The 142,053-nt window shown below is 36.8% G+C and overlaps 14 protein-coding genes across 21 annotated transcripts; 9 read left to right on the top strand and 5 right to left on the bottom strand.

Annotated features, from left to right (window-relative positions):
- Positions 1–23,252: 23,252 nt before the first annotated feature.
- dhps (deoxyhypusine synthase) lies at positions 23,253–28,029 on the bottom strand. Its single transcript, XM_039662764.2, has 10 exons — positions 27,891–28,029; positions 27,378–27,582; positions 26,374–26,523; positions 26,143–26,264; positions 25,968–26,064; positions 24,826–24,912; positions 24,636–24,741; positions 24,452–24,555; positions 23,862–23,987; positions 23,253–23,772 (listed from the first exon to the last, which is right to left on the bottom strand). The coding sequence occupies exons 2-10, from the start codon at positions 27,570–27,572 to the stop codon at positions 23,677–23,679; spliced, it is 1,083 nt and encodes a 360-aa protein (XP_039518698.1). The 5' UTR covers positions 27,573–27,582; positions 27,891–28,029; the 3' UTR covers positions 23,253–23,676.
- Positions 28,030–28,444: 415 nt separating this feature from the next.
- gng14 (G protein subunit gamma 14) lies at positions 28,445–29,970 on the top strand. Its single transcript, XM_039662804.2, has 3 exons — positions 28,445–28,561; positions 28,643–28,759; positions 29,742–29,970. Exons 2-3 carry the CDS (start codon positions 28,673–28,675, stop codon positions 29,865–29,867), a joined length of 213 nt encoding a protein of 70 aa, XP_039518738.1. The 5' UTR covers positions 28,445–28,561; positions 28,643–28,672; the 3' UTR covers positions 29,868–29,970.
- A 787-nt stretch (positions 29,971–30,757) lies between these two features.
- Positions 30,758–39,036, bottom strand: fbxw9 (F-box and WD repeat domain containing 9). Its single transcript, XM_039662750.2, has 8 exons — positions 38,718–39,036; positions 38,180–38,313; positions 37,627–37,774; positions 36,159–36,927; positions 35,224–35,372; positions 34,523–34,723; positions 34,375–34,440; positions 30,758–31,112 (listed from the first exon to the last, which is right to left on the bottom strand). The coding sequence occupies exons 2-8, from the start codon at positions 38,308–38,310 to the stop codon at positions 31,038–31,040; spliced, it is 1,539 nt and encodes a 512-aa protein (XP_039518684.2). The 5' UTR covers positions 38,311–38,313; positions 38,718–39,036; the 3' UTR covers positions 30,758–31,037.
- A 4,109-nt stretch (positions 39,037–43,145) lies between these two features.
- On the top strand, positions 43,146–45,051 carry LOC120473109 (myeloid-associated differentiation marker homolog). Its single transcript, XM_039662779.2, has 2 exons — positions 43,146–43,268; positions 43,388–45,051. Exon 2 carries the CDS (start codon positions 43,395–43,397, stop codon positions 44,253–44,255), a length of 861 nt encoding a protein of 286 aa, XP_039518713.2. The 5' UTR covers positions 43,146–43,268; positions 43,388–43,394; the 3' UTR covers positions 44,256–45,051.
- A 3,321-nt stretch (positions 45,052–48,372) lies between these two features.
- Positions 48,373–52,485, top strand: LOC120473110 (dynein regulatory complex subunit 2). Its single transcript, XM_039662782.2, has 8 exons — positions 48,373–48,815; positions 48,947–49,111; positions 49,232–49,401; positions 49,705–49,843; positions 50,227–50,659; positions 51,767–51,841; positions 51,972–52,047; positions 52,131–52,485. The coding sequence occupies exons 1-5, from the start codon at positions 48,516–48,518 to the stop codon at positions 50,308–50,310; spliced, it is 858 nt and encodes a 285-aa protein (XP_039518716.2). The 5' UTR covers positions 48,373–48,515; the 3' UTR covers positions 50,311–50,659; positions 51,767–51,841; positions 51,972–52,047; positions 52,131–52,485.
- Positions 52,486–55,156: 2,671 nt separating this feature from the next.
- On the top strand, positions 55,157–56,521 carry LOC120473108 (myeloid-associated differentiation marker homolog). The gene has a single exon (XM_039662777.2). It carries the CDS (start codon positions 55,427–55,429, stop codon positions 56,291–56,293), a length of 867 nt encoding a protein of 288 aa, XP_039518711.2. The 5' UTR covers positions 55,157–55,426; the 3' UTR covers positions 56,294–56,521.
- Positions 56,522–57,490: 969 nt separating this feature from the next.
- On the bottom strand, positions 57,491–64,131 carry slc25a19 (solute carrier family 25 member 19). The gene is made up of 7 exons (XM_039662775.2): positions 63,985–64,131; positions 63,386–63,547; positions 62,790–62,945; positions 61,418–61,588; positions 60,099–60,273; positions 58,988–59,118; positions 57,491–58,388 (listed from the first exon to the last, which is right to left on the bottom strand). Exons 2-7 carry the CDS (start codon positions 63,515–63,517, stop codon positions 58,212–58,214), a joined length of 942 nt encoding a protein of 313 aa, XP_039518709.2. The 5' UTR covers positions 63,518–63,547; positions 63,985–64,131; the 3' UTR covers positions 57,491–58,211.
- jmjd8 (jumonji domain containing 8) lies at positions 63,340–68,077 on the top strand. Of its 2 annotated transcripts, none has more exons than XM_089128271.1 (9): positions 63,340–63,476; positions 64,965–65,054; positions 65,273–65,321; positions 65,411–65,507; positions 66,151–66,219; positions 66,311–66,430; positions 66,519–66,586; positions 66,680–66,814; positions 67,815–68,077. In XM_089128271.1, the coding sequence occupies exons 2-9, from the start codon at positions 64,969–64,971 to the stop codon at positions 67,893–67,895; spliced, it is 705 nt and encodes a 234-aa protein (XP_088984397.1). In that variant the 5' UTR covers positions 63,340–63,476; positions 64,965–64,968; the 3' UTR covers positions 67,896–68,077. The 2 variants fall into 2 exon arrangements, with proteins under 2 accessions (XP_088984397.1, XP_039518720.2); XM_039662786.2 differs by lacking the exon at positions 63,340–63,476 and adding an exon at positions 64,677–64,880.
- A 45-nt stretch (positions 68,078–68,122) lies between these two features.
- On the bottom strand, positions 68,123–76,450 carry amdhd2 (amidohydrolase domain containing 2). Of its 2 annotated transcripts, none has more exons than XM_039662759.2 (12): positions 76,315–76,450; positions 75,389–75,500; positions 74,951–75,087; positions 74,729–74,868; positions 73,804–73,858; positions 72,302–72,514; positions 72,129–72,217; positions 71,760–71,904; positions 71,477–71,584; positions 70,003–70,071; positions 69,798–69,899; positions 68,123–68,715 (listed from the first exon to the last, which is right to left on the bottom strand). In XM_039662759.2, the coding sequence occupies exons 2-12, from the start codon at positions 75,469–75,471 to the stop codon at positions 68,642–68,644; spliced, it is 1,215 nt and encodes a 404-aa protein (XP_039518693.2). In that variant the 5' UTR covers positions 75,472–75,500; positions 76,315–76,450; the 3' UTR covers positions 68,123–68,641. The 2 variants fall into 2 exon arrangements, with proteins under 2 accessions (XP_039518693.2, XP_039518694.2); XM_039662760.2 differs by having other exon boundaries at positions 76,330–76,407.
- A 4,147-nt stretch (positions 76,451–80,597) lies between these two features.
- LOC120473111 (uncharacterized) lies at positions 80,598–94,652 on the top strand. Of its 2 annotated transcripts, none has more exons than XM_089128269.1 (12): positions 80,598–81,894; positions 83,241–83,272; positions 86,208–86,330; positions 86,433–86,534; positions 87,109–87,157; positions 88,945–88,988; positions 89,083–89,166; positions 89,240–89,335; positions 90,811–90,900; positions 93,868–93,927; positions 94,005–94,076; positions 94,392–94,652. In XM_089128269.1, exons 1-12 carry the CDS (start codon positions 81,884–81,886, stop codon positions 94,448–94,450), a joined length of 822 nt encoding a protein of 273 aa, XP_088984395.1. In that variant the 5' UTR covers positions 80,598–81,883; the 3' UTR covers positions 94,451–94,652. The 2 variants fall into 2 exon arrangements, with proteins under 2 accessions (XP_088984395.1, XP_088984396.1); XM_089128270.1 differs by having other exon boundaries at positions 80,600–81,894; positions 86,241–86,330.
- A 362-nt stretch (positions 94,653–95,014) lies between these two features.
- tufm (Tu translation elongation factor, mitochondrial) lies at positions 95,015–100,523 on the bottom strand. The gene is made up of 10 exons (XM_039662754.2): positions 100,439–100,523; positions 99,856–99,902; positions 99,352–99,490; positions 99,115–99,281; positions 98,326–98,595; positions 97,436–97,568; positions 97,147–97,251; positions 95,943–96,094; positions 95,742–95,861; positions 95,015–95,646 (listed from the first exon to the last, which is right to left on the bottom strand). The coding sequence occupies exons 1-10, from the start codon at positions 100,473–100,475 to the stop codon at positions 95,476–95,478; spliced, it is 1,341 nt and encodes a 446-aa protein (XP_039518688.1). The 5' UTR covers positions 100,476–100,523; the 3' UTR covers positions 95,015–95,475.
- Positions 100,524–101,026: 503 nt separating this feature from the next.
- hspbp1 (HSPA (heat shock 70kDa) binding protein, cytoplasmic cochaperone 1) lies at positions 101,027–107,681 on the top strand. Its single transcript, XM_039662772.2, has 8 exons — positions 101,027–101,182; positions 102,011–102,130; positions 102,252–102,450; positions 102,543–102,767; positions 104,609–104,764; positions 104,851–104,947; positions 105,071–105,182; positions 107,232–107,681. Exons 2-8 carry the CDS (start codon positions 102,011–102,013, stop codon positions 107,310–107,312), a joined length of 990 nt encoding a protein of 329 aa, XP_039518706.2. The 5' UTR covers positions 101,027–101,182; the 3' UTR covers positions 107,313–107,681.
- Positions 107,682–110,223: 2,542 nt separating this feature from the next.
- On the top strand, positions 110,224–113,508 carry pglyrp6 (peptidoglycan recognition protein 6). 2 transcript variants are annotated; one of them, XM_039662753.2, is made up of 5 exons: positions 110,224–110,343; positions 110,790–111,599; positions 112,623–112,833; positions 112,960–113,254; positions 113,389–113,508. In XM_039662753.2, exons 1-5 carry the CDS (start codon positions 110,280–110,282, stop codon positions 113,401–113,403), a joined length of 1,395 nt encoding a protein of 464 aa, XP_039518687.2. In that variant the 5' UTR covers positions 110,224–110,279; the 3' UTR covers positions 113,404–113,508. The 2 variants fall into 2 exon arrangements, with proteins under 2 accessions (XP_039518687.2, XP_088984394.1); XM_089128268.1 differs by lacking the exon at positions 113,389–113,508 and having other exon boundaries at positions 112,960–113,266.
- Positions 113,509–114,091: 583 nt separating this feature from the next.
- Positions 114,092–132,053, top strand: wizb (WIZ zinc finger b). 4 transcript variants are annotated; one of them, XM_039662696.2, is made up of 17 exons: positions 114,092–114,332; positions 114,861–115,015; positions 115,321–115,498; positions 115,779–115,863; positions 116,780–116,946; positions 117,044–118,501; positions 120,647–121,114; positions 121,259–121,627; positions 124,044–124,196; positions 124,786–125,355; positions 125,523–125,981; positions 126,091–126,606; positions 126,714–127,253; positions 128,381–128,592; positions 128,693–128,984; positions 129,074–129,236; positions 130,557–132,053. In XM_039662696.2, the coding sequence occupies exons 2-17, from the start codon at positions 114,911–114,913 to the stop codon at positions 130,873–130,875; spliced, it is 6,054 nt and encodes a 2,017-aa protein (XP_039518630.2). In that variant the 5' UTR covers positions 114,092–114,332; positions 114,861–114,910; the 3' UTR covers positions 130,876–132,053. The 4 variants fall into 4 exon arrangements, with proteins under 4 accessions (XP_039518630.2, XP_039518632.2, XP_039518633.2 ...); XM_039662698.2 differs by having other exon boundaries at positions 114,835–115,015; positions 115,782–115,863; XM_039662699.2 differs by having other exon boundaries at positions 114,835–115,015; positions 116,780–116,931.
- Positions 132,054–142,053: the final 10,000 nt, after the last annotated feature.

Genomic DNA, 142,053 nt, shown 5'->3' with positions numbered 1-142,053 from the left:
TATTAATATTCGTGTTTGTAGAATGTTGCATTTCAGCTGATTTTTGACCAGTTGTCTTTTGCCCTGATTGTGCGAGTATGACTGTACTCCACTTCCTAACAGGCCCGGTGTTGTTTATTGTGTGTTTGTGTGTGAGTCAAAGAGCGTTTGTGTCTGGAAGAGGAGCTTGTGTTTCCTCCAAGGAATGCTTGTATAATTAGATCCCCGCTGTCATGACAACCAAAGTTGATTTTTGAGGGGGCCGAGACTCAGTTATAGAAACCTGAGTCAGTGTCTGCGACTCTCTCTCAAACACACACATAACACACACATCTAGATAAGACACACAGAAACTACACACACATGCACCCTTATCACAGCATTCATGCATGTACAGTATGTATGTATATACAGTACACAACAGCCTTGGATTGTGAACTGTGAACTTTGAAACCAAAGGTAGATTATAGTTGTTGTTTTTTTTTGCATTAGAGGATAAAAATGAAATTGAATCATTTTTAAAATAAATCACATACTCTTGTGCACCAACACAGACAATGATGAATAGGAATTCAACCTTCTGAAGCTTATGTGCCAAAAGTAATAATAGACAAATGGTTTGCAGCCATCCGATTCAGCATATGACAAATTCAACCCCTCAGTGGGTTATTTGACACTACGATACTCTGTAAACACGCGAAAGAGTGATGTATATAAAAACTCAAGCCAAAAAATATGAAGACATGGGAAAATCCTGGACGGAAGCACGATGTGTATTTGGTCAGCTGAAGTCAAGGCAGTCACAGGAGCGTTTATCTGGGTGACTCGTGTACGAGTGTTTGAGGAATGTGTGTGATGTCCAGACAGTGCACAGTTGTTCGGACCCTGACAGTCAGGAAGTGTGTACAGCTCAGAGTAAACAGGGTTTGTGTCTGTCCTGTAAACACTGTGCAGGTGTGACCCTCGCTGTGTCCTTCTGACCCAACACAACTGTTGACGTGCTGTAAACGCTTTCAAGCCTTCAGCGTGCTGTAAACGCTTTAGATCCAGCACCAGCATCAATGAGAATGAATGAACTACAGAATTTTTTAATTTTTGTCATTCAACCTTTTTTATAACAATCTCAATCGCAAATTACTTTTAAATATTTTTTTTAGTAAAATGACAAATTGATATATATATATATATATATATATATATATACACTCACCGGCCACTTTATTAGGTACCCCATGCTAGTAACGGGTTGGACCCCCTTTTGCCTTCAGAACTGCCTCAATTCTTCGTGGCATAGATTCAACAAGGTGCTGGAAGCATTCCTCAGGGAGTTTGGTCCATATTGACATGATGGCATCACACAGTTGCCGCAGATTTGTCGGCTGCACATCCATGATGCGAATCTCCCGTTCCACCACATCCCAAAGATGCTCAATTGGATTGAGATCTGGTGACTGTGGAGGCCATTTGAGTACAGCGAACTCATTGTCATGTTCAAGAAACCAGTCTGAGATGATTCCAGCTTTATGACATGGCGCATTATCCTGCTGAAAGTAGCCATCAGAAGTTGGGTACATTGTGGTCATAAAGGGATGGACATGGTCAGCAACAATACTCAGGTAGGCTGTGGCGTTGCAACGATGCTCAATTGGTACCAAGGGGCCCAAAGAGTGCCAAGAAAATATTCCCCACACCATGACACCACCACCACCAGCCTGAACCGTTGATACAAGGCAGGATGGATCCATGCTTTCATGTTGTAGACGCCAAATTCTGACCCTACCATCCGAATGTCGCAGCAGAAATCGAGACTCATCAGACCAGGCAACGTTTTTCCAATCTTCTATTGTCCAATTTCGATGAGCTTGTGCAAATTGTAGCCTCAGTTTCCTGTTCTTAGCTGAAAGAAGTGGCACCCGGTGTGGTCTTCTGCTGCTGTAGCCCATCTGCCTCAAAGTTCGACGTACTGTGCGTTCAGAGATGCTCTTCTGCCCACCTTGGTTGTAACCGGTGGTTATTTGAGTCACTGTTGCCCTTCTATCAGCTCGAACCAGTCTGGCCATTCTCCTCTGACCTCTGGCATCAACAAGGCATTTCCGCCCACAGAACTGCCGCTCACTGGATGTTTTTTTCTTTTTCGGACCATTCTCTGTAAACCCTAGAGATGGTTGTGCGTGAAAATCCCAGTAGATTAGCAGTTTCTGAAATACTCAGACCAGCCCTTCTGGAACCAACAATCATGCCACGTTCAAAGTCACTCAAATCACCTTTCTTCCCCATACTGATGCTCGGTTTGAACTGCAGGAGATTGTCTTGACCATGTCTACATGCCTAAATGCACTGAGTTGCCGCCATGTGATTGGCTGCTTAGAAATTAAGTGTTAACGAGCAGTTGGACAGGTGTACCTAATAAAGTGGCCGGTGAGTGTATATATATATATAAAGAGTTCAGATGCAAAAGCCTCTAAGTGCCATTTGAAATTTTCATCTAGTATGATAATTTTTATCAAGCTTGTATATTTAAGTTCAGTAATTTCACTTAAATGGTAATGATAATTACCTATTAATTGCTATTTAAGTGAAATTACTGAACTGAAATATACAAGTTTGATAAAAAATCATCATTAAAGAAGAAAATTTCAAATGGCATTTAGAGGCTTTTGCATCTGAACTCTTCTTATATATATATATGAATGAAGATATTTACTTTCTTTAAGGTATAATGGAGTATTGGAAAGTAGCCTATGGAAGGTTGTTTCCGCCACTAAATATAAAAATAAAATAAATAATTGTGACTTTTTATCTCACAATTCTGACTTTATTTCTCAGAATTGCAAGATAAAAAGTCAGAATTGTGTGTTATAAAGTCAGAATTGTGAGATATAAAGTCAGAATTGTGTGTTATAAAGTCAGAATTGTGAGATATAAAGTCAGAATTGTGAGATATAAAGTCAGAATTGCGAGATATAAAGTCAGAATTGTGAGATATAAAGTCAGAATTGCGAGATATAAAGTCAGAATTGCGTGATATAAAGTCAGAATGCGAGATATAAAGTCAGAATTGCGAGATGTAAAGTCAGAATTGCGAGATATAAAGTCAGAATTGCGTGATATAAAGTCAGAATGCGAGATATAAAGTCAGAATTGTGTGTTATAAAGTCAGAATTGTGAGATATAAAGTCAGAATTGTGAGATATAAAGTCAGAATTGCGAGATATAAAGTCAGAATTGTGAGATATAAAGTCAGAATTGCGAGATATAAAGTCAGAATTGCGTGATATAAAGTCAGAATGCGAGATATAAAGTCAGAATTGCGAGATGTAAAGTCAGAATTGCCAGATATTAAGTCAGAATTGCGTGATATAAAGTCAGAATTGTGAGATATAAAGTCAGAATTGCGAGATATAAAGTCAGAATTGCGAGATATAAAGTCAGAATTGCGAGATATAAAGTCAGAATTGTGAGATAAAAAGTCGCAATTACCTTTTAAATTTTTCATTCTATGGCGGAAACAAGCTTTCATAGGAAAGCATTACAATATACAGTATTATTGCAATAATTATAATACAACCACAATATAGAATGTTATTTATAATTTTATATAAAAAATGTATTGCAGTATAATTTTTACGTAATATTTATTTCATTGTTACTCTACATCTTAGGAAAATGTTTAGGAAAAAAATATAACATTTAAAGGTATTATAGAGTGATACAGAGTAGTGGAATATATATTATAATGAAAATATTTAGTGAACTGAGAAATATAGTACAGTGTACAATCATGTTACACACGACACTGTGATGCTCTACTATACAGTATTGCATCGAATTCTACATTGTATAGTACAGTAAAGTGGTTAGTATACACAATATGATGTAAAATGTTTTAATTGAATATATGCTATTATGTATATCTCTATGCAATGCGTGATATATAAAATGCATATTATACAATATATTGCACTATAAGATGGTATGTTCTGCACTAGAAGGGCATATGGCGCAGTGTAGTGTGTGGTGTTGTATTCATAGTATTGCATAATGTAGTAGAGTCCAATATGTCTTGATGTGATATGGTCTACACTAGAGTATACAGTCAGTTTTATAGTTAAATGTATTGGTTTACAATGTGCTGTTGTTTGTATAGTACAGTGAAACATCGGGACGTGTTCAATGGTATAGTGCAGAATGCTAAAGTACAGTGTAGACAGTAAAAGCTGCAGAAAGACACCGATTACATGCTTCTGTAGTGGATGAAGCCCAACAGATACAGGTGAGACTGGTCCGATGAAACCTGAATAAAGGGTTTGAGGTGTGTGTGTGTGCGAGGGAAACAGTCTCTCTCTCTTTTATGAGCTCTTCTGCTGTATAATCGCTCCCTGCCTCTTCCTGTGTTCACGCTGATGGAGGGGAGGGCTCAGCTTCTGACGTTATACAAATAGGAATTCCCTTCGTTGGTCTCACTCACTGCGTTCTCATTCACTTTCAGCCTGCCTGGCCCCCAGACGAACTCTCTCTCTCTCTTCCTCTCTCTCTCTCTCTCTCTCTCTCTCTCTTTCTCTCTCTCTCTCTCCCTCCTATATAAACACTCATAGCGTCTATACTGGAGCCGGACACTCCCTCTGAGACACAAGTGCTATAAGGTTCCTCTCACGCTCTGAACAGTGGAGATACAGAGAGAGAGAGAGAGAGAGAGAAAGAGAGTCAGATCATCCAGGTAAGAGGCCGGCGTCACACTTCTGAACTGTGAATAACATCTGCATGTGCTTTCTACAAGATTTGTTATTGCGCTTTAAGTTTTCAAGCCGTTTTCCTCTCTGAGACAACTCTTGTTCAGCGTTCTGGAGGTTTGTGGTGTGCCTGGTGATGGTAGGACTGACTTATTGACTTTAGCCAGACGAGTGCTCCACTTGAGCGTCCAGAGTAAAGGTCATCCGTAAATAGTTTCATTGAACGGGACCGTCTGAGAGAGCACGGGACATCTGTCAGCCAGACTTGAGGCTTCGGGGTCGGCGTGAAAGCGGAGGTCATAAAAACGCTCTCAAAACAAGGAGTGCGATGATGAGGCCGTGGAGAAAAAGCTCTAACATTCTTCTCATTGTTCTCAAGTCTCGGAAGACCGTGCCAGACGCTGCACAGCCAAAACAACTTTCAGAGGGAGGAGGAGGAGGTGGGGGGGGAAAGTGTGACAAAATCAGAAAGGCCAAGCCGGGAGTGTTAGACGAGGTGTCCGAACTCGAGCGATAGATCAGCAAAGCGAAAGCAACCCGAGGTGATTATTCATCTCGTGCCCATTGAGCGTAAGAATGAGAAAACTTACTTGGCAATTTTAGTCAAATGGATATACTGAAGCATAGTAGTGTAATATTATATGTATTTTTAGTATAATATTCTGCATATCACAGTATAAAGTGTGTACTACAATACAAAAGATGTGTATATAGTCAAGTGTTCACTATGGTATAGTAAATTGTGTAGTATTTTTGAAGTGTATGGTGCTACATTATATACAGCGCTTCTCACAATGTACATTGTTTCAGAGTAACTTCATGATGTTGAAGTTTAAAATATTTTAATATCTTCATGCATTTAGCAGATTAGAGCTGGGCCATTATATAGTTTACATTTTTGCGTTGATACAAGCAGTGATATGCTATAGTATACAGTACATATGAAGAGTTCAGATGCAAAAGCCTCTAAGTGCCATTTGAAATTTTCTTCTAGAATGACCATTTTTATCAAGCTTGTATATTTAAGTTCAGTAATTTCACTTAAATGGCAATGAAGATTACCTATTAATTGTCATTTAAGTGAAATTACTGAACTTAAATATACAAGCTTGATAAAAATGGTCATTTTAGAAGAAAATTTCAAATGGCATTTAGAGGCTTTTGCATCTGAACTCTTCATATATAAGTATATCGTATGCATGCGGATGAAGGACATACTTATCCATCTTTTATATGGAGCTGGGCAGTAATATAGTTACATAGTATAGCGTATAATACAGTTAAGAAAGCCATTATCTCATAATGTGCTCATTAAGATTAAAAAAAAATAGAGACACGGGGAAGGTTTGGAACAGGCCCGTCCCACTTTTTCAAGGAGCTCAGGAGTTTTCAGGACTGGTACAGAGATTAGGAAACTGTGTGCAAGTGGAACAAGTGTGATGGATTCCTCTATTTGCTGCTGAGTGTTTTCTATGCTGTAGTTAATGGCTGCTGCTGAGGATTGGGTGTAATAGTATCTGGAGTAAAGTTACAGACACATTAGCGAGAGAACGATGAGCTGGGAGTTTGTGTTTTTTTTTTTCTTTCTTCAAGGGAGCGAGCAGCTTTGTGCTCATGCTAGTGAGTTTTCTCTGCAGTAAATGCTAATGTTTTCGATGTCATTCAATTCGGTTTTGAGTCGAAAGAATGAAGCTTACGGCAAATGAGACGCACGTATTCCCACGGGCAGGGTGGAGTACTGTACGCCTTTAGAGCTGAATGCCATCAGAAGGCATCTGTCAGGAGTCATAAATTACATGTAATCACCTAATGTTCAACATTTCACTTCTCATAATGTGCGACAAGATTAAATATGCGAAATTGATCAAATAAATACATTTTATAGTTGCTTCTCATTTAATAAATATATATTTAGATATTGTTACAATATTATACATTTATATAAAATGTAGTTAAATTTAGTTTTTTTTAGCTCTTAAATGTATACATTAAGTTAGGTCTATTAGATTCTAATTTAATTTAATACTATTACAAGCTTGAGGCCTATCAAAAGTCATGTGTACACATGCTGTGTTTGTGTGAAAATTTTATATATAAAAACATTATTACAATTATTAATGATAATATTTATGAATTATGTGTAATTAATGTCAGAACAGCAGAAAATAAAATTATTCTCACTTTAAAACTCATAAGTCACTTTGCGTGTGTGTGTGTGTGTGTGTGTAAGATTTATGATGACACAAATGTGTGTAATGACATTGGTATTACAAGGTAAACATGATTTATGGCCACACTTACCGAGTCCTCATAAACCGGATGACTTACTAAACTGGTTTTTGGATGGATTTCTATGGTGGTTGGGTTTAGTGTAGGGGGATAGAAGATACAGTTTGTACAGTATAAAAATACCTTACGCCTATGGAAATTCCCCGTAAACCACATATACACGCATATGTGTGTGTGTTTATGTCTAAAATGTACTGTGTGAGCAAGTGCGATGCATCCAACCCCATGTCCATTTTTTAAAAGGCCCAGTATCAGATTACCTTCCGCAGCTAAACGAATCTAAATCAAATTTGCTGGCATCTACGGATCTGGTGTGCAGCGGAGCAAATGGGATATTATTGGTATATTTTTCCTCGATCCCTAAAATTAGCTGCAACACTGCAGGATGAAAGTGTGACTCCTCATCATGAGGACAGCCGTAAAAAGTCATTCCTGCTCTTTTTCTCTGCGAGGTGTAACCGCATCGACTGCATCACGCCAGACGCCATCATTAGTGAGAGGAAAGACTGAGATCACTGGCATAAAGAACAACTGCGCCTTCAATTTAGTGGGAAAAAAAGCTGAAATGAAAGATCTGATGGAAAATATTAATGAACAGAGAGATCTTCCCGTTTGCAAGGCATCACTTCATCAAGTCTAGATTGAGCTGGGTGGATGATTTCAAGCATTCGAGAATCGGGAAAACACATCACAGCTCTTCAGATAGTTCAGATGCCCTTCAAAAGCAATATTCAGTGCCTAATGCATCATTTCCACTGCAGTCTCACTTGGAAAGGCACGTTTGTGTGTGTGTGTGGAAAATGCATAATGATGTTTCTAGGGGGAAAATATCACGCTTTAAACTCTTTCGCAGCTTTTTGGAACCGGTCGTTTTAGCTCAATCCCGACTTTGAGTAAATAGAAGTGAGATCGAAAATGTCTGAATGTCATTGCGTTTTATAAAGAAGAATCAAAAAATCAAACCAAGTGCCATTTAGTAAAAGAAAGAAGCACGCTTTTCAATCAAAACGCCTCACAAAATGGAAGTTTGGAAGTTTTTAAATGGTAAAACAATAGATCTAATTTGGACATACTAGCTTGTGAAATGTTGAGAATTAAACTAAAAAACAATTGCCAAAACACTAGTTGATTAAAAATACATTGTGCGAAAATTGTGAAGAATAGTGAACTTTGAGGTGTAGTTTACAGACGCTTGCTTTGATATTTAGTTATCAAATGATAATCTGACGTTTTTAATTGTGGCAAACTGTCCAAACTCGTTTCGGGGCCTGTGCGTGTAAGACCGACGGGCCACATCCTCTGTTCAGCATCTAAATGACTGTCAGTCACACTCAACTGCAAAGTCTCGTCTTGCAAAGGGAAAAACCTGAAGAAAAAAAAAATCTGCAGCACAAGCAGTCAGTGCTCTATAAGAGGTCTTTGTTTAGAGCCGGTGGGTTTACTCACAGCATTATCTGGGATATTTTTTTGCAAAGACATAAACATAATGCTCCAGGTTTACGTAAGCTAGGAGTTCCCCTCCGTCTGGACACAAGTCCTTTTTTTTTTTGACGTTTGCATTGACAACTGCGAGACGCTGTAAGGAACTGGAACGATTCTTTTGACTGGTTACGATGCTGTAAATGTTCCTTCATAAATGTTTAGAGGGCAAAGAGTTTGAAGAGAACGCAAAGTGACATGTTACAACTGGAAAATATGTTTCTGCTTTTAAAAACTCCAAACTGATGAAGAGCTGTAGGAAAGATCGCCGTAATAGACTGCCATGGGGTGAAATGAAGAGCGAGAGCAAGAAACGTAACGTATTCTCGGATGCATCTCCACTAGAACGGATCTCAATAATGTCTCGATAACGGAGTTTACATTTGCCAAGAATCTGAATTAAAAAGTAAAAAAAAATAAACTCTTGCTCCATGTCAATAAGCGTCTCACTTGTGTGTATTTTAGGAAAAACGTCAGAGATGAAGCTTAAATAGAAATAAAACTAAGTTTTTAAATAGGTATTCCTCTAAAACAGTAAGAATATCCAACTGTGAAACAAGTTTCTGCTCAATCTGAGATACTAGATCTCCACAGGTTCTGCCTGATATTTGTCACTCCAAAAATGTTACTCTAGATGAGACGCAAGATTTTGAACAGAGCTACATACTTAGCTTTGGCACTCGGCGGGGACTGCACGTCTTTCTGACCTCATTTCAAGCTGTCATTGAAAAGCTATTTTTATAAGTCCACAGGAAGCCCAGTCACCCAGACGCTTGCAGAAGGAGGGGCCGTTGCAATGACCACGGACTTCATGTCAAAATATTAGGTGTCCTTGGAAGAGGCGCACACACACACACAAGCACTTAACATTTTAAGTTCAGTCAAAACTTGAAATGTCATCATTACTCACTTTCAAACCTGCTTGACTTTCTCTCTTCGTTGGAAAACCAAAGAACATAACTTTATAAGATATCCATTCCACGCTGTCTGTTAAGTTTCAATAAGAACAAAAAAATCTGTACAGTTTCCAGCTGAAATTACCACTAGTGGCAGTAAAGCATCAGCAACGTCTATTCCTTTTCGCACAAATTAGCCTATAGACCTACACAAACAGATTATTGATTAATAAAGACCTTTCTTGCAGTTCCTTGAATAATAGCTACTGTTATGACCTTAAACACTTTTACCATAGTGGATGATTTGTAAATAATACATTTTAATGTTTCAATCACATAACTAGATCCATGTGTATGATTTTTTGATGTAATAAACTTGCTCGGTAGCTTACCTGATTGGCTACAGCATTTCACTTCACAATGGCTCAAAGACTTGTAGCAGCAAGCTAAATGTCACTAATGTGTTTTTTTTTTTTTTTTTTTTTTTACTGATTTTTGCTTTTGATAATAGGCTACTTCCGGTTAGATTTGGGATAGGTTAGTCCCGATGGTATGTTATTTTCAAACTCAATAGAGCATTAACCGTCACTCACCGGACATTTTATTTAACTGAGTGACATGTAGTAGGCTAGGCTACAACACGTACGTTGCACGAGATTCACGTTCATCTGTTTTGGATAATTCTTTACTTGCTTTTAGCGCCACTCACTGGAAATTTCAACAAACAACGTGGTAAAGCATTGCACGATTCAGCTACGTCGGTTTCGGATGAATTTAACGAGTTTTTTTAGCGACTCTCACTGGCCATTTCGTTTTTTTAAAGCCGCGAAACGTGCGAGAAGCAATGTAATATTTAGCGGAAGTGTCGTCACACATGCATGTTTCTGGCTTCCGGACGCTTGCGCACACTTCTCTTGTGCGTTTCTGTTCTTTTGAGAGTTTAGCGTCAAGTACAATGCGTTCACTGTGGAAAAGGCCAGCGCTGACATTCTCCTTAAAGTTCCACAGAAGAAAAAGAAAGTCTGGATTGAACAACATAATGGTGAGTTGGTAAAATGATTAGAAAATGTTCATTTGTAAACTCTCGAACTCTCCCTTTTTCTTTTTCTTTCTTTCTTTCTTTTTTTTTTCCTTGGCTGTTTGCAATCTGTCTGCTGTGTTGTTTGCCGTTCTCACAGAGCCCGGCTCGTGCATGATGTGTTAGGACATATATAGAAGTGTAGGACCCAACCTCAGACAGAATGACATAATCCGGGACCCTCCTCTTCTGCCGGCCAGGGGAATTCCTGGCAGGGTGATTTTTAATCTTAATGACTGAATCACATTGCCAGGGATTTCCAATGGCCCGTGTGAGGGACTCGACTGGGAGACTGCAGGCACGCCATATATATACCGTCTCGCACAGACACACACACATGCTCACGGGTTAGAGGTGACAAAAGTGCAAATTCACGTGCATTTGTTTCTATGCAGGTTGAGTGGTGTCAGGACTTAACTCACTTGTGAGCACTGCATTGAACTCCTATGTTCACAGTGGTTAAGTTCTGCCATCCTGGAACCCACATCAGCAAGGAAGGACTAAGGAAGAAAACTAATTGAATTCATTGTGACATCTCTTTTTTTCATTGCATGTATATAATGTTCCTTAAAGAACTGCATTAAAGATGCACTCCGACTTGATCTTGTGAGGGTCATCCCAGAATGACCTGTAACCGTATGCCGGTGAATAAATCAATCCCACTGTTGTGATGGATGGGATGTTTTTATCATTTTGGTTGGTATCTTAATCTCAGATGTTAAGCACAATATAATAGCAAACGAGCTATAGCCTGAAAATAAAAATACTTGGATAAACATCTTTGTTGGTGTTGGAACAAACTCCCATCAAACTGTTTTTTTTTTTCTTTTTCTTTTCTTCTTATTTTGTCGGACCATCTAGGAATGCAACCTATCAAAGCATACAAATGTTCACATTATATCACATATTTGTACACTTTTTTCTCTCTTTTTTTTTCACCAATCCAAATTTTTCCAAAGTGCTTTTTTGTTCATATTTCGTTCAAATTAACTAGATTTTTTTATATAAAAAAAAGATCTGTATTTATTTATTATTTTACAATGACACAAATAATTTATTAATTATTTAATAAAGACATAAATTATCAAAAAAAAATATTTATTCAAGAAAAATATGTTCAAATAAATTAAAATAATTCTGATAAATTTAATGTTGGTGCTTTTTTACAGTTCCTTTTTTTTAATCAGCCAGTCAGCTTGTGGACCACCAGGGGTGAACCACTGTCCCATCTCTTAGCCTTAATCACTAACTTCCCCTCAGAGCGAAAAGGTGCAAAGCTGTCACTGGGGCAGTACCTCACCTAAGGTACAAAAGTGACATTTCACCCCTAAATGGTCTTAAAGATACATATTAGTACTTTAAAAGCACATATTAGCACTTTAAGTGTGCATACCTTTTAACTTTTATAACTTAGGTGAGGTGCCCCATTGATGGCTTATACCTTTTCTTCTTCTGAGGGGTAGTTAATGGTTAAGAACATTTTCTGAGAGTGATAAAGTGAAAAGTTTGGCTGAAATGAACATTGTTCCTGGACCATTAAAAGATATTGACCCATGACACGTCTTAATATAATGACTTTTTTTGTCTGTGTAGGTGTTTTTTTTAAATTTTATTTTATATAAGATATACGTGTTTTGTAAGTTTGCAACTGTTAATCCTGTTAGCGGAGCTGAAAATGTGTGCATTAAATAAAAGAACTCTGAAAGTCATCTCTTTGGTATGTGAGTTTTCAAAGCGAAATGGGGCAACTTGTTGCAAAACGCCACATTATTGGTACCATAAATAACACAAGGAATAAACAGCAAAGACGTACTTAATGTCAATGTTTACCAACAGGGGTGTTTAGGACAGTTGCTAAGTGACGACACATGTCCGAACTAAATCTGAACTCAGGAGGGCCAGTTTTAACTCTTCAAATGTGGCAGAGCAGCCATTTGGAAACTGTTTGTATCCAAGGCCTGAGCGATGCATTAAACGCAAAACAATGGGAAAGAATGGTTCAGTGAGTCAGCTGTTACCGTATTTCCCGCATCCAGGCCAAAGGATGCCTGCAGCTCGCGACTGCAGCTGTGAAACATGTAATCGGCTCACAGAAATCCTTGAGGAATATTCCTGTGGCGACCAATGTTCATGAACGCCATCCTCTCATAACGTTCCCACACACAGCTAGAATTCAAGAGTAATTTGAAGAGCTAGTATGAAAGCAAAGTGTGAATGGCCTCTATTGTGAAGGCCTTGATATCATTATGTTTAGATGTTTCCATAATTACATCCACCTAATGCTGAAGCAGATCAATGAGACTGGTTTCTGGTTTCTAATTTTTTTTTTTTTGTCTGCCTGTTTGTTTTTCTCCACGGTAATTAATATGGTTGGCACCTTTATGCTAAAGTGATTTTGCTTTTTATATTGTTTTCCCTCATGTGTAAGCTGATTTGGATAAATGCATCTGCTAAATGATCTCATCATTACCAATTAAAATATCACAATTACCATAATATGAAAAAATCTTATGTGTTATGTAAAAAGTCTTATCTGTGTGTGTGTGTGTGTGTGTATATATTTATATATAAATGTATATACATATTATATAAACACAAGTACATGTAAATATAAGTATATATTTATATGATTGTACATTTATATATACATACACATTCACACACTAAGATTTTTTCATATTATAGTAATTATGGTATTTTAATTGGTGAATGTACTTATAATTGGTGCATATACTTATGTACTTAAATATACGTGTATATATATATATATGGAAAGAGAAACACAAGAACTATGAATATATATGATTTATGATTATACTACATTATATATACTATATAAATAACCAAAAATAGATAATTATATTTATATGTCTTGTGTTTCTCTTTCCTTCAGTGATTTTCTGCTTATCATCAGGTGTCTTCAATAATGCTCAATCATCACTCATAAATATGATGTTTAATTTATTTTGTTTAATCATATATAATATTATTTTATGCATACAACTACATAAATGTACATCACAAAAATAGTTGTATACAGCATTTTACTTGTGTTTATTTAAATACACAACAGTATAACTAATTACTGAATTACAGTACTGAGAATATAATGGGACTCAAAAGTAAAATGTTTGGATACATAATTGTAACGAGAATTTGGGGGTAAAATGGTTAATTGTCATTCAAATAGTTTAGTTAATATCATTTATCTCCATGCAAAATATTATTTTTATTCTTATTTTGGGTTTACATGATGTGTTGTCACGACCTTCATCCTGCATGAGTCATAATACTATTAGTAAGGTTTTTGTGAAGGTTTCATTCTCCATTTCTTTATCTTAGTTTCGAATGAAGTGTGTGTGCTGGCCTCTCTCTGTGTCTGTCTGTCTCTCTCTGTCTCTCTCCCTTTCTGTCTGTGTGTCTCAGTATCTGTCATCAGTGGTCTGGTCTCCTGTGCCTGCTGTGCTGATAATCAGTGTATGGCTGCAGCTGGCTCAGTTCAGCAGGAACAGGAGCCTGGTCTTCTCTCTGTGGCCTTCTCCAACACACACACACACACACACAGAGAGAGAGAGAGAGAGAGAGAGAGAGAGAGAGAGAGAGAGAGAGAGAGAGAGAGAGAGAGAGGACTGTTCTCCACAGCACAGGTATGACCATGCAAAATAGGCCTACATATCTACACAAATTCACTGATTCGTAGTGATAAAAACATTTAATATCCACATTTTGCCTAAATTAAATAAATTTAAATGTAAATATTTTAAATGTTAAACAATATACATTAATTCATTGATGATATGGAGTGTATTGTCACTATACTGTAAATAAAACGCTATAAATAAAATACATTTTCAAAAATCTTTCTCGTACGTGTCTTTTTTGCTGAAATAAGAAAATGTAATTTATATTTTATAATATTAAAATAATTATTAGAAAAGATTGGTTTGTTATAAATATAATATATTAAAATGTATTTATATAGTAATTTACGTGTCTTTCATGGTTACATTTTTTTTTTCATTTTATTAATTTATTGTAAGTTATTAATTAAAAATATGTATATTTTATCAGGTAAAAATAATTCAAATGTAGCCTATTATATTAGCTATACATCATGGCATTATAGAAAACTTTCATTTTTTCAACATTAAAATAAAACAAATATTTTAACGTTGAAAAAGTTATACAGTATATATATATAGGCTATATATATAGTGTAAAATGTATAAAATGTAAATATTGTTCCATATAATTATTGTACAACCAATTATGAGATTACTTTTAAATTACTAAGAAATTGTAACACAGTTAATAATATGGTCATATGATTAAATTATTGAATTGGAAATTTGGATTTAATCTAATGTAGTTACAAAAGGGTCTGAGTTAAATCGTTTAAATAACGCACATTTAAATTTATTTATTTACACATTTATTTATAAAAAATTTATTTACACATTTATTTAAATCAAAATTAGCCTATTGAGGAAAAGTATATATAGGCTACCAAAGAGAAAATTAACACATTTGATGCTCCAGATGGACAGTCCCTGCATAGTTAAGGACACTAGAAGTGATCTTGGACAAAAATATCAGCTAAAATGGCTAAAGATTTGAACATTGCTCTTTGAGCCAATCAGTTCTCAGGGACACTTGTGATCACGCGATCTTCCAGAATATCCCAAAACGGCTCTATGGATGTACAATAACTGGCTCTGTCCCAACACCAAGTGAGCTGGCGGTATTTTAGGGCATCATAAGTGCACTCCCGACATGATTATTGTTCCATAAATCGACATAAGTCTTGTAAATGTAAACGGCTGCATCCCATAGGCTATTTCCTTCATGGAAAAGCTAAATCCATTTTTTTTTTTTCAGAGGACTGAAGAAAAAGCCCAGACAACTGTTTGTGAAAATAGTTTTGATAGGCTATTTGCATTGCAGGGTATGTCATGTTTCCTTTTAGTCTATACTTAGAAGAGAATGTCGTAAGTGTTATTTTTCAGATAACTTGGTTCCCAGCACCTGTCCCTTTCGTTTGCTCATCATTTATCTTCTGTCGTGTTATTCTCTGTCAAAATCCCCAAACGGTAAACAGCGAAATAATGTGAACAACTTTCTTTTCTTTTTTTTTTTTTCCTAGCTGTGACCGAAGGGCAAAACAATTGGAAAACTACAGCAAGTGACCATGGAAACCAAAATACATCCCATACAATACGAATATAGCCTACAGACATGTCTATGTTTGATCGCCAAACCACAAGAGGAACTTGGTCTGAGTTGGTTTAGAAATCAATTCTGAGAATAATCCTTATATAGAGCAGATGCAGAGATGATGTTAACGGACAATACCTGGAGGATGTGTCTTCTATTGAGGACAGTACAAACAAAAAAGCTGTTACAACCATTCATTTATTGAATACATCTGAGATTTTGTGAAATTATTCAATTATATATATATATATATATATATGTGTGTGTGTGTGTGTGTGTGTGTATAGTTATATTATTTTAAAATAATATATAGCCTATATGTATGTTTTTCATTTATTAATGAATACATTTTGAATACATGAATACAATTGTTTTCTATTATGCATTCTTTTATCAAATGGGTTGTATGGGGCCATGGTGCGTTTTCATGTTTTCCTTTAAGTAGAGTATTTGTGCATGTAGCCCATAAGATCTGCAAAGTTACGAAGCTCAAAGTCTCCCACAAAAATATATATATAGCCTATTCTAATATCTAAAAGAGAAAATCCAGATCTAAAACGCCTCTAGAACACCGACCTACGTCACTCGGGGGAAATAGTATATTGCCGCCCAAATATGCAAAGCAAGAAGGCGAAGGCGTGGCTTCCGCCGCTGTAGTGTTGTTGTGTTGTGTTTCTATGCGTTTCAAAAGCACTTTATTTGGCCTTCCAAAACTGGACGCAATTCATCACTGTTCCAGAACAATAGGTACAAGTACAAACAAAATGTTTAATTTTTTATGGAGGACAGTTTCCTGAACCTGGGAGAGTAGGTCTTCATCGTATCTGAAAGGTATGAGTTTTAAATGGATTTAGACTGTGTAACATTCTGCTGAAGTAACGCTTGAAAAGTTTAGGTCATCAGCATTTTCAGAATCTGACTCGGGTTTTAACTGATATGGTAAAACTGATGACAATATTAACTGTCTTTATAATTGCTTTGGAAGCTGAAGCTCGCGATTATGGTAAGAACCATACCGTCATGTGTGAGGCGCCAGCCTAAAAGTCTGATGCCGGAAGTGGGCGGAGTTCATGTTTAACGCGGATGCTATAGAGGGGTTTCACCGACGTCACGTTCTGGGCGGTAACCCGGATGCGCGGCCATTTTGGAGGTACTCGGTGTAAACAACTGAATGGAGCACAATGGAGTATTGTGCGCTTTGGATACTTTAAGTGAATTATAGCCATGTCTAAACAACAGAAAAGCTCACCAAAACGCGTCCAAGATGCAAAGGCATATAGGGAAGGACTTGGGCCACAAGAAAAGGCGCGATACTTTGAGAAATTACGATTTATTGGCGGTGCAGATCCCTACGAGTTAGCTCCCTCTTCGTAGATCCAGAACAACCCGGTGATTCTTCCTTCAGTTGCATATCCTGATATATTGAATTGTGCACCTTTTCTGTAATCGTGATATGTTCTTTAAATATTTTTGGCATTTGTTTTCTAGTTGGTGATATTTTTGTAAAGATATTTTGACAAATAAAAGTTATACTCAAGTTACATACAAAATTGTGTTTACAGTTAGTATATTGCACTATATTACACTGTATAATTTATAGTAGTGTAAAGTTTATAAGCGTCCTGATAAAAGTCTTTTTTCTTTAATAAATCTGTGTTCTGATGATCGGGATATGCTGTGTGTTGTCATCCACAACAAAACAATGACTTAATGACTGTAAATTAACAATCATTTATAGATCATTTTAGGCTTAATAGACAAGTCCAGACATGGATTCATATATATTTTTATTGGCAAAGTGCATATAAAAATATAATTTAGATTTAGATAATTTAATTCAGATTAAAAATAATTTAATCTGATGGACTAAAGATCACCAGACCACAACAGACAAGTCCAATCTTATCTATGGTACAATACCCATCACTATCTTTGTACATCTATAAATCAATTGGCAATATTCCCCCCAAAATAGTATATTTCTGGCGCACACAACCAATCACACGCTCAACATGAATCCTGACGTGGGCAATTTAATGCGAATAAACATGACATCAATTACATCAGTGACAATCCTTGAAGCAGTGGCTTTTGACACGTTGAATGCATATGACAGGAAGGTTGTGGAAACATTAAGCCTAAGACGCATCAATGTCAAAATTTTGGAATTCGATAATATTCCAAATGTTTTTCTCGGTTTTTCCTATTGGTACAACCTGAAACACGGCAATAATTAAACATTTTCCTTGACGACGTTCGAGATATAGCTCAGTGCCTATGCTTATTGTGATGCGGAGTGCCTCCAAAATGGCCGACTTCCGGTTTGATGACGCGTCGTGAAACCCCTCTATGCAGAACAAGGAAAAGAAGAAGAAGTAACAAGTTCTATCTTTGATGGATGCAACATAGGCCTACTTAACGTTATACGCTTATACAAAACGGGTATTTTTAAAGGGTTAGTTCACCCAAAAATGAAAATTAAGTCATTAATTACTCACCCCCATGCTGTTCCAACCCCGTAAGACCTTCGTTCATCTTCGGAACACAAATGAAGATATTTTTGATTGAATCTGAGAGCTAGATCAGTCCTACATAGACTGCCTAAGGGACTGGCTCTTGACGGCCCATAAAGTCATTAAAGAAAAGGTTTAAATATTCCATGTGCCTACAGCGGCTCAATTATAAGTTTATCAAGCGACGAGACTACTTTTTGTGCGAAAAAAACATAAATAACGACTTTATTCCACTATTCCATTACTTCCTTATGGGCGCATGCGCGAGAACTGAGACGAGAGCGTTCTCATTCGTCTACTTTTTGTTACCGGCTGCTCACCGCTTAGGAGTTTTACCGCCACCTACCGTATAAAATGATGATCCATATATAAGGCGCTCCGGATTATAAGGAACACTGTCGTTTTTTGAGAAGATTAAAGGCTTTTAAGTGCACGCGCGCATCTTCCTCTGCTTGTAAACAGAAAGTTTTGCGCTTCCAGCTATATCAGCACATCATCTTATACGGTAGGTGGCGGTAAAACTCCTAAGCGGTGAGCAGCCGGTAACAAGAAGTAGACGAATGAGAACGTCCTCATCTCAGTTCTCGCGCATGCGCCCATAAGGAAGTAATGGAATAGTGGAATAAAGTCGTTATTTATGTTTTTTTCGCACAAAAAGTAGTCTCGTCGCTTGATAAACTTATAATTGAGCCGCTGTAGGCACATGGAATATTTAAACCTTTTCTTTAATGACTTTATGGGCCGTCAAGAGCCAGTCCCTTAGGCAGTCTATCTAGGACTGATCCAGCTCTCAGATTCAATCAAAAATATCTTTATTTGTGTTCCGAAGATAAACGAAGGTCTTACGGGGTTGGAACAGCATGGGGGTGAGTAATTAATGACTTAATTTTCATTTTTGGGTGAACTAACCCTTTAAGTTCATATTTAACAATACTATTGACCTGTCATTAGGGCGTTTCCATTACAGATTTGCGCAACTTTAAACCTTATTTAACCCTTAATTGCAAAACAAAAAATGAACGGTTGTTGTATTTTAGTTGAACACCAAAATTTTTATTTGAACGGCACACCAAATTTTGTGCAAAAAGCAAAAAATAAATAAATAAATTTTCGAAAGACACATTTTCAGACTTTTTGCCCATTTAAAATATTTACAAATGAATGTGATTTTTTTTCCCCATTTTTCTTGTTTTTGCGCGTTAACACAAATAAAAGTAGTAGCGAATAATGTAGGTTATTACTATTTTCTGTATGACCAGAAATGATAGAGAATTTTAAGTTGTTTCCACTGTTGATTGGAAAATGCAAGTCCGCGCCCGCGCCTCTATCTCTGCCGTGCAGTGCGCAATCCACACTCCGCACACACACTTGGATGTGCATCAAAATCTTGTGTTTATTTGTGATAATCTTAGCCCTCGATTATGAATAACATGTGACAAATGACTTTGTTTCTTTTTTGGATAAAAGCGTCTTCTACATAGGTTATAGCCTAATAAATGTTATAATAATGATATTTATTATTAATATTTGTCTTCAAAGCCAGGTGACTGTAAATGCGCAAAACCTGTTTCCATTGGAGTTTTGCGCAATATTCCTTTTCCGAATAGCCTGGAAAACCTCCTCATGTGAACATAAAAACGTTTTTTACGATAAACGAGAGTTTTTGCGAAATATTTTGTGCGTATTTTCAATTGCAATATGCGTAATTTAAAAGGTAATGGAAACGGGGCTAATGACACCATTATATGAGAACTGAACTGAGCTGGGCAAAGACATCAGAATGGCTATATAGATGAATTAATAACTTTTTTACAACAGAAATGAATCAACACTGAACCTAAGCTGGGTTATGACACTATTTTGTATAGATCTGCAGATACTTTGTTGCATTATTGTCCTATTATCCCTCTAAAGCTTTGAAACAGTATTGTAAAAAGTATACCGGTAATAAATGTGACTTAGAGAGAATTGTGACGAAGGGACTTACAGTTGGATTGTATCACTTTATTAGGTTACATATTCATGGTTTGTGATTTACGTTGTTGTTGGCATAGTATTATAAAGCATTGTTAAATTTTCTGACCATGAGAATTGCATTGTATTTTATTTCTCCTATAGGAGCACATAACGATCTTTTGGAATAGAGGAGCTACAATAATGTACAGTAAGTGACAAATAATGTATTTTTGAACATTAACTCATGTTACACCCAATAAACAAAATAATAATCTTTGAAAATGTCATTATATGACCCCTTTACCTATTCAATTAGGCGTTGTTAGTGATCAAATATAGCTGAATTATCGAGGCCGCGCATTCACGAGAGTTTGTACCGTTACGTTAGTCCAGGTGTGGACACAGTTCTGATGTAAGTCATGTAACGTTAGATCTGCCGCTGCTCAGAACAAGAGCGCCGGGTGTTTGCTCACACTAAAGCTGTCGCCATGGCTACGAAGAAACCCGTCCGCCAGCGCGAGCAGATGCGCGTCACTGTTCGCGCTGACATCATCGCACTTCCTGTTTCTAAGAGGACAACCTGGGGAACTTCTTCTCTCGTTATTTGTAAGTTAACCAAAGTAGCCTCGCGGACTCTGCGCCAATTTTTCCCCTCAAACGCATTTCAGCAGCGTCTTTTGCTCTCATATTAGACGAAATGACACCTGTGCAAGTTTGTGATGATGATTATGAAAGACATTAAGTAATGGGGGGCGGATCACCATGGCGACATAACAGGTAAACAGAGGAGCGTCAGATAAGAGAATGATCTTTGAGCAAACTACTAGCGTATTCTCACACTTCATAAACATAAACCCACCTACTCAGTCATTGATAACACTGCACTTTATACCTTCCTTCCGTTTATCTACACATTCAGAGTTCAGATAGAATTAGCTGGAAGTGCAGAAAAACGGGTGTTGGTTTTTTTTAAAGGGAAGAAATAGATCAATGACATTTAATTAATTAACTTTTACGTGTATTTATTAATTAATTTTATAATAATAATAATATACAAGTATTCATTCGTTCTAAAAAATAGGCCTTTCTGCTATTAACTTCAAAAAGGCAAAGAGACTACTTTATATTAAGACAGCTGGTTCACATACTTTTCCATTCAGCCTTTGTGTAAATTTCCTCCTGAAATCCTTCCACACTCATAATAAATTGTATAGGGTTAGGAAAAAGCCATGTCTCTAGTGCAACACACAACTCATCTTCTGCTGGACTTTAATAAACACTCATCCAAGTAAAGCAAACACTTAGAGCAGGAGAGCTTTTCCATTATGGGGGAAAAAATGGAAATCCATAACATGAAGGAACGTTTTACTGGAATTTATTTAGTGCTGGATAAGATCAGATAAAATTCAGTGTCCTGGCTCCATACTGAAACAAACAGGAACAAATGAAATATAGGCTGAATATATTGGATTTGGGTCACATTCAGCATGAGACTCACACAGTTGACATTGTTCTCAGGCTCTCACGATACAATTTCTATAAAACAGCTTTGAAGCAATCATGTAATGTTGTATTTACCTCAGAAAAGCCATTCTGTGTCCATAAACTCTAAATGAGACAGACGTAGGCCAGTAAGAGCTGTGTGAGTGTAAACCTCACTCCCCTGGGCTCAAGAAGCGCGCTAGCAACTGATGCTAGAATTTTTTTTAGCATTCTTGTAAGTGCGCGGCCCCTCCCACGCCAGAGACACCGTTTCAAATCCTGCTCGGATTGGGTCGAGTCAGACCAGTGACATATGGGTTTGTACAAGGTGCTTGAAGTATACTTGAATTTGACTTTTTTAAATTGAAGTCCTGGAAAACAGCCATATATTTGAAAAGTGCTTGAATAACAAGACAATATATGTGAAATTAATACTTAATTTTATTGATAAAACAATTTTTTCACGCAAAATTGCTCATATAAATATCCAAGTATTATGTTAGAGCTTTCATTCTTCAGGAGAAAAATAATCATTGAGAAAAAAAAATCTGTTTAAATAAGAATATCTTTGACTAGTTGAAATTACCTGTCATTGCCTTTGCTGCACTTTATTTTTTTTTACAATTTTTATTAATTATTTGTGTCTATTTACCTTATTTAGACTTTGAAGGATAATAAAGATATTGTTTGTTAAGTGAGATTTCTGATTGCGGTCCTTGAAAACCAAAAAAGTAGTGCTTGAAAAGTCCTTGAATTTCATTTTATAATATCTGTACAAAACCTGCATATAGATATTAAGAAATATGCTGCCTAGGGAGCATTTTGTAAAAAAAAATAAATAAATAAATAAACACTTTATTATATATTTTTACTCTTGCATAATTAAAAAATAGTATTTTATGCAGTTGTGTACAAATAAGTTTTTATTTTTAACCTTAACAAAAGAAAGATATTTTCACATGTAGCCTACTGTGTTCATGCATATATCAAAATGAATCGTATTGAATTTCTAGCTTATGAATCATTATTCCCCTGCAGCAATAATTGTCACTCCAAGTTGAACTCAAGTTGGCAGACCTGTATTAAATTCTGTCTTGAAATGTGTCGCTTTGGAATAAAGCGTTTGCTAAATGCATAACTGTGAAAATGAAATGAATACCATTCTGTCAAACAATATAGCTATTAAAACAAGTTTTTGTAATTATAAAACGAAAGCATTATGTCAGGCTTTGCATGCAGCTTTCAGATACTATTTAGGTCAAGACACAGATTGCTTATCGCTGAAAGTTCAAATGTGCAAAAAGGAATTTGAAACTATGCTAACAAAACTAAGACATTCATTAGGTCACTGACATTTAGGTCAAAAACACTTGATTTGCACACGAACAAATACACGCCGTTAACATCTCGACTACCGGTTTCCACAGAACAGCTAAAAACAGTATAAATCTCTACAGTTTCTCACTGGAATTACATAAACTGTTCATACACTCCCAGCCAAGTGGAGTAAATCAAAAGAGCCTCGTGGGAATGAAAATGTACAGTAGTGGATTGAGAGACAGTTGGACTACAGGTAGTGAATCACAACTGCCCTCTAGTGGCAGAACAAGATGCATACATTTCTTAAAGAGATAAATACATGCACAGAATCTTTAATAAATTATTTAATGTCTTTCAACTTCTCTTCATTCATGTACATGCATTCTAGAAGCTACATTATAATAATGTAATGTAGATAATGGAATAAATGTAGTCTCCAAATCTGAAAATGGAGAGAGCATAAACTTCCAGATAAAATGCAGTACTCAAACAATAAAACGAACATTGTATCTAGCTACATAATTAAATAAAAAAACACATTTGAACATATTTTACCATACGATTTAACCAGACAGAGAAATCCATGACAAAATAAACAATGATGTTGTGCTTGCCTTGTTTAAATGGACAATTAGCCAAGATGTTATTATTTTATATTGAGCATTCAATCCATCTGAGCAGAAACACAAGCTAACAGGAAGACAGTCCTGAGGGGTATCGTGTTTAAGACAACAGCTCCATCAATCACTCTTCTTTTCCTTGATCAGCCTGTCGGCGTTGCGTGCAAAAGTTTCAGCCACTAAAAGTGGAAAGACTATAGAAGCATCAGCATAAACCTGCACAGAAACACAACAGCACAGTTAACCAGACCAGCGTATGTGACGAGTGTAATAGCTGCAAGAGCATCCCAACATATATATCTTACCTTAACAGGAGTGGCATCCATGCGGATCTTTCCCCAAGAGACGGCTTCATCGGGCCTGGCGCCGGAATCAGAGCCGTCAAACTCCTGGCCAGTGTTGACAAACACCGCAAAATCTGCTCCATTCCTCTGAGAGAGGACAAAAACAGATGAGATACTTTTTAGGACTGTCAGTTAAATGCGTTATTAACAGCGTTAACGCAAACCCATTTTAACTGCGTTATTTTTTTTTAATCACACAATTAACGGTCTTTTTGGAATTCACGGCTCTATGAAACCCAATCATTTCAATGGCTTGCGCCGCGTGAGGACATTTAGTTGCTTCGTCGACCAAAGCGCAAGTGGACCAGAACAAAACAACAACAAAGCAAGCCGATCTACTTTTCCATGTTGAAATTAATTTTTCGCATTAAGATGAGAAAAAAAGGGACAAAAAGAAATCAAGAGACATTTAGAATAGATAAAAATGTGTGATTAATCGCGAGTTGACTATGCGATTAATCGCGATTAAATATTTGAATCGTTTGACAGCACTAATATTTTTATTTTGAGTGAGTCGAGATCATTGTGCTTTTTGAGGTTCATATGATTACCATGAGATTAGCGTTGGAGACGTGATGCTTGACGAGACCTCCTCCGAGAATGATCATCCCTGTGGACTTGGCAAACACGGCCTTGCTGTTCAACCTCCGAATATCTGACGTACACAACATGAAAATTAAAAGTGAGATTTCTAAAATAATCTCCAAATTGCGTTTCACATCTTGGGCGACTCACCCTCCACAATGTCAAGCACTAGTCCGGGGTTCTTATAGGAGTGGAAGTAGATCATATCACCCAATGAGCCGTCGGTGAGGGCGGGGCTAAACACCGGGATGTCATTCTGAAAAAACAATCGTCCAATCTGTAAGATTTCTATTTGAGGAAGGATTGATACAGGGACTGGTGTGTCTGATTCAAACATTACCTTATAGGCCCAATAGTACACAGATTCTGGGTTGTTGATTTCTTTGCCAAGTCTGTGGATCATTTTGGAGGGTGTCCAGTGTGTGCCCTGATGTAAAAACAATTAACAATATTGCACACTCTCACTTACAAGAAAAACTTCAATATGTAAGCCAAATGCAACTAAAATAAATGCATCACCTCTTTTACAAGATCTTTTCCAGCATCATTTGGTAAAAAAAGGGCATTTTTATAATTTAACCACTCAATTAAATAAAATAAAAGTAAAGGAACGTAAAGGTAAGGTAAAATAAAATTTTATTAAATTAAATTCACCTTTTGTTCCAGCATAATTTGGACAAAAATAGGCATTTTTACAAATATTTAACCTCCCAAATATAATAAAATAAAACAAAACCTTTTGTTCCAGCATAATTTGGTCAAAATGGGCATCTTTTAAAATATTTAACCTCCCAATTTAATACTAATAAAAAAGTAAAGTAAAATAAAATAAAAACTTCCTGTTTTTTGTTCCAGCACATTTGGTCAAAAATAGTTTTTTTTTTTTTTTTTTTTTTTTTAACAAATATTTAACCACCAAAAATAAAAATAAATAAATCAATCCAATATTTTGTTCCAGCACCATTTGGTGCAAAATAAGTTTTTTTTACAAACATTTAACCACCCAATTTAATGCTAATAAAAAAAGTAAAGTAATATAAAATTAAAATTTTTTAAAAAAAAATCCTGTTTTTTGTTCCAGCACCATTTCGTTGAAAATAAGTAATTTTACAAATATTTAACCCCCCAAATAAAATAAAATAATATAATAAAATAAAATATTTTGTTCCAGGATCATATAGGTGCAAAATAGTCTTTTTTAACAAACATTTAACCACCCAATTTAATGATAATAAAAAAGTAAAGTAATATAAAATAAAAATAAAAATTAATAAAAACAAAATCCTGTTTTTTGTTCCAGGACCATTTGTTTGAAAATAGGTAATTTTACAAATATTTAACCCCCCAAATAAAATAAAATAATATAATAAAATAAAATATTTTGTTACAGCACCATTTGGTGCAAAATAGGCTTTTTAAACAAACATTTAACCACCCAATTTAATGATAATAAAAAAAGTAAAATAAAATAAAACTTCTCACCTCTGTTTTTTGTTCAAGCACCATTTGGTCCAGAATAGGTACCAGCCAGTCTTCAAACTTACAATAATTATCATTTGGTACCAGGAGATTACCTATTCTGTGACAAAAAAAATTAAATGTATTTTATAATTGCATATAAACACCACAATGATCTAATCAGGAGCCGTTTACACACCTATTAATGCCTTGCTGTCGTAGCTCTTTTCCTTTTAGACTGAACTCTCCAAGATAAGTGGGTCCTAAACATTTTATAATGTCTTCTTCAATCCCTCCTGCTGTGCTCACGATCACATCAACCTACAAACACATCAAATAATTAATCAACATAAAATAAGAATATTGTCATTTCATAACAACAGAACAGATAATAGTGCGTAACAGTGCTTGTTCACTGGGGTGATCGTACCATTCTGTGCTGTGCGAGGTAGCGAATGGTCTCTCGTACACCGGAGCTAATCAGGTTTGACGTGTAGCCCAAGAAAATAGTGCATCCTGAACGAGTCTGATCCTCGTAGCCCTCGATCTCGTCCTCCACCGGCTCCAGTCTCTTCTCTATCTACTCCGACCACAGACATGAGAAAGAAAAAACACGCGCAGTCATGTGTGATTTTAATGTGATTTTTACGACATCACACAAAGCCCACAAACAAATTGCATGTTTCTGTAATACTTGAACATTTATTATTTAGTCACACTTATTGAGTTATTAAATAATGTTATTTATACCACATTGATAAGCTATTAGTATTTAATGTTCCTTCACATATGAAAAGTATTTAGACACTCAGGCAAGTTTATTATTTTTCTGAATGTCTTTGTGTAAGATAAACCCTTTCACATAGGTTTGAAAAGTTTAAGTTTTAATAAATATTACTCAAATACATACTGTATGTTCTCATATGCTCAATGCAGAAGTCTCTGATGCTCACCAAGGCTGCCTTTATTTGATCAAAAATGCAGTGAAAACTTGTGAAATATTAATCGCAATTTAAAAATAGCTGAATATTTTTTTTATGTAATTTATTCCTGTGATCAAAGATTTTCAGCATTATTACTCCAGTCTTCACATGATCCTTCAGAAATTAGTAAATATTATAATATGATGATTTGATGCTCAAGAAACATTTTAATATGTCCTTAATATTTTGTGATACATTTTTTCACGATTCTTTGATAAATAGACTTATTTTATATTGAAATCTTTTGTATCATTATAAATGTATTGTCCCTTTTGATTCTTTCTTTCGTCTGCAAACAAACACCAAACTTCTGAATGTTAGTGCGTCACAGTTTCCACAAAAATATTAAGCAGCAATAACGGTTTTCAGATGATAATAAATAAAAACGCCAAATCAGCATATTAGATCTCAGTGTTGTTGTTGGATAAAGTGTTTGAGAGGGGAGACTCACCATCCTGTTGATCTCCTGCACGGCCTGGCCGAAGCTGCTGGCCTGGAAGCCCGTGGTGAGGAAGGACTGCAGCAGGGCCTGATGGTCCACCCCCTGGTTGAAGTCATAGCCTTTAATCTGGAGCATGTCCTGCGGGAGAGGGATGCTCTCCTTCAACACTGCGTCCCTCGCCACGGGGGGAGCCAGGTGAGCCATGACGAGCAGCCTGGGAATGATACACAACCAGCATATATTACTTATACACACTTAAGTTAATGACAGCATGCGCTGATTGTACTGAATGACCACAATAACATTTACTATGGTATTTATATAGCACAAAGAATATCATGGTACAAGTTAAATTCTACCACAGCACTTTTCAACAACTCGTGCACATGTTATCTACTAAAACTAGATCGCTAGATCATTGATTTTAACCGGTCAATAATTGATTGTGTTATATAACGCAAATATAAATACATACTCTATTTGTTTCTGTTTATTCGTATGTATAAATAATGTTACACTCACCCCAGCGGTTAAGTATGTAACACCCGGTATGTTATTGTTGTTTATCGCTGATCGCACTCACAGCACCGCACATTTGATCAGCCACATGTTTCAAACTACGGCGAGCGCAGCGGTACAAACTAGCAAAACGCGAATCGAAATAACATACTTCCGAATGACCACTAGTAGGCGAAAAACAGAATGACAAATGAATATTGCTGAATTAAGTTTAATATAACTTTACTGTAATATGTAACTAACATTTCAATTGAGACATATGAAATATGCACTATTTTTAAATGTCAAATTACAGAGTAATTGATTAAATGCAAATGATTGCTCTGCATAGGAAGCACACTAAACACAGTTCACATTTAATATTCTCATACATATCAGGAGGATAAAGCTATGTGCACACAGATACACACATTTAAGAGAGGTTTCATGACCACCAGAGTGAAATCAAATACTACTGAACTTTCGTGACATTTCTGGCACTGTTGATGTGACCTCAGAACTCAACCACATCACAGGACCTTTGAAGCTTCCAGCAGAGTGTGTGTGTGTGTGTTAGTGGATGAAGGGGTTCATCATCCCACTGAGATATAAATGCCTCCAAAAACTGGACACCGACTCTTTCTCGCTGAAACAAGAACATTTGAACTACACAACAAGCCAAATGGACTCTTGAGGTAAAATAACAGCTTCAGCCACGATCTATCAGACAGAATTATACATTCATATAATGCTCAGAGATTGCACATGATTTTCAGCTGGAGCAAGTCTCAGTTTGAGCAGCAGTGATGGACGTATACTGCAGTAATAATGTTCTTCAGGCCAGGAGAACTGTGGAGCAGCTGAGGCTGGAGACAGAACTGCAGAGAGTCAAGGTGAGATGCATTCATCACTGATACTACACCTTCTAGAGACTATCTTTTATGGTATATGGCTGAAATTACAATATCTTCAAAGCATAATATAATAAAGACCTAAAAATAAATGTTATTTTATTTAGGTTATTCAGATTCAAAAAATGTATTTGATTGTTTACATTAGGAAAAAATGGCGCTTCTAAGACATAACTGTAAAACCTCCTTTGGAACCTTTAAGAGGGGTATATCATAATTATATATAATTATAAAATAATAGTTATGTCTGTTGTGTGTTTGAGTAGTGATCTTGTTTGATTTGCAGTTTTCTGTTAGTTCATGTTTCATTTAACGTAAGTCATTAGTTGCCATGGTTTTTGATTTGCCCTCATGTGTTACACCTGCGTCTAGTTAATTGTTTAGTGCTTGTGTGTGTGTGTCCTTCATTTTTAGTTCATATTTAAAGTGGTTGTTCTTTTGAGAGTGTATAATAAATCAGTGTTGGGTAAGTTACTCTAAAAGCAATTCAATCATTACATTCCTGATTGCATCTTCAACAGTGTAACTGTAATTAGATTACTGTACTTATTACTCTCTCTAAAAAGGATTTGCATTGCTTATTAAATTAATAATAAATTCCAAAATCCCACATAAACCTTGACCAGTTGAACAACACGATAGACACGAAACTGTTCCTTTAATTTTTTCAAATTATATATATTTGCATAAATTATTAGTCTCCCTATTTAAAGGGGTCACATACATTTTGAAATTATACATTCAATTTTTACGTTAAATCCACTAGTTTTATACAGATTTGTTCTATAGTCTATCTAGTATTCAATGCAATCACATCAAAATTAACTAATTAAATGACAGAACATGAGTAATACATTACTTACTTTTTCAAGGGAAATTACAGTAATTAATGACTTTGTAATGCATTAAACCCAACAGAGAATATCACATGATGTAATATAACTGTCTGTGATATGTAACATAGATTTCGGCAGCGGCGGAGCAGATCGTCCAGTACTGTCAGGAACACAGGAGAGCCGATCCACTGCTCACCGGGATCGCAGCGTCTTCCAACCCGTTCAAAGACAAGAAGACATGCGTGCTGCTGTAATCAACAATCTTAATTTTTATTTGCAGTCTTGAAATGACACCTTGAAAAATCAAACTGAATTACAGAGTTATACATTTATAAAGCTGTTGGGGGAAAAAAACAAGCAATCAAACAAAAAAAGAGATTTTGATCACAGGACATTCAGTCAGTCACAGAGCAACTTATAACTCTGCAGTTATAAATAATTCATAAATATGGACTTTTTTTTAAATGAAGTCTATTTATTAGTTTGTCATGGTGTTAAAAGTGTTCACTGACAGTGCATAAAGGACAGTGCCTCGCGCTTTATCTAATCAAAAAAATTGTGGCAACAGATTACAAGCAATTTTATTAATTAAATGTAACAAATTCGAATTGAGTAATAATTAATAAAAGTATACCATTTAAAATGAGTAAAACTTACACCAACAACAAACAAAAAACGTACATGTAAGTCACCATTATGCTGATCAGTGTTCGTTTTAGGTTTGTTTTAAAATTACGGTTTTCTCCTTCAGTGATACAGCTTGTTAACATCAGGTGTCTTCAGTTTTGGCAATATAATATGAATAGTTCGTAATTAATCTTTGACGTCTGTCTGTTATTCAGATATTTGTTACATTTTTGGGTGCAAACTTTACTCTTTAAAAATTGTTAACTTTTAAGGAATTAATTTGATTAATTATTACTCAATTCTAATTTGTTAAATTTAATTAATAATATTGCTTGTAATCTGTTGCCACAATTTTATTGATTAGATAAAGCATATTCATTTTTACAGTGTAAGCTGTGCAGTGTATACTTGTATAAGTGCGCTGAAAAGTATACAAAAACAAATTGAATCACATAACCGATTTCCTTGTTTGTGTTTTACACATCTAAACTGATTTATAATGGTTCTTGTTTATACTAATTTAACTTCACTTTATTATACTGTTGTTAACATCAATTTTGTTGAAATTTCAAGTAATGATCATCACACAAGCAAACTGGAAACAAATATAGTTGTAAGGAAAACCGAGGTGGTGTTCCTGAAATGTTTAGTGTGCTAACGCAGAACGGAGAACCATGGACAGCTGGGAATGTCAAGTTTTTGTTTCTATAGACATGTATCAGACACCTAAAACATCCTTTCCCCAATATAAGCAGCACATGAATGTTGTTCCCTGCATTGAAATGCTTTTTGAACTCTCAGTTTCTGAGCCTCCAAACCTCCACATTCATGTCACCAGAAGCGATGGCCAGCGTTCCTCCTTCAACACTCAACTGGGAAGAGAAAAATGATAAGCCTTTATTTATGCATGGAAGTATAGACATCTGCTAGATAAGAGTAATGGGAATAATCCAACAGAAATACTTATGACAAAAAGGTTGAGATTCACTTCTTATTCTACAGTGTATCTATGTTATAAAGTGGTATATCTTTGAAAGTGGCTCATCCAATCAGATTCAAAATGCATTTGTGTTTTGAGTCTTTAAGTGTTACATAATGTGAAGGTTATTTTGCATTGATTCATTCGTATGTTTTGAATTATCAAATTTTTCACGGTTTGCGTCCATCAAATCTAAAAGTATCATTCATTTGGTAAAAATACTTAATCCACTGGATTATCCAAAAATAGGCAAGATCATATCTACTGTGATGTAATAAATAACGAGATCACGAAATCGGAATATTGCGAAAAATGATGAAAATCTCAATATCGAGGTGCAAATTACTAACAAATTGTATTAATGCAGAATAACTGCACAATTCAGGATAATACGCTTCGTGTTTACACGACAACAATGCACTGAAACGTTTTTCCAATGCTTTAGTCATGTCAAAATGATCCTCGTTCACAAGGATCCGTGAGAACGGTTAAAAACGCTGTATTACTCATGCCTGGCCACTAGTTGGCGATGTCACTATGTAAAAAAAAAAACAATGAAAAATGTGAAACTATTTTCAAAAGTTTGTGTTTTCAGGCCCACAAAAAGTGTAAATAAACGGCCAAAGCGCATAAAATAGGGCTGTGCAAAAATTAATTGCGATTAATCGCATATAAAATAAAAGTCTGTGTTTACATAATATATTTGTGTGTGCTGTATATAATTATTTTGTATATATAAATACCTATGCATGCATGTATATATTTAAGAATTATTTGCGCTTAAATTCTGTATATATATATAAATACATAATCTATATTATATAAATATTTTATATATGAATAACACATTTTCTTAAATATATACATGCATGTGTGTTATATATACAAAAAATAATTATATACAGCACACACGAATATATTATGTAAACACAGACTTTTATTTTGGATGCGATTAATCGCAATTAATTTTTGCACAGCCGTAGATTTTAGTTAAAAACGGTGTAGCGTAAACAGCCCCTAATTTATGTTCTCTATTAGGAACTAAACGTGTGACTTGAAGGAACACTCCGACTTTTTGGGACTTTAGCCTATTCACCTTACCCCCAAGAGTTAGATAAGTCCATACATACCTTTTTCATTTCTGTGCGTGCTATAAGTCTGTTTGACGCACCCACCGCTAGCCTAGCTTAGCACAAAGACTCGATGTGACTGGTTGCAGCTTTCATACTGATCCAAATGAGTGGCAAAATAACGCAAACGTTTTCCAATTTACATGTTGTGATTTGTATAGTCACATAATGTACAAATAACAAAGTCAAATGAGACACAGACATCTTTTAACCGTATAAAACCTGGGAACTATTCTCTGAAGGCGAAGCACTGCTACTTTGACGGCGTAATAACCGCATCACCTGAGACACGCCGTGGTGAGGAGCGGAGAGTTCGCTCGGTGTTTGGGTAATAGAGTCAGTAATTTATAAATAGTAAAAGCGTAGTTTAGAGTCATGGGTTTTCGCTCTATTGTAAATAGCTGCGACTGTAAACAGGGGAGGTAACCATGTTTCACAGAATAACAACTAAAAACGCTGACTGGATGAAGAAATGGCTAACTTACTCTGGATATTTATCCAAACACACCTAAGATTATCAAGGGACATTATGTTTGCTCGGTACATTTCAATGAGGACGACTATTTTGAAAAAATGGAATTTGCCACACGGACCATAATGTGCTGAAGGATACGGCTAAGTTATCCCATCGATAGCACAGACAGGACGGATCACCTGCGGCTGAGGTAAGTGTTCCGTTATGTTTTTAGATGACCTACTGTAACAGTGCCTTTAGCCAGAGCTAATGTAACGTTAGTGACACTATTATATGATTAGGGTATGAATATGTTTTTATCTTGATGCGGTGCGGACGCGCTTGGGGAAAAAAAACGAGCCCGTTTACCGCGTTGAACTTGCACCCTGCGCGCGGCGCGCCTAGTAGCCTAAATTTGAAATAACCATGGAAATAACGAACTTGAGCGTGCAAAAGGGTACGATAGGCTGTGAGTTCATTGTGCAAAAACAATTTGTGCTATTACTTTCCCCTTATTCTATCCTATAGTAATGCAATACTGTATATTATATAGGCTACTGTTGAATACATTTGGTTCAGCTAATAAATTGCATTTAAAATATATTGATTCCTGTAATAATAATTATTTATTCGTGATATTTATAAATCTGGGTGCGTTTTTGGTTGGAAATCAATGAAACATGGTACTGTATTACCTGTTTATTGTCACAGCTCATACAATAAAGCAAACACCCATGATAAATTATGCTTTTCTATCTAACGTTAGTAATTGCTGACTCTTTATTCCAACGCTGAGCGAAGCGAACTCTCTGCTCCTAGTCACGGTGCGTCTCAGGTGATTGTTATCACTCTGCCCAAGTAGCAGTGCTTCCCCTTCAGAAAATATAGTATTTATACGTTCAAAAGATGTCTGTGTCTCATATGGCCTTGATATTTGCACACTCTGTGACTATACAAACCACAACATGTAAATAGGAAAACGTTTGCGCTATTTTGTCACTCATTTGGATTAGTATGAAAGCTGCAACCATTCACATCCAGTCTTTGTGCTAAGCTAGGCTAGCGGTGGGTGCGTCAAACAGACTTATAGCACGCACGGAGATGAAAAAGGTATGTATGGACTTATCTAACTCTGGGGGGTAAGGTGAATAGGCTAAAGTCCCAAAAAGTCGGAGTGTTCCTTTGAGTATCCACCGAAAATATGAACAGTGTGTACAATAATGTAGAGAATAGCATTACCATGTTTTTTTTTTTTGCTTATGCTTTTGAAAGAAGTCTCTTATTTTAACCAAGGCTGTAATTGTTTGATCAAAAATACAGTAAAAACAGAAAGATTTTTTAATTATTATTATAAAAAGTCTTCATTGTATTCATTGTACTTTGAATAAGTGACTGGCTTCATTGTACTTTTGATAATGCATCCTTGCTAAATTAAAGTATTAACAGTAGTGTATGAGATATATGATTTTGGTCAAACTGCCCACCCATATGACCGCTTGAAATGAATACAAAAAAATACGTATAAAATGAATCACCATAGAGAAAAATAATGGTTAAATTAGTCACCGTACCCCATTAACTCCTGCCTGATGGTGAAGTGTGCACAGCGTCTGTGGTGGAGCACATGGTAGGTGGATCTGCACAGAATTAGAGATGTGAGCTGCCGATAACCTTAGATAAATGCCAACAAGACACACGTTGAGCTGTGGGATGCCTCACCTTGATAGTGCGGTCAGAGGAGCACGTGTAGAGAGTGCCAGGAGAAGAGTGGACACCTGTGACCAGTGAGCGGTGGATGTTGAAGTGTGATATGGGCGTCAGGCAGCTGTTGTGCAGGGAGAAGGTGTGCACGAGTCCACGGTTATCCCCGGCCCACACCTCACGACCGCTGTGGCACAGCGACAACAGGTAGGAGCTCAGCTGTGGACATGCAAACACGAACAAGACTGAAACAGCCGCTTGTAGGAGCACGCCATCTTTTATTATTTTTTGTTTAGCTTGTGTGTGAATAGCTATGATAGCTTGTTTCCACCACAGAATAAAAAATAAAAAAGGTAAATGCGACTGTTTTTCTCAAATGCGACTTTTTATCTCGCAGTTCAGGATAAGTACTTCATAAAAAGTCGCAATTATCTTTTATAATATTTTATTGTGTGGCGGAAACAAGCAATTCTGAGAAATTATACAATTGCGAGTTTTTATCTCACAATTTTGAGATAATATGTCAGAACTGTGTGATATAAACTTGCAATTACGAGAAAAAAGTCACAGTTGTGTTTATTTCTCACACGCAATTGCGACTTTATTTCAAGCAAGACTTTATATATCGCATTTCTGAGAAATAAAGTCAGAATTGCATGATGTAAACTCAAAATTGTCGCAATTATATTTTAAAATGTTTTATTCTGTGGCTTTAATACCTGAATCTTCTGCAGGAGCTTCCCCGCCCTGCGGTCGAACAGAGCGACGCTTTTGTCTTTACTGCCTGATAAGATGTACTGGTCATCTGACACCAGGCACAACACGGCATCACTGTGGAGATGAAGACTCTGGACCAATGGATCTGCAGCTGTTATGGATCACACATAAAAGACAGTTGCCAATTAATACAGATCCAACGGGCCTGTGCCGATCACATCATAGTGACTTCACTGACTTCACAGGAGTCTGCGTTTTTTGATAAAGTTTCGTCTGAAATATTTATTATTATTATTATCAATGTTGTTGTAACCTTTTTTTTTTCAGAATTCTTTAATGAACAGAACTTTGGAAGTTGGATTTATCAATGTCTTAAAGGAGTAGTTCACTTTTAAAAAACTTTTGCTGTTAATTTACAATGTTGTTATTGTTCACTAAAACTATTCCAAATCATTGTTGGTTACCAAAATAAAGCTAAAATTAAATAAAATATTAAAAGGAAAAACTTAAAATATAGAAATATTCCAAATGGCAATTAATGAAGCTGAAAAAAATAATAAGTTGAAGTACTACAATTACAGAAACTAATATTACTGATCTGACTTTACTGAGCTCCAAAGCTGCTTTATAGATGAAATGAACTAATTTAATAATTGATAATCTTTACAAAGGAACTGAATGAACGCTGAACAACAGCCGAAATGCATTATTTTCCCCTGTAAAAATGCTTTGAAACAATCTGTATTGTAGAAAGCGCTATTTAAATAAAGGTGACTTGATTTAATGAAAATATAAAAAATAATAGCTAATTCAAAATATCAGAAATACAAATAATTAGTACTAAAAATCATATGTGATTCATTCCCAGCTAATAAATCATTCACAATAAGACCATGAATGTGCGTTAAGAAAACAAAGGGGCTGAGCGTTGACTCACCTCGGGTGTCAAAGATGTTCAGTCTCTGATCATGTGACCCGGCCAGCACCGTGTCCCTCTCGCAGGACAGACACAACACAGCCGCTTTGCACTGGATGAGCCCCCGTTCCGCTCCTCCGGCTTCAAGATCCCAGAGCCTCACGGTGCTGTCGAACGAGCCTGAGGCCAGCAGAGGTCCGCTGGATGCCAGGCACCACACCCAGCCCCGGTGGGTGCTAATGGTACCCCGTCCCGCTAGAGTGTGCATTAAAGTGCCTCTGGAGCCGTCTTGAAGGTCCCAGAGGTTCACGTTTCGGTCCCGAGAGCCTGAGGCGCACAACGCCCCTGTTCCACCCAGCAGGAGGACACAATTCACATCTGCAATGTGGCCAGATGGAAGGATGATGTGCTCCAATGGTGAAGAAGAGCTGGACGACTCAATCAGACTGAGACTATCAGGTGCATTCTGGGATTGAACTTGCATATTTTCATCTCCCGCTTCCGCTGGAGCGTTTAAATCAGCATCCAGCTGCATCTCTTCCAAGTTCCTCTCAGCTGGCGGGACTTCGCCATTCATCCCGACAACCGCCTCTTCCTGTCTCTCTCCCTCTCCCCGATTCTCCAGCCCTGTCCAGCAGCCAATCAGCTGCTCCATTTCCAAGCAGGCCTGGGACCAATCAAAATCCTCCTTTGGACCAACTGGGAAAAGTGCTTTGGGACCTGAGAGTTTTTGAGCCCTCAACTGCCACATCAAGCGATCCTCGCCAACCTTTCCCAACGTCTGACATACCTGAACAGAGAAAAAGAGGCAAACGTGATAAAAAAAAATTAAAATTAATAAAAAAATAATATTTTTATTCAGCAAGGATGCATTTATTTGATCAAAGTGGCTGTAAAGACAATAATACTGTTCAAAAAGATTTACACTTTTGAACTTTCTATTCAAGATTTTTTTTTCACAGTTTCAACAAAAATACTAAGCTGTACTATTTTTTTAACATTGATAACAATAATAAATGTTTCTTGAGCATCAAATCATCATATCAGAATGATTTCTAATGGATCATGTGACACTGAAGACTGGAGTGATGATGCTGAAAATTCAGCTTTGATCACAGGAATAAATCACATTTTACAATATATTCACGTAGTATTATTAAATTGTAATAATATTGCACAATATTGTATTTTTGGTCAAATAAATGCAGCCTTGGTGAGATTAAGAGACTTATTTTAAAAACATTACAAATCTTACTGATAAACCCAAATGTTTGTCTAAACACAAAAACAGTTCTTTATCATACAAAAGTAAACCAAAAAATGTCACATGTTGAAATGTACTAATATTATTATTATAATATTTATAAACGCATTCATAATAGTAAAAACGAATAGGCCCAAGAACATGCACGTGTGCTGAGAGAAGCTTGAATAGGAAAAAAAAGTCATTTTTGGCTTGTAAATGTGTCTTGTATGTGGAAAGGATTACTTGTGGCAGCACATCAATGACACACAGCGCTGGGAGATGCGAGGCGATCTGTGTGACGATCTCCCATGGCAACGACAGGAGGTTTGCCCCATTGCTCGACGGGGAGGGGCTCGTCTCCAAAGCCATGACGGACGGCTCCAAATTCAGTCTGTGGGGCAAAATGTCACAATGCAAGAGTTTACAGCAAAAGCCTGGAATACATGAAGTGATTTACAGTCTGGACGAGCCGAAAGGAAATCGAACATGTTTGATATTTTGAGCCGATGCTGCGCGAGTCTGCTGTGTTTGTTATAACTCGCAAGTCTGCTAGTGTGTGATCAACAGTTGTTAATAATAATAATATGTTACATTTTATTTAGCGCTTTTCTTGCCACTCAAAGCGCTTTACATAGAAGGGGGGGATCTCCTCAACCACCACCAATGTGGTGGTTTCAATACACTGAAAGTGCAAACATGCAAAGTCATGAGTATTCTTTCACAATTACAAATGCAAACCACAGTACATTACAATGTATTTTTTATATTTAGCTGAAAAATATCATTTCACAGAGACCTTTGAGATAGGGGGTGTGGGGTGTCATTGGCAGTGGCGGTAGCAGGGCATCTCTCTTTCTTCTTCTCCATCTCTTTCTCTTCATCCTTCTCCTTCTCTTTCTCCTCCAGGGTGACGTTTAGCCTTGACATCACCTGAAACACAAGAGCATTTAAGTGAAGCTGACGTCACTTTATGTTATTCACATTATAAACAACTCGATCTGAAAAGATGCGTTCTTTGTCCATTAATGCTAAATGATTTACTGGTTGCTTGCCTCTAAATTCAAAAATAAAATGCTACGGGAAAAATGACAACATTGCGTTTTTAAGCAATATTGATAAATAAAAAAAACAGGCTGCTGAAGATACAATCCTTTAGTGGTATATAAGTTAAAATTTATATTGGAAGCAGATTTTTCAAATTAGATGCCAGTTATGTAACTGGTAAATACTCGCATGTCTAAAAAATAATATTAGAAAATCGACCGTAATAAATAAAATATGGATTGTAATAATCCACATGATTTATTTAAACGTGAGATATAACGGGCACATACCTTATTTTTGAATCAAAAATCCGATTGAAAGGGCAAACGATCCACATTTCTCATCCATCAGGTTTTTGTCAAGAACTACTGATCATTTTGAAATGACTCTGCACAATCATCCGAGTTCAGTCTGTTTTATATGTAACGACGATGTAAGATTTGTTAATGGAGAGCATTTGTGTTAGGAAGAAAGAAAAAATATAGATGTTTGAAACGGCGTTTGGATTAACATTAGATAATATATGACTGACCATAGCTATAAACTGTATGTGACTGGCACATACACCGTAGGACTGGCACCAGCAGACGCATGTAAACAATTACCACTAACCTACTCTGGCGCACATTATTTACGTCATCGATGTTTTCGCGTCGTGCTTCAAAATACATTAAATCACTTATAGAGTGCTATAAAAATATATTTGGTAAGTTTTCCTGATATTATAGTGATTAATTTACCCACTATTTATTGGCTGTGTAAGAGGAATTTACTATTTATGTATTCTGTGGCTAGCTATTTCTATTGTATTTTTATTTATTTATTTATTTATTTTACTTAAATGGAATAATTGTAATGTATATGTATGGATACAGTGTATATATATATATATATATATATATATATATATATATGTTATTTTATTTTTGATGCTTATATTTTTATGATATGAGAAATGTGTTAACTTTTCTAACTATGTTTGGTGTTTGAAAGTATCTGACTAATTTTTGTAATTTGCAATAAAAAAAATCACGGTGCGATAATCTAAAAAAAGTGGGAAGATGTAGATAATGTAGCACCCCTTTTCTGTTTGTAATATATACCGTATATGTATATATATATATATATATATATATATATATATATATTGTCCTCCGGCACTGTTCTTTATTTATTTATTTTTTTTAATTTTAATTAATTTGTTTTTTGTTTCGCTTTGAAGGATTATGTCTCATTGTATTGTTCTGTTCGTGGCATTAATAAAAAAAATACATTAAATTATTTCATTATTATTAATTGGCTCTTTCATTTGTATTTGTTTTATTTATTTTAATTCTTTAGGTTTTATTAGTATTTATTTTTCGTTCCATTTAATTATTTTTGTAATATTCGACAAAAACAAATACATTAGGCCATTGATTTAAACATTTAATAATATTCAAATTATAATTTTTCTGATAAAATACGGACGAACAGGTTGTTTGTTTATTTGTTTAGGTTTAACAAGTCAGAAAAGGAGAAAAGAGCTCTGTTTGTCTATTTGATGTCCTCAATTTCAATCGATCTTATTTGACTTAAATAACCAAACTATTCTTTGCAATCATGCTAACTTCAAACCCATATACTAAAACAGTTAGCTGTGCTATTGCTGTTTTCGGGGTGGGGATTTTTGTAACTGTTCACTATTAACTCCTTATGATGAGTCAAGTAGCCTAATCATCAATCACCTCCGGTTAAGGCAAAGTCACCTGATTTTTTGGGACAAGGGATTTGTGTGGGTAAAGTGTTTTAATTTTTTGACATTTGAGAATGAAGTGTTTAAATTCTACAATATACGGTGTAAAAACGTCGGACTGCTGCCCTCTTCAGGTTGAACAGTGGCTACTGCAGTTGAATTCTCCAATTGGAAGTTGTGGTGCCCTGTGACGTCAGAGGGTACCAGCTAGCCACACCCTTGCCTTCACAGAGAGATGTGTCTCAGGTCCACGCCCACTTTTCGCGTTTCTTTTGAGTTGTGAGTGCGTTTTGAGTTTTGTATGGAAAAGATTCAAGCTTTGCTGCTTTTGTGTGTGATTGGATTAAGCTTTCAACTTTCCATCAACAGGTTCTCCAATACTGGAAACTCATATACAAACATAACTTTACTCCTCACACGGTCCGAATATGGAATAAAAGTATATTAATTAAGAGAAAATCTTTTTTTCTGGTGAATGGATGGAAAAAGGAGTCTGGTCGATAATGTTCATTTATTACATAATTATGGTAACTTCTTAACATATGATGTCTTCATCAGGAAATACAGTTTGATGTGCTCTGAGAGGCAATTTAAAACTGTAATTCAGGCAATCCCACAAGCTCTGATCACTTTAGTAAAAGGCATGTTAACGTTATTCCTAGAAAGCCCACTTTAATCATAGATGCATATCATTTCTTAGATAAAAATAATAAAGTTTTTAGAAATGTTCTCACTTCGATATGCTTCCCTTCACATTCAAGAGAAAACATATCTTGGAGAAATTCACCAGCAATTGTTTAGGGAACCAGTCACCTTTCTTTTCCTATTTCACAGAAGGTAAAAGAGGTTCACTTCAAAGTGATGAATGAGATTTATCCATGTAAAAACTTCTTGCATCAAAGATTTAATATGGATGTGAATGTTTGTACTTTCTGTAATTCTGACATTGAAACCACAGAACATATCTTCTTCTCTTGTAGTGTAACCCAGACCTTCTGGGATGCTTTCCAGTACTGGATCACGTATGATACACAAAATATTCAGATTTTAACATATGAATAGCCTACATTAAATTTGGACTTCAAATGGAGAACAGAACAACTGAGTTTGGAGTGAAGAATCTGATTTTAATGGCCAAATATGTCATGCACAAATGTCCATTTCTTAAAACATCCCCTGTTTTTAATGCCTTTTTAAATGATATAGCCTAATTCTGTATAAACAATCCCTGAAATGTGGCAAAACAAAAAAAGCCCTAGTTTTTCATGAATACTTATGCAAACTTGTGTGTGTTTACCCAGAACTTCATTTTTAGACCCTGGCTCCTGCGGTGTAAACCATAGGTGAAAACACACAGCCACCCCAAAGTTCCTAGTTCATGGGGAAAGTTCCTACGGTGGAAACACGGCAGTTTGAGAGATAAATAGATAAATTCTACAAACAACCACTGATTTACATATTCTCAAACAATAAGCACTACTATACCATCCCCGGGATTCAAATGTGTGAAACATACAAAAGTCACGTTGTAAAAAAAAAAAAAAAAGAAAAATAGTTAAATATATGAGATAATGCAATTTGTAGGGTGAAAAAATTGACCTTTTTTCTATTCATATCAATAAAAATTACAGCAAAATGTACTCACATTATTCAACAAACTCTAACACTTATAATATCGAAGATGAAATATACTGCTAAACAACATCAAAATAATGAGATGAGGCCATTTCTGACCATATGTGTGTAAATAGGTGTGAGCTGTACACAATGACAGTAAGGTCAAAGTCTAGCAGATTCTAACACACACACACACACACACCTGTGGAGACACATACTTCTCATTTCAGAGCCTCTTTTGTTTGCTTTTCTTCTGCAAAATTAATTGGCCCATAACTAGGGCACAGTGGTGATGGTGAAAGCTTGAAAATGAAAAATGTATGTTACATTAGTGTGTAATGTAAAGTATGAGGGATAATAATATGACTTTGTGTAATGTAAAGTATAAGGGATAATAATATCACATACAATGATATTTAAAAAATGCAATAATGACAAAAAAATAAATAAACATACAATGTTATTTCTATAGTATCTTTTAAGCATAAGATGCAGCTCGAAGGTCAAAATATAAACAATATATCTAAATATAGAGTGTTATATAGCACCTTTTCATTTAAAATGCAACTCAAGGGAAAAATTATATACACAAAAATTATTATGAATTATTTAATAAAAATATTTTAATACAAATAAAAATGTTTATATTAATAAAATTAATTATTACATACAAAATAATTATTAAAATAAATTATTATACACAGTATTATCAATATTTATGTTCATAAAATTAATTATTTAATACAAATAATTATTAAAATAAATTATTATACACAATATTAGAGGAAAAAACATTAGTTAGTGCTGTCAAATTGATTAATCACGATTAATCAGATCTAACATAAAAGTTTGTAAATATATATATAATATGTGTGTTTGTGTGTGTATATACATATACATAAAATTGCTGGGTTGTTTTAACCCAACTTTGGGTCAAACATGGACAAACCCAGCAATTTTTTAATTAAATTTTTAACCCAATGTTTGGGTTTGTCCATATTTGACCCAACCCAGCATTTTTAGAGTGTATACTTGTAGCTTTTATGTTAGATGTGATTAATCGTGATTAATCGATGTGGCAGCACTAATAAAAAGAAAAACGTATCAAAACTGATTTCTTCAGGATAACAGAAGCATCAGAAGTCCTTCATTTCTCTTCATCTCGATCTTTTATAAACCTGTTTCACAAACGAGAACTGTACTTCACAAAACGTAACTCGAACCCCATAATCTCTCTCCACCTTTAGCTTATCATCTTATTGACTGATGATATTTCAGGGTCCACCCAGTTTCTTATCTTCACATCGTACTCATTTGTATTTCACACTAACTGGGCACTTCCAAACTGATAAGGCAATGAGTAATCAGAGGATGTGGGCGAAAACATGCGGCCCCTCCCTGGACTGCTTCCCATCTGTGTGAGGTTAGTGTGTGAAGACTAACCAGGAGTTACACACACGGACGACGGACGAAGCCAAGAATTAAGCAGGTGAGGAGGATCAGTTACAGTCCTGCTAGAAAATGCGAGTATGAGTGATCTATTGACGACATTTTAAAGGCTAACGCATCGAAATCAAGGTGTAACTCTATATATATTTGACATTTGAGGATCATCATGGTAACCCTGAACACTCAATCTCTGACCGCACCGGTGGGACTAATCCGACTGTTTGAGTTTGTGCTGACGCTCATCACCTTCAGCCTGGTGGCTTCTGTGGGCCACAGCGGCTCTTCGTTCTGGGCCTGGTGCATGTTCACCTGGTGCTTCTGCTGTTTCATGACCCTCCTCATCCTCATCCTGGAGCTCACCAACCTGAACACCAAGGTGCCCATTTCTTGGGACGACTTCACCACGGCTTTTGCGATGCTGTCCACGCTTATGCTGTTGGCCGCGTCGGTCATCTACCCCAAGTTCTTCGCGTGCTCCACGTGTGCGACCCAGATCGCGGCCACAGTGATATCCTGCGTGTGTTTCGTCTTGTACGCGGCGGAGGTGGGTCTGACCCGGGCCAAACCCGGGGAGATCAGCGGGTTCCTGTCCACCGTGCCGGGCTTACTGAAGGTCCTGGAGGTGTTCGTGGCCTGCATCATCTTCATCTCTCTGGATTCGGGGTTCTACCAAATATATCCCGGGCTGCAGTGGTGCGTGGCCGTCTACTCAATCTGCTTCATCGTCTCGCTCCTCATCATCCTCCTGACGATCGGACGCTTGCTGGCTCGATGCCCCTTCCCGTTTGACAAGTGTCTGACGGGGTTCAACATACTGGCGGTTCTAATGTACTTCACGGCTGTGGTGATATGGCCAATCTACTGTTTTGAGGGCAACCCGAGATCAATGTTATGCCCGTCAAATCAAATATACTGTCCATGGGACAGCCTGGTTGTTGTGTCCTGCATGACTTGCGTCAATCTGATCGTCTACATTGTGGACACGGTTTACTCAGTGCGTCTGGTGTTCTTCGTTTCACCTGCCTAGGGAAACCACCGTGGTTGTGCGATACATCGTCATTGTATTGCATCAGATCGGATGAGTGGTTATACAGGAAGTTTTCCGCATGACCGACTGACAGTTTATTGATATGAATGTATTTTGAAACAATGTCGAAATATTTGAGAATATTTAGAAATGTCTGGTTTGTAACACTGTCTTTTATCAGTAATCTGATTAACACTGCTGTCGGTGCTGTCAAATCGATTAATCACGATTAATCGCATTTAACATAAAAGTTTGTTTATATAATAGATCTCTGTGTGTGTGTGTATACATAGTATAATAGAATCAATCACGATTAATCCATCTAACATAAAAGTTTATTTATATAATCTGTGTGTGTGTCTGTGTGTATATAGTATAATAGAATCAATTAATCACGATTATTCGCATCTAACAAAAAAGTTTGTAAATAATTTGGGTATAAATTTAAAAAATACACACACACTTGTGTGATATATATATATATATATATCACTTACAATACAATATGTCACATACAATTATATATATATATATATATATATATAATTCTTTAATCACGAATTGTGCATAACTGTATCTAATATAAAAGTTTCGTTTTTTTATTACCCCAAACTTAACATAGGCTATTGTTCCCTTGTACTTACACGGAAGTACACTATAATTACAGAAACGTACACTGTAATTTCAGTGTACTTACACAGTTGTTTGCAGGTCCTAAAATAAAGTGTTACCAAAGTTTCTAAACAAATGACACACACACACACACACAGCTATATATATTTACAAACTTTTATGTAAGATTTAAGGCCATTGCACACCGAGTCCGAAATTCGCATCCGAAGTTTTCGCACGTTAAAAAAAAAATTCGACCTCACGTTATGTCAGTCACGCTTGCACACCGCCTCCGAAACTTTCGTCCGTCATAAAATTAATCGGATCGGGTTCGATTTTCTGCGTTTTTCGCATCCAGAGCCAGCATTTTGAGAGGTCTTTTGACAATTCAGGGCCGGGGGGAGCTCGTCCTCAAATCATTCATATGCGCCGTGCTTTCAGTTTCGGTTTTCAATTCGATCAAGTGTTTATGTTCTCTTCTCTATATTGGATTATGAAATTAATAAACCTCCCCTTTCAATCAGATTGAAATTTAGGATCGAATAAGGTGTGATTGAGCAGCCTATTCGATAACTAATGTATTATTTGGGCACAATACACAATAACAGCCTAGCTGTTCTGTCTGCCCAGCGCTTCCAACGGGCCGTGCGCGGGTGTGTGTTTGTCCGTGTGTGTGTGTGTGTCCATACCTGGTCCATTTCAGACACACTGCCAGTCTCCGTTCAGAATCGATTGGTTCACGGAAATTGGTGGTCTTGTTTTTAATATGTGGCTCCAGAATCGCTAGCAAAGCATCGAACTGTCCCACAGACATTCTGAGGTAAATTTTGAATCGCTCGGGATAAATTCGCAACTCCTTGATAAGGAACTCTCCTTCCTCTCGGCGCAATTTCAGGATTGGATGGACGTAATATTTTTTTTTTCTTTCTTCCCTTTTCAATAAGAGAGAGGGCAAAAATCATCCTCACTGCTTGACGAATCCATTTGGTATTTTTGCGTTTTTTCCCGCAAAGGTTTAAGAAATACGCAACGGACTCGGTGTGCAAGGTTTCTATGCGTGACGAATTTTTAAGCTGACGAACACGAAAATACGCATACGAATATTTCGTGCTCGGTGTGCAATGGCCTTAATTGTGATGACAGCACATATTTTTTAACAATAAAAAGGCATCTGATTTCTTTTAACTTTGAGTAAATTGGTAGTGTATTTTTTATGATAGAAAATGTTATTAAGATTATAATAACATTTGAAATAAATCCCCTTTGCCCTAAGTTTTTGTTTATGTGGCATCTGGTCATTGAAGCGATTCACAGCATGTCTCCTTTGCTATCAGTGTTTGCAAATAAACTGGGCAGTAAAGAAAGAAAGAGATACAACTTAGGCTATCATTTGATTTTCATCATTATATGTTTATGGCATCATAAAAACGTCTCGGGTGCTCTCAACATGATGTCAATCCAAGACTTCACGGTTTTATGGACACCGCCATGTTTGGCACTGTCGCTATGCGTACCGCTATGGTTAGTTAGCAAGCTGTAATGCGGTTGTGACCTCGGCCGTTTGGTCATAAAACTGAATGAACATATTCTTTAATCTCCAGACTGAACATGACGAAGGATTCACACCTGTAAGCAGTTGGATGGGAGGATTTTTACCACAATAGGGTGGTTACTGTGGACGTGATTATGTTCAAACAATTTAAAAGTGAATTTTGCATAATATGGGCCCCTTTCAATTACTTATTATCTATTGGATTACCCAAAGCACTTCTTATAGCGACTCTTGTTCAAGTTAACAATACCAGGCAGTCTCTGTCTATACACATTAACCTTTCTGCTCTATTTCAAATGTCATTAGTTTATCAGCTAAACGTCAATAAAACTTCAGTTTAAACATACTCATATTTCAACAGATCAATGCGTATGCTAAAGGGGAAATGATGTCATTATGGCCAGCTGACTGCTTTAAAAGGTTAGTTTAAATTCAGTTTTTAAGCTTTTAAAAATTGATCTAAACATCTTATTTAGGTTTTTATCTATCTATTTTTTAACTTGAATTTCAGCATGAAAAAAATTGCAATAAAAACCAGTAGCACCTATCGCACCTATCACCTATACTTAGACCTATCGCCCTAACATCACATCTATGCAAGTGGATGGAAGATACTAGTCCGAAGACTTAATTATACCCTTGAACACAGAGGGTCATTGGCACCATATCAAAGTGGGTTCAGAAAAGGTCGTTCCACAATGGATGCTGTTGTGAAAGTAAGCAACGAGATAGAGAAAACGTTTAAAATGAAAGAAATAATGAGTATTGTGTTTTTTGACATTGAAAAAGCTTATGATTCCATGTGGAGAGAAGGGCTGCTAATTAAATTTAATAAAACGGGAATTAGAGGTATGTTTTATAACTGGGTCTTAGATTTTCTGTCAGAAAGAACATTTAGAGTTAAAGTGGGAACAGAAGTGGGGTATGGTTAACATGTTAAATTAAATGATCTGTGTGCTGGAGCCCACTGTTGCTGTAGGAATGAACTACACTTTTACATGCATCTGATATTCATGTGATCTTATTTCACTGTTTTTCAGCTTTGTACATAGTTTGCTTCGTATATTTAGTTTAACTGTATAGATAAACAGGGCGAGCTTTACCATTAATTGAACTGTGTACATGCATTTTAGACACTTTTAGGCCTACATTGTTCTTGCTCCGTCCGTCCATGATGCAAACCGCGTCCATGTTATGAGTCGAGCTTTTTTATTTACTTCAACTGCTCAGTGCTGTGGCATTATCAATGGTATGACCCATTTCAGTAGTTGCCGTAATTAAATATGAGCAGAATACTCACTTACATTCACTGAAATATTGAAACGTTAGCGCTACTGATTCAACACGAGCGCCAGTGTTTGAATGTCAAAGCGCGGTTTGAGCGCCCTGCCCGCCAGCCGAACTGGAGGTTTTGATTGGTTTTGCACCCGAGTGACGGATTAGGAACTCGTGGGTACGGTTTATTAATCCGTGGGCACGAATTGTTAAACCGAGGGAAAAGTTTAAGAATTCGTGAGTAGGCTACAGTTTATAAACTTATGCAAAACCGTCGCGTCGTACTTCTTGGGCTCCGTAGGAATCAGAGCTCGTCTCGATGTAATAGAAAAGCTCAACAAGACGCCGTCGGTGAGAGAAAGTCAGTAAACTGAATTATTGGTGGACTCAACTTTCATCGTGTAACGTTATAGAATAATATATTAACTTTATAGGCTTTAGTTAGTTAGGGGCGTGCAGAAACTTGTGGTTGGTGCTCTACAGTTTAGTGAAGGCAAAAAATAAGACACATAGGCTATGTATTATTACTACAAGTAGCCTTATCTACATTCCTCTCATGGACTTATTGTGCTGACAGGTCATTCTCTCTTTTCAAGTTTTTAAATCAAAACAATAACCTTGTATTCCTGCGGCTGCTGCTCGACGTCATCGGAATGCATTCTATTCGACACGTCACAGTACTAGACGCTGCAAACCTCTACTGAAACTCGTGACTTGTTGCCTTTAGTCAGCTATTGATTAGTGTGCAGTTTTATAGTCTATTGCAGTTTTATATCTGTTTGGATCTGTTTTTAAGTACAGTTGAATTGCACATTGCAGCTATGTACGGTTTCAGATCATACAATTTGACCAGTAGGATTCCTGCACAACCTGTGCGTGGTTCAAACATGCCTTCACTGAGACCACAACCACCGTCTAGACTGAGACCACAACCACCGTCGACACTGCGACCTCAACCACCTTGTAGACTGAGACCACAACCACCGTCTACACTGCAACCTCAACCACCTTGTAGACTGAGACCACAACCACCATCTACACTGCGACCTCCTCAACCACCTTCTAGGCTGAGACAACAACCACCGCCTCAACGACGTCCAGGAGGCATTGCGACGATGAGGGTAAGTAAGAAGGCTATCATAGGATTCACTGTGTTTTTTCAACCATCATCGGTCATTATTAACACTAAGCATGCGTTCATTTGTTGAGCATTGTATTAAGGTGTTTTCTTATTCTTATGTATCATCAACAGGAACCCACTCGCCAGAACAAAATTATGATAAATGAAAAGTCCCGGATGTCCAGCCGAGGGCAGTGTGTCAAGCTTCCTCCTATCCCCGGCTCTTCCCGAGATGACTGCTCAGACCTCAGCCAGAGCTTCGAGAGAGTCCTCCGCCACCAAGACAACCTCATTAAGGTGACTACTCATATATATATATATATATATATATATATATATATATACTTGACTCTCAGTTTTACTTCTATAACTTTCATTACAGAGCCTTGGAATAACAAATGTGTGTGTGTTTTACAGAACATGGTGGATGAGCTGTCTGAGAGGGACCAACGGCGGTCAGAGCTGGCAAGCAGTTCTCGTCTGCAGGTGGACAGTCTGTTAGAGCGTCATGTGGTTCGGCTGGAAGAACTAGCGTTCGACTTCAACAACAAACTCGAAGAACTTTGCTCAGAGTATTATACTGAGAGGTAACACACACAAATAATCACACAAAAATAAGTGTTTTGTTTTCAAGGGCTGGCCAGTTTACCAGTTCCTGAGAATTTAAATCGGATCATTCTTTTTAGGATATACCTTTTAACTTTAGAAAATGCTGAAGAGACAATGATGTTTACACTGTTTTCCCACCAAAAGTGACGTCATGAACAGGATTACACACAAAAAACAGTATTATGTTGTATACAAAAAGATCTAAATGGGGACATGAAAATGCACTGCAAAGGATTGAGCCAATGTAGTAACATCTGTGTGTTATTTCTTTTAATTTCCAGGGAGCTGATTCTTTCAGAGCAGCTGCAGGAGATTGTGAATTTGGAGAAGGCAATATTTTCCATGGAAAAGCACTACGCTGAGATTGAGGATGAGGCGAGACGTGACTATAAGAGCAGTCGCGAACAAATTAAAAAAAAGGTACTGGTTTTATTATGTTTATATTTATTCATTTGGCAGATGCTGTTATCCAAAATGACTTAGTAATGAGGAACATCACCAGCAATTTGTCATAGTGCCATATTCATGGGTTTAGTAAAAACTAGAATTAGTCAACAAGCTAGAGCAAAGGAAAAAATACAAAAAAATAGAGTTAAAGTAAATGTCTTGGTTTAAGTCTTTTTAATGATCACCAATGGAGTAGAGCTAAGGGAGCACAATGACCAAGTTGGCCAGACAGAGTTTAGAGTTTTGAAAATGTGATTACAGATTGGACAAAATGATGTTAGCAGTTGGGGAAATAAAACATAATCATAAATCAAAAACATAATCTTAATAATATGTTGTCTGTTTTATTTCTGCAGCACAAAGAGGAATATCAAAATTTGAAAAAACAAACGGATGAGGTTTTGAAAAAAAGGCGAGAACAGAGAAGAGTGCATCTGTGACCAGGAGAAAAAAGAATACGACTCTCTGCTCCTCGAGGTTGAGTAGGGAGATAAAGAGATTGAGGCCTATCAACAGCGCATTCAGAAATTGGAGCCCAGACAAAAATTCTGTTGTTTTTTTTTTTGACTACTTTTTTCTTTCAATTGTGATATTTTATTATTTTGATGATTTTATTGCAATTTAAACTGTACAAAACTTCGTTACTTCATTCAGACCGTGACAGGATCACCCAGTCAACACCGCAGAGTCCAAATGAGGGCAGACCGAAACACTCTGAGAAAGCAGCTCAATAAACCTACCATTCAAAGCAACAATGCTGTTAAAAAACTACAGGAGACAACAGCTCTGGTAACTTAATTACACCCACATTTAATATATAGCCTACACTCATATTATTATTATTTTATGATTAGTTGGAAAGAAAGATGGATTTGTTAGAAAGATAGGACGGACGGACGGAAAGAAAGAAAGATGCTGCATCCGAAACCGCATAATTCCCTATATACAGTAGTAGGGAAAAAGCAGTAGGCGAGCGAATAAGTATGTCCGAATCCTTAGTATCCATAAAAGAGTAGGCGAGATTTACCAGAGTGACGTACTAATTATCCCGAGATTCCGGCATACGTATACTTATAGTACGTCCGAATATCCCTACTTTCGTACTATATAGTAGGGGAAAACAGTATTTGAAAGGAGTAGTATGTCCGAAATCTCAGTACTCATAAAAGAGTAGGCGAGAAGTTCCCGGATGATCTCCTGCTTTCGCCCAGATTTTTGAGTGTTCATCCGATGGATACTCTTCTATCCCAGGAGGCCACGGGAGAGCATACGTCATTATCAACATCGCGGAGATCAGCGAAGCAGGGGTTTTTAAATGTGAGTAAACATGGTTCCATGTGTTTAAATCGTATGTGTTAAACTACTATAGAGTAAACGTTTCAACTGTTGAAGGTCTAAAGGACTTAGACAGTATAGTATTGTGATTTTGCTGTAAACACATGTTTTATTATAGCTAGTTAGTTAAACAGGGGAGCTCCAGTAAGTAGGCTACACGTAACGTTAAGTTTCTAAAATGGATTTACATAACCATATAACGTTACATCTTAAACGCGCTTATTTAAAATGTCTATTTACATCTGAAATGAAAATATTGTTTAAGTATTGCATATTGCACATCCCAACATGAAAAATACATCTGAGTGATGTAACGTTATGTGCGCTATTATGAAGGATAATTCACTGTTGTCAACACTACTTACATTAGACAATTGTGCTGTAAATAAGGTAAATAAACAAATCTATAAAGTAACTAAATATGTTATATTTAATTTGTCCCTTATTAGTGTTGATATATTGAGGAACATGTAAGTTGGATTAAAAGTGAGTTAACACATCAACCTCAGCATGTAAATTCAGTGTTGAGCTCGTAATGTGAATCTTGTCTGTATGTTACAGGGACAGAAGAACACGCGTGTGTTTATCAGGTGGAGAGAGGCTCATGATGCTGAATGCTTTCATCAAAGGCTTTGAGTGAGTATACTACAGAAATGGATAACAAAATCTATTCAATCTTAAATTGTAGTTTATTTGAATTATTGTAAATTCAAGTAGAGAAATTATAACACTTTTCTGATTCTTGATTTCTGTGCATTTGCTGCAGAGCTTTTGTGGTGGAGCAGGACCTGCAAGGAAAGATGATGGCAGCATTTGTTTTAGGGATTTTACTCAAATATAAAGTAAGGTTATTTTTAATACATAAATCAAATGACATTGTGTGTTAAAATGACTGCTTTTGTATAATGTTTGTGCATTTTTGTAGGATCTGAAATGTCTGCAGACTGCTGTGAGCACTGAGGATGAGGAGCCCAGAGCTGCATCCTGGAAGTGGTGCCATGGATGAGACCCTCTATCGCTCCACCTGCCCTTATGAGTCCCTCCATCTGTCCACCTGCCTTTACGAGACCCTCTATCTCTCCACCTGCCCTTATTGCCTCATATTGTGAAGCACAGCGCAGCAACAAGCTCTGGGACGAAGGCACGGTCACCTCTGGTGAATTCATCAGAATAAAGCCGCAGAATGGGAACCGCTGTGTTGAGTCGGCATTAGGATGTGGTGTTCAGCGCCTGTAAATACATGTTTGTAGTTTGAATAAAGCTTTGTTTCATGTGTTGTTGACTTGTATTGTTTATTGTGATGGTTACTTTTATTTGTTCTTTTACTCATTTATTCATTTTTATTATTGTTGTCAGTATTTAAAATGTAATTGTTTAATTAATGTATCCATTAATTCATCGACTGACTGACAATTGAGATGTTTCACTGCATTTGCATTTATGAATATAAATGTATTCATGCATAACTGTCATATGAAAAAACAAATTACATTTTGCTTGTTATATTAAAGGGTTAGTTCACCCAAAAATGAAAATTAAGTCATTAATTACTCACCCCCATGCTGTACCAACCCCGTAAGACCTTCGTTCATCTTCAGGACACAAATGAAGATATTTTTGTTTAAATTTAAGAGCTGTATAACTACCACATAGACTTCCGGGACTGGCTCTTGACGGCCCAGAAAGTCAATGAAGAAAATGTTTAAATATTCCATGTGACTACAGTGGCTCAACTATAAGTTTATCAAGCGACGAGAATACTTTTTGTGCGAAAAAACAAACAAAAATAACGACTTTATTCGACTATTCCATTTCTTCCTTGTTGGCCTGAAACGAGACTTCCATACGATTTCCACGACGCATGCGCAAGATGAACTGAAGTAGTGTAAGGAGATCGCAATTCTTTGTGTTCAAGTCATTTGTTTCATCAGGCAGATTTAATTAATTTAAGAATAATTAGACATATATTGATTTAGACTAATAGTTTGCCTTTGAATGTATAATCAGAAGTTTGTGTGTTATACCAGGCATTGAGCAATTAAGTGTACATATAGGCTAGGCTATTTATTGTTTTGGTGGAAAAACGTAAAAGATTAGTGTCTTCCTGATACAAGCACTGTTTTATTTCAGCAAAGCGAGCAACAGCAAAAAAAATAACTAATAAGCAAAAATAATTGGTAAAAAAAAACTATTGAAACTGTTGAGGTGAAACTGCGCATGTGCGGGGTGAAACTGCTGGCGTGAAACTGTGGCTCTGTCTGCAGACTAATAAGCAAAAATAATTGGTAGATAAGGCTAAAACAAAAGATAAGTAAGGCAGGAAGAAAGTGGAACCTTAAAGGTTTACTAGGCACAACAGGAGATGGGGTAAAGGATACACAGAAAGCATACCATTTTTGAAAAACAGGAATATATAAGAGGATATTTTTCCTTTCCTTTTTTTTTTTTTTTAATACAAAGTAGTCCCAACGAATAACCCGTGTTACATACTCTGATACAGTAGGTGGCGGTATAAACCTTTAAAGTCATGGTTGCAATCTGCCATAAAACGAAAAAAGACTGTCTATGTTCACAATGAAATCAAGAAGTGATCTGACTAATGTCATAACATATTGTTATGATCTACAACTGTGATAATACTTATGATTCAGTGTATCTCAAGCCCATTTCTGCCAAGTAATATAAAAAAATGATTTGGTAAATCATAAGAGACGAGATGAAAAGTCAAATTTATGAGATAAACTCACATTAAAAAGAGAGAAATGAGAAATTGTTTGTCATAATTACAACTTTTCATCTCATCTTTTTGACTTTTAATGCCATAACTTATTATACTCTCCTAATTATAATTTGTATCTCGTAAGTTTACATTTTTGTCTCAACTATGACCGTTAATAACATATTATATAATCATTTAGAATTTTTACCAAAGCATTATTTATTTGTCTAAACGTTGTGGAGATTCTGTATCAAATAAAACTGAAGATGTAACAAAGAGAAAAGCTCCTTAAAGGGACAGTTCACTTTGAAATTAATTTTTGGTGTGTTTTATCTTACCTTAAGGGCATCCAAGATGTAGGTGTCTTTGTTTCCACAGTAGTTTCAATTTTGACATTTTTAGGTCAAACCGTTCTTGTCTGTCAGTTATATAATGCAGGTCTATGGTCACCACCTCAAAGAGCATGCACAGAGAAGTCCAAATCAAACATGATTTAATGACTCGTAAATGTAAGTACACATTGATGGCCTAAGACACGAAACAAGCTGTTTGTGTGAGAAAACGAACAGTATTTATATCGTTTTTACCTCTTGTAACCACAACCACAAAGCGTCTGTACCCTCAGATCACTTGGACGTGGGTGTAGTTAGAGGTAAGAACGAGGTAAAAACGATATAAATGCTGTTCGTTTTCTCACACAAACCACTCGTTTCGCGTCTTAGGCCATCAATGTGTACTTACATTTACGAGTCCTTAAATCGTGTTTAATTTGGACTTCTCTGTGCATGCTCTTTGAGGTGGTGACCATAGACCTCCATTATATGACTGACACAGACAAGAACGGTTTGACCTAAAAATGTCACCTACATCTTGGATGCCCTTGAGGTAAGCTAAAACATACCAAAAATCATTTCAAAGTGAACTATCCCTTTCAATTATTTTAGTAGGCGTAGACAAAGGAAGAGTTATGCCGTATAGTTTGCTTTATCTTTAAAACATTCTCAACCCACACTCTACATCATACTGTTATCAGCACAAGTAAAATAATAACCCAAATGAAACCTTTGTGTACACTTGCCTCTGATTAAACCATTAAATATGTTGAGGAGGGACTGAAGCTCATAGGAGACGATTAGACCAGAGATCAGGGTTTGGACTCAGCTCATGTGACAACAGCAGAGCGGTGACCAATGAGAACCCACAGGAGGGTCATAAACGAGATAAGCTCAAAACGGCTCGATTGATGCTTTCTGGTCTAGTGTCAACATGAAACTTGTTTGCTGCCACATCAGAGGTTTACCACAAGAAAGAACTTGTCTATTGGTGCTTCAAGAATCCCTCAGTGCTTGTGGAATACAAAAACCAGAGGATTAATATTGGATTTGTTGACATTCGTGGCACAATGAAACCGCACCAAGAAGCTCAGAAGAATGTAACGAGCGTTGGGAAAAGGGCGACCTAAAAAAAACGACACACTTTGGGATTTGATAAGCAGTCTCGTCATGTTGCACGTGGATTTCAAGACACTGATTCAGCCTATTGGCATCGTGCGGATGCTGGAGGTGGTTCTGACTTGCATCTGCTTTGCATTGGCGGCGTCATCAGGAGTCCCGAACCACAGCGTGTCCCATTGGGCCTGGTGCATGTTCTGCTGGTGCTTCTGCTGTTTCACAACCCTCCTCATCCTCGTCCTGGAGTTCACCAGCTTGAACACCAAAGTGCCCATATCCTGGGAGGACTTCACCATGGCCTTTGCTATGCTGGCCACCCTTATGACGGTCACCATTTCAATCATCTTTCCCACGTTCTTCGCCTCCTCCTCCTCCTCCTCCAGGCAGATCGGGGCATCCGTGGTGTCCTGGTTGTGTTTCGGACTGTACGCTGGCGAGGTCTGGTTGATCCACCAAAAACCTGGTGAAATCAGCGGCTTTCTGTCCACCGTCCCTGGTCTCCTGAAAATCCTGGAGACCTTCGTCTCCTGCATCATATTCACGTCTTTGAGTCCGGCCGAATATACGAGGTCTCCGGGAACGCAGTGGTGCGTGGCCGTCTACTCCATATGCTTCATTTTTTCATTGCTGATCATTCTCCTCACCATTGCCAGGCTGTTGCACGTCTTTCCGTTTTCGTTCGACAAGGCGGTCATCACCTTCAACATCCTGGCCGTGGCGATGTACGCAACCGCTGTTGTCATCTGGCCCCTGTATGCATTTCACAAAAACCCACGTCCAGATGACTGCAACCACTGTTCGTGGGACGATCTGGTGGTGGTGACCTTCATGACCGTCATCAACTTCTTGGTATACACCGGAGACTTGGCCTACTCGGTTAAAATAGTATTCTTTACCCATCATGGAGAGGGTGGGTAACCCTTCTTTGATTTCACGTGAGAAAAAAACACGATGAAACTAAATTGGGACGGTTTTTGCCAAAACTGCAGGAAAAATTTCCCAATTATTTGGATTATGTTTACCTTATATAATAAGGAGTGGTCAACTTAAAGGGATACTCCACTTTGTTTGAGATAGGCTCATTTTACCACTCCCCCAGAGTTGAACAGTTGAGTTTTACCGTTTTCAAATCCATTCAGCCGATTTTCTGATATTTAGAAGAATATCAGTAACCAGACAGTTTCTGGTCTCATTGACTTCCATAGTATATATTTTTTTCCTACAGTACTATAGAAGTCAATGAGACCAGAAACTGTCTGGTTACTGATATTCTTCTAAATATCAGGAAATCGGCTGAATACATTCAAAAATGGTAAAACTCGACTGTTTAACTCTGAAGGAGTGGTAAAATGAGCATATTTCCAAAAAAAGTGGAGTATCCCTTTAATTTCGACAGCAAAGAATGCCTGTTGTCCATTTTAAACAGCGACGTTTTAAGGACATTTTATTCATTGGCCACTTTCAACCTGAGCATTGTTATATTGGCCAAGACTTCAATTTGTGTGTTCAAAGTTGAAAAACCTTGAATCATATGTGATATGTTTAGCTTCTTGCGACATATCAGATTGCGCACTGAATTTCGCCATACAAGAGTTAGCCTATGTGGCCACACCTTAATTAGTAAGTCATGGTTAATATTTATTCATGGTAGGCTATGTTTCAAGGGTTAATCATTATATAGCCTAACCTCCAATTTATATCACTCCAGGGCAGGCTTTATAACTTTGTAAAGTGGTTTTTATTTTTGTTACCATGTTTTTTTTTTTTATCTATTGTTGTAGATCCGAAAGGTTGTAATGCATGATGTGGGATGCTTAGAAGTGTATGAGATTTAGTCACAGTGTTATACAAATATGAAGAAATAGTTATGGTTTACCCTGCTGATTTAATCTGAAAGATAAATAATTAAAATATTTTTTTTTTTATAGTTTTACAGTGAGTATGTGTGTTTTATGTAGAAATGACATTTTAAGTAAATGTAAGGCTTTTTATACACCTCAATTCACATTGACAAGGTGTTTTTTTGTGGATCTGAAACTGAATATAACTAAATATTAGGAAACATTATTTCCCCCCCAAAATAATTGAATAAAAGCAGGACAGGATACAAAGAGAACCAGAATAAAATATGTTTTTATTACAAAAATAGTTGCTTCACCCCTTTTTTCCCCTAAATAAATGTGTTTTTATACAGGAGTACACAGATATAAAGTATAACCACTATGAACCTTGTTTTTCTTATTGTCAGAAAGGAAGTAGGCCTACAATAAAAAAAATATAAAAATGGGGATAACAGCCAGAGGAAACAAACTGTTCTTCTTTCATCTGTATATATCTAAATTGATATTAATTTTTTTTAATTCATCCAAAACATTTTTGGACCATTCACCATTTGAAACAATGAACAATGAAATAAAACACACAAAATGAAACTTTTTGTAAACCAGATGACTGAATATTCTATGCACTATACTTGCTATATGGTTTAAATGTTTTGAAATGCAAAACAGAAAAAAAAACTATAGTTCAAACATTCTAATTTCCAGTGTTATGCATGTATGTATGTATATATGTATATATGTGTGTATACACATATATATATATATAAAAAAATAGACCCTCATGCAGTGCAAACAAAATACACAGACATTAATGTCTGTGAGTAACAATGGTTTTCAAGTCTCCAGTCGAGAGTGACAGTTCAGGTTAGTTTAGGCTTAGGCAAGTCAGAGGTAAAAAATATATTTCTGGTCCTAATACATCTACACACCGTAAAACGCAAGTTAAGTTACATCGGATCTGATGATCTAAAATGTCTCTCGATGAGGTTTGCTCACTAGCTGCTCTTGAGGCTCACAATGGCATTGATGAAGAACTCGTACCAGAAGAAGGTGAAGCCCGTGGACACAGCGGCCTTCAGGAGACTCGGGGAGAGTCCCTTAAAATAACCCCGGAGCCCTTCCTCTCTGCCGATCCTCACCACACAGTCCACAAACCCATGATACGTGCGCACCTACACAGAAAATACAAGAAAACAATTAGTCATTTTGGGGTTTCAAAATCAAAAGTTTTGGGTCAGTAACATTTTTAATGTTTTTGAAATAAGTTTCTTCAGCTCACCAATGCTGTATTTATTTGATCAAAAATAGAGTAAAAAACATGATATTGTGAAATATTATTATTTAAAATAACAATTTTCTATTTGAATCTGTTAAAACTAATTTATTCCTGTTATCAGAGCTGAATTTTCAGCATCATTACTCCAGTCTTCAGTGTCACATGATCCTTCTAATATGATTTGATGATCAAGAAACATTTCTGATTATCATCAATGTTGAAAACAGGTGTGCTGCTTCAGGTGTGCGTTTGATGCATCCATGATGAATACAAATAATAATTTCTTTAAAGAAAAATGTCCATCTAAAGGACCCCATCTAAAGTCTTATATAATATTATTGAACAGTATTTAACTCAGAAAGGTCTAAAATCTACATAAAACAACAGCAGGTCTAGATAGGATGATGCTAGCGAGCAGAACTAGTTATGTGATAGGGACAGTGATGAACCCCGGTTGGGTTTGACTTTGAACATACCAAAGTTGATACTACCAACCTGTCCAAACTTCATCCTGGCCTGTTCAAATCCACCCACTTGAAGTCTCTTTTTAATCAGGTCGAAAGGATACGTGAGAGTTTTACTGACGACTCCGGCGCAACTGCCACTGACCAGACTGTGCAAACCTCCTTAAAACAGACAAAACACCACAGCAACATTTACAGCGGGACAGAAAAGCACAAGGTTTAAATCTGCTTTTATAGATATGTACTTTAAGATCATTGTTGTTATAGCTAAAAAAATCTAATAAAAATAACTTCTGGTACTTGAAACATAGTAGGCATTTTTAAATAAATCAATTCAATGATCAAATTTAAAACTTCACTTTCAGACGCTCTCCCTTACTTGAATGAGACCTGCCCACTCATTAACATAATTTGCATACAAGTTGACTGCATTATATTCTTCAATTCAACAAGGATGACACATTGTCGTTGTGGTAATGAAAATGATGTCATGTTTTGCGTACAGTTTTTTAATGAAATGGTTAATCTGGTTTTAGTTTTCAATTTAATTGATTTATTTAAAATTTGCGGAAAAAGCTTTCCATAGAAATAGGTGAAATATATATATATATATATATATATATATATATATATATATTAGGGCTGTGCAAAAATTAATTGCGATTAATCGCATCCAAAATAAAAGTCTGTGTTTACATAATATATTTGAGTGTGCTGTATATAATTATTTTGTATAAATAAATACCTATGCATGCATGTATATATTTAAGAATTATTTGCGCTTAAATTCTGTATATATATAAAAATACATAATCTATATTATATAAATATTTTATATGTGAATAACACATCTTCTTAAATATATACATGCATGTGTGTGTATTTATATTTACAAAATAATTATATACAGCACACACAAATATATTATGTAAACACAGACTTTTATTTTGGATGCGATTAATCGCAATTAATTTTTGCACAGCCCTAATATATATATATATATATATATATATAAGAAAAAAAAACTTAATTTAAAGATAAATAAAAAAATAAAAAATAAAAATAAAAGCTAATTCTAAATATTAACAAATACAATAATAGTATATAAATGATACTAAAAGGTTAAAGAAGCATGATCTGACCTTTAGATTTGGAGTCCTGCTGTGCCAGAAGTTTCTTCAGGATATTATAAAAGAAAAACTGCAGGCCTGCGTATGGAAACACGGCCACGAGCGTGGGTGTGAGGCCCCTGTAGAAGGCGAAGGGCCCCTCGGAGCGGAACATAGTGCCGACGGCATGCCTGAGGTTACGGTACATCTGTATATGAGAAAACTTTTGAATCAGGTGAAGTGTCTCATTAAAACCCAACACAAAATGAAATTTAGGCACTTCGCACTGGTAACTGACTAGTAATTTATGATTATTACACATTTTATTTAGGCACCTTACATGACACTCAAGTGCATCTTACAAACACAATAAAACAATCAACATTAAACAACAAATAATCATTATTACAGCCTGGACAGATTTGGATAAAACTGCCTAAAAAGATGCGTCTTAAAGCAAGATTTAAAAACATGAAGACTTTCACAATTTTTGCTCATTCTGTGGCAACAGGGGTTCGAGGAGAACAAGTTCTGTTGATATGTGATAAGTATGATGAGGCAAGATTATTGTGCGCCTTGTGATTAAAAATAAGGATTTTAAAATAAGTCTGATATTTAATCTGGAGCCAGAGCAAGTGTTGTAATATGGGAGTAATGTGATCAGCCAGCTGGGAGCCTTAATAAAGAGCATTACAGTAATCAATACGGGAAGTGACTAAAGCCGGACAAGGTTGATTATTATCACGCATGTGGAAATATGCAGAGCGCACGACACTGTGTATATGTGCTTCGATTGATAAAATACTGTCAAAGATGACAGGCAAACTTTTAACCTGTTTAGAAACAGACACTGGAAAATTATTAATATTCACTGAGGAATGTTTTGATTTGGCCAGATTGGTTTTTGAACCATCAAGAATAATTTTTGTTTTACTGCTGTTAAATTTAAGAAGATTTGATGTAAACCACTCTTTAATATCCGCTGAACAATCTGAGAGCAAAGATGGAGGAAAGGTAGATCTAGGTTTGGAGGACAGGTCTCATTGGCGTAGCAGTGGAACTGAACACTAAATTTCCTAAAAATATTACCAAAAGGTAAAGGATAAATAATAAATAAAAGAGGACCCAAAACGGAGCCCTGCAGAACACCTGTATTGACATATGAAAGCTTTGATCTCCAATCTGTTTATTTATTTATTCTCTTCATGAGGTTTTGGAATAATTTGACCTTTTGAAATTAACTATATTTCAGATATTCAGATATTTATCATGTATTTCTTTAAATTTTTCACCCTTTCAGATACATTGCGTCATGATTTAGAGGATCCCGCCCCTGAGGTCTGACCCCTGACCTTGGGTTCGCCCTGGGCAGCGAAGCGTGTGCGCAGGGTATCCAGCGGCTGGCAGGAGAAGGTGGCGGAGCAGGCGGCCAAACCGCCACAGAGGAAATGGACTCCTGGGGTCTGGCTGTTATAGGGGGTTTTCCTATGGACCAGCTCTGTCAAGGCCTCGAAACTCGCAAACTAGGACAAAACAGACAAACAGAAACTGTGAGTTTCAAGAAGTCTACAATTTTGTGAGGGGTTACCACAAATGCTTGATCTATCAACCTAAAATACCAAATAGGATAGTAATTTTTGCTACCATTTAAAGCGATAGTTCCCTCAAAAATGAAAATGTGTCCTCATTTACACATCCTCATGTTGTTCCAAACCTGAATGGATTTCTTTCTTCTCTTGAACAAAAAAGAAGATATCTTGAAGATTGCTTGTAATCAAACCATTGATTTCCAGAATTCAATGGTGCCCCAAAAATGGTTTGATTTCCGGCAATCTTCAAATTCAAGATTTGTGTTCAGCAGAAGAAAGAAATCCATACAGGTTTGGAACAACATGAGGATGTGTAAATGATGATTTGGGGGAACTATCCCTTTAAATTGTAGAAATTTTTTTTTTAATTATTAATTTATTGCTGCAACATCAGAATCGGCATTGCCAATGTTAACTAAAAGTAAAACTATTAAAAAAAAGTTTTTGTAATTGAAAGAAAATATAAATATTAAATGAAAAAATTAGAAATGCTGCCTTGGCACTAACTGAAACATATCTAAATTGAAGTAGCCTATTAAATTACTAAAACAAAGATAAATTAATTAATACTACTGTGTGTATATATGTGTGTGTGTGTGTGTGTGTGTGTATGTTATTGTATATATATACACACACATACAATAACATACACACACACACACACACACATATATATATATATATAGTAGCATTTGTGTTAGTAATTTATATATATATATATATATATATATATATATATATATATTTACACAAATAAAAAAAATCAGATATCAAATTTACTAAATGCAGTAAAATGAAAACTGAAAATCTAAAAACAAAAGCTTAAAATATTAACAAATATTAAAACTGTAAATAAATAATACAAAAAAAAAAAAAAGTATCTTTATTTACAGCAACAAACTTCTACTGGAATAGAATAGAATAGAATAGAATAGAATAGAATAGAATAGAATAGAAACGTTTTGCTACAAAGTCCTGACAGAATAGAGCAAAACAGGATCTTCATTTCTACCATTGCAATAAAAATGTGTAAATAAAAAAAGTTTTATTTGGCTATTAACTATTAAACAGGGAGATGATTTAGGCCACATTAGAAGTGTAAATATCTGATTGTATTTTATGCATCTCCAAGTACCTGAACTGCCCCGTAACACACAGACAGCAGCTGGGCAGGAACGTGTCCTTTCCAGAACGCAGGAAGACCTTCTTCGGTCAGAATGCAGCGCGTGGCCTGCCATAAACCCCAGTACTTCCCCTGACGATTCCTCCAGGACACCTGCTCGATCTGCAACTGCGGGAGCGATGCACAAGAGTGAAAAATTATCCTCTTATAGCAAAATCAGAAAGAAGTTGTTTGAATGTGAAGATTTGAAGTGCCTAAAAAAGCGAGACACTGCCACCTTGAGGCCCGTCCATCAGTTGCTAACTAAAAAACAAATTAATTCAAGCTTGTTTATCTGCTTTAAACTGGTTTTACATGCACACCAGACCAGAAAATGGAGTCAATGTGCCATTTTGAACTTCTTTTCAACTGAGTGCCAAAGTGTGGATTTGGGAATGGCACTGAAATTCCACAGGAAAAAGTGACTCATGTTCTAGGCGTGATGTTCTTATACACATCAGATGTGCTAGGGAAAGACAGCTTTAGTTGAATGTGTTCATATTACTGTGTACAAAATAACAATTGTGAAACTCAACAGCTCGTTGGCTCAGTGAAATGGAAGGCCTCACCTGAAACCTGATTTTGATGACATCCAGAGGGCTGATGAGGGCACGGGTGACCATGCCGGCCGCTGACCCGGCCAGAGCAGCTTCCTCCGGGGTAAGAGCCGAACCGGGGGCGCTAGGATCATATCCCACCATTCCTGCTCAGATCATGTGTTAAAAGCACAACTGGTGCATAGGAGAGAAAAGCATGTGACGTTAATGTGCATGGATGACAACTTGTAAATGAAATAAAACAAATTATGAAAAATATCATCATTATGACTGATGGAATACAATTAAATACTACAAACAATAATAGAATGAAACAAAAAACAATATAGCCTACATTTTTTTGCATTTAAAGAATTACCCATTTAACATGACAGGACAGACACAATGGCTGTGTTTCAAAACATATTGAGCTTCCTATCTAGGCAGTGTTTAGATGGGCACCGTTAGATGCTGCCGCCTGGTAACGTTACGTCCCTAAAAAATGTCTTGATAAACAGCTCGTTATGGTTTGAGACACAGCCAGTGTTGCCCTGCTGTCTATGGTGTTGCCCTACCACTAAATATTCTGAGCGCATGCTTACAAATATAAACTGGTGAAAACGTAAACCGACCTTTCTTGTGAGCACTTGGTGTGCATCAAGTTCCTCGGTACAATCTGCTCTTCTGATGTTCTGTTGTTAGAGGACACCTCATGTTCCCTTCATAGTTACTGCTGAACAGCACACAGACCAATGACAGAGCCGCGCGCGACTGTATTTACTGACCGTGTTTGGTTTCGCACCGAGCACATTGGTTCCTACCTTCACACATTTAATTTTAGTGTTAATTAAGAAAATTGCTTCAATTTGAATTTTTTCATAACTAATTTGACAAAGATTTTATTGATATTAATATTCAATATACTTAACACATCCAACCTCCAGTAAATAAAATAAAATACAATAAAAAATAAAAAATAAAATATTATTTATCTTTACAGTCAAGAAACATTTTTTATATGTATGGATTAGTCGTGTGAAGTAATTATGAACAAACTTATTACAATAATATTTTTTCAAAGATTTCCTTTACTTCATGTTCAGTAGTTCATCACAACTCGTAAAGGTGAGATGAAAACATTATTTACCCCAAAATCAAACTTTATTCACATGTTTGAGTACGTAACTAAAATACACATTAATAGAATACTTAACATTTGTTGAATACCATTTAAAAAAAATAAAAATACACTATCTTGAGATCCCGCCCATATCCTAGTGTGGCCTACGCTGATTGGTCACTGACGCGCTGAAAGCACCGCCCCCCGGAACTGAGACTAGTGTGATTTTGAAACTAGTACTAGTGAGTGAATGGCGGTGTTTAAACAGGTGGTATAATGTTTATGTTCTCATGACAGGGGGTGAAAAAACATGGATCAGATTGTCAGGGCACTGTTACTGCTCCTGTTATTACAGTTACCGGCGTCATTTCATTGCACAAATACCTTAAGTAGAGATGATGGAGGATGGTGAGAGATAACTTACATGATGGACAAACATTTCCTATCAATCTCGGGCCGTGTCTCAAAACTTTAGTATGATTTGTCTTTCAGGGGAATGGATTCCAGTATGGAGGATGAAGGCGAGTGCAACATTGAGATCAGAGATGGGAAGTCAATAACATACACAGAGTTTATTAAAGAGTAAGAATAACACACATGAACATTTGCACAAGTCACGTGGTGTAAGAACCTGATTTTCGTTGCTTTTTGTATTGTATTCTTTTAATGATAATTGTAACATATGTTATCATATATAATATAACTCTGATATTACAAATTGTAATGTTGGCTTAGATAGATATTATAGCATTAAAATATATAATAAATCAAATAAAATTGTTGTTTTTGTTGTTTGACAGGTATGCTTATGCAAAGCCAGTTATACTCAGAGGTCTAACAGATAACACCGTAAGAATTGTAGATATACTGTACATACGTTGTTTATTGCTCTTATTGATTAATTTCTAACAGTGTTGTGTTGTGATTGGATGTTTCAGAAGTTCCGCTTCCTGTGCTCCAAATCCAATCTGGTGAGAGAGTACGGAGAGAAAACGGTCCGTCTCAGCACAGCCAATACACACTCATACAGGAAAGGTAGACGTATACACATTTTCACATACTTCGGTTTTTTCATGTGCAAACGGTAAGGTGACTTGACAACTACTGAGATTTCTCATGACCCACACTTAGCACAAGAATTTCCAGAATAATGGAAACATCCGTCCATCCAGTGCAGTGTGTTCATACTAAATGGTACATACAGCAATAACATTCAAAAGTTTGAAGATTTTTAAAGCATTTTATAAATCTGTTATGCTGATGACCAAGGCTGCATTTTTTTTTTCAATCAAAATCACAGGAAAACCATAGTTTTGGAAATATTATTACTTTTTAAAATGACTGTTTTGAATGCATGTTAAAATAATTTATAATTTATTCCTGTGATCGAAGCTTAATTTTGTCTTCAGTGTCACATGATCCTTCAGAAATCCTTCTAATATGATGATTTGATGATCAAGAAACATTTCATATAATTATCATTGTTGAAAACATTGTTGTGCCGCTTAATGTATTTGAATATTAATTTGAAAAATAAATATTTTGTTAACGTCTTTACTGTCGCTTTCGATCCCTTTCATGTATCCGTGTAGAATAAAAGTATTATTTTCTTTTTTTCCTTTTTTTCATTGTGTGGTGTAACTTGTGTTTTCAAGCCTATTTCTTTGTCTCTTTACAGTGGACGTGCGGTTTGAAGAATTTGTAAAGGTCCTTTTGACCCCTCAGTCTGAAGACGCACTGGGCAGCGGTCGGCTCTCTCTCATTCTCTACATCCATGCTCTAAATGTTTTTCACACTGTACATGATCATTTCATACTGTGTGTGCATGTTTATTTCAGATACACTGTACTTCTTTGGGGATAATAACTTCACGGAGTGGCATTCTCTGTTCGAAGAGTATGAAGCGCCACCCTTTTCTCTTCCACTCATGCATCCCGCATATAGCTTCGGGATTGCTGGTATAGAGCCTCTTCAATCCAGCCAATTTGTGGTTTTGGACCGTACAAACATTCATTTTCACCCCAAAACTACTTCTCTCTCCTGCAGGACCAGGTACGGGTGTCCCGTTTCATTGGCACGGCCCCGGCTACTCTGAAGTCATCTATGGCAGGAAGGTCTGTACACTTTTTAGTGCAGATATCATTTTCATTAGACCTATATTGATATGCTTCTGTATACAAACAATAGTCTGTCCTTGTGTTCTCCAGCGTTGGTTCCTGTACCCCCCTGAGGAGGCACCCGAGTTCCACCCCAACCACACCCATCTGTCCTGGGTCTCTCGGTCCTACCCAAACCTTGAGCTCCACCAGAGGCCCCTGGAGTGCACCATACGACCCGGAGAGGTGAGGTTAACAAACTTTGCAGTCAATTTAACTTTTTGAGCCATGTGCATTTTGAACCCATTTAAAGGTGCTGTATGTTTGTATCTTTACTGTACTAATTAAAGCATAAAAATACCATAATATGTTTGCAGAGATTTAGGAAACATGTTAAGTCTACATACTTGCTGTTTTTGCTCTGAAAAAAACACTACAGCAAGTTATTCTACTTTGAAATGTGCTTTCGGTGTCGATGTGTTTTGTTCCGTGTGACTCCGCCCACTGCCAATTTACCCAATAGTATTTAGACACACCAGGTTGCCAGTTTGCGGAAAACACAGCATATTTCAGATTTAGAAGTCAGCAAATGAACTGGGTCTGAGATCGCAGATTCAACCTGACCTAAAAAGCCACGGCATCCATCTAAAAAAGCTCTATGATCAGGTGGATAAATCAACTCGTCAACTTACAGGTTAAGGCTCGTCACCTTCCATTGTCCATTGCACTGGCTCTTGTTACATGTCCTCAATCTGGCAACCCATGTGTTCGTGGAGTCTGAGGACGAGGAGTGGGGGAAACAACTCTCTCCAATATTTTGAATTTGGGCTGCAGTACCCATTTCAACCACTAGCTGTCAAATTACTTACTGCACCTTTAAGGCCTTTATATTTACTGACGTCATTTTAGACTAAATCAGTCCGAAACGGCTTGCCAAAGCTTTTCTGGAAAACTTAATTCTGGCTCAATGACAAAGCAAAGTTATCTTTGTCATTGCGAGGAAAGAGTGCATCACATGTTTACATATTCCTCTAAACGCCGCTGTCAGCAGTGCGGATGGCGTCGGGATGTTCGTTTACGGTATATTGCTCCTCAGGTATTCTGGTATCTAACTTTTATACTTAAGAATGTAAAAGAACTTCGCTGTGTGTTATCGGGCCTTTACACACTTCACTACTAAGCACTAAGGGTTGAAGTACAGTCAAAATCACCTACTGTAGAGGTTAAACTGAGTGTTTTTGTGCAGGTGCTGTATTTTCCGGATCGCTGGTGGCATGCAACTCTAAATCTGGACACCAGTGTCTTCATTTCAACTTTTCTGGGTTAAAGACTGATGACACATTTACACAAACACACCATGTCTGTTTGACTTGAAGGCCCGATTAAGGACTGTTGTTGTTCAGAGGACCAGCAGTTTGACTGTCAAATCATCCGTCTGTTGATTTGATGAAAAAATTATTTATAAAAGCTAATTTCAATTTGATTTTTAAATAAAGTTGTGTTTTTAAAGACTTATGATTTGGGGAAGTTGTATTGAAATAAATAGGATATTGATTGTGGTAGTAAGTTGGATGTCTTTAATACATCTATCACAGATGCATCTTCCACATTCAGACTCAAGAAATACAAATCAGTAAAGAAAAAATACACTGAAAAAAATAAGACCTTAAAAATGTGCCTTAAAATCACAACACATTGGAATCAGTTGATTAAATTAGATTGGAAGTATTGATATACATGTCGGTTATATTACTGAAATATTTTTCACATTTGAACAAGTTCGATTTGTGTTTGACTTTACAGCAACACACATCTATACACAATATGTGATGAAATGATTCTGGCTCTTTTTTTAATGTCCCCCAAGATGCATTCAGTGACGGTACATGAGCAGGAAGACTCCCATATTATAATGCTTATTTAAATGCAGTAGTTTTTACATTCAGGGAATAATCAAGGAAATTAAATGAAAAAATAAAGATGTTTGTGCATTTTTTTAGTCTTTTTGGCGATCCAAGTCCAAAGAGAGAGAGAAAAAAACTCTTCCGGCAGAAGACAGTCCTCCAGATGATGTCACTTCCTCCAGACTTGCTGTCCAGCAATGTAGGTTTCTCTGACTGTCAGTGTGTCGTCAAGAACTACAAAATCTACAAAACAACCAACATGACTACAGGCATGTCTTACAAAAAACACCATGAAATCAAAATTGTTGTTTTAAGTAATATTGCAGGGTTTATTATAAATGATTTATCCATGCACATGTGCCTCATAATCTTAATTAAAATAACGTCCTCTCCCTCTTGCAACTCATCATTTCTCTGATGATGTGTTTAATGGCGCGAGGACGGGATCAACCTGTCACTCATGAGATCCACCAATAGCAAACCACAATTCCACATGGACAAAATCAAGTCCCGCCCCACATTTACTCTTGTTCGAGAAGCGGTTTCACTCGGATATACTTCACAATACGAAAGAAAACACTTTATCCAGTGGCCCCCATAATGCATTTACCTAATAACCACTAAAGTGTGCAGCTAGATCTGTATATATTCTAGAATACGTTTCTCTATCAAAGATGATCGCATTCGATGACATAAAGCACCGACACTTTCGCTGTGATTGCCCTGAGACGAAAAGAAATTAAGGTTTTTGATGAAATAGTTTATAATGGACTTTAATGGGGTCCAAACGGTTCAAGGTCCAAATAAGAGTTTCAGTGCAGCTTCAAGGGGATTTAAACGACACCAGACGATGAATAAAGGTCTTATCTAGCGAAGTGATCGGTCAATTCAAAAATAAAAAAAAAATTAAAGTTTTATAAGCACAAATGCTCGCCTTGCTCTGTTCTGTGATGCGCGTTCGTGCCGTCATGTACAGAGCAAGAACAGAGCAAGGTGAGCATTTGTGCTTATAAAACTTCAACTTTATTTATTTTTTAAATGACCTATCGTTTTGCTAGATAAGACCCTTATTCATCGTCTGGTGTTGTTTAAAGCCCTTTGAAGCTGCAGTGAAACTCTCATTTGGACCCCATTGAAGTCCATTATATGGAGAAAAATCCAGTAACGTTTTAGTCAAAAACCTTAATTTCTTTTCGACTGAAGAAAGAAAGACATGGATGTCTTGGATGACATGGGGGTGAGTAAATTATCAGCAAAACTTTTTTAAAAGTGAACTACTCCTTTAATGAATGACTGAAAATCAATCCTGAAAGTCGTGCTCATACCTGCATCTGTGCCGTACTCCAGCGTTCCCTTCCTGTGACTGATGCCCAGCATCTGAGCAGGATGAAGAGATGCCGCCTCTAATGCCGCTTCAACAGTGCAACCTACGAACACACACACACACACGTCAGAAAAACAAAACCTCTACGACACGCACACACTACGATTAATGAACACGCCACACTCCATACCCACAAACACACTGACCTGACACCTCTCTGAAGTGCCTCACACACATGTCCATGGTCGCAATGCTGCCACTTAAAGTTGTAGTGCCTGAAACCATGATGAATGAATTAATAAAACACACTTTCTACTACTACTATCCCCAAAAGGACATTTGTCTTGAACTTGGTGCTGTACAAGTCAGCAACACACCACAATTATTATATGAATAATACCTTGTAAAGCATTTCACAATAAAAATAATATTAAATAATAAATAAATGATAAAACATCAGTAAATAATACCTTAAAGGGATACTCCACTTTTTTTGGAAATAGGCTCATTGTACCACTCCCCCAGAGTTTAGAAGAATATCAGTAACCAGACAGTTTCTGCTCTCATTGACTTCCATAGTATGAAAAAAAAATATACTATAGAAGTCAATGGGACCAGAAACTATCTGGTTACTGATATTCTTCTAAATATCAAAAAATCAGCTCAATACATTCGAAAATGGTAAAACCCAACTGTTTAACTCTGAGGGAGTGGTAAAATGAGCCTATTTCCAAAAAAAGTGGAGTATCCATTTAAAAAGCATAATAGAGACACATCAAATACTTAAAATAAAAACCCTACATCAAATGTATATTTTCCGAAGTACTTGGATGCATTAAACTGATCAAAAGTGATAGTAAAGACATTAATAATGTTACAAAGGTTTTTTATTATAAATAAAGGCTGTTCTTTTGGATTTTCTACTCATCAAAAAATCCTGAAATAAAAAAAATGTGACTGTTTACACAAAAATGCAGCAAACTATCATATTAGAGTGATTTCGGAAGGGTCATGTGACACTGAAGACTGGAGCAATGATGCTAAAAATACAGCTTTGATCACAGGAATACTTTAGTTTAAAATTGTTTTTTTTTTTTACATTGTATTAATATTTCACAATATTACAGTTTTTTTTATTCAGAGCATAAGAGACTCGTGAAAAAATCTTACAGACACTAAACTTAAGAACTGTACTGTATATCAATATATCGAGTAAATGTGTATAAATAATTCCAGTAAATAGTTACGCCCTTATTAAAAATACCCAGATCGAGCGCTTTGAGTGTGTTTGGGAAATGTCCCGCCCCTTCCCATAACCGCCAGTTTAACACACCACTAACTAACTCAACCAGGCCCCACCCCTTTATTCTACGCATTAATTATTCTAATGAGGAATATTGTGACGTGTTCGTTCCCGGTAGAAACTCAAGACTACAATGGAGGCGTTTCAAGAGTTCAGAAACACTGATACTGATATAGAGAATTAGGGGACGTTTACATGACAACGATGTACTAAAAGCACAAAATGTTAAATAAATAAAGTTTTTAAAATGACACCCAGATCAATGGCTGTATATACCTACAATACCCAAACGAAACACAACGTTTCGCCAAACAGAAATAGAGGCGTTTTGGTTCATTTGCTGCTGAGAATGAAAGCATGAGGAGTATGATGCAGACCTGCGACGTATGCGTGAAGCCCCTGGATGTCGATCTGCTGCTGTCCGAGTGTGTGTCGGCCAGGAGGGAGACCCATCGCTGTCACAGCGTCGGTGACCAACACCAACCCTGACACACACAAACACAAGCTCTATTCTTACACACAGATTAACTTCATTCATAAAAACCAACCTGAGAGAGATGCATTGCATCTCATTAAAATGTACAGAGGCAATGTATCATAGGTTGAGTGTTCTACACACAGATTTGTGGTTGCGTGTTGTGTGTGTGTGTGTATGAATACCTGCGGGATGAGCTCTGTGGGCGATGCGCAGCGCTGCAGGATGTGTGTGTATCCCGTCTGCGATCATACCGTAGTAAACAGTCCGACCGGGTGGAATACGATCACTTGTAAGCAATCCCACAATGCCCGGGTCCCGGTGATGAAACTATAACAAAACAAAATGTTAAATGTGTTGTTAAATGCATGTTTCTGTACTTCTAAAAAAAAAAAATACTTCTAGATTTTTAAATCGATTTGTTTGCATGGTAGGATAATGTATTAGAAATATGGTGTTATTTTAAACGTTTAACTGTGCACCAACATACAGTATGTTTTATAATGCGAATAACTGTTAATTAATGTGTGTGTGTGTGTGTGTGTGATACTAACAGGCAACATGGCATTGAATAAGTGTGTGATGAACGTGGCTCCATTCTGCACAGCCTCTTCGGCCTGAGAGAGATCGGCCATGGAGTGACCTGGACAGAGAAGCACTTTGGACATGCTCAACCTGGACGAAATTGAATAGCAAAAATAAAGTCTGTGTACACATATGTACGCACCTAATGACACGGCTATGCCCCTTCCTGCCAGTTCACGGATTGCAGCCGCGCTATTGGCCAGTTCTGGTGCGAGTGTTACCATTGCGACATTGTCCAGGGGGCCGTAGGTCTCCAACAGGTCGGCCACGCCGCCGGCTTTAAACGTGCGGAGGAACTTCGGAGGGTGAGCGCCTCTCTTCTCTTCACTGATGAACGGCCCCTCCAGGTGAATACCTGAAACAATCAGGAGGAAAAACATTAAACAAAAAAAATATTTGACATCATTTAGTTAAAGGTGCAGTATGTAATAGTGACTAGTGGTTGAAATGGGTACTGCAGCCCACATTCAAAATAATGGAGAAGTTTGTTTCTCCTGTCCGCTTCTCCTCAGACTGGACGCTCACGGGTTGCCAGATTGTGGACATACAACGGGAGCGTGTGCAACAGTTACAAAAAATGCTGGTGAGTATAAACCAAGCTTTATATTGCGAGATGATTGGCTAATGTATTCGTCTGGATTGTTTTTAATGGTCAGGGAGAATCTGCGATCCCTGACCCAGTACGTTTGCTGGCTTTCGTGGCTACAATACGCTGCGGCTGTGCTTTCCACCCATAGACTGTAAAAAAGATGGACGACGCCCCTTTGCTCTTTTTCATCAGAGAGAACTGAAGCCGCCAGTGTCCCAATATGGCGCTGACATCTTGGAACTCGAGTCTGCAAACTTGCGTTTTCGGGACCAGACATGCGCAGTCGTGAGCAGGAAGTAAAGCTACGAAATCAAGGCCCCGCCCTCATTCTCGCTGAATCAAACGCACTTTTCTTAAGTGGCCTCTGTCTGCTCCGTTCCTCTCCAATGATGTCTGCTGATTGCAGATCCTCATTAAAATAAGGTAAATACAACTACTAACCACATATGAAAAAAATCCGTTGGTGCTTCAGTAAATACTTCGCACAGAGAACCTGTCAATCACAGCTGTCAATCATGAGGTCACAGCACCGTTTTAATAGCATCAAATAACTAACTGAAAGCAAACACTTGAAATGACATCAACGTGATAGAAACTACAGTAAGTGACAGAAACTATCTTTGGGAAAAGGATAAGTGAAGTGTAATTTAATTGTTTAGTTGGTCTCACGTCCTGTTGAATAACATGGGGAGGCGGGGTTTATGACATATACTAGGACCGGTCACAGGGGGGGGCGATCGAGACGTTTTGTCTTCACTTTTGAGTGCTTGTTTTAAGCGCACTTGTTTCCACCAACTGGCAACCCGGGTGTTGAAATACTATTGGGTCAATTGGCAGTGGGCGGAGTCACTCAGACCAAAACCAAAAATATATATTCTGACATGAAACACATATTTCAATAGCTGTTATATTGTTTTTTCCGAGATACAAGTATTTGAATTTAGCGTGTTTCCTAAATTTCTGCAAACATAATTTTAGGATTTAGTACATTTAAAAGAATTACATACAGCAGCTTTAAAGTTTGAGAAATTTGACTAGGTCTGTGTGCATCTCACCTAAAACTCCTGCCCCTTCAGGGCCTCCATCTTGTTCTCTGAGCTCAGGAATGACCTGTGGAGAGAAAGACAGCAGCATTACTAATGATAAATATATGTGATATATGCAACTATATACATGACACTGTTCCTTTTTAAGTGTGATGCAAAACAAGCCGAAGTGTGTGAGTATTTAACTGAAATTGAACAAGAAGCATGGGAGGTGCTTCGTGGAAAGTACTACAAACACTACCACTTAAAAGTTTGGGTTTGGGGTCATGTTAAAAGTTGCATTCAGAAAGGATGCATTGCATTCAATTGATTAAAAGTGACAGAAAAGACATTTATTATGTTACAAAAAGATTTATATTTCAAATTTAAATGCTGTTCTTACTTTCTATTCATCAAAGAATCCTGAAAAAAAAAAACATCATGGTTTCCATAAAAATATTAAGCAGCACAACCGTTTTAAACATTGAAAAATAATCATCAACTCAGTATATTAGAATGATTTCTGATCATATTAGAATGATCCTTCATGTGACAATGAAGACTGGCGTTATGATGCTGAAAATTCAGATTTAATCACAGGAATAAATTACGTTTTACAATCTATTCAAATAGAAAACTTATTTTTAATTGTAATGTTTCATAATATTGTAGCTTTTACTGTATATTTGATCAAATAAATGCAGCCTTGTTGAGCACAAGTGACTTCTTTCAACCAACCCCAAACTTTTAAACAATAGCGTATGCTACATTGTTTAATTATTCCAGGAGGTACCTGATGATGCGAGATATGAAGACATTAAAGTGCCAATAAAAACACAGTCCCAACACATGTCAATCCTAGGCTTAGCCTGAAGGAACTTCGGCGATCTATTTGTGGGTGCAATTGAGCATCTGAGAGACAAATGAAGGGCAGTGATTGGTGCATAGGTTGAACCTTATGGTATATGTCTGGTGGAGACGTGACGAGCGTGGGGCAAAAGGAAGTGACGCCCTGTTCAAGAATCTTTTTGGCCACCACAGCCACGCCCCCTCTGATGTCACTGCTGGCCTGGGAGAAGTCGATGCCATATCCACCTATGAGTGAGAAAAAGGGAGGAATCGACACAGTGATTTTTACACCAACTGGTGAATGTAACAATGGCAATGTGTAGTTTACCATTTATCTGTACATCTATGAATCCAGGCGCAATGATCTTATTCTCGCAGTCAACTTTGTGATCGGCAAACCCCTCCTCATCGAAGAACAGCTTCTCTGGGTTCAAAATCTTGCCCGCACGAACCCACAGGTCTTCCCTACGGTACACAATCAGATTTCCCCTCAAAATCGCTGTCGAAAATGTGCAAAAAGTTTCCATCTGGGCTCAACTAAAAGTCTATGCTCAAGATGGTACAATCAGGGTTAGAAACAAACAAATGATTACATAGTATCCAAAATCAATCAGTATTTATGGAGAGTGTAAAGCCCCCTGCAAGGTTCAAATATGTGAGAATGCACGTGAATCATCTACTTGCAACACATTTTAATATAATTTTATACAATTGTCAGGAAATTATGGGTTTGTACACAATAATTAGAATCTGGTTGATATGTTACCGTTGCAGCTTGTGGTCCTTCAGTATCCTACAGTTCACAAACTGTGTGATCGGGGCATCTGAGACACTCTTATTGGACGGCATCTCGCCTGAAATCCCACCTTAAAAACACCCTATGAAAATAGTCATATCTGTCAGGTCATCAAAGTGGTTTATATTGGTTATTATTAAATGTCAGGTGAATCATACATATTTATATATATTTATATATGTATATATGAAGTTCAGATGCAAAAGCCTCTAAATGCCATTTGAAATTTTCTTCTTTATTGATGATTTTTGTCGAACTTGTATATTTAAGTTCAGTAATTTCACTTAAATAACAATTAATAGGTAATTATCATTGCAATTTAAGTGAAATCACTGAACTTAAATATACAAGCTTGACAAAAATCATCATTAAAGAAGAACATTTCAAATGGCATTTAGAGGCTTTTGCATCTGAACTCTTCATATAATTAAGAAGCTATTCAATTATGTACCGGGATGTTTATGACAACTGTGATGTGGACTTTCTTGAGGTGCTTTTTTCATATACTAAAAGTGCTATAGAAATAAACTGAGTTGACCTTCATAAAACACAATGAACTAACGATCGTTGCCCTTTTGAACGCATTTTATCTGTTTTTATGACACAATATTTAACTTTGAACGGTCAATCTAATTTCCCTACCATGTTTATATGGACTATCGGATGTGTCAAAAATTGTATTGTGATTATTATTTCTGATTATTTAATACATAATGGCACCGATTTTAAAACATCAGACAAGCGGAGCTTTTGATCACACTATGTATGTTAAAGTGATGCAGCAAACAGTAAACAAACACACCGGAAGAAATGATCGAGGTCTTCATTTACTCATCTTAAGGATACCGGAAGATGACACGCATATTATCATAAGTTATAGTTTCATAAACACTTACCGTTAATTCACATACTTTTACTATGATTCGGTCCGCGCTTTAGTTTTCTCTAGGAAGTCAGTGAGCTCAGAGTGTGTCACGCGCGCTGTGTCAGCTGATGAGGAGGCGTGGCCACAGTGCACGCGCCTAGAACGTGTTTAAAACCGCAAATATAGGCTAATTGATGAATAAAGTTGACATATCTGTTTCATATATGTAACATAACGTTTCATAATTGACTTAAATTAAATAGCTAAATACATGCTGTAAAACTTTTTTTTTTAAAAAGTAGACTATTCTTTTCAAAACAGTGTCAATAAACAGCAGGTTTTCTTTCTGACAATTTACCCCATATGTAAATGTGTGTTCAATGAACAGTAGCCTATTTGTGGACAATAAAGGTGAACATTTTAAATAGATGTGTATGCAAGATAGACTTTTGTACTGGATTTGTCTGTAGCAACAGAAATGTAAACAATAGATCAATTTAACATAAGACAAATCAAATAAAGGCCATATGGAGAATGAGCCAAACTTATCCAAAATGACAGCAGAGATCTTTTCATTCACATCTCCTCGTTTGTAAGCCACTGACACTAATAATGTGGATCTCACCCACTTTGTGTGCAGTGAGGCTACACATTATTTATTTATTTGTGCTTATTAATATCAAAGGACAGATTCGAGTTGCCGGGCTTAACCGTCGGACAGAAACCGCTCGCACCTGCGTCATACTGTTGGGAACAGCACTGTAGGGCGAAACACACGCTTTCATTTCCCTCGAACCTCTAACCTATGTCAGATAGTGTGGTTCTCACATTCACAACATCACACTTAAGAAAAACAGAGCAAACAAACTCTCTTCATTACTAAAACAACATGTCGGAGAATGGAAGATTATGTTGTTGACTTGAAGTTTGTTAAAAGAGCTTTGAACAGTCAATTATTATGAAATCCATTTTCCATTTTAGAGTGATGTATGATAGTAATATAGTGACACAGATGCTTGAAACACCTCAACAAACAAATTTATGAGCAGTATTCGTGAATAATTTGAGCTTTGTTTGTAAATGTAATTACAACCAAAGGGTTCAAATTAACCATTGAGAGGGGGAAAAAGGAGAACACAAATGTTAAATATTAAAATGTAGAAGAATTATAAAACATACATTTCCTTAAAAAAATGATCAATTCATTAATTAAACATACTAATTAATTCATTTAATTATTGAATGTTAAATGGCATATTTTTATGTATAGAATGATTATTAATTATAGGCTATTTAATAAATAGTAAACCGTTCAGTTAAAACTCATATAGCTGAAACTGTACAATAGCCTACTGTATTTTAATAAAACCAATAAACAGGAAAATATCGTAATATTAAATAGACAGTATGTTTTAGAACAGTGGTTCTCAAAGTGGGGTCCGCGGACCCCTGGGGGTCCGCGAGCTAAAGCCAGGGGGTCCGCGAAATAATTTACAACCTAACGTTTTTTTCCATGCTATAAGTCATGTTTTCTTTATCATCTGAAAACATGCTGTTTATTCCTAAGTAACTTATATAAAGCATTTAACATAAAACAATACAAAGTAGACACTTAAAGTTTTCTATAGATAGATAATCTATGTCTTTGCGTCAAGTAGATTCGCTGCTGTTGATTTTGCGGGACGGGCGCCAGAAAGGAGACAGAGAGACGGCATGAACCCGCATCAGGTTCTTTTCTGTATTTTTAAAAGGCATGACATTTTGTAGTCATTTATAATGTAGCCTATACACAAATAAAAAATGGACACTACCGTTTCGGATGATGCACTCTTGTCTTATCTATGACCATAAATAAGAGTATTCCTGTTTCCACTGCTGAGGAAAAATTCCCATGTAATTGCGCGCCGGCGTCTCGCGTGCGCGCACAATAGTCAGTTCTAGCACTGCTACTGTAGATTTGACATTAGAAGTCTGATCATTATTAAAATAAAAGTGCATAGTGACAGGGCCGTACCCACAACTGAGGTTGCAAGGATGCACATCGCGATACTGACCTTCTCGTCTGAGGTGCTTCAGCAGACTAACAACGATAGCTCGTCAATGTCAAAATGTTTGAGTCGGAGTGAACTCAAAGTTCCCCGCACGACGTTTCAGTCAACGGTCATAAAGTCAAGTGCGAGATAAGATGTAGGCCTTAATTAACATAAACTAAACAGCTGTTTTAGATAAAAGTTTTAAAAAAGGACTGAAACAATCAGTTTGCAAAGTATTAATCAAGCTCAACTTTAACAAAGGAAAAAGCAGGTCAATAGAAACATACTGTGCCCATGAGATTAACATTATGGATTCATATATTTAACATATACTGTATGTTTTTTTTAGCTAATTACAGTAGCTCAAATTAACGCACGCACCTATTAAACATAATGCCATTATCATTGTATTTATAGGCTTATGGGCTTTATTTGTGTGCAGAATAGGCCTAATTATTGAAACATTTCTCTTTTAAGGCCATTCCTGATTGGAATATGTGATTGTGTTTCGTGACATCTTGACAAAAAAAAAAAAAATGTATGCCACTGACTGACATGCTTCTACTAAATCTATAGTTATCCAATTGTGGGGCCTTAAAACACCTTAAAATGCACATGTGTAGATCAAGAACATCAAAAATTCCTAAGTGAGGGATCCTAAGTGATTCCTAGCAAGATCACTTTCGTTACCTCAGTAGGCTATTTAGAAATTCCTGCATAGTACCCTGGGTGGAGACCATTCATTTTGTGCAAAAATATTTCATTTGCCGCTCACACATTAACTTTGTGCTCAATAACTGTTATAAATATGAGGGGGGTCCTTGGAATTTTTTTTCCCCTGAAAGGGGTCCCTGGCACCAAAATGTTTGAGAACCCCTGTTTTAGAAGACATGTAATTATGACAACGATGATTTTGAATTTTATTTATTGGAAACAGGCACAAATCCTAAATAATTTTTCAGATCTAATTAATTTTGAGAAATGATCATGTTAAAATCCTTAGAAGTCAGTACGTTATGATCTCTCTCTCAGCATTGGTTATGGGCTTTTCCATATAATAAGTATTCATATACTGTAATTATGCATGCCCTTGTCAAGTGTCACCTCAGCTTGGCATGCTTGACCTGATGATTAGATTTATTAAAAAGCGTGGGTGAGGTGTGTGTTTGTTGTTCATTATGTGTGTGTGTGTGTGTGTGTGCGTGGATGTTTTAAGGGGGTGTCACTGACGTAGATCCTTCAGGCATAAACTCTGTTCGTTATAGGTCAGAGGTTGAGCAGTGAGCTAATTGATTAATTTAAAGTGATAAAATGCGTCATTCATTCAATGTGTGACAAAGTGTCAACTTCAAGGCCGTGGATCACAATAGCTGTCACGTAGATGGTCTGCATTCAAACCTTTTAGTATCTCATGGTCAAGATTATAGGGAATCTGAGGTGTGTGTGTGTGTGTGTGTGTGTGTGTGTGTGTGTGTGTGTGTGTGTGTGTGTGTGCGCGAGTGTGTGTGTGTGTGTGTGTGTGTCAGGTCTGTTTAACATCAATAGCAAACTATAAATGTGCTTCAATGAGCCTGGAAATCTGTGTAATTAATTAACCTGAATTTACGTCATTCTCACCTCATTGTAGAGCATCAACCTACAGCTTATGAATAGTTGCAGGTTTTGAAGTTTTATTCTTCAAATAAAAAAATAAATAAAAAACATTTGATAAACACTAGTTATTTATTTAAAAGTGCAATATTTACAACATTCTTAGCATTTACCTAAGCATTTAGGTGCAATACCTAAGATTTTTGCATTAAAATATCCCAAAAAATCACAAGGCCAGTGTTATACATTTAGTAAAGATGATAACTCACAATATTCCATATGTTTCAAACAATATTTAAATCGCGAGAAAATTGAGATTTTAACCAAGGAAACGGGACGTGTGAGCTGGGAGTCGCGAGTCAATCACGTCATATCCGCTTACCTCGGTTTCCGCTCACCTCGTACTACGTAGTCCTGGCCAAATGCGGTAGTTGTGCGTTAGCGTCTATCAAACGACAGCTTGTTTCGCGCATTTGTTATGGAATGGAGCACAATTGTTCTTTTCATTTATTCTCGGAATGTGAACTGTTGGCTGTAAAGGGGGTCGCACACCGGACGAGAAGCGCCGCGTCACGTTTAGGACAACTCCACAGCATCGCATACCGGACGCGCACTTTCTCATCAGTGTATGGCCAGGATTCAGGAATATTGTTATGTTTAATGACAGAAAATTAAGATAATGTCTGTTCTATGTCTGTTCTATGCTATGATTGTACTGTACAATTAAATACAATCGTTGCTGAGTCTGCATTGTGAAAACTTTACCTCAGATCATCCGTTCACGAATCTCACCTGAAAAATCTAATAATAACATCAGCAATTGTCATTCAAGCAGCTAATTTCTGTAAATCACTGCAAAACTAAATGCATATTGCAGCATAGGGCAAAGTCAGGATCCATTAGCAACGGTTTGAGACAAAAGTAATTAAATTTTTATATAAAACTGTGTAAATGGCGCTCTGTGGCGCCGCAGGATTTTGAACACGGTCCTGATTGAGGCGTTGCTGGGCGCCGCGGACAGACGCCGAATGGCGCCGCCGGTATGTAGCCTATAGATAATAATGTGTTCGAATAATTATGTGGTGCGACGCGGCGCTGCAGCTTCTCGTCCGGTGTGCGACCCCCTTAACGTTAATTTTGTGAAACTGTAGCTGTGGTTGAATACTTGCACGACATGAAAAGATGTGTCAAATGTACATTAAATTGATTTTTTATTTTTATAAAGTTACCAAGGAGGACCAGCCACGTCAAATCCTTGCAAGAGACCTGCCCCTTCAAACCCTCTCCACCATAGCTTCGTCCAGTGACTCGTACAGTAACATCTGTGATAACTTATTTACTTTTAAACCTGACTTTTCTTGCGCGGTTATTTCAGTTTAATGAAAAACAACCATGTCATTAAACGCAGCGTTTATAGAAATCGAACTTTACCTCATCCATGACAACTAATTTTCGATTCCCGTCTGACTGATTTATCCACGGTGGAGTTGAAAACAACAGTTCCCATCATTCCGCGTTTCTCCACGTTGTCATCAAGCAAAGCCATTGTTGTTGTTTTGAATGTAGCGCCCTCTAGCGGCATCTAAATCTTAGGTATTGCAGCTTTAAGTCATTTGGTTGATTCAACGAACGAAATGAACGAATGGACGAAAAAAGATTCGTTCATTTTGATGAACGTGTTCGAACAGGAGAGTCACGAACGCGCATCACAGAACAGAGCAAGGCGAGCATTTGAGCTTATAAAACTTAACTTTTGTATTTATTTTTTAAATGGCCGCTCGTTTCGCTAGATAAGACCCTTATTCATCGTCTGGTGTCGTTTAAAGCCCTTTGAAGCTCCACTGAAACTCTCATTTGGACCTTGAACCGTTTGGTTCCCAATGAAGTCCATTATATGGAGAAAATCCTGAATGTTTTCTTCAAAAACCTTAATTTCTTTTCGACTGAACTGAAGAAAGAAAGACATGGACATCTTGGATGACATGGGGGTGAGTAAATATATATAGTATATATATATGCATTTAAATGGTAGGGGTGTAACGGTACATGTATTCGTATTGAACCGTTTCGGTTCGAGGCTTCCGGTTCGGTACGCATACAAACCGAACGATTGCTTGGACCATTTTTCCTGCCGGCAAAATTCGAGCTGACGCGGCCAACACAACGTTGCGCAACATCAAATGGCAAGGGTAATGAAAGCAGAACGAAACTGCGCTACTCGTTATGTGCTTCATGGATCGTTTATCAGTTCGGACTAGAGTTGTGACGTTCGCGAACGAACCGATTCTTTTGAACAGCTCATAAACATGAACGATGGGAGCCGAGTCGCGGCTGGAGGGGAGCCGTTCTTTCTGTCGTTCTTTTTTTCCTATGCGTGTTTTACACAGATGCATTAGCTCCTCGGTTAAAGGGGAAGGGGCGCACCCAGCGCAGGGGTGATAGTTGTGCACGCGCGTGCCTCTTTTACTCTTACGTTATCTTTTATAACCCTACGTGCCTATGTCATTATGTGCACGCTGCCATCACATGGTTACTCCAGTTAAAAAAAGCCATAAAGTAAGGAACTGCTTGTATTTATTTACATTGCATTTTGCGTTCATGTTATTGTATCTACAGTATATATTTACAACTTTAAATATTTTTTGTTTTTTCTTGTGGTATTGTATGAATAACATAAGTCAACAGCTTTACACATACCCACACTTTGTACTAAATGTACAATTCACCATGGATTTAATGTAGTAACACTAACTGGAACCAGTTTGGCTGGAATGGTGAAATGCTTTCAAGTACTTCACACATCTTTTTCCAGCACTTCAAAATTCAAATATTATATAAATAAATATATATTTAAATGTTATTTTTAATGTGATGACCAAAACATTATTTGTTCACCCTTCAAAGATGAGCCATTTATAAACCTGAAAGTTTCAAGATCTAGGAAAACTCACACTTATTTAAAAATATTTTTTCTTTAAACAAATAGTACATTTCTCTGGCATTTCTTTCTTTTTGCTGTATCGAAAACGTACCGAACTGTGACTTTAAAACCGAGGTACGTACCGAACCGTGATTTTTGTGTACCGTTACACCCCTATTAAATGGTAATCTAAGATAAGTGAAAGTTTATTTGTGAAAACAGTTATATGAGTGATAGATTTGTATTTACTACATGTTTATTCTCTCACTTCTCCTTTTTACATTTGATGTTCTTCTCTGTTTCTTTCTCCCTCCTCCTCTTCCGCCACATCTGTTTTCACCTCTTCTCTTTTACTGTCAGTTTTCACTCAGCCATCTTTGTGTTCACACTCATATTTGCTTTCTGATGTTTCAGGATGAATGCCGCAAACAAGACCACAACTGAAGGTTAGTAAAAGTAAAGTTAATAAAGTTTTGATATTTTTCTGGCAAACCTTATATTGTTTGATAAGAGAAAAAAGTGGCATATTTTACATTAGTTCTATGCATTTAAATATACAGCATATGTGAATCAAAGCAATGTAAAATGCTCATTTAAAAGAAAAATGTCAGAAAAATGTCAGACGGACTTGCTGTTTTTGTCAAACAACAATCTTCGGCGCATGATGGTACTGTTTTGGTGCAAGTTTGATAGTTTAGCAGAGTAAGCCTCACTTCGGTGAAAATAACACTTCAAAGTGTTAAGAAAGGAAACGTGAAGCTGGTGAGAAAACAAGCAGTCCCTCCCTTGGGATCTGTCTGTGAGTGTAAGACTGAAAGCTAATCTAAACGATTCAACTGCTTCTCCTTGTTTTTCAAAAGATCTCTCAAACCTTGCAAAATGAATCCATGATTGTAGGCTACAAAAGTCATATATTCTGATCATTCAATAATGATAACAGAGCAATTTCTAGACTGTAAACACATCTAAAGAAGAGCTTGAATCTGGTTTTAGGATTAAATTATTTTGAATAAAATCTTTGCTGCGTTCCTGACATTCAACTTTTCACAATGCAAAATTGTTTCTCAAATATCACTCAAATATTATGAACACTCTTGAAAATAAAGGTTCTTTGTTGGCGTTGATAGTTCCGTGAAGAACCTTTAACATCCATGGAATCTTTCCATTTTAAAAAGGTTCTTTAAAAAAGGTTCTTCACACTCTTAAAAATAGTTTTCCAAGCGCTTTTTGATGCCATGTAAGAACCATTTTGGGTTCCACAAAGAATCTCTCAGTGAACAGTTCTTAAAAGAACCACTTGTTTTTCTTAGTGTGAAGAATATTTTAATAAAATAAATGACCATTTTCCACTATATAGAACCTTTTGTGGGATAAAATATTCCATATGTTTGTTATTTTTGTTACTCACTTCATTAATCTGAAACAGTGTCTCAAAATGAGCCTTTCAGGAATGTGTCACAAAGTGATGTCACATTGGTTCAGGCCACACCCACTATTGGTGATGTAATCCATCCTATTGGCTTAGCTCCGCCCCTGAGTGAGCTGTCCACGATCCGCCATGTTTATCTCCTCGCCATGCAGAGTATTTAACAGCAGTAGAAATGTATTCTTATTAAAGCTACTAAAGTTAGCCTATTCAATCAAGGGCAGTGAGGGATTCTCTGTTTTGTTTTCTTGTTTGATTCATATTAACAGGAGTAGGTACTGTGCATTACGCTGCTTTCACTATAATACACAGGTCTAATATATACATGCGATTTCTTTCCCAGCTGTTTACATTCACAGACATAACCGACTGTTTACATGAACTTTGTCTTTTTGACTTAACCTCTGTTACGCAAGGTTAAAGGAAGAACAAGAAGAAGAAGATGATGATGATTCAAAAGTCTTTAATAATCCACTTAAAAGGCCATCCAAACAGGCAGGCACACAAAACATAACCTCTAATGTAGACATGACCGGGCCACTGTAAACTGACAAGACAAATGAGGCTAATGATGATTAACACCAGTGCAGATTAAATGAATCTCAATGACAACTAAAGAGTGGTGGGAAACTGAACAAAGGAACACCTGTGACTGAACATAACAAACTAAAAGTCTATGAAAACAGAAACTAACTGAAAATAACAAACTGAAAGTTCCCAGTAATGTCCTGTTAATTTGCAGCTTCTTATTTACACTATTTTACTGTAATTGTACCATTGGAGAAATGAAACTGAAAAATATATATATATATTTAAACATTAAAAAATAGGCTTGTAAAAATGAAAAAAGCACAAGCAAAATTAAACTAAAAATTTAAATATATAACTAAAACAAACCACACCAAACAGAAACTAACTGAAAATAACAAACTAAAAATCCATGAAAACAGAAACTAACTGAAAATAACAAACTAAAAGTCCATGAAAACAGAAACTAACTGAAAATAACAAACTAAAAGTCCATGAAAACAGAAACTAACTGAAAATAACATACTATAAATCCATGAAAACGGAAACTGAACATAACTGTGACAACCTTGTGTGTATTTGACAGTCTAAGTGCAATAGAAGACGTGAAAGAGAATAGTTTAATACTCAAGTGAAGCTCCGTCTGACATCCAGCTTTCTGTGTTTGTGCTTCGGATCTGTATGCTCAGAAAACCATATATTTCAGTTTAGACTAATATGGCTTTAAAACGCGTGCAAATAATAAAGGTACGTTTACACGACAACGATATGCTTAAAACGGAGAAGTTTTGAGAACTTTGAGGTTTTTCCCCCCCGCGTACAAGGAACCGTGATAACGACGCTGTATTCTGCTGCCAAGCCGCTAGATGGCGATGAAACCCTATAGACTGAACACGCCATGACGTCTTCGTCTTCAAAGATTTGCGTTTTTGTTGTTAGCACGGAGACTGTTTTCAAAAACTTGCACTTTGAAACTCAAGTTTGCGTTTTCAGGCACCCAAGATGCCTTTGTCGTGTAAATGAATGGCCCAAAATGCATAAAATGTTTTACGTTTTTAGTTTACGGTGTCGTGTAAACAGCAGACATTAACGTTTTATTAATTTAATTTTTGGCAGAGTATCCGAGGGAGGAGCTGCATAATAGGTTCCCTTTAAAGGTGATTCACAAAACCTTCAATTCCAATAAATAACCTCAACTTTCAAGAGTTGATGATTTTTTAAAAAATTTTAGGAACTGATAACTGAGAGTTTTTTTTTTTTTGGGAAACAAAAATGATTCTTCTATGCATTACTGTGAAAAACCTATTGTGGAACCTTTTTTTCAAGAGTGTAGTAAGATAGTAATATTAAAAATATGATATATTTTGCTACAATGTGGACATGGTTTCTGTTTATGTCATGTGTGTTGTTGGTTTAATAACTTCCAGCTCGAAAGAAAGACAATTTCATCATGTCCACAGGCTACACAAAAGTTAACACAACTGTGTTTGATGGTGTATCTCACAGCAAACCTGATACCAAGCCAGTCAAAAACCATTCACATAATACAGGTGAGTTTTTATGTGGCATTATGTCATAATAAATCCAATGCTGAATCAGTTAATCATTTGTGTGTGTGTGTGTGTGTGTGTGTGTGTGTGTGTTGTGTTTAGCATCTCGGCCTGACTGGATTCTCTACACAGTTCCTGCATCAGCCTTTTTGATTGGGATTGTTCTGTTCACCTTCATCTGCAAAACACAACGACGCAGGAATGGCAAGTATTGTGAAAGCACACACACACAACCATGTTTAGTATGATGTTATACTTACAACTGTGAAATATTGTGCTGTAAAATAACAGCAAGTTACTGGCAGCTGGTTTGTACTGTTAATTTGCAGCTCTTCTTCTTTACACGCTTTTCATGTAATTGCACCATTGAAGAACTGAAACTGAAATAAAAATAACATTTAAACATATTTAAAACAAACAATAAAAATTAGGCTTATGAGAATGAAAAAAAAGCACAACATTTTTTTTAACAAAATTAAAATAAAATTAAAATTGACAATATTAAAATAAAATCTTATTCAATAGCCCTATCAGTAAACAAAAAATGAATAAAAATACCATTCATAAAAAAACCTATAGATAATACTAAAATAACACTGAGCAAAAAATACAAACACTGGCATTTGAAAAAAATAGAAGCTTAATGTTGACAAATTATATACTCTGCATTATAGAGTCTATATATATATATATATATAAATATATATATATATATATATATATAGCATTACTTCATAGATTTATAATGGTCCTTAATGATAATTATTTCTTTATGCAGCACGTACACAGCAGAGGACACACATAAATGGACACGTTGCCACTTTTGGGTGATGTATTTGCCTTTTCCAATACTCATTTTCTTTGCTTTTTTACTTTATATATCTTGTTGGGACAAAAGTTGCCAAAAGTGGCAGTATTATTAAAAAAAAAAAAAAAATCAAAACCAACTGGTGCTCAAAAATAACAACTTTTTTTTACTTCTCTGAAATGTATACACTTTAGTTTTATTATGTTTTTTTATTTAATATTTAGAATTTGAAGGGGATTTTATGGTACCAAATTATATTCATGCAGTAGTTATAATTAGGGCTGTGCAAAAGTTAATTGCGATTAATCGCATCCAAAATAAAAGTTTGTTTTACATAATATATTTGAGTGTGCTGTATATAATTATTTTGTATATATAAATACCTATGCATGCATGTATATATTTAAGAATTATTTGCGCTTAAATTCTGTATATATATATATAAATACATAATCTATATTATATAAATATAAATATTTTATATAGGAATAACACATTTTCTTAAACATATACATGCATGTGTGTGTATTTATATATACAAAATAATTATATACAGCACACACAAATATACTATGTAAACACAGACTTTTATTTTGGATGCGATTAATCACAATTAACTTTTGCACAGCCCTAGTTATAATATATGTTTTCAGCATTGACCACTTAAACTTGAACTGTGGTAAATATTGAATGCTTTGGAGCACAGCCTTGAGTTTGATCTCTTTTTAAGAAGGCACTTCGTTGATTATTGCAAACGGGAAAAAAGTGAACTTAAAGTTTATCATTGTAAAATGCGCAAAAATACTTTTTTTTTTTTTTTCAATTTTTATGTGAAATAATATTTTTTTTCCAAAACATGTTTTACTCTAAAACTGTGAGAACACCAAATCCATGAATCTAAACAAGTTGTGTTCCAAATTTTAGATTAATATTAGGGCTGTGCAAAAGTTAATTGCGATTAATCACATCCAAAATAAAAGTCTGTGTTTACATAGTATATTTGTGTGTGCTGTATATAATTATTTTGTATATATAAATACACACACATGCATGTATATGTTTAAGAAAATGTGTTATTCCTATATAAAATATTTATATTTATATAATATAGATTATGTATTTATATATATATACAGAATTTAAGCGCAAATAATTCTTAAATATAATATGCATGCATAGGTATTTATATATACAAAATAATTATATACAGCACACTCAAATATATTATGTAAAACAGACTTTTATTTTGGATGCGATTAATCGCAATTAACTTTTGCACAGCCCTAATTAATATCTAAAAAAAAAAAGCTTTTGTTTGGGCGCAGTACCAAACATGTCCACTAGATGAAATCCGCTTCACATTCATTTGTAATTCATTGAACAGTAGCTACAAGTGTGACTATTTTTTTACTATTTTTTATATCCTTTTCAAATCATGTCCATGATTTTTGGTGTGTGTTCACATAGCAAATGCCAAAACCTTCAACAAGTTTCGTACCATTCCGATGAAGTAGAAATTTCTCTAAAAAAAAAAAAAAAAACGTAAAATGTTTCGTTCAAACATGACCAAAGAGCACCAGAGGGATTTAATACTCGTTCATGGTCTTAATCATTTTATTTTTTTATAAAAACATTTTTTTCCACCTCGACATCAGCAAGCCCTCCTCTCTATCCACCTGTCATAATTACTTTCTAATAAAAATCAAGTCACGTCCTTCATTTGAAACATTTGAAACACTGGAAACATGTCAAGGAGTGAACGTGCTAAGGAGGCTGTTTCATGTTTTTTAATGTGTGTTGTCACAGGCTCTCTGTGAGATGGATAGAGAGCACTAAAAACATCAAGAAGGGTAAAACACTGCTAATAATTTCATTTTTTTTTACAATACTAGCCGAATTCAAATCCAGAAAAATACAGTAATATCTTGTTGTTGGCTTCGACAGACGAGACGCAGTCCTATGAGAATGTAGATGCAGCTATTTACAGCAATCAAGACAAAGTCACGTATTTTGTGTCTGCAGATGAAGGTACTGTATATCCTGGCCAGCAGGAATTATATGAGCGGATTTTATTCTGCAATTTAATGGTGGTTGCTTTTAGATTATCTTGAACCTGATGCAATTGGGGAAGAGGAAGGAGCGGCGCCAGAGGAACACCAGAACACCCTACAACCGCCCGGCAACTTGACAGACACCGGTGAGGATATGATTTTTGATTTTACACACACATACTATATAAACATGCAGGGTTCTCAAGTCTCACGCATTGGCCGTGAGACACACTCATTTCGACCGGTTCACACGCTCACACGCCACACTGTGTATTTCTCACGCTGAAAAGGCAATGCCAACCAAGTTGTCCTGGCTGAAAGCTTTCTAACGTTGTATACGAGGCGCAGGCAAACAAAGTGAAGTTTCCTGCCGTCAGCGCGTATCTCCGCCAGATTGCGTTCGTTACTAGGCAACATATATGCGCGCTGCGTGCAGTAGCGCGAACACACAGAAATGGACGGAACATCCTCGGCCACCGTACGTTCGTTACTAGGTAACCAACAACATCGCGCGAACACATGTGTCGTGATGGAGAAGAAGGTAAGTTGGAAGAAGCTTGTCTAACATTTTTGGGCTAGAACATTTAATATGTTGCCCATCGTACATTATTATTGATGCAGTCAAAAACTCTACAACTACTTTGCAACCAGGCTCAGTTTGGCTATCTTACGTTATCTGAAACTAAGATAAATGTTAGTGGGTATGGAAAGGAATGAAGATTTACTGATTTTATTTTAAATTATATTATACTGTAATATTAATAGTCTTTCTAGATACATTAAGGATGTATTACAGCAGATTGCTCTGGGTAATATTTAATCATTGTCATAATGTTGCATTTGTATTTTTCAAAGATGTCAGGAAAAAAGCAGAAAGATATTTTGTCATTTTGGGCACCAAAGGGTAAGCCCCCTAAAAAGGTTGCCAGATTAGAGGAGGAGATAGTGGAAGAGGTGGTGCACTCTAATCTGTCCATTTGTTCTCAATGTCCCACCACACAATAAATCATTCGTCTAGATAGAAGACGCATTCAAAAATCAAAATGCAATTTTTAAAGATTTGTTTGAAACTGTTTGGAGCAATTTGTTATATTTTTGGTTAGCTATATTTGTAATACTGCATTAAAGAGTATTTGATGTGATGAATTGCTCTGTCATTTATCAGATTTACTAATTGTTATAATTTTAATTTGTTCTGGTTAATTATGAACAATGGGTAAAATTGGGGGCGGGGATGGGTGGGACGGGGCTTCATTATGGCTCCTCCCCTAACCACGTGTGATCTCACTCCAAGCTTTTGCTCAAACTTGAGAACCCTGAACATGTATATCACTCTCAGAAAAAAAGGTACAAAAGCTGTCACTGGGGCTGTACCTTTTCAAAAGGTACACTTTTGTACCCAAAGGCTGCATATTGGTACCTTAGTGGTACATATTACCACCTAAAATGGACATATTAGTACCTAAAAAGTACATATTAGCTCATGAAATGGACATATTACCACCTAAAATGTACATATTAACACTTAACATGTACATATTAACACTTAAAATGTATATATTAGCACCCAAAACACCTAAAATGTACTTATTAGCTCATGAAATGGACTAATTCTCCACAGACGGAGAGTCTTATGAGAACATGGAGGGATGTGTGTATGCTCAACCCCGAAAATGGACACAGAAACAGCAGCATGCGACTGAAGACGAGGGTGAGGGATCAAACACACACACACACACACACACACACACACACACACACACACACACACACGTCATGTCACACACATTTCTCAGTTTGTGTAAATCTACTTAGGGTTTAGAGTGTTTATTTTTTCCCACATTCATTTCCCACATGTCTAGTACAATTATGTGGTTTTGTTTTATTAATACAGTGTATACTTTTTTATTGATTTATCCCGAAAGAATAGAAGTGAAATGTGACAACATGCCCCATAGGTGGGGTACATTTTAAAATCACCATATGACAGCTTAAAATGCTGTCTGATCTAATAAAAAAAAAATAGTCAAACCAAAATAGTTTCTTAATAGAATACAATTATTGACTTTTTCATATAAAATAACGGCATTTTTTTAATAATTAAAAATAAACTAATTTTTGAGTTTGACAACAAACACACCGGAAAACACGGCTATACAGCATAATTCAAAACAAAATAATATTTAATAATTTCTGAACATTGACTCTCAGTCTTTATCTATTTCTCTTGTTTTCTCAATAGAATTCATAAAAGTATAGAATTTAATGGCATATTTATGGAGCGAATTATGTGCCTAAACCTCACACACAAACAAAACGTGTTTTACTCACACCCAATGATTCACAAACAAACTCAGTGTGGTTTGTAAATTCAAAACATCACTCACAAACTAATGCATATTGTTCTGCAAATAAAAAAAAAAAACGTCCCTATCAAACAAACACAGTATGGTTTACATATACATAGAAACGTATTTCTTCAATGACCAAAATATCCTGCAAGTACAAACTAAAATCTTTAAAAGTACAAAACAAAATTCTACAAGTACAAAACAAAATTCTACAAGTACAAAACAAAATTCTACAAGTACAAAGCAAAATTCTGCAAGTACAAAACAAAATTCTACAAGTACAAAACAAAATTCTACAAGTACAAAGCAAAATTCTGCAAGTACAAAACAAAATTCTACAAGTACAAAGCAAAATTCTGCAAGTACAAAGCAAAATTCTACAAGTACAAAACAAAATTCTACAAGTACAAAGCAAAATTCTGCAAGTACAAAACAAAATTCTACAAGTACAAAACAAAATTCTACAAGTACAAAACAAAATTCTACAAGTACAAAACAACAAGTACAAAGCAAAATTCTACAAGTACAAAGCAAAATTCTACAAGTACAAAACAAAATTCTACAAGTACAAAACAGAATTCTACAAGTACGAAAAACTGTCACGTGACTTTTGGCACTATTTTTCCGCGTCCAGGCAGAATCAGATTTTCTCACAAATACAGTTGAGCAACTTCCTCTTCTAGAACAGTAGATGGCGCTAAGATAAGGGATCAATTTGCTCGCCTTTGCCCATGGGAAAAATGAGCGGTGAACAGGTGTGTTTCTGTCTAACTTTATCTATAATTAACCTTATTGAGGTTTTGGAAAATGTTTATTATATAGACAGAAATCCACATTAGCACTTAGTAGTAACTTAGTAGCACTCCATTGTCTGTCCAAAATAATAATTTGGACAATACATCACATGGAAGAAACAACTGTATATTGTTTGATTTGTTCATTCATTATTTTATTACATTAACAGTTACGCTGACTGAATTCCAACTAAATTAATGAATAAGTGGGACCCTTTCAATTAAATGAAATGTTCTCATTAATTTACGGCGAACGAAAGAAATAGTCATTCAGTAAATGAAACATTTTTACAAAAATGTAAAAGCAACATGATGGCAGAGCTTTCAGCTTATAGATTCCCTTATCCTAGAGTGGAGTAGGCTATGTTACTACTAAGTGCTAATGTGGATTTCTGTCTATATAATAAACATTTTCCAAAACCTCAATAAGGTTAATTAGCCTATAGATAAAGTTGGACAGAAACACACCTGTTCACCGCTCATTTTCCCATGGGCAAAGGCGAGCAAATTGATCCCTTATCTTAGCGCCATCTACTGTTCTAGAAGAGGAAGTTGCTCAACTGTATTTGTGAGAAAATCTGATTCTGCCTGGACGCGGAAAAATAGTGCCAAAAGTCACGTGACAGTTTTTCGTACTTGTAGAATTTTGCTTTGTACTTGTAGAATTTTGTTTTGTACTTGTAGAATTTTGTTTTGTACTTGCAGGATATTTTGGTCATTGAAGAAATACGTTTCTATGTATATGTAAAACATACTGTATTTGTTTGATAGGTACATTTTTTATTTGCAGAAAAATACGCATTAGTTTGTGAGTGATGTTTTGTATTTACAAACCACACTGAGTTTGTTTGTGAATCATTGGGTGTGAGTAAAACACGTTTTGTTTGTGTGTGAGGTTTAGGCACATAATTCGCTCCATACATATTTCTAATAGGGGCACATTGTAACGCAGTGTTACGACATGCCCCAACTGCACAACTTTAAACCCTGCTAGTGTCTTCTGCTAGTTAGCAAAGCATTAAAGAACTATATCAACAGTTAAACAACAGATTGGAGATTAAAATAATATCAGATTTGTCTCATTTTAAATAAACACAAAAAATAGGGATGAAAAATTAACTTAAGTAAGTTAAATAAATGTTCAGTGATATCTTACAAAGAATTTTGGCGCAATTTTTTCTCTATTTAGTGTTGAAATGGCAACTAGTAAATACACCAAGTTTCAAGAAGTATTTAAAACAAGTGTGTTACAACTAGCCCCGCACTCCCCTACTGTCTACTTAAATAAAGGTTTAAAAAAGGGGGTTTTCCACTTGATGTCGAACCATTTTTTCGTTCCCCCAAAAAACTTTCTGTCAACAGTTCTTAAAAGAAACATTTTCCTTCTTAGTGTGAAGATAAATCTAAAGAACATGTCCCCCCTCTATAATGACACTTTTATGGAATGGAAAAGTTCCATTTATTCTTGAAGGTTCTTTACGGAACCAATAAAGAACCTTCATTAATGTTAAATATGTTTCCCCGGCCGCACAGACTACATCAATCCAGATGAAGACGGAAAACAAGATCTCGCTCTGGACCACACAGACACTGGTAAGAGTTTCACTGTGTGTTTGTAAGACCATGTGACAAATGACATTTAAAAAAACAGTCTCGTTCTCTCCTTCCAGAGTCGTATGAAATCATGGCCGGATCAGACTGTATATATAACAACGCAGAATCCCAAGACACCACAGAGGACGGTGAGTGTGTGCACTGTAAAAAAATATATATATTTTCAAGACTTGTTATCACAACATATTTTCTTTTGTCAAATCAACTTAAATAATTTATTTAGTTGAGATAACTTATTATTTTGAGTTTCTGATGATTAATCTCCTTCATTGTATTAACTCACTTTTTCCAGTTCAGTCAACTTAAAATTTTAAGGCAACCAGGTTACTTATTTTTTTAAGTTAAACCAACAATATTTTTTCACAGTGTGTGTGTGTATGTGTTAAAGACATACTCGTCTCTTTACACTCGATTGAATTAGTGTGTAAACACGCCTGTTTCAGATTCATATGAACAGATGCATGGAATCCCAGTCCCGGTCCAGAAAGAGATGGTTGGATGAAGAGAGGGGGAATGACAGAGGAATGGACAACTGCCGTGTCTGACGATAGGAGGAATAGGGAAACAGAGAGGTTTTTTTTTTCTATGATTAAACCCTAAGAGAGCACCTACAGGATGAGTAATTGCTAATTATTATTTTTTTACAACTTTGTAAACATAAGTACGTATCAAAAACAACCTTGAAATAAAATCGGTTTACTTTTTTGGCCTTATGCACAATTCATCAACACAACACAGTTAGTGAACACCTACTAACAATGAGTAATACATTAATTAAAGTATTTGTTAACATTAGTTCATGTCAGCTCAGGTCCATTATTTAATATTAACAGATGTAACTTATGATTTTAATAATGTATTACTAAATGTTGAGATTAGCATTGACTAAGATGAAAAAATGCTTTTTTGGTGTGGTGTTAGTTCATATTAACTAATGTAGTTAACTAATATTAACAAAGACAAAGACACACAAACCAAAAATATCTTAGCCTACATTTCCGTTATCCAATCAAATCCTGAAGTCCATCCCAATGCAAAACAGGAGAAACAAAGCTGAGTCTACAGGTCTGTTGAATACATTTTATTACATTAGCCATATTTTTTTAGACAGATGACCGGAAACCAGACAGGAAAAGAACCAAATGTGTGTCTGTATATGAACGGCAAGCAATATCAAGCCATGTACTATTTAAATTAGGAAACTTTCACAAACTAACTGGTTTCCTCCTTGTGAACTGGTCAGATGGAACAGAGGAGAATAAAAGTGAAGCATGTTTCGGAAACGCTAATTATTCCATGACAATGTTTGATTGCTCATCCTAGCAATACTTTACTCTTTTTCTTCATGTAGAAAATTGGTGGGCGCATATTTTAAGGGCTTGCGAAGACATAATCAATAAGAACATAGTCATTCTCCTAGTCAATAACCGGGGCCGTAATTCACATCCAGAGCAATTTCTCGAACTTCAGTCCACAAAGGCTTCATACACCAAATTCTCAAAGAGTTTCCCTCTTTCATGTGGTCTCTCAGCCCCAGTTGTATTTGTCGTTCTCTGCCATGGGAAGGATTTCTGTGACCAGGCCCGTGCCGATGGTTTGGTTGCCATCTCTGAGCGTGAACCTTTGGCCTTTGCCGAGAGCCATGGGCTGTCGGAGGACCAGGATTATAGACGTGTCCTCTCCGGGCATCACCATCTCCTACCAAACGAGAGACGGAGAAAACAACCGATTCAGAGCAAAAGCTTCAGCAAGAACTAGTGCTGATGTTCAGTGTTTCTACAGGTGAAACGAACCTTCCCGGGAAGCAGCTCTACTAGACAGGCCATGTCCCAGGTGTGAGAGAACATGATGGGCATGAAGTTTGTGCAGAACGGCTTGTGCCGGCCGCCCTCCTCCTTGCTCAGGACGTAGACCTGCAGACGCACAGTTTCATTGGTTGGTGAAGAAGGACAGAAGGTGCTCAACTGATGTTTAATGTTTTCAAATTCACACACCTGAGCTTTGACCTTCTGGTGAGGCTGGACGGATCCAGGTTTGATCATCACCATGCCTCTCCTGACGTCCTCTCTCTTCAGACCACGAATCAGAGCGCCCATGTTATCGCCCGCCTCCGCCCGGTCCAGGGACTGATGGAACATCTCGATACCTGAGAGAACCAGAGATCGAGTTTCATTTTTTGTGTAATGACACATTTTGACCCTTAAAAAGTGACTCAAACTCTTAAAATATTCAATTTGATCAATTCTGTTTGCCGTCAGAAGAGAAATCCACATTATAGAGAGTGAGAAAAATGTTAAACATTTACCATAAAAATATTAATATTTTGAATTAGCTTTTAGAATTCAGAAAGTATTCAACTTTAAATTATTTTTAGCAATTTTAACACTTCAAACTAAACTTTTTCAGTAACAACATTTCTAAGTTTTTCATCTGTTGTTTAGATTTTACTATTATATTTTAAAAACACACAACAACTGAAGTAACAATTTAAACATTTAATATATTTTTTAAAAAGCTGTAATTTTATTTATATACCATTATAGCATTTATTAATATTTGAGTATATATTTACATTTTTCTTTTTAATTTTGAAGTATTAGTAATTTTATTATGCACAAACACATATACATACATACATAATTTAATTATGTAGAAAAATTTAGTTATCTGCAAAAAAAGGGGGGGGGGAAAGAAAGATTTTTTAAAAATAGTTTATATATATATTAATATTTTAATATTAATAATATTTTATATTATACATATTTAACATATTTTATATTATAAATATGTATAATATTTTTAATATTATAATATTTTATATTTAATTTTTAATAATTTACTATTTAATAGTTTTAGTTAACAATATCAACACTGTATTTATGTTGCTACTTTCCAAAGCTCAAAGACACTTTCAGATTAATACGGGGGGAAAAAGTGTTTCCTATTAGCATGCAATTATAAATACTATTTTATGCCTTCAGATTTAGATACTATTATGCTATCATCTGATACTATTGTGCTTATACGTTTTCCAATAATCATATTTAAACACCAAATAGTGTTATGTTTGCACCACAACACAGACACATTAACTATGTTCAATGCAAGATCCCTTCTAAATGTATTAACCATATTTTGCACATTGACGAACTGCCTAATAAGATGACAAGCATGTTTGGGCAAAAAGTAACTTCTCACCAGTAATGACCGATTTAAGGGAACGATTGTGTCCAAGAAATTCACATTCATCTCCTTTCTTGATCACTCCTCGCTCTAGTGTGCCAGTGACCACAGTACCACGACCTGCACACAGATACACACACTTCTGAGAATCACAGGCAGAAATACTCTTCTGGATATGAAAAAACAAACAAACTATTATTTATTAATTTTGGAGATGCTTTTACCCAAAGCAGAAAAGCACAAATAACAAATCATACGACGTGTACTACTAATACTATATCAGCAGCACTTTCATAACACACACCTGGAATAGAATAGACTCCCTCTATGGGCAGCAGGAATGGCTTATCCAGATCTCTCCTTGGCAAAGGAATAAACGTATCTACCACCTCCAAAAGCTTCATAATGGAGTCGACACCCAGCTCCGGCTGCTTGTTCTAAACACACACAATCATAACCGAGGCAAAGCCATGAAGCCACTTGATTCAACACAATTTAAAACATCCCAGTTTCTTTATTTCGGCACGCGTGTATGTTGTGTTGTGTATCCAATCAAATCCACATGGACAAAATCAAGCCCCAGCCTACATTTACTCTTGTTCGGGAGGCGGTTTTACTTATATATATATATATATATATATATATATATACACACACGTCACAATAGGGAAGAAAAAAAAAACGATCGCAACTTCCATTTCACGCCGACTTTTAAAGGGGCTAAGTGTAGGTTTTTACTTAAAAAATCTTTAAGATAGAGTCTTCATTTGTACATTTATAATATAATAGAAAGAATGACACATTGACTGTCCACCATGGTTGCCTTTATCACCCTCTAGGCTCAATTGTGTGTGGAGGAATCGGGTCCGAATTGGCGTGAAAATTCATAAATGTGACGTCATGCGCGTTCTCGTCTCCTTTGGCTTACATCCGTACGGCAGCCATTAGCAAGCAGCGGCAATCACTAGAAGTAGCGTTTCAAATGAACTCTGTGGACGGAAAGATGCGACCTGCCTCCAGCACAATCCAGATACCCACGAAAAAAAAAAGCCTTATCTAGTGCGGCCAACGAGCGTGCGCGCGAGACTGGCTGCAGTTTCTCTAACGGCCACTGGTGTCATCAGTAACGGTACGAAATTTCAGAACTTCCACAACGCTCCTTTAATCAGTTCATCTCCAAGCCTCCACGCTTACCTCCAGAGCACAGAGTGCCGATCCAATAACAACCGGTGTATTTTCGCCATCGTAGCCGAACTCGGTGAGCAGCTCTCGGATCTCCAGCTCCACCAGGTCCAGCATCTCTTTGTCCTCCACTGCATCGGCCTTGTTCACGAACACCACCACGTGCTCCACGCCGATCTGCCGCGCCAGCAGGAGGTGCTCGCGCGTCTGTGGCATCTGACCGTCGGTCGCCGCCACCACTAAGATGCAGCCGTCCAACTGAGACGTGCCTGTGATCATGTTCTTCAGGCAGAGAGACGTGCATTTATAATAAAGATGACAAATCATATACACTACCGTTAGGCCAATTAGATTTTACTATATATTATACTGCCGCTGCCGGTTACTTTTGTTTCGTTTTTGAATGTTCACAAACACTGCATTTATTTGACCAAACATACAGTAAAAACAGACAATTTTTAAAATATTATTCATTTGAATTCTGTTTGAATATATAGTAAAATGTCATTTATTCCTGTTGAAAGCTGTATTTTCATCATCATTACTCCAGTCTTCAGTGTCACATGATCCTTCAGAAATCATTCTAATATGATGATTTAATGCTCAAGAAACATTTCTGATTATCATCAATTTGGAAAACAGTTGTGCTGTCTATATTTGAGGAAACTGTGATGCATTTATGGAAATCGGAAATCGTATGTAACATTATAAATGTCTTTACAGTCACTTGATGTATTTAATGTTGCATAAGAGTATTCATTTATATCAGAATATATATGCTATGCAATCCGTGTGCAATACCTTGACGTAGTCGGCATGACCGGGGCAGTCTGTGTGAGCGTAGTGTCTGTTGGCGGTGGTGTATTCCACATGTGAGGCGTTTATGGTGATTCCTCTAGCCTTCTCTTCCGGGGCGTTGTCAATATCCTCATACGTCTTATAACTTGCACCACCGGCTTCGGCAAGGACTGACACAAACACATGGACAAAATTCAGACTTTTTGAATAGTAAGAAATTCAAACAAGTCGACAACATACCTTTGGTAATGGCGGCGGTCAGAGTGGTTTTGCCGTGGTCTACATGACCGATAGTCCCGATGTTCAAATGGGGTTTATCACGAGAGAAAACCTTCTTCGCTTCTGCCGCGAAATTCCTCCGACTAAGAGGAACTGCAAGCTGACAGAACATAATAAATGAATACATTTCATGCACATGATGATAAATCTATGATAATCACACATAATTATTTTACTCTCCTATTACATTATCCCCCGGTTTCACAGACAAAGCTTAAGCCTAGTCCCAGACTAAAATGCATTTTTGAGTGGTTTAAACTGAAAGTAACTTGCACTGGCATATCTTAAAATATGTGAGTGCCATTTTTTTGTGTCAGGATGCACACCAGTCATGCTTTTTTCCAAGGCACGTTTATAAAAGTTACTTAAATGGTCTAATTGAACTCCTGACTTAATCAAAGCCCTGTTTGTGAAACCAGGCCTATATTACTTAAAGTTACAGATATTTTGAATTTGAAAACTTACTAGTTTATAGGAGCTGTGCAGTAAACTCGGGGAGGTCAACTGAAGGGCTGGAAAATAGGAGAGAAAATGTGCTTAATATCATTTAAAATTTCATTCAGTTGCATGATTCATAGTGGCTTATGGTTTGGATGTGTGTCTAAGCATTACTTTAACCACTATGAATCAAATAAAAACATGGTTCATATTCAACACACAACAAAACAACCATTTAAAAAGTTCTTTGCCTCAAAGTCTCAGCCTCTTGTCACCGCTGTCAAAAGTAACGTTATCTGAGACTGAAACAGCTCTAATCTATTTCCCAGATGTGTAATCTTTATACAGGAGTCAGGACAGATCTTTCATTTCGTATGCATTAATGTCATTAATGTTGCTCTCTCTCAATGATGTAACGTTAAGGCACAAGGAACTTGACCTTGCTTACGGAACGCACGAGCATCCTTTCTCAATTCACAATCACTGCCATTTTCACACTCACATATATACACGCATATATATGAGGTACATCTCGCACGCAAAACACTCGTAACATAAACACAATGTCAATGCCACGCGAAAAGAAAAATACACCGGTTTTGTAACTTACCGGAGAGGCACGCGCGGACGCTCACGAGCGCAGCCATTTTGCGGACACTGACAAAAGCGCGTGCGCGGAGAAATACACATACGCCATCAACACGCGTCTTTACTTTACCGTAACAGTTCTAAACAATGGAAGTTGATATTAAGCGAATCTTAGCAAACCAAATTACTTTCATTTCATTAATGACTACTTAAACGTTTATTGTATTACAATGAGACTATAGCTAACACTACCACTGTTATAAATATAAGCTAAACAGCAGAAAAATATGCCGTAAAAAAAGACTAAAATAAACGCTAGTAACAACTGGTATTTTAATTATAATCATGGTGTGTGTGTGTGTGTGTGTATATATGTATATATATATATATATATATATATATATATATATATATATATATATATATATATAATTTTATTTATAATTGTAGGGTTTACAATGTTACAATTATGCAATTTACTATGTATTAAATCCCTTTGGTGATTGAGATCCAACACATTGATGATCAATATAATTACGGTAAGTTTCTTGACGTCATCGGGTGTCGACGGTTTCTACTGCACGCGCCGTTAATGTGCGTTGTGCTGCAGCATCTGGAAGCTTCTGGATCAGCGATGGTGTCTTTATAATTTCTGCGCTGGGATCACTCACATTACTATTAATACTCCTGCGAAACCTCGTCTTGACACACATCCTTACAAGTTACAACGTCTACTTCTAAACTTTGGCTCACAGCATTTCCAAAGGTAGGTCCGAGTTGTTTACCCTGTGTTTACATTTTGTATCTTAACTACACGTTTAGAACGTGATTCGGTTTCGTTGCATTTGGCTCTTCCTTTTCTTTGAGTCTGACATTATATCTGTTAAATATGTCAATGATATTTTATCTGCTGTAACATATCTGTAACTTTACCTCTGTTAGGGAAATACACAATACATGCCATGAAATAGTGTAAGTGATAATATATCTGTAACTGAAACAAAATTATGTCACTAAAATGTTTTATCTGATAATACATCTGTAAGGAAATATCATACATAAATGTCACAAAATAGATGAGATGTGAAAACATCTGTAACTGAAATAGAAAAATGTCATAAAATATGATCTGTGATGTGCTAATATCTGGCTGTATGTGTAATATACTATAAAGAAGTATCATAAAATATATTTTATGTTAATATAGATGCAAGTAATAAATGTCACAAAATGTATTATCTGTGATAATACTTCTGTAAGCGAAATATAATAAATAAATGTCACCAAAATATAGTATCTAAACATCTCTAAATGAAAGAAAAAATATCAGAAGTATATTATCTCACTGCAAGACAGTGAAATAAAAGATATAAGTGTCAAAAATCAGTTACCATAAAAATAAACCAAAAATATTTAGTATTATACTGCAAATAGCAGTAATGGGATTTTGTGCCTCTCATTTTCCCAAGTTTTTGACAAGTTTTAGTAAAGTTGCCTGAATATTGAATTTATTAAGCCTGTTTAAAAAGCATTTACAGATTGGAAACCTTTGAATCCCGAATATCATGTGTATAATGTGTCTTGATCTCCATAGATGGCAGAAGGCAGGGGTAACAGGCAACACCCTCGTAATTTGCAAGGTGTGCTTCAGATGGCAGTGGAGGCCGGCTCTGCTTCGGACGGTCCGGCTCCACTAGAACCCATGACTCAAGAGGTGAGCATGCAATCCCTGACAGTTATTTACATGTCAGGTCTGTAATATTGATGCTCATTAAAATACTTAAGTTTAAAATGCAGTCATCTATAAGTAAACCACGTTCTCTCTCTCTTTCTAGAGGTTGGAGTTTCTGAGAGGAGCTCTGGCAGAAGTGTGTAAAGGACAGATGGATGAGGTCGAGCAGATGAAACGGTGTTTGGACGTGTTGAATAGAGATGAACGCAGGGAGGGAGAGGAGGAGGAGGAAGAGGAGGATGAGCGAGAGGAAGCCCTGGAAATGCTTTCTGAGCTCTGTGAGAACCTTGACAATGCGAGAGGTGTGTATGTGTGTGTGTGTTTGCTCTTCAGACTTTCTTGTTGTCGTCTTGTGGCACGTAACGCACGCATCCCTTCTCTGTGTGTATTGCAGATCTGATGAAGCTGGGCGGTCTGGATTTGTGTATGTCCCGGGCTCTCTGTCACTCCGAGGCGGGAATTCGCTGGAGAGCGGCTCAGCTCATCGCCAGCTGTGCCCAGAATATGCCCGAGGTGCAGTTCTACCTGCTCAACCAGGGGGCGCTACTGACACTCCTGCAACTCACAGATCACGACGCAAACAGCACAGTTAGAGTTAAAGCACTCTACGCCGTGTCCTGTGAGTAAAGTTGCGCATGCAAGACATTTTATATTGAGTATTGGGTGCATACGGACACATTTGTGTGTGAAATGATACACCAATAACTTTGGCCTTTAATTTATTCTAAATCTAGGGAGAAATGTTGGAACAACTGAAACCACACATTCGCATAAATCACACTTTTGTGAGAATTTGCAGGAAAATAAGAAATAGCTTTACACAAACTCTATCTCTGATAGCATAGCAATAGCATACTGTATATCTACTACACGACCACTCTCAAGTCTGTATGTTCTTTTCTAATATAAATGAATAATTAAATATGAGAGAATTCACATAATTGTTAATAAACGAGTAGAGCTGTGCAGAATCTCTGATTTGGAGAATTTGGGGAGATAAAAAGTGCAAATCATCTTCCAAATCGGCTGTTGTTGACAAAAAACCTTTAAAAAAGAAATACTTGAAAATGAAGAAATTAAGACATTACAAAGTATTAGGGCTGGGTATTGACACAAATTTCACAATTCGATTCGATTTCGATTCAATATTGATTATTTTGGATATCAGTTACAATAAATGGCAAATTTTCTCAAGGATATCAAATCTCTTAAATGCTGTAAACTGGAGTGTAGTTGTAGCCTACTAGGCTTCATTAGCCTAATATGAAGGTAATAATGAACTGTTTTGTAGCTATACAAACACTTAAATTACACTTTTATTCATTTTTATAATAAGTATATAATTTAGGAAATATAAACATTTAAATGGTGACTGTCATAAAAACTTGCCAGATTTATTCAAATATGCATTAAATATTGAAGAACATTAAGATTATAATGCATATGTAATATTGTGTATATATTTAGCAAAATGCTCCTCTCTAGAGTTATTTTTTTCTAGCTGACTAACGAGTTTATGTGGGTTTTCTGAGGTAAATATGACGATGACATTGATTACAAGCTGTTTAACTGACGTCTTTCCACGGTTGAAACGCTGATTGAGTGAATCATTGTGACAAACGGATTTTGATAAGTTGTACTCTATCTTTAACACACTTTCAGATGCTCATTCATGTTTATTTGGCGCTGTAACTGGTATTATTAACCCGGAAGAGAGATCAGCGCTGCTTCTTCTCTTGAGCTGCGCCAGAGCGATCTCTCGCCACAGCTCCAAAACGTTATTTATGTTTTTGAATTTCTAAAGAAAATGGACGTAATTTGAAAATTTAGACTTTGTTTCATATCAATAGTAACAAAGGACAAAGATTATTGTGATTTTTTTTTTTTTTTTTTTTTTTTTTTTTTTTTTGGATGCGCGCAGCCGCAATACAATGATCCATTCATTCAAATGAAACAGGATGACTAATCGATTCTTGAGATTTAAGAATCGATATCGGTTCGTAAAAATGAGAATCGATTAATATCGAGAAATCGATATTTATTACCCAGCCCTACAAAGTATTGTAACTTTACCATTGCAAAAGAAAATGATTATTATTAATTCTATATTATTTTTCTTAAATACTGCTTTTTTACTATACAGTTCAGTTTTGCAATAGTAGTGTTTCTTATTTTGTTTAGTATTTTTATTTAGTAGTGTAATATTCATTTATTGATTTTGTCCGGATTGTGCATCCCTACAAACAAGCACTAAAATTACATTTTATATCTAATTATACCCTAAATCGTACAGCCTTAATCAGCCTATTTATTTTATTATATTTAGTCTATATGATTTTAGGTTATTTTTGGTTGGTGACCCAACATTGGATCTTTTTAAGTTGGACTCCATTCATTTAGTGGCAAGTCTCCTCCTTGCCTGTGAAATTATTAAGCATCTTCAAATCTTGTCTTTCCCAGGTTTAGTCCGGGAACAGGAAGTAGGTCTGCGGGACTTCCTGTCACATGATGGTTTTTCAGTGCTGATGAGGGGGATGCAGTCAGACAGTGAGAAACTGAGAACTAAATCTGCTTTCCTTCTCCTCAACCTTCTGTCCAGTCACCCCGAACACAAAGGTAGCGCTGAATCTGAATGCAGACACTTCGAGCATCTGGAGTCCAGTTTGTACGAGTGTTTCATGTTTTCATTCTTAATTTCTCAGAGACGGTGTTGTCTATGGGGATGGTTCAGCAGCTGGTGTCAGTTCTTCGGTCCCCTCATTCCTCTGTACATGAACATGTACTTGGTGCCCTCTGCTGGTTAGTAATGTTTATTGCGTGATGAAAATGAAACTTCAGTATGCTGATGGAATGGAAGTGCATCAGCTTTTGGAGTTTGACCCTTGATTTCTGACTGTTTTTCTGCAACATGTATGTGCGTAGTCTGGTTGAGGACTCTCCCCGTGGTGTGAGTGATTGCAGAGATCCATCGCTGGGCTTGGAGGAACTTCTTAACCAGCGAGTGCAGGACCTAAGGGGACAAGAGGAGAGCCAGGTAAATTCATTCACTCATCTCTTGACTGTTAACTTTCATATCAAATGTTTTAAAGTCCACATGTAGTAAAGATGGACCCTTTTTCCTTTTTTCCTTGTCTTTTTATCTGTGATTTGTTGATGCATGTTCTTCCAAAGAAAAAAAGTATGGTTTTGGAATCCTTCACCAATATTAAAGGTTAATTCCACCGGTGGAGACATGAATATGTATTGAAATTGGGTGATATGTAGTAGAATAGTATCATAAATCCCTAATTTGGGTCCTCCTTGGCCGATAAAAGGCAGAAAATGACTTTTTAGTGCTTGTGGAATGTAGACAACAATACCCATAGTACATTGCAATGCCAGACATGCCTATTAGCCCCGTGTTTCGGTACCCAACCCTATCCATAATCCATAAGCCTTTTAAGCCTTTTAAAATCGTACGCAATAATTAAATGCATTGACACTATGCAGTTTTACCACAATATTAGCAAATGGAATTACATTTGCCTGATATCATGAGCCAGTCCGTGTTTGGTATTTGAAAATAGTTGAAATAAAATATAAATATTAGATGAAAAAAAAAAATTATGTGAAAATGTTGGCAGAATCTAAAGTACTAAAATAGCTAAAACTGAAAAAAAAAAAAAAAACCAAGCTAACATAATACGATAACAAAATTAATCATGTATTTACTAATTAAAAAATATGAAAAAGGTAAAGCAAATTCAAAGTATTAATAAATAATATTTAATATAAATAAAAAAATGAAGCTAACATAATAAAATAACAAAATTAATCATGTATTTACTAATTAAAAAATGTGAAAAAGGTAAAGCAAATTCAAAGTATTAATAAATAATATTTAATATAAATAAAAAACGAACCTAACATAATAAAATAACAAAATTAATCATTTATTTACTAAATAAAAAATATGAAAAAGGTAAAGCAAATTCAAAGTATTAATAAATAATATTTAATATAAATAAAAAACGAAGCTAACATAATAAAATAACAAAATTAATCATGTATTTACTAATTAAAAAATATGAAAAAGGTAAAGCAAATTCAAAGTATTAATAAATAATATTTAATATAAGTAAAAAAACGAAGCTAACAATAAAATAACAAAATTAATCATGTATTTGCTAATTAAAAAATATGAAAAAGCTAAAGCAAATTCAAAGTATTAATAAATAATATTTAATATAAATAAAAAACCGAAGCTAACATAATAAAATAACAAAATTAATCATGTATTTACTAATTAAAAAATATGAAAAAGGTAAAGCAAATTCAAAGTATTAATAAATAATATTTAATATAAGTAAAAAAACGAAGCTAACATAATAAAATAACAAAATTAATAATTTATTTACTAATTAAAAAATATGAAAAAGGTAAAGCAAATTCAAAGTATTAATAAATAATATTTAATATAAATAAAAAATGAAGCAGCTAACATAATAAAATAACAAAATTAATCATGTATTTACTAATTAAAAAATATGAAAAAGCTAAAGCAAATTTAAAGTATTAATAAATATTTAATATAAATAAAAAAACGAAGCTAACATAATAAAATAACAAAATGAATCATTTATTTACTAAATAAAAATATGAAAAAGGTAAAGCAAATTCAAACTATTAATAAATAATATTTAATATAAATAAAAAAACGAAGCTAACATAATAAAATAACAAAATTAATCATTTATTTACTAAATAAAAATATGAAAAAGGTAAAGCAAATTCAAAGTATTAATAAATAATATTTAATATAAAAAAACGAAGCTAACATAATAAAATAACAAAATTAATCATTTATTTACTAAATAAAAAATATGAAAAAGGTAAAGCAAATTCAAAGTATTAATAAATAATATTTAATAGTATTTAAGCAATACTAAAGTAACACTATTAGCCAGTCGATTACTTTTGTTCCCCTTTCTCTCATTGAATTTTTTTGGTTTTTAAAGTAACATTTATAAAAGTAATATAGCTTGTAGACAATGCTTCATGATGACTCGAAGGTCTGACAGCTCTGAATGCTCTTCTCCTGCAGGAGGAGCTGGAGTTTTGTGAGCGTCTGCGAGTGGCTTGTTTCCAAGGGCAACCCCTGGAGGACAGTGGAATGGATCGCTGAGCTCTTACGGTGATTTCACTGGAACGCAAAGAAAGAAGCAAGCCGTGTTTGTATTCCCTCTCTGTTTAAGAGAGAAAGAAAAACCAGAAATAGAATTATTCAAGAGATTAACTTAATAGAGACTTTAACTCTGAATAGAGTTCAGTTTGACCAGGTATGTGTGCATGTGCGAATTCACATACCATGAACTGTACACAACACTCTTGTGTTATAATATGAATATGTACATTTTTGTATAAAAGGTGAGTTTATTGTTATAAATTATGTGCTGTTTAGGTCAACTTTCTAGATGTTTATTCTTCCTCTTCACACAAATACAAACCTATAATGCAGAACTACATATAAAAACAATAAAACATAATTTGTAGATTCAAAATGAAGAGTGTGCTGATTAAAATCTCTGTTTAAGTTCAATACTGACCTAAAAATACTGCACAAAAATAAGCCTTTTTTTACACCATTAAATGATCTAATAACCACGATTCTGTACTTTAGAATTAATATTATAGATTATACAACATAATTATATTTTTGAAGTGAAACTGATGCAATTTAGAAATGTTGTCACCTGCTATTTTAGCATTGTCCTGATTCATCTGTACTTTTTGAGGATCCATTGTGATAACGCACAGCTGGTTAAGGTATCTATGGTAATATACAGTAGAGACAGTTTTGATCCCATGATAACTTATAATGAAATGGGTCGTGGTCTTTAAAGTCCAGTTGTATGGCAAGAAACAGGACGCTTCTTGATGATGGATTTCAAAAGCGATCAAAACGTCTATTTATTAATAAATATCTCTTGGAGATATTTTTTTGGGGGGCTATTTTTTTTATTATATATATATTTTTTTTTAATATTTTTTTGAGCTGAACTCTACAACCCCAATTAAACACACCTGAACCAGATAATCATGGTCTTGCTATTGGCGTACTAGAAACTTCCAGGCAGGTTTGCAAAAATGTCCTTGGAAAACCTAACCTAGTTTACTATTTGGTGAATTCAAGACCTTGTGATAAAAATGTAGGTTTGATATCGAGTAAGACCAAAATGGAAGCTTTATCTGTCCTCAGTTTCCAGTCATTCCCAACAAGATCTAATAAAGGTTGTTTTTTTTTTTGTTTTTTTGCCAAAATGATCTGAAAGATTATTAGCAATAAGAAAACACTTTTCTCGAGGAAAGGTTAAAATATGTGTTTTAGCATTTCTCCATTTTTAAGACTCTCCTGAATGCATGTAAAACTGAATCGGATGAAGTATAATTGTATCTCACGCCAAAGACTGGCATCAAAAAATTTATTTATTACCCTCTTAACTCAATTGAAGAATGTTTTGTTCACACAATTTAATTGATTTCTTCCAAACTAAATAAATTTAGTTGAGTCAACACATTTCGGCTGGTTCAAGACTTAATAAACGTGCAGTAAGAATGCGGCTTCATTCATCATTACATACAATAATGAACGGATAAGAAAAGTCTGGTTTCAGCACTGACTTCACTATAGTTATTACCCACAGCCTGAGCACACGTGCTACTCTTCAGCATGAGCCCACAGTCAAAAACATTACAGAAACCTTTACCAAAAATCAATAACACCTTAAAGAGGTCCTCTATCAAAGCAGAACATCTTAAATTCATTTCATTCATTAAATGCTGCGTGTATTGCAAAACAATAACTTATTCAGTATTTTTGCATTTAAAAAATGTAAAAATTTAATCATTCTTAAATCAACACTCTCAGAAAAAAGGTACAAAAGCTGTCACTGGGGCTGTACCTATTCAAAAGTACCCAAAGGCTGCATATTGGTAACTTAGTGGGACATATAACCACCTAAAAAGGACATATTAGCTCGTGAAATTGACATATTAGCACCTAAAATGTACATATTAACACTTAAAATCTACAGATTAGTACCTAAAATGGACATATTACCACCTAAAATGGACATGTTAGCTCATGAAATTGACATATTAGGTCCTGAAATGTACATATTAGCACCTAAAATATACATATTAACACTTAAAATGTACATAGCAACCAAAATGTACATATTAACACCTAAAATGTACTTATTAGCTCATGAAATGGACAAAAGTTTACCTTTTGAAAAGGTACAGCCCCAGTGACAGCTTTTGTACCTTTTTTTTTTGAGAGTGAAGAGTAATTTACTTGAGATGCAAATGTAAAATTAAGTCTTGAAATATTTATTCATGCTTAAAACAAGAATAAATATCTTTCGGTGAGTTCCTTTTGAATTAAGTTGAATTTTCTGAGTCCATTGGCAGATATTTTTTCTTGTTTTAATCACAAACTCGCTCAATTTTTATGTAATTCCAGGAAAGTAGTCTTGATTACAGAATATTTAGACGTTTACTGGAAATAAGACAAAAATACTGAGGAAGAAAAACACTTTGCAGTGTGATCAGAAGGTTCAGTAAAAGTTATTTCCTTGTTTAGTGTTTGGGAACAGAGTTCAAGCTACTATTTTAGTAAAAATGAATAAAAAAGTAATGTATATCTGTTGTAAGTTGTATTGTCAAACTGTGAAGTGTTGCTAAAACAACACAGACATTTACATTTAGAGAACATATTGACGTATTGTGTTCCCTTCAATTTATTCATTACATTTTCTTTACTTGGTCTTTATAAACTCTTAAAGTTTCACAATGTTCTTTCTGGAACCCGAGATGGTTCTTTTGTAAACTTTTGAATCCTTTTCGAATCTTAATTTTTTAGAGTGATTCTTGACATGTTTTTCTTTTTGTCATGTGTTTTGGCGAGTTTATTTGGGGCACACTGAAAGCAGCTGTCACTTTCTCAAACCTTTATTGCCGTTTATGAAACACAGTTAATCAGTATTTGCTTACATAAGTGTTAGAAGGTATTTATAATGCGTTTGAGGTGCAGGGAAACACACATCCATTCTGTGTGAACGGAGAATCAGTGCTCGTAACTTCTGTCCTCATGGCTTGGCACTTGCCGTTGCTTGTTTCTTTGCTTGTGGTGTTTGCCAGTGGCTTCAATGAAGGTAAGTCGTGTTCAATCTTCTAGTTACTATTCAATTATCTACACTTCATCTGTGTGTACAGGCTTTAGAAATAATACAAACTTTTTTGATGACTTTTCACTCAAAAAATTACATTTATTACCATTCTTGTCACTCCAAAAAGAAGACGTTGTTTCATAACGAACCAAATCAAAATATTAAAGAGTTTTTTTATATAATAGGTAACTATATAAAAGTAACTTATGTGACTAGGATGTTATTTTCTACATCTGCTAAAGCTGTATGGTAAGTTAACATGTTAACAAAAAGTGTTTTACTGCTTGGGTTCGGGTATTTTTTGGATTGTGGAGAAGTTTTTGGGTCTAAAACTTCTAGATGTTTGATTCCTTGTTATTTGACTCTTTTAATAGCTGTGGTTGCATTATTACTATTTAAAATGTTCATGTTTTCTTTATTTGTTTCATTAGCGACCACCACAAGGCGCATGGATGACTTCATCAGTGCGGTGGAGAGAATTGAAGCAGAGAATCCAGGACTTCAGATGCTCGACGTGGTCAAAGGTTTGCGTAAGGCTGCTGGCTTTGAAACCGACCTCATCAAGCGTCACCTGGGCGTCCTCAGTGATGCACGCGACCTAGCGACAGAGCCAGACGTCATTTCGTTCTTAAGCAAGGTCATTAATCACAGCATCTCACAGGTGGGTGAGGAGGAAGGTGTAGTTTTGACTGTAGATGGCTCAAATGTGGCGTTGGCCCCAATGCTCCTTGGACTTGAGGCTGGGCTGCAGTCGACCGTCCAAGGCCTGTACCCTTTGACCTTGACCGAGAACCTGGTTGCCTCTTTGGTCCATCATGCCCACAATAAGCAGTCCAGCGCTCCTCTGGGCACTAAAGGTTTTTGGGATAGCATTAAATCCCCAAAGGTGTACACTCTCTCTGGTTTGCGCTCCTTGGCAACAGACGCCCTAATAACCGGAGGAATGGACGGGTTCATCCTCGGGTCGGAAGTTTCCACGTCCGACCTTCGTGAGCTTTCACTGAGTGACTTGCTGAAGAGTTACTACAGCCACCAGCTTAACGCCGCAGGGTTGGACGCAGCGCCCCGTCTGATTAGTCAAAATCGAAGGATGAACTTTAAAAAGATCGTCAGCTTCTCTTTGCTGAAAAGCCAAGTGGTTCAGGCTGTAACAGTTCGTCGTAACATAAACGAGTCTGAGAGGAAGAGGCTGGATGATGTCGTGAGCGAGGGGTTTGAGCTTTTTGTCCATGTGTATGCGGGTAATTAAAGCTATGCATTTATTTATTTATTACTGATGTTAACCATTTTATACTGATTAGTTATATGTATATGTAAAATATATATTTATATGAATACATTTTTACTTTTTTGATTTAGTTCATTTATTTAAATGTTAAAATGACTCTATTTTAGAGTTTTAACTTTTTTACTATATATTTTTTTAAACTATATGTATTTATTTAAATGCATTTCCTTTATGTGTTTTACTATTATATAATATATTTCATACTAATATATATATATATATATATATATATTAGGGCTGTCAAACGATTAATCGTGATTAATCGCATCCAACATAAAAGTTTGTGTTTACATAATATATGTGCGTGTATGGTGTATAATTATTTTGTATACAAATACACACACATGCATGTATATACTGTGTATATATATAATTGATATTATATATAAATATTTATATTTTACATGGATGGGTGTGTATTTAAATAGAAAATAATTATACACTGCTGTACACACATATATTATGTAAACATATATATATATATATATATACATACGTATATATATATATATACGTATATATATGAAGAGTTCAGATGCAAAAGCCTCTAAGTGCCATTTGAAATTTTCTTCTAGAATGATCATTTTTTTTATCAAGCTTGTATATTTAAGTTCAGTGATTTCACTTAAATGGCAATGATAATTACCTATTAATTGTTATTTAAGTGAAATTACTGAACTTAAATATACAAGTTTGTCAAAAATCATCATTAAAGAAGAAAATTTAAAATGGCATTTAGAGGCTTTTGCATCTGAACTCTTCATATATATATATATATATATATATATATATATATATATATATATATACTGTATGTATATGAAAATATATATTAAATTATTTTATTGTTAAATTAGGAATATTTTTTAATAATATCACTAATGCACTACCAAGTAAACCACTTTATTTGTGACAAATTTGCAATCTGTCAATCGCAATTTTTTTGTTCTCATATTGCTTTTTTTCCCCTGCCAAGTTTGTCCCAACATCATTACGAGGTCTCAATGGGGGGCTGCATCTTACATCGGCTCTCCCTCCTATCTGTATCTCCCTGTGCCGTACCTTTTCATCCACCACACATATCAACCCTCCCAGCCTTGCACCACCTTTGAGCAATGTGCCAGTGAGATGCGGTCCATGCAGCGCTACCACCAGCAAACCAATGGATGGTCTGACATTGGATACAGGTTAGGAAAGTCCTAATGGGTTTTTTTTTTAAATAATTTTAGATATCATAAAGCCCTCTGAACTGCTTTTCTTGCGCTGAACTGACTGATTGATTGCAATTTAATTTCTTGTTCTTCCCCCTGAAGTTTTGTGGCAGGCTCTGATGGAAACTTGTACGAAGGCCGTGGCTGGAATTGGGTGGGAGCCCACACTTACGGGTACAACTCCGATGGCTATGGTGTCTGCTTCATTGGAGATTACACCTCCACCATCCCCTCCACCAGTGCCATGAACATGGTGCGGTACGACTTCACAAGCTGTGCTGTGAACGGAGGTCGACTGTCTTCATATTACTCCTTGTATGGACACAGGCAAGCCGCTTCCACAGAATGCCCAGGAAATGCTTTCTACCGCCAAATCCAAACATGGGAGCATTACGAGGTAAAAAGATGAACAAAAATGTTATGGGATTTTATTGAACTGTGGTTCTGATCTTCTGACTGCTCAAAATTGTTTTGCTGTCCCTCCCAACAGTTCATACCTTAACCGTGTGTCTGTCTGTTTTTGTCCTACAGAGCTATTTGCCTTGATGACTGTGGCATCAACAGTGGGCATCTAATTGTGTCTCTGGAACACAGTGCATGATATAGGCTATTACATGCATCCCTCATAATAAATGCAATTGCTTAAAAAAATACTTTTGGTCTCAACCACACTTTTTTTTTTTACATTGCTCCTAATAAAATGTGCTGTGGTTATAATTAAAACAAGGCATTTTAAATCAACACCCCTTGAACACTATTGAAATATTTTAGGTATTTCATAGCTGTAGTAGTTACACTAATGTATTTGTAAGGTATGGACATTGTACAATATATGACTGAGATAGATAGATTGATAGACAGAAAGATAGACAAAATGGCAGATGGATATAGACAGATATATTATATTATTATAACATATATTTTATCTAATTACTTAATACATTTTATATATATCGTATTTTTACATTATATGAATAAATGTCTTTAAAAAAACGTTGCAATATATTTTACGTGTGTTTTTAGCTGACTCGATTATTTTACAGTTTTTAACTGTAGCATTTTACATTCTTTTGCACTTAAAATGAGTGACGTTTGCAATGTCATTCAAGCACTAATAAATGTGCTGAAATTAGTCAGCTATACCGCACTGACCAAGTCTAATTTATCTCTCAACCTGCTGTGAAAGAGTTACACCGTGGTTGATACATAAACTCCTTTCCCCTCCCCACCAACGTCACCATCCCTCCGAAAACTAACAACATGGAGTCCGGTGTTTAGAGTGCAACGGCGGTCTTCACCGTTTGCTAAACCCTAATGCTTTCCCGGTGATCCTGAGGGAAGGCTGCGACATAAGTTACAGCGCAACGCACACATGCTCTATAAGCGCCCGTGCGTTCGTGCCACTTGAATCCAAATAGGACATGGAGAAAGCGATGTGATTGGAAGCAGAGAATTCCAAAGACAGGCCGCTTTCCGTGAGTGTTGCACAATTTCATCCTAACCGCACACATCCTAGGAAATGTTTAACAGTCTCAGATTGTGTTGCTGGGGAAGGACAGCGTTTGCAGATGGTCCAGTATTAATAGCGCAAGTTATAAACGCATGTGAACTACATAGACGAGCACCATATTTTCGGGAGCCGGTACTAGCCTATTTTTTTCTCCAGTAAAAAACGGCCTCCTCTGATATTATCAACGTAGGGAATGAGGCATGATAAAATAGGTCAGACAGAGTGATACTCCACATGAATTCAACACAGAGATTTAGTTAGGCTATTCAAATGCATTCTTTCAGAGACTGAATAGCACAGATCAGTATTTAATTCATCCCTGTATTAACCTCTTGAATTTGCAAACATCTTGCAGATGCTTATTTGTATATTTTCTTTAAATAGCCCATAAAATAGAATACTAGTCCATTTCTATTGCTCTCAGGCGGTCATTAGATTGCATCTTAGTTGTGTTTGTGTTTGTCCAGAAATGGAATTGCTCTTCATAATGTAGGGCAGGACAGGTGGATTGTATCTGCACACAAGCCTGTGCGCCAGAGGATCATGGAGCCTGAGGAGGATCTCTCGACCAGGGACTCCCAAGATCTGATGTCCAACCAAGGGCTACTGCCTTCAACATCAACATCCTTACTCAACTGCACCTTCCTGGTATAGCCAAGGACCTAGACAATGGATCTTTTTAACGTTTTTTTCCTCTTTGCATTAATTTATTACTGTTTTCCAATAGAAAAAAAAACAACTAACTCTTACAATATGAATGTAAATCATTACATGCGAGTCATTGTTTTAATACAGTTAAATGCCTTTTAATCATAATTAGTCATTGCACTGTTATTGTATACATTTCTGAATCTTATCTTTTAACAATTAGCGTACAAGTGTGTGAGAATCTTATTTCTCTCCTGAACAGAACTATGTAATGTTGGACTTGTTTCAACCCTCTGAACTCACAGGGGGGGTTATTGCATTGTGATGACGTGGAGAAGGGGGATGGAAATGGAGAATCGGAAGGTCCAAACTGCTTTTTCCCCACACTGGAACATTGTGGTAAAGTACAGAAAAGTCCACGTTCTTCAGGCTTTCCCTCATCTCTCACATGGGACTCGGACTCGGAGAAAGAAACCTTGGATGGTAATTGTCTCTCTGGTTCATTCTTATTTTCATGTCAGTGAAAAATACATGGGCGTCTATCTAAATCATAAGAAACGTCTTGAAATGAGATTTTGCAATCATTCAGCTACATTCAGGCTGAACTATTCTGTGTTTGTACTGTAAAACTTGTCTGTCTGTGAAAAGTGTTAATGGTTTTGTTTGTCTACATTCTGTATTTATAGCTGTGAGTCTACTGCTTTCTGTTAAGTCATGTGTATATTGTTTGTGTTCCTGTGTGGATTCGAATGGTTTATGTCAGAAGAAGAACTTCAGCACTTTTCTAACCCTCATGGTCTGGCTGCTCACAGCCCAGGGAGTCCCACCTCTGTACTACAACAAGACAGGTGAGATGCAGATGATTATATGGAAAGACAGGTTTATTGACAGGGGTGCACATAACATTTTTTGGTCTGGTTCTCAAGGGAGCACCTGGATATTCTGATTGGTACTCACACTTTATTCGGCAAACTTATCCAAAAAGCTTTCTTCCTGACTGCTCTCTAACCCTCTGTTGAAATTAAATATAGGTTCAAGCTGCATTTTTTATTTTATATTGAAATTAATGACACATACAATAGAAGGAATATTAGACAGAATGCACAGATCGAATATACTGACATACATCTGATTTCTTTCTCAACTGTTCACTTATGACATAAGAGAAAACTTGCCGAGACATGTATTTTTGACATAATTTTGGGTGTATATGTCCACTCAAGCGCAAGTAAACACGAAAGAGGAATCAATTCGGTGTTCGAGTGCTGACTGAAACGTGCCTCTTTCTCTCCGTGCGGCTTTGCGCACAGATAAGTTTTGAGCAGGTGAACACAATTTTATCCTCTTCTTTCACTTTTAAAATCGTTTGAAGGTGTAAATTGGTATGACAAAACATGTCCAAATTATAAACTTTCACTCTATTATGGTTAAACTTAGCAGTTAATCTGCGAATCACATGGGTTGCACACTTATTGATGACTAATAATTAATGAACACACATCATCATATGCTATCTACCAAAGATAGACAAAAGTCCTACTCCAGTAAGTAAGCGTGTCTCTGTACCCAAAAATGTTGGCGCTTCCCTCCACGTTTTCTGCTGCAAATTGTTTATTTTTTCCACGCATGGTCACCTGCGCACCAGTTATGTGTACCCCTGTTTATAGAAAGGTGCATATATGCGAATTTTAAATATTGAGGGGATTGATTGAGATCAATATAGAGCTGAAACCTATTCATCAGTCTTAATCCTTATACTTGCAGCTTTGACATTGATCTGTGCCAAGAACCTGTGGAAACCAAGCACTTATTTCTTGATAAAAACCCACTTGCCCCCTTGGAGGTGGAGAATCAAGGAGATGTTACATACAGGGAGCCAACAAAAGACTCCAGCCTACCGAAGCGTGCAGCAAAACGTAAAAAAACGAAAAGTACTGTACCTCAAACATGTTTGAATTCATGTCAATACCACCATGTGAAATAAAAAAAATACTCAAGTCAATAAAACCTTTCCCTATTTGCTTGCAGTGGGAAAAGACAAAGTGAGCCAGGTACCTGGTACTACACCAAAAGAGGCATGCCAAAAAGAAGAGAAAGTTAAGAAGAAAGTCCTTATTTGTAGAGGGCAGGAAGAGAAGATCCCCAAAGAGGCTGATGTATACACCTTCCCAGCAGACTCTGAGCCAGAGAGTCCACCACCTGGACCTTGGGCACACTGCACTTTCATCCAGCGCAGAAGGAAAAAGAGGGTCATACTGAGGCCTTTCTCTGGTTTAGGCACCTGGCAACGTACAACGGGAGCCGGCAGAAGGACCAGGGGAAAACCCTCTGGAGCAAAGCAGCGTAGGAAAACCGCAAAGGATGGGGGAGGGATGTTCGAGGAAAAAACAGAGAAGGTACGGGGTAGGCAGAACTCAGTAGTAGACCCCCAACTGGACGAAGACCTCTCCCAAGAGATTTTCACGTGTGTAGAATGTAGCATTTACTTCAAAAAACGTGCCCATCTACGTGAACACATGCTTGAGCATGGCCAGGTCGGTACACCTGGGAAGAAATGGGAATGTGGAGAGAAAGAAGCTTGGAACGCACATCTTAATAAAAATCCTTTTGAATGTATAGAGTGTGGTCAGGAGTTTGTAGACAAGGTACTGCTGCTAGATCATCACCGATGCCATGAGGAGTCACGGCAGAAAATCCTTGAAGAGATTGGAAAATTAAATGAGGGGGAAAAGCGGGTGGCAGTGCAAGCCAGTTGCAGCAATGCATCGGAGCCAGTCATCCAAGAGTTAACAAAGGTCAACTGTGGCCAGTTCGTGTGTCCTGAGTGCAACTTTAGCTGTGATGTGCCTCGAGAGCTTTCCGAGCACTCCAAGACGCACACCACCCGAAAAAGGGCTGGGGTTTATCGAACTTCACCCCGCTTCCAGCAGAAATCCTGCAAGAAAGGACAGGTCCAGTCCTCTGCAGATGTTACACCAACTTTTATCACTTCACCTCTTAACAAGAGGTACCCCATCCGAGCATCCAAGAAACCTAAAGAAACACAGCCCAACATTGCCCCTTCACAGGTGGACTTATTGTCTTGTCAAAGTGCTTCTGCAACCACGGGAGAAGCCACAGACCAACCTGATAAAGCATCCCTGCGTGCAAATACAATCCATGCGGAGGAGTCGAGACAAATAGGAGAGACATCTCTCTCTATGGAAGAGAATGTCCTACAACCTCAGCACCTAATGTCTCCTCCAAATCCAAGGGCTGTTCCGCGGCGTAAGGATGTGGCATTCAAGAGCATAGGAAAAAAGCGCTCAGTCCGGGCTGCTAAGAAAAAACTGGGGCGCACAAGAGCAAGTACAAGACTTGATCGTAAGGCAACCCTGACTACCGATGTAACAAAGCAAGTCCGAATCTCCAACCAGACTGCAGATAAGGGCCAGAAAGAAGACATTCCAACACCAGAACATGATTCAAAACAAGATTCCAAAACAGGTAAGTCAATAACAAGTTATAACACCAAGACCAGTCAATGCTTAGCTGTGTAACTAAACTGGCAAGGCCATAGCAATGGCTTGGCCTCAGTTCCTAGGAAACAGACACATGCACTTAGGCAAAACTTGAATAATCTACATACAAGTTGCTTTGGATAAGGTGTTTGCCAAATGCATAAATGTAAATGTAGTCAGTAAATGCTAACACTTAGTATTGTCAACAGTATTTGTGTAAAGGAAACTATACTTGTCAGTGCAACACTTACGTAGGGAACAAGAGAGGATGCAAAATATCATAAACTAATGGTATATTTATCATTAAGTTATTAATGCATTTTCAAAAAGGTTATGTTTTTATTTTCCATAAATTTCTCGCCATCCACTTATAACATTGTCACATCAAATAATAATCACTACAACAGAACAATTAGAATTTGCAGTCACAACTCTAATTTCATATTTGGAATAAATGCATTACCTGGACTTCTGTCTTTGGTCTTGTTGTGATGCATGCTTATGTGTATGTATGTGTACTGTATGTATTCTTGTGCTATTGTGATGCCTAGATTCATTGTGCCTGAGTCAATTGAACCAAATTTGTGTAATGGAACAGCCACTGCCACTGGTTAAAATAAGCCGCGTTTCCACCACAGGAACTTTCCCCATGAACTAGGAACTTTGGGGTGGTACTCGGTGTGTTTAGACGGGAGACACCCCCCCCCCCCCCCAGAAAGTCCCTGCTGGCGAGGTGGTACTTTTTCAGAGTTCAGGAACTTTCGGGGTGGGACTTGTGCGCTGAACAATGCTGATTGGTTCTTACCATGCTATTCTTTCTGCCCGATGGCGCGCGTTTGTCCCATCCATGTCACGGTCAATGTCCGCTGATAAAAAAACTTCTACTTTTATATCTAGCATTACGAGCTTTCTGAATACGCTTTGGGTGCTCTTCTCTTTTCTGCCGTTTGTTAATTACCTCGTTAGTAAACCAATCGCACACAAAAGCAGCAAAGCTTGAATCTCCTCCATAAAAAAAACTCAAAACAAACGTGCAGGCTAGGAAGAGCCCTCGCACGCAGTTTAACATAATGTTCCCGCCTCGGACCGGTACTTTAGTACACGGTGTAAACGCAGTAAGCAAGCGGTCTGGGGGAAAAAAAGTTCCTTTGAAAAAAGTTACTGGGACAAATAGTTCCTGGTAATTGCGGTGGAAACACGGCTATAGTGACTCTCCCCATTCCATTGGCCAGTTACTATAGGTGTGAGGTGTAACTTCCTGTTCCATTGGCCAACCACTGTTGGTGGTATAGTGACTTTCTCCCTTAAATTTTTACTGTAGGAGAGAAACAGTTAATCCAGTCAGCGACCTTAGTCAGTAAGGACCAATATTTTGATGGGAGGCAAATACCAAGTCTTGAAATTCTAAAAGCACACAGTTCACATGCGTTGTGCTTGGCCATAAACTTGAAGAAATCCCAGTTTTCACCCTGGCCTTGCACCTGAAGAGTCAGCCAGCGTTTGAGGAGCTGCAGAGAGGCTGGGGTTGCTTGAAGGGCAGCACGCCCAGCTAAGAAACAAGTTATCCCACGATCTCATAGAGTCTCTCAGCTATGACCTCCCCTCTCATTCAGCAGGGTGATGGGTGAAAGATGAGTAGAGCAACAGATTCTAAATGGTTGCAGAGTAGTCAGGCCAAAAAGGAGAATAGTCATCATTTACTTTCCATAATTGTTATTCCAAACCCATATGACTTTCTTTCCTCTGTTGAACAAGGAGACATTTACATGGACAGTCACAATACTTTTTCCTTTTTTGGAGCCCCTGATCCCAATATGCTTTGCTATAGTTGTATAGAAAAGAGAGGCATGAACATTCTTCAAAATATCTTGTTTCATGTTTCATAAGAAGTTTCATGTTTCATAAGAAATTTGTGTTTCCGACCTGTTTCAGTGTTTCTTTTTGTGTAAAAGAAAACAGAATTTCCATATAGATCAACTTTTATGTTTAACTCAGCTTGCCGTCATTTTCATTGCATCCCACAAACGTTTTTTTTGTTGCGTGATAATAATTGATTGCTCAATAATCATCTTTGTATTTTTTTTTTCTTCAAAACTGCTAAACACTCTTAAACGCTCCACTTTAACCTCAGGGAGTGAGCCACCTGCCAGTGCTTTGGATCTCAAAGCCTGCTCCTCTTTACCAAAGAAGAGCAGCAAAAAGCTTGAAGTACAGGCGGAGGAACCCAATTTTAAAAAAGACAAATCTGATAGTCAGGGGAGGAACAGAGAAGACACACTTGTTGCTGCTAAACTAGAGGATGGTGATGATGATGATGATGATGATGAGGATGAAGATGATGAAGATGTTGTAAATCGTCTTATTGGTGCATTAACTGAGGAAGATGATGAAGATGATGATAGAGAGGGGTTGTTCAAGAGTGTGGAAAGAAAATGCCCTTATTGCCCAGATCGATTTCATAATGGCATCGGACTAGCCAATCACATTAGGGGTCACCTGAACAGAGTGGGTGTCAGTTACAACGTTAGGCACTTCATCTCCCCAGAGGAGGTTAATGCCATTGAGAAGAAATTCTCCTACCAGAAAAAGAAGAAAAAAGGTGAGGATACTTCTAAATGTTAATGCAGATGTATTTTGCCTACTATTGTTAATGTCTATGAACTTGAGGTCTCATGAAAATGTATACAGAACCAAAGGCGTGTGTAACTTTTTTTAATGTAATACTTTCCATTGCCACCTCTAGTCGCCAACTTTGACCCGTCAACCTTCAGTGTTATGAGATGTGAGTTCTGCAGTGCCGGCTTCGACACCAGGGCTGGTCTCTCCAGTCATGCCCGAGCCCATCTCAGAGACTTTGGCATCACCAATTGGGAAGTCACGGTTTCTCCCATTAATATTCTCAGAGAGCTTTTTGCCAAGCATCCAGATCTTGTTCTATCCACTCCTCCCACACATACTCTCCAGTCAAGTCAAGAGGAAAGCTCTGATGAAGAGCAAGAGAGCAGGAAAGATATTAAAGATGAGGAGAACATGACTACAGATCTTGCCACTCTTTCTTCTCACTCTCCAAAACAGCACTGGAAAGAAAAACACAATATCAGTGAACCAGAGGGTAAGTGAATGGGATTTACTTCTTGATTTCTCAAAGATTGACCCATGGTCACTACATAGTTATAACTAAGTTCTTTTAAATCAATGCAAAAATGGCTTTTAGAAAATAATGGTGCAGAATTCAGAAAGAAAATAAAAGTCTTGACAAAATATATTTTGACAATAAATATTTGTTATTCTGCATTATTTCTGCAATTACTCAAATGCTAGCTTATTTGTACAAAAAGGTCAAAAGTTCTTGCTTAGAACTATTATTAGCACAAGATGCTTTTTGAAACATTGTATGTCATTGCTGTATAACAAGGAGGGTTCGCTTGTGGACTCAAAACAAAAAAAATACAAAATCACCGGTCTCACACTTTTTTAAATGTGGTGTTTAGATGAATTTTCAAAGGTTAAAGTGTCATTCTAATGTTCTTACATTACTTGCTCATCATAAGTTACTTTTCTTTTACATTAATAGCCTGCTCGCCTGCTTTGTGGCCAGAAGTCCAAAATATTGCTAGCCAACTAAAGAGAACCTGTAAAGCTTGTGTAATGTTGTCTGGGGCAGTTGTAAAGGCAGTTCTAAAGATGTTTGTATGGTGAAGTATACTTGCTAATTTAATGCAACCTTAGTTAATGCAGGCTAATTGATGTCTGTCTGGTATTTAATAGTTATCCTAGTCTCCGCCTTTATTCGGTTCGTCACGCCTTGGTGCGTTGTTAGTGCATGTGTGCGGGGCAAAATGGCTGCTTCCACCTCCCCGCAGACACAAACAATAGCGGAAAAATTGTCTGACTGTAGGTGCTGTAATAAGTCCGATGCGCTGCAGCCGCTGAAGGGTGAGTGCATGCACTTCTGCGCAGTGCATGGAGATGCATGAAAGATATGCTCGGAGCTTAGCCACTTTCCAAGCTTGCATGGCATGCAATCGTGTTAACATTTAAGACAAGCTCCTGTCATACCCGATGTGCATTTTAAATGACTGATGCCTGAATTGTCTAGTGAGAGAGTGCGCGTACGAAAGCCACTGATTCCCCTGCTGTCTGTCACTTTTCTATCTGAAAAGTGAAGGTATGAGACATTATGCGCTCGGGTACTTAATAAAAGCAGTTTTAGATGTCCTGTCAAAATGACGGCTTATTTTTTCAGTGTATAAATGTCTTATGATTTCCGAAATTAGGCTGAGTCTTCGCCATTTTACTTGAGGTGCTTTTTTAATGTTGAAATGGAGCGCGCGCCAACACTTTATTCATTATTCTTATTTATTTTTCCGCGCACTTTCAGAAAAAACGTTTTTGAAAGGAATAATGACATCGCTGCTTGTTTTCTATGTTGTCCTGAATAAGTTATTTAACGGTTGCCTTTAATCTTTAACTTACTGCATTTGATGTATTTTGTCTATTTGTCTGCTTATTTCAGGCGATATAACGTTATCCCATTGACAATGAATTTTCATTTTCAATCTGAGGAGAAAAAGGGCTGATGTTGCTAGAATTGTGTCTAGGACAGATCAAATGACAGAACAGAAACGCCCACCGCAGGAACGCGTTCACTGCTTATTATATTGAATATGCTGAGAAGAGCAAGACCAGTAGGAGCTTCAAAAGAAAAACACTGTGTGCTACGAATGTAGTAGGCTTGCTGAATTTGGGTGAATAAAATATTGGTTATGTTCATCTAAATGTTGGCCTCAAATCAAAATAAAACAAGTCTTAAGTCAGATAAACCTGTTTTATAATCTAGTTTTCTAAAAACTAGAATAGTAGCATAAACTTTTGGCTTTTTGAGGTCAAGATTATAGCTGTACCTATGGTTTCATCTCCCAATTTGTCAGTTTTAAAAACAGTACAGTTTAATGCTGCCTCAAATCACAATCTATACTGTGAAAGCCCAGACTAAATGCGCATCTAACATTTTCTTTGTGGAACATTATGCTTAATTTGTGAGAAAAATAAAATGAGTTCGAAATAATTGTTTAGACACAGAAGAATATATTAAACTTTTGCCAATTAGTGAAAGACTGTAATGTTATGAAATACGAACGGAAATGGCGGACCATAATCTCAAAATTCAAGCATGAAATTGATGTGAATTTTAAGGGCTATATTAGTTAATTGAAATTATTTATTGCATCTTTTGATGAAATCTACAACCAACTAACCAATTTTGTGATTTCCTGCCCCATAATGAAAAAAAAAAAAAATATTTACCAGGTGTCTTTTACTAAATCTCTCAAAATCACATAGCCAGTAAATTAAGCATGAATTAACAATAAATAATTTAAATGTATTATTTATCATGTACAAATGTTTAAGGGAAAGCTAGTAACTGTTAGTTTTAGGAAAACATTAATTTCAGACCTTTGTGGTTATCCTTGGATTTAGATAATTTAGCTCATTTAAACAATTTGTCTTTGTCTGTGCATATGTAGGTGGGGAGGAGGCAGAGGATGAGGAACAGGAGGAAGATGAAGAAGAGGAGGCTCAAATGCCCCATACGGATAAGTCGGCCACAAGTCCAGAAGAAAAGACCCTGTTTACTCTAGAGGAACAGAGCCCTGAATCTAAAGAGACCGATTCTATGGGTAATTTGAATTTTATTTTAATTTTTCACCCAAAAATCCAAATATATTCTTTAAAGGTTCACCCTCTTTGTTCCACAGAAAAATACATTCATACAGGTTTGGAATGACTTGATAGTGAGTTATTGTGGACATGAATTTTTATTTTAGGATTAAATATTTCTTTAAATACATACAAGTCGCTAGTGTTAATTGCATCTACATGGATATTTGAGCTGATGGGATGAAACGTCATATACATTTGCCCTTATTGGTCTGGTCTGCCATCTTTATTTTTCTGTCTTTTTACATGATAAGTTTTTATTTCCACAGTGGCGAGTCAGTAAATGACTTTACACTGCTTTTTGATTAACTGTGCAGTCATGAAAAGACCAAATGTTAATGCCCTCCAAGACTCAATTGAGAAGGGTAACAATCTGATCACCTCAAGAGGTGGTTTGACATGCATACAAGATGGAATGCATTCCAAGTCTAAATGCATCCTGTTGCATCCAAGTCATTAATACCCAATTGGTTTGCAATCCCATCTATCAAAATTCATGAAGTGAATAAGTGTATATAGGCATTGTATCACCATTTCTCTCCTTTCCAGGCTCCAACTTGTTGAAATGTGAGTTTTGTGGTGCTACATTTGAGACACGTCGTGGTTTGTCTAGCCATGCCCGCTCTCACCTACGACAGCTGGGTGTTGGCATGTCGGAGAACAGTGGAGCACCCATTGATCTCCTCCACAAGATCACTAAGGAACGTTCAATTGATGCATGCTTCTCTGGCACCTGCCCTACTATGGAATCATCTAAGAAGCCCCAGCACCATATCCCTATTGTTCCTATACCTAGCCCCACAAAAGATGTTGAAACTGAAGAAGGACTGCTGGACTCAAAGCCCCCTGTCCCGTTTTCTGTAGCTGCTTCCGCTATTAAAGTTTCATCTTCCCCAACTACTCCATCTGCAGCTGGCTCTCTGCCTTCCTCTCCATTTGTAAAGTCTCGATCCCCTTCCCCAGTGCTGAGAAAGGCTCCAATCTCTTCCTTACTACCTGTGTCTTCCCCACTGCGATCCCAGGAACATAAGACCTTAGGAAAGAAACAGTCTACAAACCTCTCCAGTCCAACCAAACCATTCTGGGCACCACAAGAGACAGATGCCCCTTTGAACCTTAGTAAGAAAGCATTTAATATACTAAATACTAATAAAAAATTTCAACACATTTGTTTGCGAATTGTTTTTATAGTGTTGGGGTCATCAATTGATCCTTCTTGCAAATGTATTGTCTGTATGTCCTTAAAATCTCTTCTACTTTTCTGTTCCTCTCACTTTCTTTTTTAGCGATGGACATGGACTCTAAAGATATTATTTGCCAGTTGTGTGGTGCATGGTTTGAAACAAGAAAAGGCCTTTCAAGTCATGCTCGTGCACATTTGCGCCATTTTGGGATTGAGTATTCAGAATCCAAGGGCTCTCCCATTGACTTACTCAACCGTTTCATCTTGACTGATGACTTTAAGCACAAAGCAAATTCTTTTCTCTCCGATGGTCCTGAGGACCTGAGGTCCAAGAAGATCAGCATGACTTCCCTCTTACCCTCCACTTCTTCCTCAAAGAGACATATTCCCTCCAGCCCTGTCCTACATAAAATGGCGACTTCTTCTTTGAAGACAGCCATTGGCTCCAAAGCTACCTCATCTTCTACCCACACCCTATTGGGCCCACCTCCAAAGAAGCTGAAACCCTCCTCTTTGCAGCTCCTTCGTTTCAGTGGTGGGGAAGTGATGTCCTTTCCTATAGGTAACAACTTTTACGTGTTTTGCATGTCCTTATTTATTCTTTGCTAATCACATTTGGTAATTTACTCACATAAACTTAAGTCTGATGGATTGTTCTGTACTTCTATCAGAGCCAATGAAAGACGTGGGCTGCGAATTCTGTGGAGAACTTTTTGAGAACCGCAAAGGCCTCTCCAGTCATGCTCGCTCCCATTTGCGCCAACTTGGCATCACAGAATGGTCTGTGAACGGCTCACCTATTGACACACTGAAAGAGATTATAGTCCGTCGAGGCTTACCGTCCATCATGCCTCTGAAGTCCCCCAAATCCCCCTGTTCTTCCCCGGGCCCAGGAATGCCTCGGCCTGCGGCCCAGTCCTCTTCCCCACCAGGGAATGTTCTTGGGCGCCTACCTTTTCATTTTGCCAAAACACCAAGCCACAACCAGCCTACTTATCGCAAAATGTCTCCTTCGACATCTGCTGCCAGTTCCCCCCAAACAGTAGAGCTGGTAAAGCCAAAACCAGAGCCTGAAATTGTAGAAGTTACTATGAAAGGATCGGACATGGGAGTAAATAAAGGCTACAGTCCAGAGCCATTACATTCCAGTTTAATTGCTTCAGATAATGTTTATCCTGTCAACTTGGGTAAGTTTTTTTTCATACCTGTAGTCTTTGTTTGTTTGTTTACTTTAATCATGTTTAATGATGTTAATGGATGACTGAATCATCTGTTACGGTCTTTCCTCCTACAGTCATGACTCAGGAGAAGGAACCTTCCCGGGATATTCGCTGTGAATTCTGTGGTGAATTCTTCGAAAACCGCAAAGGCCTCTCAAGCCACGCACGATCACACTTGAGGCATATGGGTATCACAGAGTGGTCTGTAAATGGCTCGCCCATTGACACACTGTGGGAGGTCATGAGGAGACAGGGCACAACCCCTGCATCTGTTACCTTGGGCATAAAGGAGGAACCGGGACAGGATGGTGGAATTTCATTGAACAGTCAAGGCTATCAGACCTCTGCCCTGTCCCGCAAATCACCTCTTAACCTGTTACACTCTGGTTCACGCCTCCATAAGCATGGGCTGGGAAGCATGACCTTGTCCCCGACCTCACCTGTGGGGAAGATTTTTGGAGTGTCTCCACTGAAGAAGAAGGTGCTGGTGGAGGAGGGACAGCCAGGAGAGAGGACACTGCTCAACCAATCTAAAAACTTCTCGCCTTCCCCACAGGACTATTCCTTTAAGGGTAAAGCCTCAGCAGAGAAGGGCCATGGGATAGGCCACATGGGTAAGGGTATATTTTTGTAAGACTCCTTATTTGGTTCTTCAAACATCGTTTGAAGGCTATTTGTTGTTCAATGTCTTTGTTGCTTCCATGTTTGCACAAGATGACTCTCAAATAAATAAAAGACCCCAATTCAGAATTTAAAGACTTAAAATAGAGCCAATCAAGTTTGTAGTTATAAGCAAAAATACGTATTAAAAATGACCCTATTTGCATTTTTATATAGATGTTCCTGGTATACAGAGTACCCAGCTTTATTACTTAAGTAAAAGTGCAGATACCCCTTGCTAAATTTTACTCAAGTACAAGTAAAAGTACTACAGTCAGATGTCTACTTAAGTAAAAGTACTGAAGTACTTGTTTTTAAAAGTATTTGAGTATCAAGAGTACAAGAGTACATTTTCTAAATATTGCATTACTATTGCCACAGTGCTTACATTTATGGACAGAAACGTCCTACATGGAGTTATGAAAAATGTTTATATTAATACCTTGGAGAATGTAAAAGGAATTGAAAGTAAAATCAAGTCATTTTCATTTTTTTTTACCATGTTGCTTTATTTAACATTTAAGAAAATTTCAGAAATAGTGTGGCGAGGTGGGGCGACGGGTCGGCACATTCACGGGATGGACCTGCTGTGTCTCCATCCATTGTTTTGTCCATGGTTTCGTCTCTTATCTAAATCTGACCATGGAGTTGACTGTGGCAGGAAAGCTGAAGGTGATTGCTGATAGGCTGACCCAATCAGTGGCGCCTAAACAATCCAATCACGTTTGAGAGGGAAACAACAAATTGAGGGTTTCCGAGATTTTTCTTTTTTCCATTTTTTTTTTTAGAAGTAATAACGGGTACTCGCGGTTATGGATGGAAATGTAGTGGAGTAAAGAGTACAATATTTGCCTCTCAAATGTACTTGAGTAAAGTCATGAGTACTCACCAAAAATGATATTCAAGTAAAATGTACTCAAGTAAATGTACTCTGTTACTGTCTGGCTCTGCTGGTGTTATTGTGAAATACTAATTGTTTGCTTGTTTAGCATTTTTTTCCTTTTTGAATATCCTTATTTACTTATATCCTGAATATTCTTAAAAAACAAACCAATGTGGCTTCATCTTTTTTCCTCTTCAGATGCTAGTTGTGAACTCTGTGGATTCTACTTTGAGAACCGGAAGGCATTGGCCAGTCATGCTCGGGCACATTTACGACAGTTTGGCGTGACAGAGTGGTGTGTAAATGGTTCGCCTATCGAGACGCTGAGTGCCTGGATACGCAGCCGTCCACAGAAGGCAGCAGAGATGCAGCAAAGTTATGTGCAAGGAGCCCGCTATACCCAAAAGAAAGTATGAAAGCAATTACTCCCTAGTAATTGCAATTCTGTGGTATCTAGCTGTGAAAACATGAAAAGATTGGATCAATTAAAATTTCTGTATTCTTTTGCAGAGGTGCAGTTCCACTCTCTCACCATCCTGTAACTCTGTCCCTACAAATCCCGTTTCCCAAAAGCCTGCTGTGTCCAAATGGGCATCTCTCACTTTGCCTCAAAAGAGGGCAATTGAACGTGATGCCAACAGTTGTTCATGGGGGTTGTCATCGCGGGGAACAGACGCTAAAAGCAGGAGTGGAAGTTCCACTCAGCATGGCCTTATTCCACAGCCTGGCAGCCATCATTCCAGTAATGCTCTTCCACATGCACAGGTGGCCCATAGTGAACTCAACGTGCGTTTGCCACGAGGTCTGAGCAAAACTTTACCTTAATCTCTTCGTCTTAATTTTTCCCTATGTATTTGCAAAATTGTAACCTGCCGATTTCATTCTCTTAAGGATTTGAGAGACGGCCACTTAAACACCCGTCACATGTTGAAGGAGGGGAGGGAGAAAGTGGCCCCCCAAAGCCTCGCTCCAGTACCATTCCTGCCCTTGTGCCAAAGCCCCCCTCCACCCCACTGGTTAGACTTGTGGGTAAAATTTACTCACTCAAGTGCCGGTGAGTTGAACTTGCATATTTAGTCTTGATAATCTAGAGAGCTGCCTGGATATCTACAGCCTACATAACTAGCTAAAACTAGTAAGTGACTCTTGTAAAATAATCTAGATAGAAACATAACTTTGGTCTAAATCTTTTCGTGAGATCTTTGTGTTGTGAGCATGTCTATTAACCCTTAAAATGCCTTAATATCTTGGTAGTCAGAACGGCGAGTCCGATTACTGGTTCTGGAATCGATTGTTGTTTTCACTGTTGTTTTCTATTCTTTTTTGATTCTTGTTTATTTATAATATAAAAAATAAATGTCTATAGCTCTGATTGATTTTACTATTGTCAAGCAAGAGGCGAATTAATGATACAATGAAAAAGGTTATAAATGAGGAGTCGATTCCCCTCAAATGAACGGATCTTTTCCAACTTGTAATTCGATTCGAAATCGATTCCCAGCCCTAGTAGTCAGTTAATTGGTAGTCAATGTAGTTCATTTAAGATCACATTTATGTCTTTATTGTAGATGAAGCCTTGGTGTGTTGATGATATTTTTAAAATAGCTTAGACATTTCTTTTTACAAATGTGTAAGCCTAGCCTGGATGCCAGCCCGAACTCCGCCAACAAAATTTTTTGGTCGGGAAGTTCGGGCTGGACTCGATCCATTGAGGGGTGATTATGATCAGTCAAAAAATGATCGGGCCAATCAAATTGCCAGGGCGGACTTTATACGATGATGGGACGCAATCATCACGTTATCAAAGAGCGCTTCACTGGTTTCCCTCAGAGATGACTGCAGCTGGAGAATTGAGATAGATAGATTCCACTCTCGCGTCTGTTGTAAAATAAATCGACAGTGCATTAATTTTAATAGACAAACAGAAAAATCATGGCATTTGTCGATCGGAAAGATATTTTTGCCGTCCTTCCTACATGATTCGGCAAAAGTGTAACTTATCAGCTGGCTCTGACGGTCGCTAAGAAGATGGGACGTAATGAAAAGCCTGTGGTCGTTGTGGTTTCTCCTTTGGTGGCACTCATGGAGGACCAAGTAAAAGAAGCAACACTTGTTATTTAACTTCTAAAAAAAGTAAGTTCTGTTGACAACTGTGATATGCAAAGTAGTTGACTTTGTGGTTGTAGGGCTACCGACTATCCAATTGAGTGTAGAGTTGTTGATTTTTTTCCTGGTTAGGTTAAGACACCCCTCATAATCAAAGCCCTATGGAGGAGTTTCAGACTCACATTCTGACCAGAATTTGAGTATGACGAAGTCAGGCTAGTGTAAGCCCTCAGAACCTTATCTTTTTTTTGTAATTCATTTCTTTTAGGTTCTGTGACATGGAGTTTCACGGCCCTCTCTCGGTACAGGAGGACTGGATCAGGCACCTGCAGCAGCACATCCTCAATCTTAACTACAACAAGACTGCATCACCCACAAACAACACTCCTGTCCAAAGTGGCACTCCTGCTCCAAACCCCATTGTCTCAGCTGCTACCTCCTCTTCCACCACAACCACAGCTCCTGCCACGACCCCGTCCACGCCCTCCCTAATGCCCACTTCAGCCTCCACACCTACACCCACTCTCAACCAAGTCTCCGTTGGGCGTCCGGCCACAGTAGAGCCGATTCCTTCGCCTGCAAATTAGACCATGATCTGTTATTTTTGGTTTCTTTGAATATTTCTATCTCTGATCAAAGGGAGAGATTTTTTTTTTTTTTTCGAAAATTCTCAGCTAGCGACCTTCTTACCCTGACCTACATCACAAGCATCTGTTATGATTCAGGCGCGAGGTAGGTGTGTTGCCATGACAGTTCTCATCTCCCTTTTGCCTCGAAAGGATTGATCATTATTTGTGGAAAAAAAAAAGATATCACAGTACAATGCACCTTTTCATGCATTTATGCTTTGGAAAGGAGAAAGAGTATGTGGTGAGTTCAGTTTTGTAAGGCCCTTATGCCCAATGCCTAAAATGTATTGTTCAAGAGGAACTCTTAAGACTACAGCAAAACCATTTAGCTTACCTAATGTATTGTTAAAATCGTCGACAAATCAGAATTACAATCAAAAAGGCACAGAGAAAAAACTATAAAGCACTTAGACAAAAGGCCTTGGCCCTTTTCTGTTTCTAGCATTTGCAAATTCACAGTTTGAAGCTGTTTTAACTGTGATAATCAAGTACAAGCTTGCACTGCCATGCAGTTATAAAAAGAGATAGATGTGTTCATGTCAAAACGAGACATGCTTTTCCTTTTCTGTTCCCTTGGATCCTTTTCATTATCCCTCTGCAATCTTGATGTTTATATTCTCAGTCGAATCTTGCAACTTAGAGATGATCAAACTTGTCTGGAACCATTTGCTGCTAAATATTTAAATAAGCTAAGCACACTTAGTTAAATGCATTGTTTTAGCACGTCCAACATTTGTACTCGATAAGCATGAAAAAGTACGTCATGCCTTCCAGTTGTTTTCGAACATACGTATTTATGCCTTCATTGCTCTTTCATAAGGCACATTATTTTGTAGCTCGTTTGCACAAGTTTATGCATTGCTTGGCATAATGCTTTGAAGATTTTGATCCTAGATCGCTCCATTTTCACTTTCAACAGCAGCTTTCTTGTTATTTCTGTGCTTGACACAATGGAAACTCCAAATGAAACAGTTGACTCCGCTGCCTAAAAGCTTTTTAAATGGTAATGACGCTTTCTGAGAAATTGCCTTGAAACAAGTTGATGGGCTGAAGTATTTTAGTCTTATAAAACTTAAAGGGTTAGTTCACCCAAAAATGAAAATTCTGTCAGTATTTACTCACCCTCATGTTGTTTCAACCCCGTAAGACCTTCGTTCAACTTCGGAACACAAATTAAGATATTTAAGATAATAAGATCACTCCTGCATACTAGTCCATAGGCTTCTTGAGGGAATGACTTGCTGTCCTCAAAGTCATTAAAGACATCGTTAAAATAGTCCAAGTGACTACAGTGGCTCAATATTAAGTTTATCAAACGAAGAGAACACATTTGTGCGCAAAAAAACAACAAAAATAACGACTTTATTTCAACTATTCGTTTATTTGTCCCTCTGCGTGAGTCAGGTTACTAGTTTAATAGCGTAAACTTCTGTTATTGTACGTCACACGCATCACACACATGACCAGCGTCGGCCAATAGTGAGCCTACGTGTGACGTAGCTTTACGCAATCACACTACGTTAACTGACTACAGGCCCATGGAGAAGGAAGTGAATAGTTGAAATAAAGTCGTTATTTTTGTTTGTTTTTGTGCACAAAAAGTGTTCTCGTCGTTTGATAAACTTAAGATTGAGCCACTGTAGTCACTTGGACTATTTTAACGATGTCTTTAATGACTTTTCGATGGCAGCAAGAGTCATTCCCTCAAGAAGCCTATGGACTGTATGCAGGAGCGATCTTAATATCTTAAATATCTTAATTTGTGTTCCGAAGATGAACGAAGGTCTTACGGGGTTGGAACAACATGAGGGTGAGTAAATACTGACAGAATTTTCATTTTTGGGTGAACTAACCCTTTAAAATACGATAACCCCCCCCCCCCCCCCCCCAGTTTTCAAAAGAACCCAAATTGATGGCTCTTTTGAATATCGAATGAACTGAACTATTTGGCTACACTACATTGAATGTTTTACAAGAGTAAAAAGACGATGCACTTTTGTCTGCAACGAATTAGGGAGCGTTCGTGTATTTAAACTCTTATAAATATATATATATATATATGTTTAGTTTTATTTCTGAGCATAAAGTGCTAAATGCCTATGTATGACGCTTTTTTTCTTAAGAAGTTTTTACCTGTACCAATCTGAATGGCGTTTTCAGAAACACAAAAGCAAGAAAAGGATTTTAAGAACTGTTTAAATTTAGCCAGTGACAGAATGTGCCAAAGAGGACGTCACACATGTTTTGGTAGCTTTGGTAGTTTTAGCTTTTGCAAGTCCCCGTTCGTTCTGTTTTGTCTTTGAGCAGAGGACGGAGGCATTTGCTTTAAAATAAATAGAAATTGACAACTAGGTATAGTTTACTATGCGAGTATATACCATACAAGCTCACCATATTCGTGGTGCTTGATTCATCCAAGAATTGACTGTCGATTTTTACCGCAAAAACAGTGACTGCCTCCCAAACATACGAGAGCTTTTGCTTATGTTTCCATATCTTCACAGGGAAGCGATGCCAAACTGCTCCACTATGGATGTTTGTCGCAGCTTTCACGACTTAAATCTGACTGTTAGGTTTTTAGTATTCCAAAAGGGAATATTATTGATATATCTTACCTAACATATGTATAGAAGATATTAACGGTTTAACACTTCAAATGTGATCTTTGTGAATTTATTTCGATTTTTAATGCTGTGTATTTTTTAATGAGATGTGCATTCCTTTACTTGCAGTTACATACCAGTGGAATAGATCAGTGTTTTATTTTTTATTCCGTCAGTTTCTCTTTTAAGATTAAGTACATCGGTGCTCATGTGAACGAGTGGATTTTTAATTGAAGATTGTTTCAAAGGGAGATTGTCAAGTCCTCGTCCAAGGACTCTAAAAACGTGTCTTAAATGCAACTGCTATGTATGTTGTTATTGGTTAGTTGGGTCATTTTGTGACTGTTTCCCAGTTGTGTTTCACAGCAGATGGTGTAAGATCTCCTAAAGATCTCCTCAGCTGGTTTAGACTGCAGTCTCTGTACAAGTATTTGTGTTGTATGAGAGAGAGGAAAACATGACTTTTTGTGACTGAAAGATAGAAGTGCCATGGAAGTGTTGACCAGAGACGGATTCATGTGAATCTGCTCTTGAATGAAAATCATTAAATGTGCTCGAAACTCTCAGCAAGTTGTTCACTCGTCATTTTTGATTCATAACTCAGCAGGATGATCAACAACGCCCTGATTTAATTGGACGGAGTCTAACATTCCTTTGCGTGCGTCTTATCAGCGTTGGGAATTGTAAACAGTCCGATAGCAAAACAAACCGCTAGTGAATGGTTAAAGTGGATGTGATGGGAACACGATTATAACAACCTGAACTCTTGTTCTAATTGTGTAAAACGTGTGCCGCTTTCCATTAATAGGGAAAATTGTTGTGAGAGCTATTATGGAAAAAAATAAAATAAAATAAAAATAAATTGGCATGCAAAGCAGCAACATTGTATCCAGTGTTTTGGCAAAATTCGAAATGGTCGTTTGTTCTGTAGGACTGGGTGTCGATTCCAAGGCATTGGGAATTGAGTCTATTCCTAAAAAATATGGAATCGAACAATCCCATTGGTCTGTACCTGGTAATCATACAGTATCATAAAAATGACATAATCTGGTTTAACATTTATTTCATTGTAGTCATAATTTGTAGAAGGAATCCAAGACCCTATGAACCCTTTCTACTGACAATTACAGTGGGGCCAAAAAGTATTTAGCCAGCCACTGATTGTGCAAGGTGGAAAATAGATATTTGGTCACCCACAAACCAGCAAGATTTCTTGCTTTCACAGACCTGTAACTTCTTCTTTAAGAAGCTCTTCTGTCCTCCACTGGTTACCTGTATTATTGGTACCTGTTTGAACCCATTATCTGTATAAAAGACACATGTCCACAGCCTCAAACAGTCACACTCCAAACTCAACCACGGACCAAAGAGCTGTCGAAGGACACCAGGAAGAAAATCGTAGACCTGCACCAGGCTGGCAAAGAGTGAATCTACAATAGGCAAGCAGCTTGGTGTGAAAAAATCAACTGCTGGAGCAATTGTAAGAAAATGGAAGACCATTGATAATCTCCCTCGATCTGGGGCTCCACGCAAGATCTCATCCCGTGGGGTCAAAATGATCATGAGAACGGTGAGCAAAAATCCCAGAGCTACACAGAGGGACCTGATGAATGACCTGAAAGCTGGGACCAAAGTAACAAAGGCTACCATGAGTAACACACTACACCGAGAGGGACTCTAATCCTGCAGTGCCAGGTCAGGTGTATCCCCCTGCTGAAGCGAGTACATGTCCAGGCCTGTCTGAAGTTTGCCAGAGAGCATATGGATGATCCAGAAGAGGATTGGGAGAATATCATGTGTTTGGAGGAAGAAGAATGCAGAGTTGTATCCCAAGAACACCATACCTACTGTGAAGCATGGGGGAGGAAACATCATGCTTTGGGGCTGTTTTTCTGCAAAGGGGACAGGAAAACTGATCCGTGTTGAGGGAAGAATGTGTCGTGAGATTTTAAGCCAAAACCTCCTTCCATCAGTGAGAGCCTTGAAGATGAAACGTGGCTGGATCTTCCAGCATGACAATGATCCCAAAAACAACGCCCGGGCAATGAAGGAGTGGCTCCGTAAAAAGCATTTCAAGGTTCTGGAGTGGCCTATAGCCAGTCTCCAGACCTCAACCCCATTGAAAATTTGTGGAGGGAGTTGAAAGTCCATGTTGCCCATTGACAGCCCCGAAACATCACTGCTTTAGAGGAGATCTGCATGGAGGAATTTAACTTTTGTTATTGACCAAATACTTATTTTCCATTTATTGATGAAAATTACAGACCTCTCTCATCATTCTAAGTAGGAGAACTTACACACTCAGTGGCTGACTAAATACTTTTTGGCCCCACTGTAAATAATCTAATTAAATTTTTTTCTGTAAAAAAAAATCTCTCAGATGAATAGGTTTATCAAGTATAATAATATTATGAACACAACATATTTGGTCAGTCTCAAACTAGGCTCTTCTGAGTTTAATTTAGGTTTAACCCTTTTTTTGCATACATTTTGTTTATTCAATGTTTATTGCTAAAACATAAAAATCACACAATTAGGGTTTTAAACATTATTTAGACAAACCTTATAAAATAAATGTAAAATTATGAAGTAAAAAAGAATAGTAAAACCACTAGTAAAATATTTAGTTTGACCTCCTGAAAATGAAAAGAATATACACTTTAGTTAAGGGTCCAACTCTTGTGATTAACTCGTTGCTTATTAGCATGAGTATATCTATGATATTGTTTGTTTATTAGTACTTATAAAGCACATATTAATGGCTTATTCTGCATGACCGTATTCTACATCCCTTAATCCACTCAGTACCTCAACTTAACTAACTAACTAACTAACTATTTATAAGCGGTAGTTAGGAGTTTGAGGCAAAAGTCGTAGTTAATAGTGAGAATTGGACCCTATCTAAAGTGTGAGCATATTCTGTATTAATGCTAGTGTGTCTTAGCCTATTGCAAACGCATACCAGACGAGGGCGCAATTGAGCCACTAAGCAAAACATGTTTGAAACTGTAACCAACCCACAATCACTAGAGAAATTACCTTCCTTTGCTCATCTGGGATTTAAAGTTAGTGTGTAAAGCAGGACAGTTTTGTGGATATTGTATTTTTTTGTCTAATCGTTTTAATCTAGCTTCCCTCCAAGATTGGAGGGCTTTTGATGGCAGGAAGTGTGGTAAGCATTCCATGTTTGGTGATTTTGTGCATTTCACATTCTCAGAACTGATAACTGAGTCCATTGGACCTTCTCATTATATAAAGATTTATTGGATAGCATTTTTCAGCAGCTCTTTATTTTACAGTCGGGTTTCGCATGTTCATATTCTTATATTATAGTAAGTACAATAACTGAGTAGGCTAATAAAATGTACCCCTAAACCTAATCTTAACCCATGTATATTACATGGAACTTTCTTGGTAAGTAGCTTTGAAAGTGCATATTGTAAAATAAAGTGCAACCCATTTCTCTTTCAGAATTCAATAATCAGCGTTTGTTCATACCAAAACATGTCCAAAAGGTTTATTCAAACCATCATTTATAAGGTGTGAATAATTTTAGGTCATTTGCACAAAAGCAAGATCTTATTGGATGACGCAGACATTTCCCAGCAAACTCAGTGAGAAATAGAAAGATGGATTAGCTATCATGGATGTGGGTGTATAGCCTATGTCAAAAACAAAACAAACACTTCTTAGATGACTGCAACCGTAAAAGCCAAACAATGCCAGATCCAGAGCGAATGGGCGGGAACGCAGCGATGTTATCGGATATCTGTGGCTGACAGGATGGGGAAATAGCTTAAACATAAACTATACTGACACACTTGTGTCTCTTTTAACTACAGAAAAATACCAGTACTGTGTCTCACATCAGCCGGAAAGACTCAAGGCTAAACTTAGTCAATGACATTGTAAGGAGCAATGGACCACAAGGCCTGCATGTTACTGTTTATTTTACTTGCAGCTTCTAAGAGTTATTGACATTTATTATGTTGTATCTGTTTATATTATTTAATGAGCTAACATGAATTAACAATGGACAATTGCAGTTTAATATTCAATACAAATGTGTTGCTCATTGATAGTTTAAGTTAGTTGATGTGTTAATTAACATGAGCTAATGGGACCTTATGTGTAATAAAGTGTTATTACTGGTTTATTTACAGTGTAATTATACAGTTAAGTATGGAGTAATAATTAAGTTAGGGTTTTCTGATAAGTGTGTGTTACTTTAATAAGTAGGTGTGTGTAGGAACACTGTAAAATAAAGTGCTACCTTTTTAATGGTAATTTAACTTTTATTGCATTGATTATTTTGGCCACCTTTTATTACAAAATGAGACGCAATTTCTGAAATCAAACACTTATTTTACACAAAGGTTGCCATGTGCGTAGTATTTCGCCGTTTTGTCATATAGCATCCTATATGACGCTAAAGGATGAGAACGGGCTAATTAGCTGTTTTATAGCCTACCAGTTTTACTATAGGCTACTAAAATGTACCAACTCATAGCTTCACGTCATTGGGTTTCTTATGAAACAGCGTCTGGCATACAAATGTATTAAAAGGTTTCCACAAGTCAAATGTGGCACAAGAATTTCACAGAACATTGACTCATACTGTAAAGCTTCAGCAAAGTGTTCAGGCTGCATGTTTTGGACTATTTTGGGGAATTTGAATGAGCATTCCAAAACCATAAACTATTCGAACATGTTGGGGTGTGTGTGTGTGTGTGTGTGTGTGTGTATGTCAAAATAATTGTCCAAGTGTCTCTTTTGCACCATCAAGGCACAGTCATGGCCTTGAAGGGGACATATCATGCTTAATCCACTTTTTTAGCCCTTAAATGCATTTTGTTGTATATTTGGAGTGTTTCTAAAGAAAAAAATGAAATTATTCTCTTCAGGTGCTTCGTTTATAACTTTATATTCTCTTTTGGTCATATTTTTCAACCTGTTCAGATTTTTCTGTTTTCTATGACATATTTTGAACTATAACGTCACCGTATTTGCAGCAGAACTGCCAAATAAGGACATTGACTACCAGCCCAACACTTCGAGCAATCCGCCATTTTTATTTTTCGCTCCGATTTTGTAGTCCAAGCTCAAAGTTACAAGAGGGGAAGTCAAAATGTTCGGTTGTTGGATGTAGTGACCCGGAGCACTTCAAAGATTCCAACTTCAACAACATCCGCCAGTATAAAGAAGGGTTTGCCAAACGACTTCGTGTGAATGAGGGGTCAATTCCTTCTATCTTTGGAGACGACGAACAGAGCATTTCGATAAGCTGTAAATATCGTTAATAAAAATAAAGTACTTTACTTTCTTAAAACACATGGTGGTCATGGTTTAGCGGTACCTTTGTCCTTCTTTGTTTTTGTTTTGAAGTAACGTTACACGTCTGCAGTATTATTGTTCTTGAGTTTCATCAATGGTCATTTAGCTGCTGTGTTTTCTGCTGCTTTTCTAAACGCATCATATTATCAATACAGATTTTTAGTGTTGAGATTAGACCGTAGTCATTTATCTTGTCAGTGTGCTTGTTTAAACAAGAGAAGTAGCCAACTTTCACTTAACACAATACAGTTACCTACCACTGCATCCATATGAAGACGTTGTTCTGCAGGTTCGTCGTCCTCTTTTTCCACTCGGACATGTAAGGCTTGATGGACAAGTCTTTCGGTGTTGACATTTTGTTAACGTGTGAATAAAACTGTTCTTTGACGCTATATAATCGTAAATCTCGAATCAAACTACAAAAATGGCCGAACGGGGTGGAGTTGAACTCCGCAACCTAGAGAGCGGGCGGGGTGTGACACGTCTCCTTTTTATTTAAAGGGGCCGAGTTGCTCACCGACGCATATCAGAAAAGTGGTAGAATAGGTGCCTGTGGAGCTATAATAATGAGGAATTCAGACCCAAGCATTGCAGTTTTGCTTTATATAGACCGCAAATGTATGATTAGATGTAAAAAGGAATGATTTAAAAGCATGATATCTACTCTTTAATGCTGTCTTGTTCACAAACCCACAAAATGCAGGGTTGCTTCAACCAAAATTTGGGTCATATATGGACAAACCCAAATGTTCTGTTAAAAATGCAATTAAAACATTTACAGTTGAAAATTAAAGTTGAAGTTGAGTTGAAATAACCCAGCATTGTTTAGAGACTAGCCACCTGCACCTAAAACTCATTGCTGGCTGGTCTTCTTCCACACTATATATTCTTGATAGTTGGTTAGAGATGAGTGTGTGTGTCAGAGGAGTGTCCAAGTTGCTGTAATAATAACCCATCATGCGTTTTCTCTAAGGGCAGCAGGCCGTGTTTTTTCTCCATCTCAGTCTAATCCCCATCATCGGTCAGCATCAGATTTTGGCAGCAGATCAGAGGTCTCTGGAGATCTCGCCGAGCTGATACCGATACCCTCTTGAAACACAGAGGGATTCTAGACATCTTGAAAGATGAAGTTTGCATTGACCCGCCAGCACTTGAACCGTAAGATTGAGCTGTTGATCTGCACATTACCGTCAATCCCAGATTGTTTTTGTCGGCAGATCTGATTTGGATGTTATAGTATTGCAGGGCTTTCAGCGTTATATTGTTCTGTATGAATCTCTGATGGTTCATAATCCACACATATTTAGAAGTGACATCCAAAATAATTTGACTGGAAAGATTTCTAAATCTGAATAATAGTTAAATTAACGTAAATTATGTACCAGGGCTTCATATTTAAAGGAGTAGTTCACTTTTTAAAAAACTTTTGCTGATAATTTGTCATCCAAGATGTCCATGTCATTCTTTCTTCAGTCGAAAAGAAATTAAGGTTTTTGATGAAAACATTCCAGGATTTTTCTCCATATAATGGACTTCAATGGGAACCAAATGGTTCAAGGTCCAAAAGACAGTTTCAGTGCAAACTGCAAACTGTTCAAAGGGCTTTAAACAATTCCAGACGATGAATAAGGGTCTTATCAAGACTCATTTAATAAATAAATAACAAAGTTTAAGTTTTATGAGCTCAAATGCTCGCCTTGCTCTGTTCTCGTTCATCAAAAATGAACAAATCTTTTTCCGAGTCAATTCGTTCATTTCGTTCTTTGAATCAACCAAATGACACGAAAAAAGATTCGTTCATTTTGATGAACGAGTTCGAACAGAAGAGTCACGAACGCACATCACAGAACAGAGCGAGGCGACTGTTTTTTTTTTATGAGCAATCGTTTCGCTTAATAAGACCCTTATTCATCGCCTGGTGTCGTTTAAAGCCCTTTGAACAGTTTGCAGTTTGCACTGAAACTGTCATTTGGACCTTGAACCGTTTGGTTACCGTTTCGGTTACCTTTTCGACTGAAGAAAGAAAGACCGACATCTTGGATGACATGGGGGTGATTATATTATCAGCAAAAGTTTTATTAAAAGTCAACTACTCCTTTAATGTGATTTTTGTTTCTTTAAAGTTGGTAAAAGTGAAATGCCTGAGTAAGAAGTTAATTTGTTGCATATAGTTTATTGTGTAAACTGGATGCCAGCGCCATTAATAATTCATAGGAACATTCATTTCACCATCCATTTAGCATATGCTAATGCTATCAAAACATCGTTATGCAATGATTGCGAGAGTGATGTTTATGTCAGACCACATTCGTCAGTGAGTCATGTTCAACTATTTCGTAAGTTGTATTAAAATTAGAATCCTAAATCCGCGGGGAACACACTTAAGCGATTTCCTCTCTTCTACTAAATTGAATGTACTGATGTGCATCTTACTGTAAGACATGACTGTTAAAATCCTAACAAATTTATTCAATGTCCCTCCCTTGTAACTTTGATGTACTTAGTTGACGCTGATGCATTCATTTTCAAATCCCACCGCTCAATCTTTTTCATTAATCATCTTTTGTTGATGTCCAAGACCACAAAGTCCACATGACATTTTTCTGTTCAAAAGTCCCAAATCAATTGGCATAAATTGTGGTCAAGAAGCCTTCATGAGGCATTCTGCCATCTAAATATTGAATTGAAGTGAAGTGCATGTCTTTTTCACAACAAAGTGTCTTTTGTGGCTTTTCCCAGCTTTCCGAGCTCTCATCCGTCACTCAGCAGCTGGAAGAGAAGCGCCTCTTCCATGACTTCACCTACAGTAAACTCCTCTGCTCAGCCTCTGTTTCTCTCGTTTCTGTGTCCACGTTTGACAAACCTAGACTCTAAATGAGCTCGAGAGAGTTTTCTGAGTAGTTCAGCTTGATGCAGGCTGCATCTGTTGACTGTTGTGTGTTTGTACAGCCACATTTAGCATGGCATCTGCTCATTTCTTTCCTGAAGGGATGCAGGTTAATTCCCTGGGAGTGTTGCTGTTGGAAAACAGAGCAGCAGCTCAATGACACTGTTGTTTTGCTTTGATTGTATACATGTGTGGGTGTGTATGTGTGTGTGTGTGTGGGTAGTAGATGTACAGCAGATAGTTGGAAACTTGTCATGTAACTAGGTTTTGTGCCTATATTTCACATAAACAATGTAATGTACGTCTATGTAA

Source organism: Pimephales promelas, chromosome 3, assembly GCF_988280905.1.
Source record: "Pimephales promelas chromosome 3, fPimPro1.hap1.1, whole genome shotgun sequence".
In the NCBI taxonomy this organism is placed as follows: domain Eukaryota; kingdom Metazoa; phylum Chordata; class Actinopteri; order Cypriniformes; family Leuciscidae; genus Pimephales; species Pimephales promelas.
Note: the sequence above shows the minus strand (reverse complement) of the source record. Positions and strands in the feature narration are given on the sequence as shown.

Coding starts and splice junctions, on each gene's coding strand:
- pglyrp6 (XM_039662753.2), top strand. CDS start 110,280: ATGGCTTGGCACTTGCCGTTGCTTGTTTCTTTGCTTGTGGTGTTTGCC. Junction 110,344..110,789: donor TGCCAGTGGCTTCAATGAAG/GTAAGTCGTGTT, acceptor TTGTTTCATTAG/CGACCACCACAAGGCGCATG. Junction 111,600..112,622: donor TTTTGTCCATGTGTATGCGG/GTAATTAAAGCT, acceptor TCCCCTGCCAAG/TTTGTCCCAACATCATTACG.
- jmjd8 (XM_039662786.2), top strand. CDS start 64,783: ATGGATCAGATTGTCAGGGCACTGTTACTGCTCCTGTTATTACAGTTA. Junction 65,508..66,150: donor TACACACTCATACAGGAAAG/GTAGACGTATAC, acceptor GTCTCTTTACAG/TGGACGTGCGGTTTGAAGAA. Junction 66,220..66,310: donor TGAAGACGCACTGGGCAGCG/GTCGGCTCTCTC, acceptor TGTTTATTTCAG/ATACACTGTACTTCTTTGGG.
- wizb (XM_039662696.2), top strand. CDS start 114,911: ATGGAGCCTGAGGAGGATCTCTCGACCAGGGACTCCCAAGATCTGATG. Junction 115,864..116,779: donor TCTGTACTACAACAAGACAG/GTGAGATGCAGA, acceptor TTATACTTGCAG/CTTTGACATTGATCTGTGCC. Junction 121,628..124,043: donor CAATATCAGTGAACCAGAGG/GTAAGTGAATGG, acceptor GTGCATATGTAG/GTGGGGAGGAGGCAGAGGAT.
- tufm (XM_039662754.2), bottom strand. CDS start 100,475: ATGGCTGCGCTCGTGAGCGTCCGCGCGTGCCTCTCCG. Junction 99,903..100,438: donor CGTCCGCGCGTGCCTCTCCG/GTAAGTTACAAA, acceptor CCTATTTTCCAG/CCCTTCAGTTGACCTCCCCG. Junction 95,647..95,741: donor TAGAGCTGCTTCCCGGGAAG/GTTCGTTTCACC, acceptor CTCGTTTGGTAG/GAGATGGTGATGCCCGGAGA.
- LOC120473110 (XM_039662782.2), top strand. CDS start 48,516: ATGTACGGTTTCAGATCATACAATTTGACCAGTAGGATTCCTGCACAA. Junction 49,402..49,704: donor TCAGAGTATTATACTGAGAG/GTAACACACACA, acceptor TTTAATTTCCAG/GGAGCTGATTCTTTCAGAGC. Junction 49,844..50,226: donor GCGAACAAATTAAAAAAAAG/GTACTGGTTTTA, acceptor TTATTTCTGCAG/CACAAAGAGGAATATCAAAA.
- LOC120473108 (XM_039662777.2), top strand. CDS start 55,427: ATGTTGCACGTGGATTTCAAGACACTGATTCAGCCTATTGGCATCGTG.
- dhps (XM_039662764.2), bottom strand. CDS start 27,572: ATGGCTCACCTGGCTCCCCCCGTGGCGAGGGACGCAGTGTTGAAGGAG. Junction 24,913..25,967: donor TGCTTGAACAAAAAACAGAG/GTGAGAAGTTTT, acceptor TTTTTACATCAG/GGCACACACTGGACACCCTC. Junction 24,742..24,825: donor TGTACTATTGGGCCTATAAG/GTAATGTTTGAA, acceptor TTGTTTTTTCAG/AATGACATCCCGGTGTTTAG.
- gng14 (XM_039662804.2), top strand. CDS start 28,673: ATGGACGTATACTGCAGTAATAATGTTCTTCAGGCCAGGAGAACTGTG. Junction 28,760..29,741: donor CAGAACTGCAGAGAGTCAAG/GTGAGATGCATT, acceptor TATGTAACATAG/ATTTCGGCAGCGGCGGAGCA.
- LOC120473111 (XM_089128269.1), top strand. Junction 93,928..94,004: donor TCTGGACCACACAGACACTG/GTAAGAGTTTCA, acceptor CTCTCCTTCCAG/AGTCGTATGAAATCATGGCC. Junction 94,077..94,391: donor CCAAGACACCACAGAGGACG/GTGAGTGTGTGC, acceptor CGCCTGTTTCAG/ATTCATATGAACAGATGCAT.
- hspbp1 (XM_039662772.2), top strand. CDS start 102,011: ATGGCAGAAGGCAGGGGTAACAGGCAACACCCTCGTAATTTGCAAGGT. Junction 102,131..102,251: donor TAGAACCCATGACTCAAGAG/GTGAGCATGCAA, acceptor CTCTCTTTCTAG/AGGTTGGAGTTTCTGAGAGG. Junction 102,451..102,542: donor GAACCTTGACAATGCGAGAG/GTGTGTATGTGT, acceptor TGTGTATTGCAG/ATCTGATGAAGCTGGGCGGT.
- LOC120473109 (XM_039662779.2), top strand. CDS start 43,395: ATGGTAACCCTGAACACTCAATCTCTGACCGCACCGGTGGGACTAATC.
- fbxw9 (XM_039662750.2), bottom strand. CDS start 38,310: ATGTCAAGGCTAAACGTCACCCTGGAGGAGAAAGAGAAGGAGAAGGAT. Junction 37,775..38,179: donor CCACACCCCCTATCTCAAAG/GTCTCTGTGAAA, acceptor TTTGCCCCACAG/ACTGAATTTGGAGCCGTCCG. Junction 31,113..34,374: donor ATCAGGCAGGAGTTAATGGG/GTACGGTGACTA, acceptor TTCTCTTCCCAG/TTGAGTGTTGAAGGAGGAAC.
- amdhd2 (XM_039662759.2), bottom strand. CDS start 75,471: ATGCCGTCCAATAAGAGTGTCTCAGATGCCCCGATCACACAGTTTGTG. Junction 75,088..75,388: donor AAGGACCACAAGCTGCAACG/GTAACATATCAA, acceptor TGTGTACCGTAG/GGAAGACCTGTGGGTTCGTG. Junction 74,869..74,950: donor CATAGATGTACAGATAAATG/GTAAACTACACA, acceptor TCTCACTCATAG/GTGGATATGGCATCGACTTC.
- slc25a19 (XM_039662775.2), bottom strand. CDS start 63,517: ATGGTGGGATATGATCCTAGCGCCCCCGGTTCGGCTCTTACCCCGGAG. Junction 62,946..63,385: donor TCATCAAAATCAGGTTTCAG/GTGAGGCCTTCC, acceptor TCGCTCCCGCAG/TTGCAGATCGAGCAGGTGTC. Junction 59,119..60,098: donor GCAGGACTCCAAATCTAAAG/GTCAGATCATGC, acceptor GTCTGTTTTAAG/GAGGTTTGCACAGTCTGGTC.